At 34.9% G+C, this 142596-nt stretch overlaps 15 protein-coding genes, 1 long non-coding RNA gene and 1 other non-coding gene across 30 annotated transcripts; 5 read left to right on the forward strand and 12 right to left on the reverse strand.

Moving 5' to 3' along the window:
- Window positions 1–1257: 1257 nt before the first annotated feature.
- TRNAE-CUC (transfer RNA glutamic acid (anticodon CUC)) lies at window positions 1258–1330 on the reverse strand. Its single transcript has one exon. It is a non-coding gene; the product is annotated as a tRNA-Glu (tRNA).
- A 232-nt stretch (window positions 1331–1562) lies between these two features.
- On the reverse strand, window positions 1563–6735 carry LOC131005380 (uncharacterized). The gene is made up of 12 exons (XM_057932327.1): window positions 6315–6735; window positions 5455–5564; window positions 5213–5282; window positions 4514–4658; window positions 4275–4412; window positions 3932–4071; window positions 3784–3831; window positions 3537–3647; window positions 3263–3444; window positions 3049–3170; window positions 2889–2965; window positions 1563–1927 (listed from the first exon to the last, which is right to left on the reverse strand). The coding sequence occupies exons 1-12, from the start codon at window positions 6516–6518 to the stop codon at window positions 1817–1819; spliced, it is 1458 nt and encodes a 485-aa protein (XP_057788310.1). The 5' UTR covers window positions 6519–6735; the 3' UTR covers window positions 1563–1816.
- Window positions 6736–14318: 7583 nt separating this feature from the next.
- Window positions 14319–16585, reverse strand: LOC131005469 (uncharacterized). Its single transcript, XR_009095267.1, has 2 exons — window positions 15990–16585; window positions 14319–14936 (listed from the first exon to the last, which is right to left on the reverse strand). It is a non-coding gene; the product is annotated as an uncharacterized LOC131005469 (long non-coding RNA).
- A 4258-nt stretch (window positions 16586–20843) lies between these two features.
- LOC131005468 (uncharacterized) lies at window positions 20844–23021 on the forward strand. Its single transcript, XM_057932466.1, has 4 exons — window positions 20844–21149; window positions 21567–21655; window positions 21766–21863; window positions 22666–23021. The coding sequence occupies exons 1-4, from the start codon at window positions 21140–21142 to the stop codon at window positions 22745–22747; spliced, it is 279 nt and encodes a 92-aa protein (XP_057788449.1). The 5' UTR covers window positions 20844–21139; the 3' UTR covers window positions 22748–23021.
- A 1449-nt stretch (window positions 23022–24470) lies between these two features.
- LOC131005470 (purple acid phosphatase 2-like) lies at window positions 24471–28103 on the reverse strand. Its single transcript, XM_057932467.1, has 8 exons — window positions 27594–28103; window positions 27128–27328; window positions 26914–27025; window positions 26468–26697; window positions 25923–26061; window positions 25465–25685; window positions 25052–25173; window positions 24471–24831 (listed from the first exon to the last, which is right to left on the reverse strand). The coding sequence occupies exons 1-8, from the start codon at window positions 27771–27773 to the stop codon at window positions 24636–24638; spliced, it is 1401 nt and encodes a 466-aa protein (XP_057788450.1). The 5' UTR covers window positions 27774–28103; the 3' UTR covers window positions 24471–24635.
- Window positions 28104–31485: 3382 nt separating this feature from the next.
- LOC131005471 (purple acid phosphatase 2-like) lies at window positions 31486–48448 on the reverse strand. The gene is made up of 9 exons (XM_057932468.1): window positions 47255–48448; window positions 46752–46955; window positions 46493–46604; window positions 45757–45969; window positions 39537–39553; window positions 39308–39446; window positions 38397–38617; window positions 33384–33505; window positions 31486–31919 (listed from the first exon to the last, which is right to left on the reverse strand). The coding sequence occupies exons 1-9, from the start codon at window positions 47417–47419 to the stop codon at window positions 31727–31729; spliced, it is 1386 nt and encodes a 461-aa protein (XP_057788451.1). The 5' UTR covers window positions 47420–48448; the 3' UTR covers window positions 31486–31726.
- LOC131005472 (uncharacterized) lies at window positions 34251–35498 on the forward strand. The gene is made up of 2 exons (XM_057932469.1): window positions 34251–34905; window positions 35226–35498. Exons 1-2 carry the CDS (start codon window positions 34332–34334, stop codon window positions 35258–35260), a joined length of 609 nt encoding a protein of 202 aa, XP_057788452.1. The 5' UTR covers window positions 34251–34331; the 3' UTR covers window positions 35261–35498.
- An 8116-nt stretch (window positions 48449–56564) lies between the features above and the next one.
- On the forward strand, window positions 56565–59197 carry LOC131005474 (cysteine protease RD19A-like). Its single transcript, XM_057932471.1, has 4 exons — window positions 56565–57235; window positions 57630–57749; window positions 58326–58572; window positions 58741–59197. The coding sequence occupies exons 1-4, from the start codon at window positions 56750–56752 to the stop codon at window positions 59013–59015; spliced, it is 1128 nt and encodes a 375-aa protein (XP_057788454.1). The 5' UTR covers window positions 56565–56749; the 3' UTR covers window positions 59016–59197.
- Window positions 59198–59725: 528 nt separating this feature from the next.
- On the reverse strand, window positions 59726–69160 carry LOC131005473 (V-type proton ATPase subunit a3). The gene is made up of 18 exons (XM_057932470.1): window positions 68844–69160; window positions 67239–67283; window positions 66585–66707; window positions 66400–66507; window positions 65114–65224; window positions 64856–65029; window positions 63935–64072; window positions 63685–63792; window positions 63424–63531; window positions 63132–63280; window positions 62683–62836; window positions 61965–62125; window positions 61685–61891; window positions 61388–61571; window positions 61147–61227; window positions 60849–61045; window positions 60480–60539; window positions 59726–60233 (listed from the first exon to the last, which is right to left on the reverse strand). Exons 1-18 carry the CDS (start codon window positions 68988–68990, stop codon window positions 60029–60031), a joined length of 2460 nt encoding a protein of 819 aa, XP_057788453.1. The 5' UTR covers window positions 68991–69160; the 3' UTR covers window positions 59726–60028.
- Window positions 69161–83725: 14565 nt separating this feature from the next.
- On the forward strand, window positions 83726–85573 carry LOC131005476 (protein SHI RELATED SEQUENCE 1). Its single transcript, XM_057932472.1, has 2 exons — window positions 83726–84418; window positions 85094–85573. Exons 1-2 carry the CDS (start codon window positions 84124–84126, stop codon window positions 85429–85431), a joined length of 633 nt encoding a protein of 210 aa, XP_057788455.1. The 5' UTR covers window positions 83726–84123; the 3' UTR covers window positions 85432–85573.
- Window positions 85574–94522: 8949 nt separating this feature from the next.
- Window positions 94523–109218, reverse strand: LOC131005477 (uncharacterized). 11 transcript variants are annotated; one of them, XR_009095269.1, is made up of 12 exons: window positions 104477–104676; window positions 104206–104288; window positions 102789–102894; window positions 102305–102403; window positions 102143–102208; window positions 101937–102053; window positions 101518–101592; window positions 100351–100464; window positions 100102–100183; window positions 99456–99577; window positions 99165–99368; window positions 94523–95943 (listed from the first exon to the last, which is right to left on the reverse strand). XR_009095269.1 is itself a non-coding variant. In XM_057932473.1 (11 exons), the coding sequence occupies exons 1-11, from the start codon at window positions 104528–104530 to the stop codon at window positions 99267–99269; spliced, it is 1020 nt and encodes a 339-aa protein (XP_057788456.1). In that variant the 5' UTR covers window positions 104531–104675; the 3' UTR covers window positions 99038–99266. The 11 variants fall into 11 exon arrangements, 2 of the variants coding, with proteins under 2 accessions (XP_057788456.1, XP_057788458.1); XR_009095275.1 differs by having other exon boundaries at window positions 100102–100149; window positions 100351–100453; window positions 104477–104668; XR_009095276.1 differs by lacking the exons at window positions 94523–95943; window positions 104477–104676 and adding exons at window positions 96696–97610; window positions 109085–109218.
- Window positions 96904–97524, reverse strand: LOC131012238 (uncharacterized). The gene has a single exon (XM_057940157.1). The coding sequence runs from the start codon at window positions 97522–97524 to the stop codon at window positions 96904–96906; it is 621 nt and encodes a 206-aa protein (XP_057796140.1).
- On the forward strand, window positions 107719–110568 carry LOC131005478 (B-box zinc finger protein 20-like). Of its 2 annotated transcripts, none has more exons than XM_057932476.1 (3): window positions 107719–109272; window positions 109400–109801; window positions 110038–110568. In XM_057932476.1, exons 1-3 carry the CDS (start codon window positions 109087–109089, stop codon window positions 110068–110070), a joined length of 621 nt encoding a protein of 206 aa, XP_057788459.1. In that variant the 5' UTR covers window positions 107719–109086; the 3' UTR covers window positions 110071–110568. The 2 variants fall into 2 exon arrangements, with proteins under 2 accessions (XP_057788459.1, XP_057788460.1); XM_057932477.1 differs by having other exon boundaries at window positions 109400–109796.
- Window positions 110569–112175: 1607 nt separating this feature from the next.
- On the reverse strand, window positions 112176–114497 carry LOC131005479 (uncharacterized). 3 transcript variants are annotated; one of them, XM_057932480.1, is made up of 3 exons: window positions 114403–114469; window positions 113194–114349; window positions 112176–112352 (listed from the first exon to the last, which is right to left on the reverse strand). In XM_057932480.1, exons 1-2 carry the CDS (start codon window positions 114455–114457, stop codon window positions 113196–113198), a joined length of 1209 nt encoding a protein of 402 aa, XP_057788463.1. In that variant the 5' UTR covers window positions 114458–114469; the 3' UTR covers window positions 112176–112352; window positions 113194–113195. The 3 variants fall into 3 exon arrangements, with proteins under 3 accessions (XP_057788463.1, XP_057788461.1, XP_057788462.1); XM_057932478.1 differs by lacking the exon at window positions 112176–112352 and adding an exon at window positions 112815–113118; XM_057932479.1 differs by lacking the exon at window positions 112176–112352 and having other exon boundaries at window positions 112815–114349; window positions 114403–114497.
- Window positions 114498–117424: 2927 nt separating this feature from the next.
- On the reverse strand, window positions 117425–119134 carry LOC131005481 (uncharacterized). Its single transcript, XM_057932481.1, has 3 exons — window positions 118985–119134; window positions 117764–118931; window positions 117425–117660 (listed from the first exon to the last, which is right to left on the reverse strand). The coding sequence occupies exon 2, from the start codon at window positions 118927–118929 to the stop codon at window positions 117766–117768; it is 1164 nt and encodes a 387-aa protein (XP_057788464.1). The 5' UTR covers window positions 118930–118931; window positions 118985–119134; the 3' UTR covers window positions 117425–117660; window positions 117764–117765.
- A 7156-nt stretch (window positions 119135–126290) lies between these two features.
- On the reverse strand, window positions 126291–127549 carry LOC131005483 (ribosomal RNA small subunit methyltransferase-like). The gene has a single exon (XM_057932483.1). It carries the CDS (start codon window positions 127547–127549, stop codon window positions 126470–126472), a length of 1080 nt encoding a protein of 359 aa, XP_057788466.1. The 3' UTR covers window positions 126291–126469.
- LOC131005482 (protein IQ-DOMAIN 2-like) lies at window positions 126291–132640 on the reverse strand. The gene is made up of 6 exons (XM_057932482.1): window positions 132208–132640; window positions 131493–131585; window positions 131052–131375; window positions 130448–130669; window positions 130016–130135; window positions 126291–129721 (listed from the first exon to the last, which is right to left on the reverse strand). Exons 2-6 carry the CDS (start codon window positions 131559–131561, stop codon window positions 129008–129010), a joined length of 1449 nt encoding a protein of 482 aa, XP_057788465.1. The 5' UTR covers window positions 131562–131585; window positions 132208–132640; the 3' UTR covers window positions 126291–129007.
- Between the last annotated feature and the right edge of the window lie 9956 nt (window positions 132641–142596).

A 142596-nucleotide genomic window follows, 5' to 3' on the forward strand; every position in this document is an offset into this window, starting at 1 on the left:
TAGTATTTGTTAAAATTGTAATAATATGATTTATTTTTCTACTGACCAATTCAAACTTCACTAATATAATACGAAGACATAGTTAAATAATGAGCTAATCTTAGAACAAATAATTTTATGTACGATTAGTTTATTTTTTTTAAAGAGTACATATTTTAATATGAGCATTTTTAGCCATCCCCATCAAAATGAATGATGTGTTTCTTTTATTATTTATGAGAAAAAAAAAAAACAAAGGTTTTTGTCAAATAGGAGAAAATTAAAAATGACACTCGGGAAAAGAATCATAACTCAAATATGTTATATGCATTATGAAAATCTCTATAATACATATTTTTCGTAAAAGCTAAGAGATTTAAAGTCACGTAAATATTGAACATATAAATATAGTACCTAAATATTACATTTTTTTTGCTGTTAATTATTTTTAATTGTATTTATCTTAATATTGTATATGAAATATTTAAATTATTTAATAACTATAGTTATCATTATAATTTATACAAAATTGAAAGCTTATGTGTTTTCATATTCAAGTTCTTTATTGAGTAATTTACGTCAATTATCATATTTATTTTAAAAAATTAAAATTGAAGTATATGTGAATTTTTTAAAAATTATATTTGAAATATAAAATTATTACATATAAAGAGTGATGTAAAAAAAATTCTGAAATACGTATATATTTTATGTGGAATTTTTAAGCAAAAAATCCTCCTACTTTATGTACTTATTTTGCATATCTAATAAAAATAACATTACTAAAATAATAATAAATAAAAAGTTCATGACTTTAGATGGCCTTGAGGTGGCTCCGTGTCACTTGCTGAACCTATTTGAACGTTTCTTGTTTGTATTGATTAATTTCTTTGTTAACCTTAAAATAATAAAATATTTAGATTTGTTAAGTGTTCCATCAAAAATTGCAAAAAATTACGTAAAGTTAATTATATAAAAAAGAGAAGAATCTTCTATTATTAGGAGAATGTTATAAAATCAAATTTCAAAATTTGAACATATTTTTTCCTTAATTAGTGCTAAGGTTAATTATGTAAAATTCTAATTACATCAATTATCGAATTTTATATTAGATTATAAATTGACAAATTTACCCTAATTATGTATATACATATTATGTAAATTTATCACTACCCATTTAAGAAAGACTCGTACGAATTCAACTAATAGAATTAAACCACGTGTTAAACTAAAGATGACACGCGCACATACATATTAAAATTAGAGGTTAAAAAAGAATTCCGTTGCCGGGACTTGAACCCGGGTCTCTCGGGTGAGAGCCGAGTATCCTGACCAACTAGACTACAACGGAGCACATGTATCGAATAATAAATTTAATATTAATCCCTATGGAGACAGATCTTGAATCTAGATGCAAACTCATATCTAGTAGAGAATCTATTAATCCCTCCATCTACAAAAAAAAATTCACAAAAAAACGATGAATTTAATGTTGTAACTTATCAAAAAATAAAAATAAAAAACGATGAATGCTACAAGAAAGGTGTGTTTCGCCGCCTATAAAACCTACAAATAGACACGCTCTCAACTCATCAACACATTTTATTATTTCAGATCAGCGTTCAAACAAATCTTTCTACAATCTACATTCTGTTTCTTTCCCTGAAAAAACTTTGGTATAGTGTACAGCAGCGTCACGCTCTGGTCAAACAGATGGCATTGTCATCGTTCTCGTCGCGTATCAATATCATACCGTCTTTTCTGGCAGTAACGAAGAACAGGAATCATGCCACTCCAGCAAGTAAAGATTCATCCATGAAATTACTTACTACTGTTTTCAGTGTGTTTTCTCTCTCTTCCATACGATAACGGTGCCGCCGAAATCGGAAGAAGCCAATAAGTTCTCTCCATGGTTCCAAGCAATGCCTATTACTGGGTAGGCATGACCCTGCAGTTACAATCAATCAATGCTACATCACAATTGTTCACAATGTTGGATTTTTTCTAATAATGTTTATTTTTAAAAAAAATTCTTAAATTATAAACCGGATGTTTAATCTAATGATGACTTTTTAACCTGCATATACAACATTACAAACACAGAAGTTGTTTATCTCCGTTGTTCATTTAATGGCCCGAATCAAAATTTTCAATCACCTGAAACTGACGCGCATCGTAGCTTCGCATTGTTGGAAGCTGATTTGGCAACACTGTCATTCTTTTTACATATACATCAAATCCATTCACATTCAATACCAAATCAGCTTCAATTGGTTGGAAATTTTGACTCGAGCTATTAAGTGAGCAACGAAGATAAGTATAGTATATACTTGTTAGTTCGAGTAAAAAGGTCACTACAAGAGCAACGTTCCGGCTATAATTTAAGAAGGGTTAATTGTCAATAAATACCCAAACTATATCCAAATTTTGATTTTTAATCAAATCTATTTTATTGGTCAAAATATATATTAACTTTTATGTTTTTGGAATTTACCCTGAGCCTAAACTTCGCTGGCAATAACTTGATTGTTTGGAGTTCAATGGGCAGTCCCATACCGTTGGAAAACTCTTGAAGATAGCTTTCTAATGATACTCATATTGTTGGGTTTTGATCACCAAAAGTAGTAGGAAAATGGCATGAAAAGTATGGGTATCATTAGAGAGCCTTCTAACGGTACCTTTGAATTGCTCATTGAACTTCGGAAAATTTAATTACTGGCCAACGAACTTTGAACTCATGCCAAACTTAAAAAAATTAAAAGTTTATGCACTTTTTGACCAAGAAAATAGAATTGGTTAAAAAACAAAATGTGGGTATATTTTGTTTATTTATAGGCAATTAACCCATTTAAGAAAAATCCAATAAAAAACCACCATAAATAATGGAGTTATAACGGTGATAAATAAACCTGCAGTTTGTTGACACATGCATGCTTCGGCCGTGTTAAGTCGTAGAAGTAGACATTTGTGTCCTCACTCCCAGCAACTGAACCGAAAAGCAAGAGATATCAATCTCAGAAACGCGACACAAATTTCCACGCAACAAGTGGAAACAGCAGACATACTTACCTATGTACTCTCCTTTCTCGAGAGAAAGCAAAGGGCAAAAGGAGGCGCGGATGCTGTGCAGACGTGGAGTCAATTTGAGAGCGCAACGAACAGTCAAATAGCCTTGTACCTCCAGCGAAACACTACAGTAACAAAGGCATCCGTCACATTAAACAATCCACAATTCTGTAAACATTATCTATAATTGAATGTGTGTTTGTTTGTTCAAGATTACCTGAAGAAAGACAAACTTCCATCTCGAGAAAAAGTGAGCAACACTGGACCACGCGCGAGCAAAGAGAAAGTTCTGTACTGGACAGTAGTGATTGGAGATGGGTGCTTGGCTTTACTTCGATGGCGGTGAGTACGAGAGAGGGCACCAGTACGCGAGTCCATAGTAACCGTGTATAGACATCCCTACACAGCCAGTCAGTGATAAATTTGTATTAGGAAATGAGTTGAAGGCTTATCTGAAAATGGTAGGTCCTCCATGCCAAGTACGTATATACCTGAGAGTCACCACAGAAAATAAGCTGACCAGTGTGGTCGTGGTCCATAGCCGTCACCTCACTGTACAGAGTGGTTTTATTGATTGTTCTACCTGTGCTAAAATTGAAGACCTAAAATGCAAGTTACATAAGAAAGAGAGGAAGAAATAACAACCATTAAATTAACAAACAAATAACGTACAAGGGAGTGACTTTTCAGAAGTATAATTTTATTTCATGTAATTGGTGAAAGTGGGGAGAAATTTACCAAAATCTCTTTATTTGCATTGCCAGCCGAAAGAAAATTGTTGTTAACCTGCAACAGTGAAGAAGAAAAGATAAAAATTTTGTGTATCAACCAGCCAAATTCTTAGACTGAAAAATGTGGCATGATCCAGAACTTATGATCCACTTACAGGATGAAAGCGAATACAGAGTTGCGAAGATACTCCATAAATCACCCTTATGCAAAGCCCTTTTGAGATATCCCATACTCGCACTGTCTTATCAATTGAGGCAGATGCAATGTATTGATTGTTTGCTGAGAAGTCAAAATCTGGAAAGGGCAGATTTATAAATCCTACTGATGCCAAATTATGCGACCAACTCAAACTTCTAACCTCCCCGAAATTGCAAGAGGAAAGAAATTGAATTGGATATATATAGCTCTGACTAATGCAGATGAGCAAGCATCCGGAAGCAAAAAATAACAACCAGGAATATAGAAAAGATTACACAGTCAGTACCAGTTAATCCAACCTGTGACATCTTTAGTATGCCCAGTTAACTGCTGCAGTACAGATGGTGGCATAGAGACGGTACATACAGTCAGGCTTCCATCGGCTGATCCATAAGCAAGAAGATCCGAACTCATGTTACCAAATTTTATGACAGTAACTGCCACAAGAAATTTTGGATGAGCTTCCGGTGAATATGACAATTTTTAACTTTGGAAATGACTGGCAATGTAGATCTGATTTTAGCATGTCAGGAATTACCCATGGCCTTGGATTGGTCAAATATGCAGTGCATCCCTACAAAGGAATATGCAGGTTCAACTTTTTTACGCGGGTGCTCAGTCTCACTTGTAATTGAACTTAAACTTGTACTGCAGCTTAGTCTTCGGCTAGAACTCCGCAAATCCTATAAAGATAATGAAAATAATATAATGCTAAGATGCTCTAGTTTAAGAAGTATGTTCCTGTATGTGGCTTCTGATAAGCAACTTCACTTATTCTAATTTATCAACGTGCCACAAGCCATCATCTCAAAAAAACCTCAGATGCAATAGATATATCAATTTGACTTAATAAATGGGGGAGATTTTATTTTTATTTTTCAAAGGAAGGCTCCATACCAGTCATCTCAAGATCACAGTACCACTGAACCAGCCTAAATATAGACATATATGCAGATTTGGATTAAATACAGATTTATATGCCTAATGGGGATACTTTGCTAAAAACTTTTGATACAAAAACTGAAATGCAGCGCCAAACCTCGCAGTAAAGTAGTAATACAAAGATCATTATACAAATCATAGTTTATCATAAGGAACAGACAAAGAATAACCCTTTAATAGATTTTTGTAATTACTGGCTTTATCATCGACATCAAGATGCCTGACCTACTACTATTCTCATGTAGTTTGTTGTAAATGTAATAGCATTGAAAGACCCATAGAGGAAAGCACATACCCTGCCAGTACTCCAGCTGTCAGCATCATAGAATGGGAAGAGTGGACTTGGAGATTGTATCCATCGTCCACTGATGCATCAACCAGTAAATTAACCTGATGTGAGAACCGTGTGGAAGAAAAACTTAAATAATAACTTACATCAGAAAGATAAATTAGATTAAATGAAATCAAGTAACAATTATAAGAAAATTGTTACTACACTAGCCAATATTCATCATTATCAGAGCCAGAATTAGCAACCTCTGTCCTGGAGTGCTCGATAGACTTGGTGTCTGATTACTCTCCCAATTCCTAGGCCTATTAATGAAATTACGGTATGCCACATAACCTCTTTCATTACATTTCCAGCCCTACAACATGCAAGCAAGGGATTTGATCAGGGACAAAACCATGATACGAACTTAGTGATTATTTTTGCTGCATAACTTATTTGAGAATTACAAAACTGTACATGTTTATAAGTTCTCATACTCGATAGAGTGTACAACAAAACTATAAGAAAATCTTAGCCAACAGGTACAGAAAAAATGATAATGTTTTCCGACTGGAACTACTAACTTTAAGCAATCACAGAACCAGTCAGGGGACATGATATAAGAATCCACTTCAAAAACAGTATGCTTCTAAAAACATGTGGTATAAAGCCACAATTAGGATACAATTAAACGAAATCAGGTCATTTTACGCAGCTTCTCTCAACATCTCCCTTTGTTCTTTACATATTTTTGATCCAGTTATAGGCCTAATCAATAGAAGGATTTCATGCATCTACTGCATAAGTATTACATAAACGCACATTTCGCCATGTCTAATAGCAATAATTTTAAGAACTGCATCCTAAACTAATATTTGATCACAATCTCGAAATCAGCTGCTTAAACTCGAGTTTTGCTTGTGATTTTGGCATGCAGTAATTATTTGATGAAAATGCTTCCATGGTTTGATCGTAGAGGTTATTCATCTAGAAAACTTAGGACTACCAACTTCTTTTAAGCTTCACGCCCGATCTCTTCCACAAATCAAGTAAAGCACCTAATCCTCAAATATGGCATAAATTGCAAATCGAGATGCATACTATATCAGGAGACGTTAAAAAATACCTTGCGATTGAGCTGGTCGGCCTGCGCCTTCCGGTGGAGGAGGAGGCGGCGGATTCCGATGTAATTAGGATCGGAATCGGGCGGCGAAGGCTGAAGCAAACAACTCAAAAACTCCGGATCCAAATCTCCTTTTCCCTTTTCACCATTTTCCGATTTCGTCTTCTCCCCTTCCGTCGAGATGCCGCCGACCGTTGGATCGGCCATTGCGAATTGAACTCAATCCAAACTCCTCTTCAGCAATTTGCTGTTTAACACACTACGAAATGCAGGGTGAACACGTAAATTCAGTGTTTGGTTTTAGATCGGAGCTGTGATCTCTATGGCGACGAACAAGTTTCGAGATAGCTGCAAAACTGAATCTATTGACTTGAGATTCGTGGATAATAAGTTCAATTGAGTTCTAAATTTCAGTTTTATTTTTAACATGTCAATTACGCGCATTACAAATATTTAAGCCATTAGTCTAATATTTTGAATACGGTTGGTAAAACAGTTCCGATTATAATCGTAACCGAACCGAACCGAAAAAATCGATTAATCGCTAATCGAATTTTTTCAGTTATCGATGCTATGACTGTCTATTAACTGATTAATCCGTAATCGATCGATTAAATCGGATTAATCGATTTATTCATATAATTAAATAAGAGTTAATATATAAAACTATCCACTTTCATATTGTAAAGATAAAAATTGTCCACTAAGATAAAAATAATAAAAACTGTCCACTTTTTGATTGAAAAGACAGAAATACCCTCCTTTAAAAAATATGTACTCTCTCTCCAGGTTAGCATCTTCTTCCTCTCTCACTCTCTTCTCTCTCTCTCCACCCTCTCTCTCTCTTCTCCCTCACGGTACACTCCTTCCCCCTTCTCTCTCTCTCTCCCTCCCTCCATTCGAGCTCAGATCGCCGGCGAAGCGTCGCCGCCTCGACCTCGTCGCCTCCGCCATCTCCTGGTTCGCCCCCGGCCTCGTCGTTTCTGCCCCGGCCTCGTCGCCTCTGCCATCTTCTGCTTCACCCCCCGCCGCGAAGTGCCGCCGCCCCGGCCTCGTCGCCTCCGCCATCTCCTGCTTCAAGCCCCGCCGTGACTTTAGCCTCCGTCCGCCACCAATACCCACCACGACTTCGCCGCTGCCAACAAATCGATCGGGCTCGCCCTAATTTACTCGATCGCCGACGATCGGAGTGGCGGCGGCGGCGATTGCAAATTCTCGAAGTCGATTAATCGGCTGTTGTTGTTCGGATCGAAGTTGAAGTTGTTCGGATCCCACCATATGATATTTTTTCTTTTCTTTTCTTTTCTTTTTCTCCCAAAGACTTGCGCCGTTTGTGGACAATTACTTATTCAGTTGAAGTTTCTGTGTGATTTGATTTCAAAGCATACGTCTAGATATTTGTGTATCTGTGGAGAACTAGGAACTGTGGATTGTCGAGACAGTTATTTCTTATTGTGGGTCGAAAAGATTTTTGGAGTGCTGGAGCTTCTTATTCTTCTTCATTGTGAAAGTTTGGTAAAGTTTCATCCTTTACAGATTAAGTAGGCGTATTATTTATTTTTTCTGCTTTGTGGAATATTCCACTTTGTGCATAAATTTTGGTTTTTTTTTTTTTTTTTTTTTTTTTGATCGGTCAAAGTCATGTTAGATGTTAGTAGTTAGTTCCCCATCCACTCCAAGAACCACCTTATCTCTCCATTCACCAAATCCACCTTATATCTCCAATCTCCAATTCGCTCCCAAGAGGGATCGAACCCGGGTCACTTCACTTAAGTGAGGACCTGGTGGCCAGTGGGCTAAGCCCCCTGGTTTGTGCATAAATTTTGGTAGTTTTGTACTTTCTGGGTATTGCTTGGAAATGATAATTTGTTTCTTGATGGATTTTGCTATTCTTGAAAAGGGATTCGGGTGACTTTGGTCCGAGTTTGGTCCAAGTTTGGAGTTATTTTGCCTTAAAAGATTCAATTCAATTCTTGAAAAATTATTTTGCCAACTTCTTCTTATTTCTCCATTTTAATTTGATTTTACGACCAAATCAATGAATTCACAATTAGATTTATGAATTCACAACTTTATGTTTTTAAATTCAGCACTAAATCTATGGATTCACAACCAGCTCGATGAATTCACAACTTAATGTTCTTGAATTCACAACCAGCTCGATTAATTCACAACTTAATATTGTTGAATTTACAATCAAATCTATGAATTCACAACTAAAACTCGAATTCACAACCAAAATAAATTCTATTTTTAGTCGTGAATTCAAACTTTAAAAATTCAAATTCACAGCTACTTGAATTCACAACCAAAATAAATTCTTGTTGTGAATTAAATTCTGGTTGTGAATTCGACTGGTTGTGAATCACAACCAAAATAAATTCTGATTGTGAATTAAATTTTGGTTGTGAATTCGACTGGGTGTGAATTCACAACCAAAAACAAAAAAAATTATGATTGTGAATTAAATTTTGGTTGTGAATTTGATTAGTTGTGAATTCACAATCAAAAAATTCTGTATGTGAATTAAATTTTGGTTGTGAATTTAACTGGTTATGAATTCACAACCAATAAATTCTGATTGTGAATTAAATTAAAATTGTGAATTTGACTAGTTGTGAATTCAGTCTAATTCACAACCAAATTTTGGTTGTGAATTCGACTGGTTGTGAAATGCGGGATTTTTTAAAGGGGTAGTGTTTAAAGGTAAAATGAAGTGGACATTTTTTTAATTTTTAATGTGAAGGGCATTTTGGTAACAGTGGACATTTTTTAAGTTTTTTATTTTAGTGGACATTTTTTATCTTTACAATATGAAAGTGGACATTTTACAAATTCACTCATTAAATAATTTACTATATTCGTCTCATAAAAACATGCATAATATGAGATGAGTAGATGACATAGATTTTAAGAAACGGATTTTGTCCTGAGAAAGTAATCTGATTCCAAAATATTAAATTCCAGTGTTTGGTTAAATTTTTATCAGATAGAGAAAGTAATAAGAATCCTGAAAACAAGGAAAGCAGTACAACTTTCCAGGATTCTTATTCCTAGCTTTTCTTAGGTATTCTTTTTCCTCATTCTCAGGATTCTTACTTACATATATATCCAATATTATTTTTTTATAAAATAAAAATTATTATTATTATTATTATTTTAAGAAAATCATAATTTAATTTTTAGAATTATGAATCATTATTATTATTATTATTATTATTATTATTATTATTATTATTAATTAATTAATTAATTAATTAATTAATTCATGAATTATTTCAAGAAATCGTAATTTAATTCTTAGAATTATGAATCATACTTATTGTTATTATTATTATTATTATTATTATTATTATTATTATTATTATTATTATTATTATTATCTAAGAAAAAAAATGAATTTAATTTTAGAATTATAAATCATTTATTTAATCTTAATAATGTACTTTGTTGTTACTATAGAATTAAGGGTAAATATCACTTTAAACCCCGAACTATTTTCACACTATCAATTATATTATGAATTATTAAATATAATTTTTTAAACCTCGAAAATTATATTCTGAATTATTGAAAATTAAGGGTAAATATCACTTTAATTCTTACATATGTTAATTAAATATATCTATTTAATGATACAATCCAGAATCCTAACTAGGGTTGTCGATCGGTTCGGGTTCGGTTACCCATACCCGAATTTCGGGTTCGGTTACCCATACCCGAATTTTCGGTTACCCGAACCCGAAATTGCCATATTTCACTGACCGTTCCCGAACTGTTTTAGGTGTTCGGTTACCCAATAACCGCTTCGGTTACCCGATTCGGTTATTTGGGTATTAACCGCTTCGGTTACCCGATTCGGTTATTTGGGTATCCAAAATAACCATTTTAAAAAATTAAAATTCAAATAATTTGTTAGATAGAGGATTTGAACCTTCGTCTCTAGAAAATACACAAAGCAACTTATTCCACTAGACTAAAGCTTATTCTTAAACTTTAAATATATCATAATTTTATTTTAGCTAAGACTCAATTTTTAAATAAAAAATAAATAAATTAATGAATTAATAATTAAAATATATATAATATATATATTAAATAATTTATTATATAATTTTCGGTTATTTCGGTTAACCCGTTACGGTTATTGGGTTAACCGATACCCGAAATTTTTTTAAAAATGATACCCGAAACCGAACCGATTCCCAAAAAATTCGGTTATTGGATACCCAAACACGAAAATTTCGATTCGGTTAACGGATTATCCAAAACCCGATAACCAATTAGACAGCCCTAATCCTAACAATTAGTTTTGATATTTCCAAACATTAGATAATGAATCTACTAGGATTCATTTTCCATGGAATCATTTTCCTGGGAATAACAATCCCAATTCAGATTACTTTCCTGACAAACAATAGTGTGAATAATATAGTGTGAATGAAGTAAATGTGTCATATTAATTGTGATTTAGTGGGAGAATTATTATTATAAATGGATTATACATAATTTTATGATACGTACAAAAAAGGAAAATAGCGCCGACACCTCTTTCCAGTTTTTTCCCGCGCCTGAGCAGCTCGAGTTTTGTGTCGTTATTTGAAAGATTCTTCTTCTGCCTCTTTCGACTTTTTCTCCTTCCCCGAGCACTACGACCATCTCCGCCTCCTCCCTTGGCGGCACCTTCAACACTGATTTTGGTAATTATTTTTCAAGTCCCTGTTTTTTAACTAGTGGTTGTGGCCGGTGGGAACCTGTGTTCTGTTGTTTGAACTTTCTTACTGAAAATTCTGAGACATCATTTCTGATTACTCCGTCAATAATATAACTGAAAGTCATGATAATTTAAATGAACTAGAGAAGAGATCTCATTGACTGGTGTTTATTATAAAGGCAGCAAGCTTGTGCACAGTAACAACTTTAGTGTTCTGTTTCTATGTGTTTTTTATATTTTTCAAAATTTGCCCTTTTTTGTATATGTTTCTTACCCTGTTGCAATTGTTGAGCTTTTTCACTTTCATGTGGATGGTCCCCACAAGCCCACACCTTTTGACATTGAGGATCAACTTTTGACATTTGCAGTGGATGGTTCAACAATTAGCTGCAGCCCATCAAATTGGAAGAAAATTTGCAGCTCCTTTTTCAACAAACGACAGCCAAAGTTTCCTATAAATTGCAGTGGGTTCTGCAGAAGGAAAGGTGTGCAGAGTGCGAGAGAAAAGTGAGGCAACAAGAGAGAGTTTGGTGAGTGCATTTGAGAGAAGAAAATTGTGAGGAAAAATCATAGGATTTTTTTTCATCTCTCTTAAAATAGTAGCTCAGTCCTCTTGTGTTTTCCAAGTTATTAAACTTGAGATTTGTGTTTCCCCTATTTTGTGTAGGGAGAATTTTGTAAGCCTACTATATACATAGTGGATGATTTCTAGACTACGGTCTCGTGGTTTTTCCCAATTTGGGTTTTCCACGTAAAAATTCTTGTCTCATATTTTCTTATATTTTGCACCAAATATTTTTCTTGGTTTGGATCCCATTTTGTAATCCAGCAAGAGGGAAAAGAATTATCCTGGTTCCGCTGTGCAAGTGTCATTTATTTTGACACTCGTGAATATTTATTCACCACTTTTCCCAACAAGTGGTATCAGAACCACCTTGGTTCTGAGGCGGATTAAAAATGGAGGAATCGTCGTCGCTTGGTGGTATGTTCAAATTGAACGGATCAAATTACTCAATTTGGAAGCCAAGCATGTTGGATCTTCTCTATTGTAAGGATCTCTATTTGCCCTTACATGGAGATGATGCCAAACCAAAGGATATGAGTGATGATGAATGGGTCATCATGCACAGAAAAACAGTTGGTTACGTCCGGCGCTTCATTGAACACAGTATTTTTCATCATTTTGCTAATGAGGAAAAAGCTGACGTTCTTTGGAAGAAAATGGAAGCTATGTTTGAAAGGAAAAATGCTTTAAACAAAGCTTCCATCATCAGAAAAATCGTTCGCTTGCGATATGCGGAGGGTGCCAACATGACGGAGCACCTCAATGCATACCAGGGTCTTATCAACCAATCCACCAACATGAAGATTTCTCTTGATGATGAAGTCGTAGCTTTATTGCTACTCAGTTCGTTGCCGGACAGTTGGGACACTCTTGTAGTGTCAATCAGCAACTCGGCTCCAGGTGGAGCACTGACCTTGCAGATGGTCAAAGATTGTCTTCTTAATGAAGAATCCAGAAGAAAAGATCAAGAACGTTCTTCTGAGACAAAGGCGATGATTGCTGAAAACGGAGATCGAGGGAGAAGTAAAAGTAAAGGCTCTCAATACTCGAGAGATAAATCCAGGGGGAAGTCTAAACCCAGAAAAGACTTCAAATGCCATTATTGCGGTGGTCCAAACCACTATGAGAGAGACTGCAGAAAGAAGAAAAGAGATCAAGCGCGTGGAAATAATGAAAATGCTGAGAAAGACACAACAGCAATTGCAACTGATGGCGATGTTGTCGTAGTTTGCGATGATGCTCTTGTGAGTTCGTCATGCCAACAAACAGACTGGATCGTTGATTCGGGTGCATCATATCACATTACACCACATCGTGATATGTTTGCATCCTACACCGGTGGCAGCTTTGGCAAAGTCAGAATGGCCAATCATGGTGTGACAGAAGTTGCTGGTATAGGAGACATTGTCCTGCTTACTGACACTGGATGTAAGCTTATCTTAAAAGATGTCCGACATGTTCCTGATATCAGACTCAATATTATTTCCACTGGCAAGCTCGACGATGATGGCTACATCAACCATTTCGGCGGAGGAAAGTGGAAGCTAATCAAAGGCTCTCTAATTGCAGCAAAGGGTAGAAAGCAAAATTCTCTCTACATAATGCATGCAACGTTGTCCAATGGAGAGGTGAATGCAGTCGTCAAAAATTCCTCCATTGAGATATGGCATAAGAGGCTTGGGCATCTGAGCCAGAAAGGTCTGGAGATCTTGGCTAGAAGAAGCCTCATCCCTGAGGTTAAAGGAATGCACTTGGAAACCTGTGTTGATTGTTTGGCCGGAAAACAACACAGAGTTGCATTCAAGAGCTTCTCTCCCTCAAGAAGAGCTCAACCTCTTGATTTGGTGCACACAGATTTGTGCTACATGAAAGACAGAACTCTTGGTGGCGCACTATATTTCGTCACTTTCATTGACGATTTTTCGAGGAAAGTCTGGTGTTTTGCTTTGAAAACCAAAGACCAAACGTTGGAGGTCTTTAAGAATTTTCAAGCAAAAGTCGAAAGACAAACAGGAAGAAAACTGAAGTGTGTTCGTGCAGATAACGGCGGTGAGTACCAAGGCCCGTTTGAGCAACACTGCAGGAACCATGGTATCAAGCTTGAGAAAAGCGTCCCAAAGACCCCTCAACACAATGGCGTGGCAGAAAGGATGAACAGAACAATTTGTGAGAGAATCAAATGCATGCTGTCGCACTCCAAACTGCCAAAATCCTTTTGGGGTGAAGCTATGAGGACCGCAGTTGACTTGTAACACCCTAATCTAATTAAGGAGTTAAATATAAAATTTAAATAAATATTTAATGCGGAAGTCTTTTAAAATAATTTAAAACTCACTTTTAAAATAAATATTTTCGAAAATAATTTTAAGAAAAAGAAACCTTTAAATAAAATTGGTTTTTAAAGCACTTTTAAAACGATTTATAAGATATCAAAAAATTTCAATAATGTATTCAAATATAAATCTTGATTTTGAATTCATAAATTTAAACAACTTTATTTTCAAAGCACGACATGAAGGTGTCAGAAAAATAATTAACTAACTAATAAAACTTTTACTAAGGAAAAACTCTAAGTATAAAATAATATCTTTTTAGCAGCGGAAAATATAACAAAATAAAATCTTTATATAATTAAAAATTATGTATGTATCCATGTATATATTTTCGTAAAGATATAAATTCTTAAATAAATATTTGAAATGAATTTAAATATAAATTAAACAAGTCATGACATTAAAATAATATAATAACATTTATTTAGACAAATCACACACAAATCTCAAATAGTATAGAATTTCAGAGTTTACATAACCAAAAGATATCACATGAAATAACATAATATGTTTTAAGAAACATTTATCTTTAAATAGATTCGACGCGCCCATTCGACTCTCCACGCGCCTCCGATATCAATCACCTGAAACTGTTGAATATGGGATGAGCATACAGGGTACACTCAGTGTGGGAACATGCAATAATTGTCCATGTTAATAAAATGGTAACACATATTGTCATAACGTAACATAACTTCCATACGCACTGTGGCATTCCAAGGACTTTAATGTCCCGGACCCTATATGTGGGCCCCTGGCGACAATATAATGGTTGCAACCCTGTAACATGAAATCGCATTGTGGCATACCAAGGACGGTGAAGTCCTGGACCAATTATGCTGGCCCCTAGCGATAAATATTTTTACAACACATACGGTAAACACATAATATTAAAATGGACAAATATTAACCACGTGCATGTACTGAAATAAATCCCACACCTGAAACTTGAACTTTTGAGTTTTGAAAATTAACTGCAAGAATTTAAAGTTCACATCCTAGTCGCGCCGCACCTAGTCAGATAAATTCAAATAATAACATATAAGGGCCTATTTGAACTTAAAAAAAATAATAATAATAGTAATTTAAATCTTAAGAATTTATTATCATAAAGCCATTTAAAAATCATTGGTCTAATAGATTATAAAAGAGCTTTTCTTATAAAAATATTTGGGCTCAATATTTAATGAAAACTAAATTTAAATTAATAATGTAAATTGAAATATAAAGTTTAATAATATCATTGTAAAAATATATGTAAATGCAGCCATATTAAAAATAGAATTAAGCCCAACTTATTTAATAAATTAAGCCCCAATTAAAGCTTTAGCCCACCCTTGAGCCCAAATTTATTCTCTCTCTCTTAAATCCCTAATTTAACTCTCACTTCCACCACACAAATACAAAATACGCAGCTCACCCCACTTCACCATTCACGCAGGCTCCCTTTCCCCTTCTCCCTCTCTCGCTCGGCCTCCCCCTGCCGCCGCCACCGGACGGCAGCCAGCCGCCGGAGGTCAGCGGCTCTGCCTCCTCTCTCCAGCGACCTCACCACCGTGTCTACACCTCCCTCCATCTCTCCTTCGGCCGGCAGCAGCGGCGGCCATCGTCGTTCCCACGTCGACAGCAGCGCCGCCTAGCCACCGCCTCCCTTCTCTCTCTTGGCCAACAGCAGCACCACCATCGCCGCCCCCGCGTCGACAGCGGCGCTGCCCAGGCGCCTTCCCTCCGCCCCGACCGGAAATACACAGCAGCGGCAGAAACCACGGTGCCGCTGCCCCTGCTTCATCTCTCGCCGTACACCGCCCCTACGTCTCCCTGCCACCGCCTCTGCACCAACTCCTCCCCCAAATTTCAGTCCAACTCCCCTTTATCAGTCTAGGTTTTTCATAATTCTTTCTCTGTTAAACTATGGATATGAATTCTATTTGATTTCATATTAAATATAAATGATAGATTTGATGATGTATGCATGTATGAATTTGGAAATCTTGGTTTTGAGCAGAGAATGAAGAAACAATTTAGATGCTGAAATAAAATAACTTTGCAGAAATTATTAAAATTACCAATGGAATTCTGCAGTGAAAAGAGCAGATTGAATTTTGTGGTGAACTGTGAAGGGAACAAGTAAGTCGGTTGCTGCTGGGTTTTACAGATTGGATTATAAAAGTTGAGTTTTTTGTTGGATTTGTGAATTTTGAGGATGATACAATGAGGTTTAAATAGATTGAATTTACTTGTTTGAACATAAACGTGTGAAAGAAAGAAATCATTCAAAGTTTTGCTGTTTCAAAGTTTGCTGCTGTGGAAATCAAATTTGGCTTGCTGATCAAAGTTTGCTTTTGAATCTTCTGTTTGCTTTTGAATTGAAGATGTTGGGGATTTTGGAATTTGAGAGTAAAATGAATTGTGAGAGTTTAAAGATTATTAAAAATTATCTCTGCACAAAATATGGGATACAGTAGTGAACTGGAGAAGAATGAAAAATTTACAGAAATAATAAAATTACCTTGTGCAGAGAAAAGAGCACAAATAATTTTAAAGCTTGCTGTGTTTTTGGCATGTTTCGAAAAATCAGATGATGAAGGCCGATGCTTTAAATAGGAAAGTTTGATACTTGTTGTTTTAAAAAAAAATGATGTGGCCAAAGATGAGAGATAGAATTGTGGCTGAGGAGAAATACACGTTTGTTTGGAAGGAAAAATCATAAAATGAAATCAGCAAGAGGAATTATGGGCTTGAAATATACTTTAGCCCAATCTAAATAAAATAAGGCCCACTGTAAAAATTATGCAAATACTCATGTAGGCCCAATTTCATATTAAAAGAATTTTTGGGAAAATAAATTTCTATTTCTATAGGTATAATTTATAGTCCAAAGTCATATCTAACTAGGGCGGTTAGATATCTGATAAGAATGAAAATAGGAATGGCTGGCTTGGAGACTTCTTTAAACAAATGTAAATAAATAGAGTAGAAATTGTTAATTTGCAGATACGAAAATAAGGTATCCAAATCCTTGAAATCATTAATAAACTATAAATGTTGAAACTTGAATAATTGTTTTAGGATCATTGCAAAAGAATTTGGCACATTAATAACAATAAGCCCAACACTAACAAAATTTATGAAAATATTTTATTCTTAATCCAAAATTAATATAATGTCCATGATAAATATATTTAAGTAAATAAATTTATTTAGGCCCAAATTTATATAAAAATATTTTTGGAATATAAAACTTTATTTCTATAGGTATAACCTAGAATTTAGAGTCATACATCTAGCTAGGGGCGCGACTAGATAATTCTCCACAAACTCGACTCATAGATTTATATTTTTAATATCTCGAAAATATAAAAATTTTCAAATAAAATTTGCAAAGGTAGTAAACGGTTTTGGGCTGTGACATGACTTGATCAACCTTTCTCCATCAACTCCTCTGGGTGGTGACATTCCAGATAGAGTTTGGTCCGGGAAAGACGTGTCTTACAAACACTTGAGAGTGTTTGGCTGCAGGGCTTTTGTTCACATTCCAAAAGATGAGAGATCCAAGCTTGATGATAAAACCAAACCATGTATCTTCTTGGGATACGCTCATGAAGAGTTTGGTTATAGATTATGGGACCCAGTTAACAGGAAAGTCATCAGAAGCAGGGATGTTGTATTCCTTGAAGATCAAGTTCCTGATGATGCGAAGGAAAAGCCTGAATCTAATTCAGAAGTTCCTGTCAACTTAGATCCAGTTCCTTCACCGACACTCCAGAATTACGGGGGAGATACCCAATCGGAGCATGGTGATCCGGTTGATGATGAAGCAGGTGACGATCAGACTCCACCTGTACAAGATGATGTCCCTCCAGTCAGAAGGTCTACCAGAGAAAGACAACCTTCTACCAGATATAGCCCACATGAGTATGTAATGCTCATTGATGGAGGAGAGCCACAGAGTTTTGTAGAAGCCATGGCGCATGACCAAAAGGAGAAGTGGTTAGAAGCCATGAAGGAGGAGATGAACTCCTTAGTTGAAAATCACACCTATGACTTAGTGAAGTTGCCAGCCGGCAAGAGATCGCTGAAAAATAAGTGGGTCTACCGATTAAAGGCTGAGGAGAATAGCTCACAACCAAGGTACAAGGCGAGACTGGTTGTGAAGGGTTTCAGTCAGAAAAAGGGTGTTGATTTTGAAGAGATTTTCTCACCAGTGGTGAAGATGTCTTCAATCAGAGTGGTGCTCGCGATTGCTGCCAGTTTGGACCTGGAGATCGAGCAACTTGATCTGAAGACTGCATTTCTACATGGAGATTTAGACAAAGAAATCTACATGGACCAGCCTGAAGGTTTCAAAGTCAAAGGAAAAGAGAACCTTGTATGCAGGTTGAAGAAGAGGTTGTACTGCCTGAAACAAGCTCCCAGACTATGGTACATGAAGTTTGAGTCCTTCATGTCAACCCATGGCTACAACAAGACCACCTCAGATCACTGTGTTTTCTTCAAGAAGTTCACAGGAGGTGATTTTATCATATTGTCAGTCTACGTTGACGATATGTTAATTGTAGGCCATGATGCCAGCAAGATTGATAAGCTGAAGAAAGAGCTAAGCAAGTCTTTTGCGATGAAAGACTTAGGCGCGGCTAAGCAGATCCTTGGAATGAAGATCTTCAGGGACAGGAAGAGCAAGAAGCTCTGGTTATCTCAAGAACAATATATTGAGAAAGTTCTTGAAAGATTTAGAATGAGCAAGTCGAAGCCAGTCGCCACTCCACTTGCGGGTCATATGAAGCTAAGCTCAGCACAATGCCCGACAAGTGAGACAGAAAAGAAAGAACTGCAAAAGATTCCATATGCTTCTGCGGTGGGGAGTCTAATGTATGCTATGATATGCACTAGACCTGACGTCGCTCACGCAGTTGGTGTGGTAAGTCGATTTCTCTCAAACCCAGGAAAAGAGCATTGGACAGCAGTGAAATGGATATTTCGGTACTTGAGAGGTACTTCTAAACTTTGTCTGAAGTTTGGTGATAACCATATTCTACTTGAAGGATATGTGGATGCAGACATGGCTGGTGACATAGATTCCAGGAAATCCACATCTGGATACCTGATGAGACTTGCAGGGGGAGCTATCTCGTGGCAATCGAAACTTCAAAAATGCGTGGCATTATCCACAACGGAAGCTGAGTACATTGCTGTGACAGAAGCTTGCAAAGATGTGTTGTGGTTGAAGAAGTTTCTACAATAGTTGGGCTTGAAGCAAGAGAAGTATGTGCTTTACTGTGATAGTCAAAGCGCAATTCACTTGAGTAAGAATTCGAGTTTTCACTCGAGATCGAAACATATTGATGTGAGATATCACTGGATTCGAGATGCACTTGAAAGGAAACTAATGCAGCTCGAGAAGATCCACACCGATGAGAATGGTGCAGATATGTTTACCAAGTCCTTACCCCGAGATAAGTTTGAGATCTGCAAACGTGAAGCAGGTCTAGTTGAATCTCCACATGACGTGGAGGGGGAGAATTGTTGAGCTTTTCCACTTTCATGTGGATGGTCCCCACAAGCCCACACCTTTTGACATTGAGGATCAACTTTTGACATTTGCAGTGGATGGTTCAACAATTAGCTGCAGCCCACCAAATTGGAAGAAAATTTGCAGCTCCTTTTTCAACAAACGACAGCCAAAGTTTCCTATAAATTACAGTGGGTTCTGCAGAAGGAAAGGTGTGCAGAGTGCGAGAGAAAAGTGAGGCAACAAGAGAGAGTTTGGTGAGTGCATTTGAGAGAAGAAAATTGTGAGGAAAAATCATAGGATTTTTTTTCATCTCTCTTAAAATAGTAGCTCAGTCCTCTTGTGTTTTCCAAGTTATTAAACTTGAGATTTGTGTTTCCCCTATTTTGTGTAGGGAGAATTTTGTAAGCCTACTATATACATAGTGGATGATTTCTAGACTACGGTCTCGTGGTTTTTCCCAATTTGGGTTTTCCACGTAAAAATTCTTGTCTAATATTTTCTTATATTTTGCACCAAATATTTTTCTTGGTTTGGATCCCATTTTGTAATCCAGCAAGAGGGAAAAGAATTATTCTGGTTCCGCTGTGCAAGTGTCATTTATTTTGACACTCGTGAATATTTATTCACCACTTTTTCCAACAGCAATTAGCTTAATAATTCTGGACAATTATCACTCTTTGTACCGCCCATAATCCCACCAGCATCCACTTTTCACTCAATTGGATTATCACCATTTTCCTTTGCATGATCTCATCAATCATATGGATTATCACCTATTCCTACTATTAAAAGTCCATTTTTTTGGAAATTTTTTATCTGCCTCGAGTTAATTGATTAACCGGTTAACCGAATTAATCGACGTTTTTGATTGATCTGCTCTGCATTGTAATTAATCGATTAACTGAACCGAAAATTGGTTAGAGTTTTTGTTATAAATTTTTTTCACTATTAACTTGTTTCGATTAATCGGAAAACCGATTCAGTTATAATCGAATCGGACGGATTACCACCCCTACTTTTGAATAAGCAAAATTATATACATAAACATCGTATCTTACTATTTAATTGAACGAAATTTTGACTCGGCCTGTAAACTTAACTATATAAGTTCGGATTATATATTTGTAGTTTTTATAAATTTGAGTTTAAAAGTAATCATAAAATTATTTGAACTTTCTTAAAATAATTTATAAAAAAAAACATACATATTATCAATTTGTAGATCAAAATTACTCTATACAAAATAGAATGATATAATTGAAGTACATTTTCAGATAAAAAGGAACAAGGCTCTCAAAAAAATAGTACGAGTATTTCGTAGGGAATATAATATCAGTAGTAATATGTGCATTAATAACATTTCATATACGCAAATACTTGATACTATAGATTTTACTTTTACAATTATCCATAGACATGGGCCAAATAAAAGCATAATGAGCACGAACGACTGGGCTCTAATTCCCGGCCCAAATATTTAATCTGTGAAAGATAAATCTGTTTCCTTCCTAATTCATCTCTGTTTCAATTTCAAATTTCCGATTAATCGGCGGTCGATTTTGCCGATTAAACGCCATTATCTCCGACTATCAGAGCCGTTTTTAAAGCCTGAGAATTGAAAACTCATACGAGAGAATATCTTCCAAAAGAACTGAAGAAATAGACAAAGAGGGTTTATCGACGAGTATTCCTCGGTGAAAAACAATGAGTGCAGGTAAGTCGTATTTTCCCCATTTTCAAGGCTTACTTGAAATTGTAAATTTTCTGTTAATGTTTGGTAAATTGTTACCTCAACTACTTTCTAAACCTCATTGAATTACTTGTTCATGTAGAATGAGCATAAGATTAGGGCTTATGATTGATAGGATTTAGCTTTCGATATTCATTTGTCGCTCATCTCCCCGAATTTTTTTTTCTTAGCTGGTGGATCAAATCCCAATATCCAATGCAACCAAACTGAAACTCGCATAGAAACTTTTGTGCTTGATCAATAACTGTGGGATTTTGGTCTTGGCATATGACTAGATTGTGTTGTTCTTTCATTAGTTTCATTACTCGATATGAATACCTCAAATGGTAAGTGTTGTTAAAAGAATGTAGTTTCCATTATTGATGATCTTTGTTGCCATAGGAGGTGCATTTGGTGGAAATAGAGGAGCAAGACCAGTGCCACCAGAAAAAGGAGTTTTCCCTTTGGACCATATGCATCTGTGTGACCTGGTACGACGTTATAGGAGATTTTGAAATATCTAAGCTGTTTAGGTTTGAGAAAACTTTGTTAAACTAGGTTTTTGTGTTATTTCCTCAGTTTTTTAGGTTGATTGATGCAGGAAAAGAAAGAGTACATTAACTGTTTGAAGACTGAGGGCCATAAATCTGATAAATGTAGACAATTCTCCAAGAAGTACCTGGAGTGTCGTATGGATAAGTAAGTGCATTCATTTCCACATTCGTGCACTGGCACTTTCCGTTGTTAACTGTTATGATCGGAAAGATATCATGATAGAGAGAGGATCTGTTGATCTGGAAACTTATCTCTATAGAGATGAGTATTTATTTTAACTAATTCTGAGCTGACTTACTAACTAGTAGCTGACGTGGACATTTGCCGAGACAATCTAATATTAAGATATGTGATGAATCTGTATCTTGTTGTGCTTACTTGTATGCCCGTGAAGTTGCTATGCTTAATTGAATGTTTCATTTCTGCAATTTTCTAGTCTTCCGCATTTCTAGTCACAGCTCGTTAAGACGTGGGATTTTTTAGCCCTGTCCATCAAGTTACAAAATAGAAGAGAATATGAAGTCTTGTTGCTACTAGTTTTGTAAACCTTTGTCATATCATTGATGGATAGGGTCTCCTGGGTTCTCTATCATATCCTCCACTATCTTGATTTTAACTGAATTCTGAATGTTATTCCAATGATTCCATCAACACATCCTTCACATTAATTTTTAGGCTTGGGTTCAATGGGTAACGGCTGATGGCCTTATGCTCGTCACAACATGTTAGCTTACCTAATCAAGATATGTATTCTCATTGTTGTATTCATGTTTCTTCTTGTTTTTAAACGGTACTCTTTTTCAATGTTTCTCCTGTTGGTTTACTCTACAAAGTTTTAACGAGGCTCGACTCTTAAATTTTCCTTGTTCAGTTTTGGCCATTGTTCAATAATCATTCTGAATTTCTGATGTTACTACAGAAGTTAAAACGCACTCTACTTTTGCAGGAATTTGATGGCAAAACAAGATATGTCAGAACTTGGATTTGGGAGAGGAGATGAATTGCAAGCGCCTCCTAATGAAGATTAGGATGGACTGAGAGATAAATCAAGAGCAGATTCTTAAAGTCGATGTCTTTCTTCGACACGAAAACGTAATTTTCCCCTTCATTTTTGAATATGTATTGACCTCGAGGGCGCATCGAGAAATGGTAGAGTTAAAACTCATATTGTAGTGACATATTTTTTATTATATTGGTCTTTGTAATTACAAATATGTCATTGTATGTGAGTTTAGGTATGAACCCATCTCATTATATTGTAAGACAACCCCGCACAAGTTTCAAGAAAATGTTAACCCCCAATATCTGAGTCATGCTGCAATTGCATCATTATTTTAAGCTCACACAGCTTTTGACTTGTGCTTCATATTATAGGTATGATTTAAGTGGGAAATAAGGAAACTGTGTCATATGAAATGAAAGTGTAATTCTCAATGAGGAAAAGTATCTACTGTATTGATGTACCACATTTGTAAGTTGCTTTTTGATTCTTTTGAGTTCCAAAAAGAGAGTGATGATTTAAATTGGATGTCACACATACTCGTCTGGGTAAGAAACGAAAATAAATTAAGATCGAATAATTTAATTATTTCGATTCAGTTAAATTCAACAATTTTATATCTCATAAATTAAGATCGAACTAGCATTTGCACTCGTGCAACGCACGAAAAATATTTTTATATTTTATTATATATAAAATTGATATTAATTTGATTATTATATAAAAATTCTAAATATAATTAAAAATACTATAATTTAAGATAAATATATTTTAGTTTAATATAAAAATAATAAAGAATAATTCATATTAATAATAACTGATATTGTAAAAAAAGAAAACAATATAAGTTAAAAGATAATTGAAAAAAAATAGATTTATTCGAAAAAAAAAAGGGGAGAGAGGAGAGATAATTTTCTTAAGTTTTAATCTTTAAATAAATATAATTTTTATATTTTAAATCCAATATTTGCATAACATATATCAACTTAAAGCTCTTGTCATGATCATAATTTGATATGCATATCAAATATTTTATAATTAGTCGAATTTCACAATTTAAAAAAAGAAATAAAATAGAAAAATAAGAAGTTAAAGAAAAAGAAAAAAAGAAGATGTATAGCTTATAAATAAACCTTCAATTTTATTCTAACTACAAAATTGCCACTCAATTTTGAAATTGATTTGAAATCAATTTGAAATTGAAAACTCCCTTTCTAATATAGTATAGATGCATACTGGATCCTGGTTCATAATCCTCATTCCTCACACGGGGAAAAGAATAAAAATAAATTAAAGTCTTGGGTTCGAGTCTCCTGTGCCGCGACCATTTAGTTTATTTATTTAACATTGTAAATTCATCAAAAAAATAAATAAATTAAAGTTCAAATAATATAACTATTAGTATTTTGTAAAAAATAGTACTACTAATTAAATTCAATCGCATTCTAAGTTTCAAATAATCTAACAATTATTCTGTAAAAAAAAATAATTAAATTCAAAAACTTTAGGAATATAATTATATTTAAATTGGTATCAGAGCTAGGTTAATAATAACTATAACCTAGATCAACACCAATTTGAAACACAATAATACACCAAAAGACATTTATTGTTACCAAAGAGGACTAAATAAAGGCCACTACGAAGTTATACAAAGTCGGTGTGGGACATTCTATACATCTCATAACTCATGAAGTGAAACAGAACGCAAATTTTCAAACGAGAGAAATTCATAACCTATAAACTTCAGATTTGTGAAAAGAAACGTAGACATATATTTCAAATAGAAAACAATCAGAGCATAAACTGCACATGTTAAACGTTGAAAATCTCGTACAAATACAGTGCCCAATTCATAATTCTCCAAGCAAAAAGAGATGTCACAGAATTCCGAGTTAAATCCTAAACTATGAGTATCAAGCAGCAGTAGTAGAATCATCAATGGAGTGCCAGAATCTGTTGAAAAACCACATGGAATCAGCTTCAACAGCATATCCATCTTGATTTCTATGCCAACTGTAGTAAGCGTGTGTTCTGTTCTTGATACTGAACGTCGCATGCCCGAAGCTCGCCTCTCGATAAGCAGAGTACTTAGGCTGTGGCTCCGTCAAGCTGGAAAAACACAACAATCATAATCAGTGACAGATGCATAGAATTTCATTACTATAATTCCTATTTTTCATACATAGATATAGAGATTAGAGAAACATTCTCTGATCAAGTAAAACTCGTCCTTTATTCACCTTTAAGATCACTAAATTCTAAACCATGTTTCATAATAATAAAAATATGTAACACAATTTGTAACAGAGAATCTAGTTTGGCATCTTACTTGTTGGCGAGGCCCTCGATATTTCCTCCATCTCCGATGGTTATATACACCGGAGCAGACTGGTCGTTCACCGGAGAGCAAAGTCCGTTGATAATATTGTAAGCAATGTTAGACACTCGCTCCTGCATTATGAAGCATAGTCACCAAAATCGAAACACTATTAAAAAGTCTTTCTCAAGTGTCGAGAGCTAAAGTTCATACTATAATTTAAATCAAATGCAAGATAGTACTAAAAGAATTTCTTATATCATCAAATTATAAGTATTTTGTGTAAATTATTGTAAAATAGCACCCCATCACTAAATGAAATCGTCAGAAAAGTGTCATACAAAATCTCAAACTCAAATTATGGATTTTGTATGCGTCTACCACTATATGTATATAAGAATGTCCTAGGTTTGAGAATATCATACCGAGCGCTCGTAAGCGTGGACGTGGCCGGCGAAAACAACGTCGACTTTGTGTTGAACAAACCATGGCTCGTACATGACCCTCATGGTTTCACCTTCCATGTAGTGATAGCTGTTGCTGTTGTACCATGGAGAATGCATCAGAACAATCAGCCACGGCGTTTCGGATCTATTCACCTTCGGCAGCTCCTCATTCAACCACTCGTACTGAGGAGTGTATTTGCCTAAAGAGAGAGAGAGAGAGTTGATGTTAATGCCAAGGCAAAAATATACTATATGATTAATCAAGAATGCATATTATGAAAGAACAAATAATTCTAAAGATAGCGTGTGATAATGGATTCAAACCTGATGCCTTTAGGCTCATACATTAACCACGCTACCACTAGACCAACACATGTAAACTTAACGAATGCATATTGTTAAAGCGAGCTGCGGCAGGGAATATTCTGTTAATTTACCGTAGGCGGAATACGAAGAGAGAACAATGATATACGCGGAAGCCCTCTTGACGGAGTACCATAACGGCGCAGTGCTGTTCGATGCTCTGTAAGGGACGCGATAGCGGTGAGTGAACGGCTTAAACGGCTTCGTTTCACCCTGCAATATTTATGCACCAAAGTCCACATCAATTATATCATAAACACATTCATTTCTTTTCTTTCCTACAACAAAAGAATTAAAAAACATAGAACAAGCCATTAATTTGCTTCCACATTCATATAGAGAATATGTAATAATAAGAAATGGCAACTTTTTAGCAGAACTCAAGGGTTAATGCTACGGGAATAGTTTAAATAAAAACTTCTTATCATAAAACTCTTCAACTGAACCTATAAAATACTTAACTCTACCAGCAAATGTCGCAAACTACTCATGTGAATTCAGCACAATTACTTTATAGGTTTACACTCTTACTAACTAATATTACCAGGGGCTCAAGCACCCCCATTAAGAAATATTTGTTTTAAAATTATCACTGAGCTATATTCTTCACTACACTTACAATTTCTGGAACAAAATCGATCTCGTGATTTCCGGCGGTCCAAATCCAAGGCTGATAGGCGACGCTTCTCTCGACGAATCTCCCCCACGTGTCCCATCTGACGTTGTCGTGAAACGGGTAGTTGTCTGCGTAAGAGAGATCGCCCACATACAACACCGTTTGTCCCTTTGTCGGATTTTTCTCGTAATGTGTGAGTGTTATGTTGGAATCATATGTCTGCCCAAGATCACCTACCACCATCAAACACAACACATTCAAAACTATATATGTATCAAATACTAATTAATTTGGTGCATTCCAACTAGTTATTCACGTTTGAAAAGCAGTTCAATTGATGAGATACTTCCTCCCTTACAAATTGATCGGGTATTCGAGTCGTTCAAGATATGTGAGTTGTAACTAAAAAAACTAACTATTTCCGTAACAGTAAAAAAAAATTGAGGTACCTATAAGGCCAAATGTATAGGGCACGTCGGGGCCCACTTTTGGTGGGGTTGTGAACCAGAAGGTTCTGGTTGTGTGCCCAACTCCGACCTCGTAGTAGTACTTGGTGTCGTACTAGCGAAAAATACGAGATAAGATAAGTATATGTATATGTGATTTGCAAGTTATTGTAATTATAGATTTTAAATATTGTGGCATTGAAGTTGGAAATTGTACCTCCAATTTCTTGATTGTGCAATGATGTATGTAGCCAGATGTGTAATTGTAGAATTTGTACTTGGTCAATTTGCCCTCTGCCTTATACTTGTGACTGCTCTTCTCCGCCCAATATAGGACTATGCTTGAACCGGGCTCGTCTACGGTTACCCACGATACAATCACTGCTTTTCCTACGTGATCTCCTTGAGTTATGTGCACCTGAAACCAAAGGTATATGAACAGAAAAAAACAGAGTGCGATTTCAATGGTTTTTTTCTAAAAACATACAAAAAAATTTATCTGCTTATCGACAAGAATTTTCCAAAAGGGGGACGAAAAAAGAAGAGAAATACTAATATATTGCGTTTGCAGATTGGGGCCAAAAAAAAAAAAGAAAAACAAAAGACACTAATGACTAATTTAGTCATTTTTTGCAGCCGTGGTGAAAAAAAGCACTTAAAATAGTTTTAAAAAAAGATGAGACCTGCTGCGGCGCATTATAGCCGGGAGGCGCCTTGAACACATCACTATCGAGAGGCATATCGACACTCTTGTGAGGGCTCCTCACGAAACTACTCGTCATCCCTCCACTGCACAGAACCGCAGCATGCAGAACAGTAGCAGCGAAAACCACCATCGCCATCGTCTCTCTACAATGACCCATTCTCTCTCTCTCTCTCTCTCTCTCTCTGATATGTATATATATATATATATATATGAATAAGTACGAGGCGAGCAAGGGGAATATAATGCTGGATCAGCGGTGAATATTATCAGCAATTCAACGAGTTTTGTGGGGTATATTCAGGGATTGATTCGAATACTATGAAGTTTAGCCGTTTGTGAGTCAACTGATTGAGATTTTCATCAACGGCTGAGGATCGAGATCTCGAGTTGCGGATATATTGGAAAGAGATTGTATTTGTGTGTAAAAAAAATGGTGTGGATATTTTGAAGCAATAAATTTATGGAGGTTTTAATGAGGTTGACTCTTCGGGCAGAAAAGGGAAGCTGTCGTTTTGTGTTTATTAGATTTCGATGTAATTAATGATGGAAGGAGGTAAAATCTAAGGATGTTTTGAATGCTAAACTGCAATTATTTAGGATGACTACCAACAGAATAGTCTATAATGAGACTTCATCAGTTCGCCATTTTGAATAAATCCAGTTACTTTTTTTGGATATTGAGAAAAATCTGCCGCTACCATGAAAGATTATGTATAATATTTAACAAATTATTCGTGAGAAGTAAATTTCACTTTTAAATTATACTATAAGTTAGACAGTTAGACTCTAACCTAAAAAAATGTTGATGAGATTTGAATTTAAGATTTTTGTCCGGAAAAATAGCCATCATAATTAAGCAAACAAGAGAGAGGACGTTGTTTGGAATTTTTAAGAGTTCAATTTTGGACTTACACTAATGGATGAACTAAACAGGAATGCTCTTTATTTTGTGGAGGGACGGCGCGTTTTTCTTGTAAATACATTTATATTGGATGGTTCTAATAAAATGATCAATATAAGATGCATGATATTGTGATGTGATGATATTGTGAATCATGAGTAATTTATTTGCACATCACATCGCGATATTGTGAATCATGAGTAATTTATTTTCATTTAAAAGGCTTTTATTATTTGTACGTGTGTTTAGAATAATTTAGTAGGATAAATTAATTGCATTAGATTAGATAACTATGTTAGTTATGAGGCTAATGAAGCCGCTAATTTTTTAACTAATTATGCTGCTTGATGTGTAAGAATCTGGAAGCGAAATTTTCTATCCTGACTTATAGATATTGCTTGATTTATAATATTATGTTAATTTGGTCTTCCCTTAAAAAAAAAAAAGACACTATGTACGATGATCGAAATCTAAAAGATATTTATATGATTGCTAACTTTAGTTAAAATTCCATCCGATTAATTACAAAATTAACATTTGAAGTGATGGACTAACAATTAGCGTATGAACGTTGGAATTTCATTAGTTGAGTGTGAATTACGCCGTCGTTGAAAAGGAAATAAGCATGGCCCAAACTCAATGCCGTTAAATTGGAATTTTTTGGGTACTTATTTAGATGAAATAGAGGAAGTCCTTTTTTTTTTTTTTTAAGAAATCCATTTGTTTATATGCTTATAATGAGAATATAGTTCACAATAATATCGTATCTTCTACTTCGATAATTTATATTTTCAAACTATATATATACAACCGATGCCAACATTTTCCTAATTATAAGCTAATATGAAGGGTTAGTTTGGTACATGCCTACATGATATGGTATAAGCTAAAAACGCAATCCTCAGATGTGATACAAAATCAAAAAAATATGAATAATAGAAAATGAATCACTAATTTATAAAAATATTTAATTTTTAAGATAAACAACATATTAGAATGTTATATATTCAATTGAGAAGCTCAAATGTGTTGAGAAGGTGAGAAGCAATCTAATAGATGAACATGTCAGTATATTTTGATGAATATGACAATTAGACCCCAGATCAATAAATTATTTGAACATATCAAATATAAATGACGAACATACGAATCTATTTAATTTGTTAATCGAACCCCAAATCAAATCCGCGTTCATAAAAACCAATTGACATGTTCATCTATTAGATTGCTTCTTAACTTCTTAACACATTTGAGTTTCTCAATAAAACCTAACCCTAGAGAAAGAGAGAGAGATAAATGTTATGTGAGCACCGCTCATATTTAGCATTCGTTAGCGTTATCTTTTTTTGTTTTAGACATTTATTTTTATCCTAATACTTTATAAATTTTATATGTCCTATTAGTAATGTCTCGTTAATTAAAAATATGAAAATCATTCTCTCCATAATAAAATATTAATATGATATTTTTTCAAATATTTTACTCCCTCCGTATAAAATGGGTTGAATTCACTGTTAATAATATTTTAAATATTTTTATTTTATTAAAAAGAATATGAGACATTATTAATAAGGCGCATGAATGGGTCAATGGTGGAGAGAGTATTTTATTTCAACAAAGCGAATGGGAAATCGAAATGAGCACTGCTACTGGACCATGCTAGCCCTTTTATTTCCATCCGTGGGCCCATATAAAGTTCAATTTGTCCACGGCCCCTATTAGTGAAATATTGGGCGAAACTCATCCCAACTAGTACAATATAAGATCTAACAAAATCATTTTCGAATTGAGTTTCTTTGGATTTTTCTATGTTCACTTTTGCAGTAAACTCTCTAGCACTTTTTGGCAGAAAGTGGACACATAGATTACGTGAAATCATTAACTATTTATCATATTGTTTTAATTATCAAATTTTGTAAAACGAATTAAGATCTAAATTCAATTATATTTAACAAATCTGTACCTGTGTTAGTGTATAATAAGTTACAAATACATCGTCCATACAATTTGAAGGGGCCGGGTTGCCTAGGGGCAATGGTTCGGCCGGAACTTTTGAGGTTGTCTTTCCGTCCCTTCTCCGTGTCGGTTCGTTGGTACGTTTCTTCTTCTTTGGGTGTTTTGTTCCCTTTTGTGAGGGTTTTTTGTTCTTTTTTTCTTGAACTCTCTTTCCTGAGATTCGCCCCTTAGTCTGCGCGTGTGCTTTCAAGGGATTTCAAATTATTTTTTTTGAATAAAATTTCCATTTCAGCAGTATCGTTTACAAATTTTAATTTGTGATACGATTTTACATAAGTTTTTCACTTATTTCACGTATTCCTCGAATCTTTAGTGGAAAAATAAATTTATTTGGCTGAGATTACGCTGGAATCATTTTGGAACTGAATTTCACTATTGTCATAATTCACTTTTTTAGTAAACTTTCATACAATATTTTAAGGAATAAAAAAAACTAGGAATATAGGAATATATAAGGTGTAGTTTAACAAAATTGAGGCAGGACTCTTGAATGTGGCTCTGCAACTAGGTGATTGTATTAAGTGGTGTAGTTCATTGTTCAAGTTCACGTGAAGAATCACATATTTTGATTTTTAGATCGAGCGAGTTTAATATTTTTGTATGAAAAAATTAAATGTCTTTCTCGTCTAAATATTGTACTATTAATAACACAACAATGAGATCCGAGCCGTATACTGCAATTGATGATGTTGATTAATACATTCATATATAATATGATGTTGATTAATACATTCATATACTGCAATTGGTGATTGTATTAAGTGGTGTAGTTCATTGTTCAAGTTCACGTGAAGAATCACATATTTTGACTTTTAGATCGAGCGAGTTTAATATGTTTGTGTGAAAAAATTAAAAGTCTTTCTCATCTAAATATTGTACTATTAATAACACAACAATGAGATCCGAGCCATATACTGCAATTGATGATGTTGATTAATACATTCATACATAATAATAAACACAATTATTAAATCATTTATATACAACTCATGCCGCCAAACAAAGAGAGTAAAAGTTGCAAAATCTGAAAAAATCCAACACTTATTCTTTTCCCTCTCCCAAAAACGTTTTGAGAAGAGCGAAAAAAAAACTTATTTTCCTTCATTGTTCAAAATACTACCAACAACATTTAAAAGAAAAGGAAAAAAAATTACACATTAAAAAGAACATAAAATAAAGCACGATTTAATCGATCAAAGGGAATCCGATTCATCCACGGGATCCCAGTAACGATTGCGGAGCCACATCGAATCAGCTTTCACGGCAAATCCGTCGTCGTTTCGATGCCAGCTGTAATAAGCATGCGTTTTGTTCTTGATGTCTAAAATCGCATGTCCGTAACTCGACTCTCGAAAGGCCGAATATTCTGGTTGCGGCACTGTCACACTGAATATATACAATTTTTTAAAAATTCAGCACGCCAATGATTTAAATCATTTTATTTTGGTATTGAGTTAATTATAACAAATAACACAACTTTTACTTATGCTCTTTTTTATTCTCGCGTGACTTTAAATAAAACGTTGCAAAAAAAATTTTTTGATCAGAAAAATAAGTAGAACTAATATAAATCGGTACCAGAGGTACCAAGGCAGAAGCCTTAAAACATTTTACAAATCAGGTCATTGGAGCACCACGCATCCAAATCCATCGCATCATCAACAATCTCAAAAATCCTATTCCAAGACCAAAGCCTAATCTTGATCTCCAAAACAAAATTTTTACTATTCCACTGTTTACCACTAAAGCGTCTCTCGTTTCTTTTTTTCCACTAAATAGAACGTTGCAATTACATCATCACTTTTTAACTTTCCCCTTGAAATCTATCCGATCGACCTATGTTGCTAGAATTAATGGGGTTGTTTTATTGACGAGAAGAGGTAGTTTTATTGTTAAAAAATTTAGGACGTTATAATTGCACAAAAAAAAAAGATAGAGTTGTAAGTGTCTCATTTTGAAAGTCAAAACTACAAATTAAAACAAAAATATATATACTCCCTCCGTCCATTAAAAATAATTCTAGAAGAAGACGACACGAGTTTTAACGAAAATGATTTAGTTTATTGTAAGTGGAGAAATGATCTCACTTAATATTTTTTTTTTTTTTTTTTTTGATCTCACTTAATAATAGTAATCATTAATTGTATTGTGAGTGGGGAAATGAGTCCACCATGTGATAGAAAGTTTTCAAAAGTAGAAAGAGACTAATTTTTGTGTACATTTCAAAATGGCAAAAAAGAGACTATTTTTTGTGGACAGAGAAAGTATGTTATTTATCAATTTATACTATATCTAGCGTAATTTATACTCCCTCCATTCCTCAAACACCTTCCTAATCTATTTTTGGAAATAATTGCACCACTATTACTCTTATCATCTTCACTTTTTTATGGGACTCGTTCTTCACTCATCTAATACACAACTATTTTTTATTAAAATTCGTGTCACCCTCCCTTAGAAAGATGTTCAGGGGACGAAGGGAGTATATATGAAATTGAATTGATTGTTTTAATAGATACCATAATATTTCCTCCGTATCGTAAAAGTATTCTCATTTTTCTTTTTCATCTGCTCCACGAGAATATATACAATCTATTTTTGAACATGACTTCACCAATAATCCCTTATTTTTTATCCTCACTTTTAACACTTATTCATAATTTTATCAATATGGTCAACAATTATTTCTCCACTCGATTCACAAAAATGAACCCCTTTCTTCAATCACAACACAATCACCTAATTAATTAAAACACATGTTAAACAAACTAAACATGCTCTTTCGAAACAAAAGGGGTATATAATTGGCTAATTAAATTAAGAAATTCAGTGTATATATATAGTGCTTACTCGTTTGTTAAGCCCTCAATATTTCCTCCATCGCCAATTGTAACATACACAGGAGCCGAGGGGTCAGTTTTGGGCCTGCACTCTCCCTTCACAATCTGGTAATCAACATTCGATATCCGCTTCTGCACCCACAAAATGAATTGTTGGAAATGTATCTTCACTGTGCATGCACACACGATTGCTCCTTTCATTATCCTAGCTGGCTAGTTAGTTAGAATTTGCAGCTGTATTGCATGAGTGCATGAGTGTTTATATACCTCTTGCTGTACTCTTTTTTTTTATCAGAAGATAATGAGAGAAAAGTTTCTTTTCCACTTTTCGGTTCTAGCTTTTTCTTACTTTTCCAACATGGTATCCAGAGCATAAACCTTCCGCTGTTTTCCGATCTGTTTTCCGATGGCCCCTAAGCCGCAATTTCCTCCTGTTCCACCACATGAAGATCAGTCCAGCCCCTATTATTTGTCCAGCAGTGACAATCCTGGTGTGCAGCTGGTCACACAACAACTCAACGGATCCAATTATGTGAATTGGAATCGCTCCATGATGACGGCACTAACGGCGAAGAACAAACTTGCGTTTGTTGATGGTACCATCGATCGACCGCATCCGACTGAAGCGATCTATTCTCAGTGGCTCCGATGCAATAGCATGGTTGTTTCATGGTTGCGCAACTCTGTCGTGCCTGATATTAGCTCAAGTCTTATGTATCTCGATGATGCTTCTCTAATTTGGAACGATTTGAAAGATCGCTTTGCTCAAGGGAATGTTGCTCGAGTTTATCAACTCAAACAACAACTTCTCACCCTAAAGCAGGGGTCTGATGATGTAGGAGCTTACTATACCAAGCTCCGCATTCTCTCGGATGAATACAAGGATTTTCAGCCCTCACGTTGGTGCACTTGCGATACTTGTCGATGCCATAGCTCGCGCAAATGGTGTGAATTCCAGATGCAAGAGTGCTCAATGCAATTTCTCATTGGATTAAGTTCTGTTTATTCGCAGATTCGATCTCAGATTATCTCTTCTCTTCCTTTTCCTTCCTTGTCAAAGATTTTTGCATTGGTTCTTCAGGAAGAAAGGCAGAGGTCTATTGATTCTGTATCAACTCCAGCACCTCCTATTATCAGTGAAATGCCTGGATCTATAATTAATGCAGCAGGTATTGGTCGTGGCAAAGGAGGTAAGGGCAAGTTTCTTTGTACTAACTGTGGAAAAACTAACCATACAGTGGATAAGTGCTTTGAGATCATAGGCTATCCACCAGGATATGGCAAAGGCAAAGGGAAATCTACTGGTTTTTCTTCTAATGGTGCTCGATCTGTGAATCAGCTGAGTGCTGCTGATAATACACCTTCACATCAGAGCACTACTTTATCTACTGCAGATATGGCTCAGATGATATCCTATTTGCAAAGTCAGATGCAAGTAGCTGGATCTATGACTACTTCCGCTCCTACTATGAATGATGTGAAGACTCATGGTCATAACTCCACCTCTGCTGGTGCAAGTCCTCCATTCAGTGGTACGATTTCCAATCATCCTTTCATTTGCTCTATTTTTCAGCCTTCTGTATGGTTGCTTGATACAGGAGCAACACATCATGTGTGTAATGACCCTGCTCTCTTCACTAAAACATCCATATCCACAAATACTCATGTGAATCTTCCCAATGGTAGTAATGCTCCTGTCACTTGCATTGGCACCATTGTTCTTTCCTCTACACTTGAGCTTACTTCTGTACTTTGTGTACCTTCCTTTTCCTATAATCTGATCTCAGTAAGCTCACTCACATCTTCTACGCAATGTTCAGTAACTTTCACACCTGATACTTTTGTGATTCAGGGAGCTTCTCAGGGGATTGTGATTGGGAAGGGTAGCAGAGTGGGCAATCTCTATGTGTTAGATGCTTCTTCAGTTTCTGCAAATCCACCAGTCCATACTCCTTCTCCTCCAGTGTCCAATATGGTGTCAACTGATACATGGCATCATAGATTAGGGCATTTATCTTTTAGTAAACTCCAGTTGTTGTCTAAAACTTTATCTCTTTCCAATTGTAAAAATACTCTTTGTGAGATTTGTCCATTGGCTAAACAAAAGCGTTTGTCATTCTCTGAATCTCAAACTGTAGCTCAGAATATTTTTGATTTGATCCACTGTGATATATGGGGACCATATCCAACACCCACTGTGCAAGGATATGTTTATTTTCTCACAATTGTTGATGATCATTCAAGATTTGTTTGGACCTTCTTAATGAAGCATAAATCTGATGTTAAAGAAATTCTCACCCAATTTTTCAATACCATACAAACTCAGTTTGGGAAGAGTATCAAAATTCTTAGATGTGATAATGGTCCAGAGTTCAATTTAGGAGAACTATATTCTAAATTTGGCACTCTCATTCATCATTCCTGTGTCTCCACTCCTCAGCAAAATGCTAGAGTGGAAAGAAAGCATCAACATCTCCTTAATGTAGCTAGGAGTCTGCTTTTCCAATCCCATTTACCTGTCACCTATTGGGGAGATTGTGTACACACTGCTTCTTATCTCATTAATAGAACATCATCTTCAGTTCTTCCACATAACACCACTCCTTTTGAAATGTTATTTGGGAAACAACCATCTTATTCACATTTAAGGGTTTTTGGGTGTTTGTGTTTTGTCTCCACTTTAGACAGACATAGGTCAAAGTTTTCACCTAGAGCTTCCAAGTGTCTGTTTCTGGGCTATCCACCTGGTTACAAGGGTTACAAGGTGCTGAATTTAGATACTCAGCAAGTGAGCATTAGTAGGGATGTGATTTTTCATGAAAATACTTTTCCTTACTCTCATCTTCCCTCTTCATCTTTTCCTGAGCCACAATTCACTTTTCCTATAGAATCTGCTCTTCCAACTGCCAAAACTACTGCTAATTCTGCTCCTACTTCATCTAGTCCTTCCATGGCCATTCCTATTTCTGTTCCTGCATCAGCAGCACCTCCTCCTTCTCTTACTACAAAATCTGGCAGAACTAGCAAGGTTCCTGCTCATTTGTCAGATTATGTATGCAACTCTATTACTTCTTCTCCTTATCCTCTCCATAAATACATCTCCTATTCTAGACTTTCCTCCTCTTACTATCGATTAATCTGCTCTCTCTCTGCCATTCCTGAACCTTTCTCCTATCATCAAGCTTCCTTGTATGCTGAATGGAGGAAAGCTATGCAGGCTGAGTTAGAGGCTCTTATTAAATCTGACACTTGGTATGTCACCTTATTACCTCCCGATAAGATTGCCATTGGACGCAAATGGGTTTTTCGCACTAAATTCTTTGCAGATGGATCTCTAGATCGGTATAAGGCAAGAATTGTTGCCAAAGGGTATACACAGCAGGCTGGTATTGATTATCTTGACACCTTCTCCCCAGTGGCAAAGTTGGTTACTGTCAAGATGATGCTTTCGTTAGCTGCTATTCATGATTGGTCCCTCACACATCTTGATATCAATAATGCGTTTCTTTATGGTGATTTGTCTGAGGATATTTACATGGAGCTTCCTCCAGGCCTCCTTGATTCAGAGGGGCAATCTTATCCTCCAGGATCAGTGTGTAAGCTCAAGAAGTCTTTATATGGCCTCAAGCAGGCCTCGAGGCAATGGTATATCAAATTTTCTGAGGCACTCAGTGATTTTGGATTAGTTCAGTCAGCTTGTGATCACTCATTCTTTTATAAGAAGGAAGGCTCAAAATTTTTGGGTCTTGTGGTTTATGTAGATGACATATTGATTACCAGCAATGATGATGACTTAGTCTCTTCTTTCAAGCAGTTTTTGGGTCAGACTTTTAAATACAAAGACTTGGGAAGACCTTCCTATTTCCTTGGTTTGGAAATAGCTCGCAATAATCAAGGCATTTATCTTTGCCAAAGGAAGTATGTATTAGACTTACTCAAAGATACTGGTTTAGTCAGTTGCAGACCTGCTTCTACTCCTATGGAGTCAGGTAAACATTTGACTTTAAATGAAGGAGCTCCTCTGTCAGATGCTTCTTCTTACAGAAGACTTATTGGAAGGCTCTTATATCTCAGCTTAACTCGACCTGATATCACATTTGCGGTTCATAATTTGAGCCAATTTGTCTCTAAGCCGTGTGAAGGTCACCTTACTGCAGCTGAACGTGTCTTGCGATACTTGAAGGGTAGCATTGGGCACGGTCTTTTCTTTGCCAAAGACTCTAATCTTAGCTTATCTGCCTTCTGTGATGCTGATTGGGCTTCATGCCCTACCACCAGAAAATCAGTTACTGGTTTTGCCGTTTTTCTTGGCTCTTCACTTGTTTCTTGGCGATCAAAGAAGCAAAGCACGATCTCTCGTTCTTCGGCTGAAGCAGAGTATCGCGCTATGGCACAAGTATGTTGTGAAGTCACTTGGATACGTAATCTTTTACTTGATTTTGGGATTCCGCAGAGTAAAGCCACACCGCTTTACTGTGACAATCAAGCTGCAGTATACATCTGCAACAATCCGGTTTTTCATGAAAGAACCAAGCACATCGAAATCGACTGCCACACTGTCCGTGAACGATTCCAGCAAGGTGTTGTGCAGCCACTACATGTGAAAAATACCTTGCAGCTTGCAGATGTTTTGACTAAGGCATTACCTGCTCCGGCCTTGCATAACATCATCCGGCCTTGCATAACATCATGAGCAAGATGGGCTTTTCCAGCATTTACGCTCCATCTTGAGGGGGCGTGTTGGAAATGTATCTTCACTGTGCATGGGTGCATGCACACACGATTGCTCCTTTCATTATCCTAGCTGGCTAGTTAGTTAGAATTTGCAGCTGTATTGCATGAGTGCATGAGTGTTTATATACCTTGCTGTACTCTTTTTTTTTTATCAGAAGATAATGAGAGAAAAGTTTCTTTTTCACTTTTCGGTTCTAGCTTTTTCTTACTTTTCCAACATGAATCATTTAATTTCAAGAAAATGTAAATTTTTGTAGAGAGAGAGAGAGATGGGGCGTAGTGAAGTTACATATCGTTCGTAGGCATGGACATGGCCAGCAAAGACAATATCAACTTTGTATTTAACAAACCAGGGCTCATAGACAACTCTCATGGTTTCAGCTTCCATATAGTGATAATTGTAGCTGTTATACATTGGGGCGTGGGCCATCACAATCAGCCATGGCGTCTCCTTCCTCTCCACTTTTTCAAGCTCCTGCTCCAGCCATTTATACTGTGGACTGTACTTGCCTACACCAATCTCGTATTTACAATATTACTTTTAATCAAGTAGCTCCTTCTGATATAAATTAAAAGCAAAAGACACAACTCCATGCACTTTTATTTTTCACTTTACTAGGTCCTTCACTCTTTATACAAGGCATTCGTCTCACTATGAATATTTTTATTTTTGTACACTAGCTACCTTGTCACAATGACAATCCCCTTACTTTTTATCTCTATTTTTAATAAAGTGGGATCCATTTTTCATTTACAATACACTTTTATCTAATAAATTTTAAAACTTGTGTCACTTACAATTAAATGTTCATATTTTTGTGAGACGAATGGAGTATGAGTATATATGTTCACAATATTATTTAAAATAAGGAGTGAAACATCAATGGTAACTCAATATAAGTACAGAAAAACCTATATAAATTAATACCGGTTGGATCGTGATCAATTTTATCATTTTAAGTAAGTACTATTAATTAATTGATAATTTAAAAAAAAAAAAATGAAGCCCTTTTGACAATTTTCCTTATTATATTTCTATATAGTATCTTGCATTTAACATGTAATTGCACTTGACCTATAAAATATCTGAATAAGTGCAACTACTTTATAAATTTACTTTAAATGAGTTTGTACGATAACTTAATCATATATGGAGTATAATATTTGGAGAGAGAGTAATATAAGATGATGGTACGGTACCGCATGCGGAGTAAGAAGAGAGCACAATGATATACGCGGAAGCTCTTTTGATTGAGTACCAGAGTGGTGAGCTACTGTTTGATGCTCTATACGGTGTTGGGTACCGTTGTTTGAATGGCTTGAATGTTTCTTCCTCACCCTGCGCCCACACCCACATATCTCATCATCTCAATTTATCTACTCCATTTATATTCTCTCAATTCACATGATATTTTTCTAAAATGCTCACAATTTCAGGTGCGAAATCAATATCTGTTAGAACCGGGTACACGATCGAGATATTACAAAATAAATATTTTGAGATAATACAACTCAAATTAATTGAAATATTACAAAAGAAAATTAATTTGAGAAATTACAACTGAAATAATTTTATACAACTGAAATATACTGTATAAATAAATTATACGTATAATAAGTCGAGTCGAGATGAATCTCTTCCCGCAAGAAGATTATCGCCCCGGTAGTGCTCTTCGGTTTAGGCGTATCTTCCCCAAAGGTAAAACGACTTCGTCTCGTCGGATGTAGCACCACAATCCGGCGAGCTCCGGCGAACTGAATAAGGATCGAAAACTGAGCTAGAGGTGGAATGCAGAATGCAGACTATTTTGTGAGTTGTGAGTTGTGAGTTTTCAGAGTGAATTCTAAAGCTCACCACACACCCATATTTATAGGTGTTAAACCGAGTGTGAACGGATCGGCAGTCAACTCCGGCGGCTGCGGTAGGTGGCCGCAATCGTTGAACGCAGAAGTTGAAACAGTCAATTCCGGCGGCTGCGGTAGGTGGCCGCAATCGTTGAACGCAGAAGTTGAAACTGATTTTCCCTCTTCAACATCCAAACTTTGACATACAATATCTCACTCACCGGAAATCGGTTTTGAGATTTCAAGTATATCACGTTGATCTACTCGAGATGTAGATTAACATCCAATTATTATTTTAATTAAATAATAAATATTTAATTAAATAATAATTTTCAGATTTGGCATAAAACCATATTTCCAACAATCCCCCACATGAGTGAGAAATCAGTATGCGTATGTATGCAGACATTTAGCTCAGTCTTCTTAAGAAACAACATTGCTTTTGGAAAGGTAGCTTGTGGCTTTGAACCTGCCATAGTCAATATTATCGAGTATACCGGCGGCCTAGTGGATTGTGTTCCTTGAACTAGTCCTCCTCGGTGTATACTTAGTCAACAATATTGACACAATATTGCTTCAATCCTTATTCGTTCTCACGTTTGTGTCCATTACAGGCCTTGGAACACCTCTTTGGATTCATAAGTGTTTCAATCGAAGCGGCCCCACTTCACACTTACATAGGTGACTCTTAACTCAAGTATCCTGCTATACTTGTCCTCTTCGAGGAGTTCTAGAGTCATTAAAAGTCAAAGACTTAACCTCACCACGTGCAGGTTTCCGAACACTCACTGTTCTACAAGGAATAGGCAATTCGAGTGTTCAACACACGGATTTTCATAACTTAGTTGTCCCATTGAACCAAGTTCTTGGGATCCTCCAGTCATCATGGTTGGGTTGCCACTATGATTATCCTTAATTTGTGGACTTCAAACCCATTCCCCCTAACAGTTTATACATTTGATCTCGATGGATACTTTTTGTCAAAGGATCCGCTATGTTATCAATTGATCTTATATAATCAATTGAGATAACTCCACTAGTGATCAAATGTCTCACGGTATTATGACGTCGACGAATATGTCTCGACTTACCGTTATACAAATGGTTTTGTGCTCGTCCGATAGCAGCTTGACTATCACAATGAATTATCACGGACGACACAGGTTTCGACCAACATGGAATATCCTCGAGGAAATTTCTAAGCCACTCGGCTTCTTCACCAGCTTTATCCAAAGCTATGAATTCTGATTCCATGGTCGATCTAGCAATACATGTTTGCTTCTTGGATTTCCAAGACACAGCACCACCCCCCACAGTGAATACATAACCGCTCGTTGAAAACGAGTCTTTGGCATCAGATATCCAATTTGCATCACAGTACCCTTCAAGTACAGAGGGTTCCCTAGTATAATGAATCGCATAGTTTTGAGTATATTTCAAATATCTCAAAACCCTTTCAAGAGCTTTCCAATGTTCATTACTAGGGTTAGCTGTAAAGCTGCCCAACTTGTTGACCGAGCATGCTATATCGGGACGAGTGCAATTTGTTAGATACAACAAGCTCCCAATAATCTTCGCATATTCTATCGCGTCAACAGGTTCTCCCTTGTGTACACTCAAATGCACATTAGGTTCCCATGGTGTCTTAGCTATTGGCTTGTCAAAAGCGTTGAATTTCTTTAACACTTTCTCAACGTAGTGAGATTGTGTTATAGCAATACCATCAGGTCTTCTTAGAATTTTAATTCCAAGGATAACATCAGCTAAGCCCATATCTTTCATACTAAAATTTTTACTTAGCATGCCTTTGGTTTCTTGAATCACTCGGGAATTACTTCCCATGATGAGCATGTCATCTACATAAAGACAAACAATAACATATCCGTTATTAGAATTCTTAATGTAGATACATTTATCGCACTCATTGATTCTGAATCCATTTGACAACATTACACTGTCAAATTTTAAATGCCATTGAAGCGGTGCTTGCTTCAACCCATATAAAGACCTTTGAAGTTTGCATACTTTGTGCTCTTGCCCAGGTACTACAAACCCTTCAGGTTGCTTCATATATATTTCATCTTCCAACTCGCCATACAAGAACGCAGTTTTCACATCCATTTGGTGAATCTCAAGATTGTGCAAGGCAGCAATAGCGAGAAGCATCCGAATAGATGTTAGTCTGGTCACAGGTGAATAGGTATCGAAGAAATCGTATCCTTCTTTCTGCCTGAAACCTTGAACGACAAGTCGGGCTTTGTACTTATCTATAGTACCATCAGATTTGTACTTCTTCTTTAGGATCCATTTGCATCCTAAAGCTTTACTTCCAGGTGGTAGATCCACTAACACCCAAGTATGATTCTGCATAATAGAATCAATCTCAACATCGATGGCTTCTTTCCAGAGAGTTGCATCTGAGCCAGACATAGCTTCTTTAATCGTCACTGGTTCGCCATCTAGCATTAAGACAACATAATCCGGTCCATAGACATTAGCTTTTCTAACTCGTTCCCCACATCTTGGTTCTACATCCATAGGTTTAGACCTTGGTCTTTTCCTATTAGGTGGTACAGGATTAGAACTTGTGGCATCATCTACTTGAGTAGAATTACTTGCTACTTCCATAGGTTTAGAACCTGTAGCATCACCATCAACTCCATCATTAGAGTTCGATGTACCTTTATCCTTGTGAGGATAGATATTTTCAAAGAATATAGCATTCCTTGATTCTATCGTTGTCCCAACATGTATATCAGGTATCTCCGATCTGTGCACTATAAAACGATAGGCACTGCTATTAAGTGCATGACCAATGAAGATACAATCCACCGTTTTAGGTCCTATTGTAACTTGCTTTGGTAAAGGCACTTCTACCTTGGCTAAACACCCCCACACTTTGAGGTATTTATACGAAGGTTTCCTTCCTTTCCATAGCTCATAGGGAGTTACATCTTTCCCTTTGAGTGGAATCTTGTTCAAGATATAGTTGGCCGTTAAGACAGCTTCCCCCCACATGTTCTGGGGTAATCCTGAACTAATCAACAAGGCATTCATCATCTCCTTAAGAGTTCGATTGTTGCGTTCAGCAACGCCGTTAGATTGTGGTGAATAAGGAGCCGTCGTTTGATGTATTATACCACTTTCGTTGCATAATTCAGCAAACGGAGCTACATATTCTCCACCTCTATCACTTCGAACCATCTTAATTCGACATCCAAGTTGATTCTCGGCTTCATTTTTGAAGTTTATAAAAGCTTCAATAGCCTCATCTTTACTTTTCAATAAGTAAAGGTAACAATACTTTGTGCAATCGTCTATAAAGGTGATAAAGTACTTCTTGCCACCTCTAGTTTGCACGAACTTTAAATCACAAACATCGGTGTGAATAAGTTCCAAAGGTTGAGTGCTCCTTTTTACCGATTTAAACGGTAACTTAGCCATCTTGGCTTCAACACAAACTTCACATTTTTCTTGTGAGTTGTATTCATCAACTTTTAGTAAATTCATTTTTACTAATCTCTTTATAGCATTTAGATTAACATGTCCAAGTCTACAATGCCATAAATCAGAACACTCAATCAAGTAAGCAGAAGAGGTTGATGCATCTTTATTGATTTTAGCCTTGGCAGGCTTACAAGCTCTTACTCCAAGTTTGAAAAGTCCTTCGGAGGCATAGCCTTTCCCTAGGAACTTTCCCCACTTGCGTATTACAACATAGTCAGATTTGAAAAACAATTCAAAATCCTTATTCGTAAGCCTAAAGCCCGAAATTAAATTCTTTCGGACAGTTGGAGCGTGTAATACGTCTTTTAATGTGATCTCCACGCCCGACGTGAGTTGAAGAATCACATCTCCCATGCCAAGGACTTGGGATGTCCGCTCGCTAGCCTCCATTATCGTTTTGTTTTCCACTTCCTTGTAGTTGTGGAACAACTCACGATTTATGCATATATGGACGGTAGCGCCGGTATCCACGAACCAAGCGTTCGGGTTGTCCACATGATTCACCTCGGAGATCATGGCAGCAAAGTCATCGTGGTTCCAATCGTCGAAGTCCTTCTCGACGTTGTTCACGTTGCCATTTGCTTTCTTCCGCTTTGGATTGCGGCAATCCTTAGCCATGTGACCTTTTTTGTCACAATTATAACATACACCATCAAACTTTGATGGTTGACTACCGCCTTGTTTCCCTTTACCCTTATTATTAGGGTTAGGGCGACCACGTTTATTGGAGGGACCGCCTTTCTCGGTGAGATTGGCCTTTGCCTCCATCGGAGCTTTTTCCTTTTGATCACGACTTCTCACGTGATCCTCCATTTGAAGCTTGGATAACAATATCGGCACGGACATCTCCGAGCGCTCATGCTTCAAAAGGTTTTGAAATTTCCTCCAACTAGGAGGTAATTTCTCTATGATGATTGCAACGAGCAATGCATCCGCCAAGGGCATCCCTTCGGCTTGAACCTCATGTGAAAGATTTTGGAACTCTTCCACTTGGTCCATCAATGGTCGGGAGTCAACCATTTTATATTCCAACCATTTGGCGACAATATACTTGGTAGTATTTGCCTTGTCCACTTGATATTTCAAATCAAGGGCCTCCCACAATTGTTTCGTGGTTTCATGAACCTTGAAAACACGGTAGAGCCGTTCGTCCAGAGACATGAGAACGGTGTTACGGCACAAGTAGTCGCCGCGGCACCAGTTCAAATATCCGGCACGAATTTCTTGGCTTGTCTCCCCTTCCCCTTCACTCGGGGTTGGAGGTTTATCCTCCATTAAGAATCCGGCAAACCCCACGGTTGTGAGGTAGAATAGCATCTTCTCTTGCCAATATTTGAAGTTCTTGCCTGAGAACGTTGATGGTTTCTCGGCAAGACCAATAGTTCTAGATGTTGACGATGAAGCCCCCGTTGATGCAAACGAGGAAAATATTGACGACGTGGTTGAACCGATGGTTGCAGAGGTAGTGGAGTCGTCCATATTGATGTCGGTGTGAGCCATTTCTCGAACGTGTATCAGAGGCAGAGAAATAATCTTCTTGCGATTGTTAGAACCGGGTACACGATCGAGATATTACAAAATAAATATTTTGAGATAATACAACTCAAATTAATTGAAATATTACAAAAGAAAATTAATTTGAGAAATTACAACTGAAATAATTTTATACAACTGAAATATACTGTATAAATAAATTATACGTATAATAAGTCGAGTCGAGATGAATCTCTTCCCGCAAGAAGATTATCGCCCCGGTAGTGCTCTTCGGTTTAGGCGTATCTTCCCCAAAGGTAAAACGACTTCGTCTCGTCGGATGTAGCACCACAATCCGGCGAGCTCCGGCGAACTGAATAAGGATCGAAAACTGAGCTAGAGGTGGAATGCAGAATGCAGACTATTTTGTGAGTTGTGAGTTGTGAGTTTTCAGAGTGAATTCTAAAGCTCACCACACACCCATATTTATAGGTGTTAAACCGAGTGTGAACGGATCGGCAGTCAACTCCGGCGGCTGCGGTAGGTGGCCGCAATCGTTGAACGCAGAAGTTGAAACAGTCAATTCCGGCGGCTGCGGTAGGTGGCCGCAATCGTTGAACGCAGAAGTTGAAACTGATTTTCCCTCTTCAACATCCAAACTTTGACATACAATATCTCACTCACCGGAAATCGGTTTTGAGATTTCAAGTATATCACGTTGATCTACTCGAGATGTAGATTAACATCCAATTATTATTTTAATTAAATAATAAATATTTAATTAAATAATAATTTTCAGATTTGGCATAAAACCATATTTCCAACAATATCATGATTGCCTGCTGTCCAAATCCAGGGTTGATAAGCATTCTTTCTCTCTACAAATCTTCCCCATGTATCCCACCTATTGTTGTCGTGATTCGGATACTTGTCTGCGTACGACAAATCTCCAACAAACAAAACTGCTTCCCCTTTGCCCGGGTTCGACTCGTAATGACTTAACGTCGAGTTCGAGTCATATGTCTGCCCCAAATCCCCTGCAAACAAACTCCCATATCCATTGCTCAATTCCAAAATTATATTTTAACATTTTAAGTTCTTATTAAATGTTAATACTTTTGATATCTAAGCATAGGTAGGGTGCAAATTATGTATGACTAGCTTGACAAGAAAAATGTTTGTGGAATTTTAAAACTTAATAGACTAGCAGCCGTTTTCCCAAAATTTTGCGCAAACCTCTCTGAGATGAAAAGTCTTTTTTGTGCAATTCCAAATGTGAAGTAAGTCTCCTTATCTTCGTGGTGAAACTGAATACTTGAAATTCAACAGACCCTTTATTTTCTTCGTTTTCTTTTTGAGAAATAATCGAAATTACTGAATTTTTTACCATAAAAAAATGCTCCTTTTTCCTTGTCCAGATATGGATTTTACCGATCAGTAATAATAATGCTATTAGTTTTTGGTGCTGACATACTCACCTAAGTGTTTGCATAAAAATTAATGTTTCTTCGTTAAATAAACATTTAATATAATATAAATAATTTTGCATAAGTGTGTTACCTATAAGACCAAATGTGTAGGGAACATCGGGACCAACGGGGGGAGGAGTCTTGAACCAGAAAGTCCGCACCGTGTGGCCGATGCCCACTTGGTAGTAGTATTTCGTGTTGTACTGCCACAAATTAATGAGATTTTTTTATTTATTTTTTTGTAAATAACTCATAATTCAAATGCTCATCAACATTAATTAAAAAGGTTAGAAGTGGTGATAATTGGGAAGACAATAATAAAAAAAATAATAATTAAAAAAATGAGTAACCTCCAAATTTGCTACGGTACAATGATGGATGTAACCAGATTTGTAGGTATAGTATTTGTAGGTTGTGAAAGTTCCCTTGGCCGTTAGTTTGTGACTAGGGCTCTTCTCACTCCAATACCTCACTACATTCGAACCGGGCTCCGCAGTCGTCACCCAAGATACAATAACGGCTTTTCCGACATGGTCTCCTTGTGTTAAATGAACCTTCATATTTAAAATTGCTATTAGCAAAAAAAAAAAAAAAAAAAAGACGCACTCATAAATTGATTCTTTAAGTGACAATTAAATTTCGACTTATTAACTAGAAGAGAAGTGTATTACTATCAATAGGTTGCGCTTCATCATCGTATTAAATGAACCTTACTGAAATAAACTTATATTCCCATGCACTTAATTAATGACCTCATTTGTATATTTATAAAATAATCGAAACACACTTTGAAAGAGAGAAAAAAGAAAGGAGAAAAAAAAAGGTTTTATATACCATTGTAAAGAGCGTTTACCTGTTGGGGCGCATTATAGCCCGGAGGCACACGAAAAACGTCGCTTGTTAAAGGCATATCGACGCTCTCTTCGAGTTTCCTCACAAAACGACTTGTGATTCCCCCATGGCACACGTTAGCAAACAGGCTCAAAACCAGCGCCACAACGGCTAGAAATGAAGCCATATTTTTAATTTTGGGATTGAGAAATGAAGAGGCTGTGCATGAAGGTTTTGCAAAGTGTATCTATTTATAGAGACGCAAAATTGTCACGACATGGCAAAATCATTTCGAGCACGTGGTGGCATTTTCGAAAAATCTCAGTTGTTCCCATTGGTGACTTTGTCACCAAAGTCATGGGAAAAGACAAAAACTTATAATTGTAAAATAAATCAAAAATATATAATTTTGTGTGACTTTGGTTGGCTAACTAACCCAATGTCATGAGAATGGCATCGCCATGTGGCACTCTTTTATTGGTGCCATTTAATTATATATTAATATATCTTTTAATTTTATACTATAAAATAGAAAAATAATTAGGTCATGTGAATGTCACCGATGGGAGTAGAAATAAGACAAAGTTGGGTTGTGTATTTTAAGGAGAGAGAAATACATATTTTAATTGAGGGTTGGGTTGAGGGAAAGTCACTGATGGGGATAGTCGAATTCATTATGGAGACAATTATATACTTTATTATGTATATTAATTAAGGATTGTGAGACAATTATAAATATTCCACCGGGTCAATTAATTGGCACAAATTAAAATTTGTATCAGACAAACTTATCTAAAAATTTATATTTTGATGACACATATTTGTAATTTTATTGGCTTTTATAATTAGATCCTAATATTTTTAGGGCAACTTAATCCTACTTTATGTTGTTTAATTCTGATCCAACTTTATGTTGATTTATTTCATTCAGAAAATTGTAAATCCAGTTACATCCTATAATAAATTAGTCTTCATCTTATACCCAAGTGCAAATCCATGCATATATTATTTTTTCATCCAATTACATCCTCTTGCTTTCAATATGGTATAGATTAGTTTTCTGAGAAACACCTTTGTAAACAACTAATAAAAGTGGATGTTTGTTTTCAGCTGAATGACTCAATTTTTAAATACGGTTTATACCGTTTTTGGAAAATCATAATTTCTTTTACGTACGTACACAAAATCAAATTGAGTACACACAAACTCTTAGAAGGTGTTGGGTATGATGTAATGAAGGAAATCTAGAATGATGATTTTTACCATCATTCAATTGCTTTGTTTGATATGTCTTATAATTGAGAAATAGTCATTTCATCCCCACCCTACCCTACGTATTAGTCACTTTTAATCCTCTTGTATTTGTATTGTTTGATCAAATTGTTCATGTATATCTTATTATTTAATCAAAGAATTATTTAAAGAAACTTTTAAAACGAGGAAAAGAATTTAGAAAGAGAAAAAAATTTGAAAGATAAAATTATTGAGAGAAAATGCTAGAGAGAGAGAAAGATAAAAATTTCTAGACAGAGAGAATTTACAGAGACAAAACTTTAGAGGGTAAATTTTAGGAAGAGTAAAATTCAGAAAGACAGAAATTGTCAAGAGAAAAGATGCTAGAGAAAGAAAATTTACAGGAGAGAAATTTTTAGAGAGAGAAGAAATCTTAGCGGAGATAAAAATTTAGAGGGAGAAAATTGTAAGTGTTTTTTTTTTTTTTTTTTTTTGAGAAAGAAGAAAATTGTAAGTGTTAGTGAGTAAAAATGCATGCCCATATTTATACCTTCTAATTAAAAATGATCATTATATATAAAAAAAATGTACTTTATTTAGATAAGAACAATTGTGTAACAAAGTGTTAAGAAATTTATACAATTATTGACTAAGGATGTTGATATCGATCAATTCAATGTGATATTTGGGATTCATGAATTATGAAAAAAAAAATCATTTTTCCTCAATGAAATCTAATTTCCTACAAGAAAAAGCAGATAGTCGATCGAAAAAGTAGTCTTCGAGGAAGTAGACCCGATCCAAAAAGTAACATTTGGTGAGGTAGTCACCCCTCCAAAGACTACTTTTTTGACCTATATTATCAATTACTATAATTAAAGATTATATTTTATTTAAATTGTTAGAAATAAAAATACATAAAATGAAGGAATCAAGACTAGAAAGAAATAAAAATAAATTGAAGTAGCTATTATTTATTAAGAAAATGTACATAACATATAAGAAAAATGTAAGAATGTCTTAAGACTTTTGTCTTGCAAGTACATTTATGATTGAGACATTAAAGATAATTTAGTCAATTTAGGCATAACTAAAATAATTTTATAAAAGTGAATATTTTCATTACAACTTAAGAAAAGTGCGCATTTGTAATTTTAAGTCAAATTTAAAGTGTTAAATTTTAGAGATATAAATTATATATAAATATAAATTTTAGAGAGATAAAAATGATCGAGAGACATATTTTTATAGAGAAAAATTTCGAAGAGAAAAAATTGAGTGACAAAATTTATTAAGAAGAAAATTTTGAGAGTATCAATTTTAGAGAGAGAGAGAGAAAAAAAAAATTATACAGAGAGTTAAGGTTTATCTAAAGAAAATTTTGGAGAGTAGAAATTTTGGAGAGCAAAATTTTTAAAGAGACAAATACTCAAATCTTTAAAAAGAAATGAAATACTTTGAAAAATTCAAAAGAAAATTTTCCCTTTCCAAATTTTACTCTTTAGAATTTTCTACTTTTAAAATTTCTTTCTGTCTATAATTTTCACTTTCTATTAGTATTTTTTATCTATCGAATTTCTTCTATTCAAGCTTTTCTATCTCTAAATATTTCTGAGAAAGAAATTAAAATGATACCACGTTAGTCTTATATAAATAAATAACGTTTTCATTCTATATTTTTTTAGCATAAAAAAAATCAAGATGATGAAGCGCAGTTTGTTGATAAGACGATTCTCCTTCAATCAATAGATCAGGAATTTGAGTTACTTAAAAAATTAGAGTATACGTGTATTTTTTTTATTTGAGTGTAATAAATTTAAAAAAAAATCATAAAAATCAACCCGAATTTGCCAGTTCATTCGAAGAGAACACATGTCATAAATCAAAACGTGCTTATAACCATCAGCCACACTTTCCTTATCCTGCTGTTGCAACGTGGAGATCTTTTATTGATGGGAATGCATATATAATAATATAATGTTATCTCCCCACAAATGAAGAGATAAATTTGTAGATTGCACTAGCTATAATTCTTGGAGTTATACGGTCCATTACCATGGCTACACAAATTTATAAAATATCGTCGGTTCGTATTAACTCCGTAAATTATACTTTTTCCGTAACTTATTTTTCATATATATATATTTCATTAATAATAATTTATTTTTTAAAAAAAATATTTTTTTATTAAAAATTATGAACTCCACCATTTTCTACTCCCTCCGTCCAACTAGTATTGGCACACTTGCATTTTTTGTTTGTCCCACTAAAATTGACATTTTCCTAAAATGGTATGTGGTCCTTACACTCTCTACACACATAAAATAAGTGGACCCTACCTACTTTTCACTCTTAATTCTTTATTCCTACTTTTCACTCTTAATTCTTTATTCTTAATCTCCGTGCCCAACTCAAAAGTGTCAATTCTAATGGGACGGGGGGAGTATTACTTTTATCCTTAGTTCACTCTTCTTCTTAATAACTATGTCTAAAAGTATGGAATCATACTTGCTAGGACGAAGGGTGTAATTCGATTTTTCGTCACTTCATTCTATCAATACAAAAAAGATTCTCTATTAATCAATTGCATAATTTTGGAGATTTTGGACGAAGGGGGGCTGGGTATTTTGGACTTGGAGAGATTTAATAAGGCTCTTATGGCTAAATGGATTTGGACATTTTTGACAGAAAGAGACTCCCTTTGGACTCGGGTGATTAGAGAGCACGGAGGGGATTTAGATTGGGACGAAAGTGGTTTCAAAACTAAGAGGAAGGGGGTGGGGAGGTCGGGGTGGTGGAAGAGGGTGCTTGAGTTGAGTCGGGGAGAAAAGGGGAAGTGGTTGAGAGAAAACTTAGCTGTCCGGGTCGGGGAAGGCGATGGTTTCTTTTTTTGGCATCATTGTTGGGCAGGGGACAGGAGTCTTAGGGAGGCTTTCCCAAGACTCTTTAGGATCAGTAATAATCAAGACGGACTCATCAATAAGTTTGGTAGCTGGGCAGAGGGGAGTTGGAAGTGGAAATTTGGGTGGAATAGAGAACTGAGAGGTAGAGAGATTGATCAGCTTCAAAATCTTACTGCTTTGTGCCATAATTTCCCCTTAACAGCAGGTACGCGAGATGGATGGAGGTGGAAGGCAGATTCAAAAGGTTTTTTCTCGGTTAAATCGGCATACAAAATTACTGGCCAAACAATGACACCGGGCAGAAATCACAACGACATTTCGGAGTTCACTTCAATTTGGAAAGCTCAAGTTCCCTTCAAGACAAAAACTACAGCGTGGAGATTACTCAAACGAAGAATGGCAACATGTGAGAACCTCATTAGAAGACAAGTTATCACCCAAAATGCAGAGGTTGATTGTATTATTTGCAAGGAGCAGATCGAATCCTCTGAACATCTGTTCTTTTCCTGCACAGCAATTTCTAATATCTGGTACGCATTATTATCTTGGCTTGGAAATCAGTCCGCTCTCCATACTAAAGCACAGGATCACATGCTCTCTTTCACAAATCTCGGAAATAAAAAAGACACCGCCCTCCTGCTTTGTATATGGATTTGCTCAGTCTGGTGCATGTGGAAAACTAGGAATGATTGCAAATTCAATCAAGGAGTGTGGAAACAGGAAAAAAGTGTTGGCGGAAATTAAGTCAAGAGTTTGGGGGTGGAAAATGGCATACAATGTGCCGACACATATCAATGATTTTAGAGCATGGTTTTCTGAAGCGAAGATGCTTGTGTAAGTTTGACAAGGGTGGAGTTTGGGTGTACAGTCGCTGAAATGAACTAGCTTTGGGGTGGTGCTGATGGAGGGGTAGGAGTCGCTTGTTCTTTTTGTTTAGTCCGGGATGGAGCTTGGGTGTATAGCTGCTAATGAGTCTTTGTTTTGGGGTGGTTTTGAAGGAGGGTAGGAGGTGCTCGTTCATTGTGTTTTTCTGGTCTGTTTCTTTTCTCTCTTGTTGTACCTTTTGTTCGAGCAAAAGGTACCTCTGGTACCAAAGCTTGACTTCTTTTCATTTATAAAATTCCCTTTCCTGATAAAAAAAAAAAAATCAATTGCATAATTTTTTTTTCATATAAAAAAATCGGAGTTTGAATTAAGCTTCGGTGAATCCAATTAACCAAAATACATTGGTAACTGATATCGATAGGAGTTTTCTAAAAGTTTCGGTTTCCGGTTTTCCCCTATAACTGATCGGTGTAAATCAAATAACCGAACATATATAATAATGCTAGCTACTATTTCTAAAAATTTGATAGATTTTAAAATTATGAAATTAGCTTTCACATATAATAATATAAGTTTACGCTATTCAAGCAATTAAAATAATTGATTGGCATATAATACTAATATAATCGATCACCTGCCAACATCAGTGGTGGGCAGGTGATCGTCTCTGCTAATACTAAACCACTAATAGGAACATAAAACAAATAATAAACCACTATAAACAGAAAAGAAACAACACACAGTTACAGTATAAAAGTTACCTTCAAAAGATTTAATTATACTAATATAAAATTTCTAATCTTACAAGAATGAACTTGAGAATGGAAGAAGTAGAACTATTAATTAATATGTTGTTCGAGAAGAAAAAAGAATTGACAAAAGAATGAAGAAAACGAATAAAGAAGAATAAAAATAACTGGATATAAAAGAAGAAGAAAATCAAATCAAAAAACTAAGAAGAAGCGGATATGACAGAAAATAAAAGAAGAAGGCAAAGGATCAAAAATTTGTTACCGTAAATAGTGTGAAAATTATGATATTTACGGTTTTTAAATTATTGTTTGTAATATTATACATAAAAACTGAAAAGTGATAAAATTAATTAAAAAGGAAAAATTGTTCGTCTACTATAAATTGATCTGCATTAATATATTTTTATTTTTATGAATATTATTATATTTTTTGTTAAGTAAAGTGGTTATTTAGAGTTATTGATACTTATATTATGATTTAGTGGGAATAATGCAGTTAAAAATGGGTTGGGCTCACTCTATTGAAACTCCCAATGGGCTTGACAAACAAACTGCAGAAGTTAATTTAAAAGTGTTATCTTATATTTTTCTGAAGCCCAATATAATACTTCATATTGATTTATTTACTTTAGAGATCAAAGTAGTCTCTTTAATAGCACTCCCTTCCTTAGCCAATTAATCATTCTTCGTGTTTCAATTTGCACAAACTTAATTTAGCCCACCAAATATATAATTAAGTAGTGAAGATCAATTTTCAACGTCTCCACTTAATTTTAGGTGGGATTTTAAAACAAAATATGCAATACCTGAATCATAATTGTTATTATAAAATGAAAAAGAAAACGAATGAAAGAAAATCTACATATGGGTAATTGTTATTATCCCAAATAATAATAATTAAAAGATGTCTATATACTATATTTTTATTTGGAGGACGGAGAGCAATAAAGTTTGAATCCTAGACTTTGTTGTTTACAAAAATTATTACTCCCTCTGTCTCAGCCCAATAGGCTCAGTTCTTTTCGGCATTAAGATTAAGAAGCTCGCTTTCAAATAGATAAATGGTGTGTGGTCCACACAATTTTAACCTTTTAAGTACATCCCTAATTTTCATTAATTACCTTTGCTTCACTTATCTCATTTTAGTAAAAATAATTATTTTACGAAAAATAATTATTTTTCGTAAGGATTTTATTTTAACAAAAATTATCCACTTTTTTATTTATTTAAAAAAAGGATTTTATTTTACGAAAAATATTTATTTTATTGTATTATACTATTTTATAAGAAAAAGGAAAGTATAAAAAAATCCAAGCATTGCATCGAATCTAATAGGTTTACTTTGTTGCATAATTACAAGAAGAGAATCATAACTGAAAATAAAATGAAAATAAACAGCGAAGTATAATTAATCTTTAAGGGCATATTCATCATTGATGATAGTGCAACTCTGTTGGATGAAAAACTTAGCTAAGCGTTAAAGTTTGGTACGATGTCACCAATTTAATTCAATATTTCTTTTGTTCTATTATCTTTTATATCGACCAAATACATAACAATACCATACAAAAAGTGATAATTTTAATATTAAGAAAGTTACAGTCTATATCATAAACTAGTGTCCATTTAAAAAAAGGGTTAATAGTCGAAAAATACACAAACTATTTTCAAATTTGCATATTGCACATCACCTTTAAAATTAGCTCGAGAATACACCACATTTTAATTTTGTTGCAAATTGCACACGGTGAAAATTCCGGCAATTCTTATGTTTGACCGACGATGACATGGACAACCACGTGGCTTTTTTTACACGCTGGCAAGCCATGTGAGCAAAACGACGTCGTTTTGATAGTTTGAAGAATTAAAAAAAATTAAAAAAAAAATCTTTGCTTTTCCGGCGAGCCATTCCAGAATCCGGCGAGCCATTCCACCACCACAAACCACCGCAACCACCGTTTCTCCTCACCTCCACCATAACCACCACCACAAAAATCAAAGAAATCCGGCGAGCCATTCCCGGCGAAATTTCCCGATGACAAGAGCCCAAATTTCCCCAAATTCAGAGCTTATTTTTCAGTTCCCACCGTAACCACTGTTTTCCCTCACCTCCACCATAACCACCATCACAAAAATCTCCACCACCATCGTTTTGCCATGAAAATTAAAGACCAAAACTTACCAAATCGATTGGGTCGATTGCAGATGTAGAGGTTGGTTGTTGTTGAGATCTGATTCAGATCTTTTCGCGGCCCGTCGCCTCGCCGCCCTTCCTCTTCCCCTACGATTTTGATGGAAAATGTTGAGATCTGATTCAGATCTTTTCGCGGCGGCGCAGATGTAGAGATTGGTTGCTGCGACGTCGATTGCATGGGGCGGTGGAGTCACTGGCGAAGATCTAGGGCTCGGCGAAGATCTAGGGCTCTGGCCGCGATGGTGGTGGAGGCAGCGCGCGTCTTGTGGCGAGGAGGGCGGAGGCGAGCGGTGGCCGGCGATGAGGGAGGTGCTGGAGTGAGGGAGGCGGCGCTGGAGTGAGGGAGACGGCGACGATGAGGCAGCGCTGGAGTGAGGGAGGAGGCGCTGTAGTGAGAGAGGCGACGACGAGGAGGCGGCGCTGGAGTGAGGGAGGAGGTGCTGGAGTGAGGGAGAAGATGAATTAGGGCTCAAAATGATTTTTCATTTTTTTTAATTGATACTCACTCAAAACGACGTCGTTTTGAATTCCGGTGAGTCCACGTTTGAAAATTCCGGTGCCACGTCAACACCGATCAAGGTGATGGTCAACGCGTGTGCAATTTGCAACAAAATTAAAAGGTGATGTATTCTGGAGCTAATTTTAAAGGTGATGTGCAATATGCAAATTTGAAAATAGTTCGTGTATTTTTCGGCTATTAACCCTTAAAAAAAAATCAAATTATTGATAATTACAAAAAAAAAAATACTTGATGAACTATCTGAAAACTAACAAAAATACTTTGTTAGTTGTTGCTCAATTTTGAGCAAGTTCTTTTAAATTGTTCGAAAGTCAATACCTTAATTTTTAATAAAATATGCGTGTCATTTAAAAAAATTATAATTGAAATTCTATGTTGGAGGTTGATGGGATACATTTTATTAATTTTAATATATTCCGTATATTTTATTTTAATTGTCAACGATTCAGATTAATTTTGTTACTTATCAATTAGCTCATAAATTTTAAAAAATTATAAACAATTCAATTTTTTATTAAATACTCAATTAATAATTTAAGATATAAACGCCTTTAAAATTTGACTGATCTCATCACCAAATATATCCTCAAATATTTTATATACAAAATCTAATTATATTCCTACTATATCTTCCACTTATACTAATATCCCAAATTCTATATGAGTCACTCTTCCGTGCAATCGGTTGCACCGTGCAATTAATTTTTAAATGATACTAGATCAACATATAAATAATATTTGAAAATAATGTCATTTTAGAAATCAATTGCATGGTGCAACAGGTTGCACGTGAGTATTTGTGATTAAATATTTGGATTACATTCAACAATACCATTTTAGAAGTTAGTTAGAGCAAAATTTATAGAAAATAAAATAAAAACAGAATCCTTCTCCAATGGCATGATGGAGGAACTGCGCGCAGTGACCAACCCAAGAAGCAACCGCTACTCCTTCGGCCCAATGAAACTCCACCACGTGTCTTATCCTCATTGGTTTTCTAATCTCCTTTTCCACTACCCCGAGCTCGCCTTTTCACTGTATATATATCTCCCACGCATTAGAGAATAACGTAGAGTGCTCGAATTTTGCCATGGCTTCACGCTTTCCCTTCATTCTCTCCTCTCTCCTCATTGCGGCGTCGTGTTGGTGTTCCGCCGCCGTCGACGGCGGCGCTCTAGAGAGTAACGATCCTCTGATTCGGCAAGTGGTAGACCACGGCGAGGGCGCAGCCACCGGCGATAACGAGTTGCTGAACGACGATCACCATTTCGCGATATTTAAGAGTAGATTCAGCAAGTCCTACGCTTCACAGGAGGAGCACGATCACAGGTTCTCGGTGTTCAAGGCTAACCTCCGTCGCGCTAGGCGGCACCAGAAGCTCGATCCTTCAGCCGTTCACGGCGTCACGCCGTTCTCCGATCTCACGCCGCGTGAGTTCCGGAACAGATTCCTCGGGATCAACAGGAGGCTCCGCCTCCCATCCGACGCTCACCAGGCGCCGGTTTTGCCTACGAATGACTTACCTAAGGACTTCGATTGGAGAGATCACGGTGCTGTTACGGCGGTGAAGAATCAGGTGTGTACAAAATTAGGTTTTCGTTTGAACTTTATAATTTGATCAAATTTCGGATTTCACGCAACCATAGCCGAGCTTGATGGAGCTTTTATGTCTAGATAGAATCTAAATTTAATTTTCTGTTCAATTTGAAGGATTAAGAGCATTCGGTGCAATTTTAGACAATGTCAAAGAATTTTCTGAATTGAGTGCTCCTTCCTGTTCACTTCTTTTCCATAATGATATTCTCTACTAGCTTCTTTCTCCTTACGGCGGGCGGTGACTTGTTTTTTGTGCTTAACTTTGTTGGTTTTCGCATGTGAGAGTTTTCCAGCCCTCGGGTTATGGGGATTTTGGTTATTCTTGCTAGGAGCATGTAGCATTCAATTTTAATTTCTGAGTGCATGGTTTCTAGGGTTCTTGTGGATCATGCTGGTCGTTTAGCACAACAGGAGCATTGGAGGGTGCCAACTACCTTGCAACAGGGAAGCTTCTCAGCCTCAGCGAACAACAGCTTGTAGAATGTGATCATGAGGTTTTTTTTCTTTGCTTTGTTTTTGTTGTTTGTTCAGTCGGTTTTGTTACTGTTACTTAGTTGCATTTGGCATGCCTGGTTCCGATTATTTCTTGAAGTCACAGTGACTGTAGTTTTGATTGAATTAGTGGACTATTCATGGTATGTTATGCATGCTGTTGTTGAATATGTAAAGGTCTGGAAATGTTATATTGCTAGATCAGGTAAAATACGTGCCATGTAGAATCCTTCATCAGTTTGTTCATTTTATTGATGTATTGTAATATGAGGTTTATGGGTGGACGGTGTGTAACAGGCCCCTTATGAATGATCTGATCGGTTGCATCTGAGTACTGGTTGTTTGAAACGTTTGTTTGTTGTGTTTGACACGTATAAGTAAAGATTTGTTACTGGTACGAAAAATCAGTTTGGAGTTTCACTTTCATGGAATCACCGTGATAAAACAGGACAAGTAATCTACTGGAAGAAGAATGCTATCATTACTAACTTGGGACTATATTTTGTTTCTGAAGCATAGTACGTAAGTGCTTTCTTTTGATTGAGTTTGAGATGACGTATCAAGTTTTGATTCCGCAGTGTGATCCAGAAGAAAAGGATTCATGTGACTCAGGGTGCAATGGTGGATTGATGAACAGTGCCTTTGAATACACACTCAAAGCTGGTGGACTCATGAGAGAAGAAGACTATCCATACACTGGAACTGATCGTGGAACTTGCAAATTTGACAAGAGCAAAGTTGTAGCAAAGGTTGCCAACTTCAGTGTAGTATCCCTTGATGAAGATCAAATCGCAGCAAACCTTGTCAAAAATGGTCCTCTTGCTGGTATCTGTTCTCGGCTCCCTCCCTCTTAATCTAACTAGCTAGGTTATGTTAAAAATTCTTGTCATCTAAAATAAGTTGTGAAGTTATACAGTCTATTACAGATGCAGTTGCTATCAATTAGGTGCACAAATGTTTTCTGACAGTGGTTTCATTCGTCTTTGGATGCAGTTGCTATCAACGCAGTTTTCATGCAGACATATGTTGGAGGAGTGTCGTGCCCTTACATCTGCTCGAAGCGATTGGATCATGGCGTGCTGCTGGTTGGTTACGGCGAGGCTGGCTATGCTCCCATCCGGTTGAAGGAGAAGCCGTATTGGATTATCAAGAACTCTTGGGGAGAGAATTGGGGAGAAAATGGGTACTACAAAATCTGTCGGGGCCGCAATATTTGTGGGGTGGATTCGATGGTTTCAACCGTTGCAGCTGTTAGCAGCTCAAAGTAGGAGATCAATGGCATTGAGGTACATTAAAGTTTCATTTCACCTCATCCATGTACAGAAAGAAGTGCTTCATCTGCATTTGTTTACCATTTGGGAACTCATAATTTATGATTTTTATAAATCAGTCGCGTTATATGTATAAACTATTGGTTTAAACTCTAGCAGTTAATAATTATTCTCGATCATATATGCTTTGAAAATATTAAGTACATATGCCTGACACTCTGTTTTTGCTTAATGTCGCTGATGAACGAGCAACTCAATCTACTCACCACATGTAACGTTTACATTGAATTCATAAAGGACAAAAATGAAGCAAATAAAAGTACTGGCATTTCAATACTCATCACAACTGCTACTACAGCGATTGCAGACCAAAAAGCTCTCATATATGGTTAAATTTGTTAATACTTAGTTGCAATAGGCTCCAACCATGATGTTGAAGTTGGTGCTATACTAATTGCGACTCCATGAGCACGCAAAATTAACTTCTTGAAAGTCCAAACATTTTTAAACGAATAAGTTTTGAAGTACGTACAAGAAATCCGCAAAAACAAATTTTCAAAACCTTTTTAAAAAATTTAGTATGCTCCTCTTCTGTTAATACTTTCCAGATGTCAAAGTAGGAGAAATTTTATCTACAAGGGACAGGATACAATAAATACCATAGATTAATACTTCATTCTACGTATGGAGATTACTGATACTCGTGCTAAGCTGCATAAATAAAATAAAATAAAATAATAAATATAAATTACACCATTCTATTCTTCTTCATAAGCAAATACAGGCCACAAAACAAGCCTGCTTATTCCTCTCAACGGCAATTACGAGGGGCAGAAAGTCGCATAGAGAGGTACTCGGACACAAAAATAACCTCAAATTCTCCATATCTGAAAGTATATTACTGCCTTCCCTCTCTATGCATGACATGACACCAGGTGAAAGAATCAAGAAATGTCTACATTCACGCAAATTCAATCACCAAATATTTTATTGTATCTATATGCAAACTCTCATTCCTCTTCGGTATCAAGCAAAGAGAACGAGAATGGGTAGAACTTGTAACCGTCACCCTCATAAAACTTGTTTTGGAACTCCACCCAATGAAGTCTCAGCGCATGCAAGAAGGCACTCAGAGTTTCCATCACCAAGAGTACGCCAACGGTGGCGCAGATAAAAATAATAATGCCAATTATAAGGATGAATATATTGTTATACCTGCAGCAGATGTTCAAACATTTATCACTTTCTTCATAAAAAGAAACTAAAAAATCAGCCATCGCATCAGTCTTCTAACTTTAAATTCCCAGAAAAAATCAACACAACAGACATGGCAATAACTACGTAGAAAAGTGGGAAAAAAAGAAAGTGATGCGGAAAGGACAATACACAATTTGCAGATGGAATTGTTATAAATATCCATCAGAAATATAATAAAAACTTCAATGAATGAAATTAACTTACCCCCATGCAAGAAGGAGAACTTTCTCGTAGAACACAACGGATAACTCAGAGTGCGCAAGGCTGAAATCACAAAGGAAAAATGGAGAGTTAAAATGTGAATATTGAATAATATCAAGTACAATTGTTATTGGCAAAGTTTAGCATTAAGGACAGGAGGAATGGAGTTGCTTTCCTCATTGCATTGGTTTTGTTAGCTAAGCTTTATGGTAATTCTAAATCTCAAAAACCTCAAATTTTGTTCATGTTTATGCTAGCTTCAAGTGAGCTCTAAAATGAAACTAAAGGAATAAATAAGACAATCTTAGTTTCTGGCACAAACTAAAATTACTCGTTCCAGTATTATTTCAAGGTTGCAAAATCAATACATACCTGAGCGCCCATAAACGAAGATAAGAAGCTGTATTTGAAACTGCCCCAAGAACAAATTCAATTGTGTGTATGAGCTGATGTACGAAAACTTCACTGAATTCAAACTCCTCATGACCGTGGGCATCATTATGGCCTGCCCCTGATTGCAAGGACTCCTCTGTCTCTGGAAGGGGTGCATAGGCTTCTCCATGGTGCCTCTGGGAGGCACAGTGGATAAAAAGAAAGTAAGATGACATGATACAAAAAAAAGGTACAAGGATTAGAGGGCAAATAACATAAGAAAGTTGAAATTGCATACCTCATGTTGCATCTTCAAAAGGAAAGGCTTTGGGAGCAGCATCCACGGGACGGACACAAGGGCCAATAGCAATAGCACAAGCTGTAGATGGGTGAAATTGGCTTCAATTAGTTGGAGAAGTGAGAAATACAAATGTTTCTGACGCATTTGATGTAATATGAAATGAATATGCAGTTGAAACTTGAAAATGAAATGAATATATAGTCAACGGTTTTTTCTTCTCCATTTTAAATAATTCAACCTGCAATGTCTTCTGACCAGCGAAAAGCTGGTTTTCGCCGAGGTCATCAGTAGGACTCAGAAACATGTAGATCATCACATGGTATAAATCAGCTTGGGATCCAGTGCACCATTTGACGATGATAAGGAGAGAAAGATAGCCAAAAAGGCTGTTCAAGAATATCATCTGGGGAATAAATTGGAACCTGGAATGGGAGTAATAGGAGAATGATACTTAGACATACAATAATGACACTATTTGTGTTTCAGAATAACGAATAGAAAGAGTTATCAGGAAAAACATCGGTATTAAACATACCATGTATTTATGCTATTCTTGAAGAACAGGGCATTAAAATAGCTCAATATTATTCCCAAGTTCATCTGGGCGACTCCAAGCAGTATTGACATTTTCATTTTAAGTGAGTTCAGGAATGGAAGTTCACTGCGTGAACCATGCCAAGCAGGATCCACTCCAAATGGATAAGTGTCTCGCCCTTTGATCAAGCCAACAGTGGCAGCCTCACTGCAGTAAGAAAGTTCAGCATACAAGGGGGAGCATGCAAAAGATAATAAAAGACTCGACGTCAATCAGATACCTGCAAGTTGCATCGCGACATACGTATGCTGATGGAGCAAATAATTCAAATGGCACAGAGAAAAACTCATTATAGATTAATCCAGTGTAAATTGAAAATAGTGACATCAACACAATTACGTAACGTCCACCAAATGTCATTTCCATGATATCCCCAAGTTTCTGCATTACATGGTAAGATATAATTAATAAATGCTGCTATAATAGAATAACACTAAAATATTCAAGGTCAAAATAAGGATTTTTCTAAAGCTTATACTGATCTCCAGGAACATTCTTCATTAATTAGGTAAGAATTTAAACACAATACTTTAGGAATTCACACAAAAAATTCACCAATGGCAGTTTGAAGAGTAGCTGAACACTTGGTATTAGTTACGTTGTTCAAGGTCCCAGAAAATTAAGCAACACCGGCCAAAAAAAAAAAATTACCTTTTAAATTTTACTAAAAATACTGTTGATCAGGATTAATAAGGCAGATTAAAAAACATATTGTTACCAATCCCTGTAGATTACAGAGATTCTAAGGTAAGGGCAATTATCAAGTAGTGTGTTATATCCCAAAAAAAAAAAAACCTAATGCATAAAAATAAAGGTGAAATGCTGAATAGCTGGAGAATAGCATACTACAAGAGAATGAATTAACTGATATACAGGTTACTGCTACTAAAGAAAAACTAATAATTTTTTTTGTATTCAAAAGATAACTATGAACTTACCTGACTGGAGAGCTTTTTTTCTCTGACAATAAAATATAATGTAGCAAGTAGAAGGCATATACCATGCCCCCAGTCCCCAAACATGACTGCAAAAAGAAACGGGAAAGTGACAATGGTGAATACACCAGGGTTTGCTTCCTGATACTTCGCCACTCTGCCATGAGACAATGAAATAGCAGGATATTAACTGCATTGTACTATATATATATATATATATATAATGTGTGTGTGTGAAGGAAAACAACTAAATTATACGAGCTGGTCAACTTAAAATTCCAGGTTCGAGAACCAAACACCAGCAAATTAATGATACTCTTTGTGTAGCAAGGTTGACCACAGCATTTCTATAGTAGTCTTATTAATTAGCACATTTGATTTGCAGCGGTAAAACTCAAGTATAAGAAGTGAGTCCACTGTTACAGACACAGTATCTTTAATGAAAAACTCACCCATAAGCGTCAACTATCTCTTGGAAAGCTGTAGTGAATTTGTTTGTTCGGAAATAGGTTGGGGGCATCTCACGTGTGTGCAAGATTTGGAAAATAGCCTCAACTTGAGAATTGCAGTCATGTGTTGCCCGATGCAATGCATCCTGGATCTGCAAGGAAAATTCTCCACGTTGAGAAATTGTCCAGATTTTGAAATTCCAAACTAGACATTAGGAACAAGCTTTCAATGACCCATTACCACTTCCAAGGCCACAAGAAAGGGGAGGTGATTTCAGAACAAATGGTTACATACCTGTTTAGTTGCAAAAATAGGACTCCATCCTTCTGCTACCAGGCATTTCTTGGTGACGTCGATACTGAGCATATTCAGAGTGTGATAGATGGCCTTCTCCTTTCTCGCCTTTACCAACATAAAAAATACTTTAATGTTTGCACAACACACCATTAACTCATCGAGACAAAAAAAAAAAAAAAAAAAGAACATAAAGAGCTGTGATTTCTGCCAAAGGGTAGTTCATCAGTCAATAATTCAGCTACATAATGAGTGTCATACCAAGAGGTTCCACTGCTCGAACTGTTCACCAATACTTTGTAGTAAGTTTCCACGATGAACAAGTCCTGCATCTATTGTAGTCTTTAGCTCAGAAAGTCTCCCAGAGACCTGAAGCAGCAGAAGAAAGAGGTTTAAAACATAAAACTAGTTAATGTTACAGACATACAGAACAAGGGAAGTAACTGAGTGCAGTGATGAATTAATGCAGCCTTTTTCATTCTTTTGGCAATAATATCAGGAAAACACATACCTCCGTGATCATTTGAGATTGCTTGCTGATGTCCTCACTAAAAGAGTATCGATTTGCTCCAAAAGCTTCACATATTTTCAGGATTTTGTTTTTTGCCCTTTCTCCAGAAAAGAAAACTGCGAATACATTTTTTTCAACCTATATCATAAGAACCAAAAAAATGAGTTCTCTATGAATCATCCTTCTATCCAGTACAAATTGTTAATAGAAAGTCTTCAGATGCATGGATGGATATGAAGTATCAGGAGAAAAACAGCACCAATGTTTTAGATATTTACTCCCTCCGTCCCATTAGTAATGTCTCAATTACTATTTTGGGACGTCCCACTAGTAATATCTCATACCCTTTTTTAGTAAAAAATTAACCATTTCAAAGAGTGGGCCCAAGGCCCCAAGTCACTTTATACACAAACTCACTTAAAATAATCCTTAAATATCTTCCACCAACTCAGTTATACACTTACTACACTCTTAATCTCCATGCTCAAAAGTAGCGGGACATTACTAATGGGACGGAGGGAGTAATATTTAACAGAACATAAAATAGCATCTATTTTGTATGCAAGTGATAAGACGTTTTATTGACAATAACAAGAAGCATATGTTGCTAGAAGACCTTAAGTGAAAACATAATCATGACTAACATACAGTACATAAGTGATTCTGGAAACTGAATGGCATGAGGCTCAAATGTTCAGCTCAGTGTGAGACTTGGAAACAGATGAAAAGACTATAAGTGCTGATTCACGATAGATGTTATTAATAAAATCTCAACTCTGGAGTAGGTTAAAACAAATCATCTACTAATTCGTAAAAAAAACTAGGACAAAATCATCATTGGTATATACATAATGCCTCAGAGAAAATAATTCAGGTTCTGTTAAAAACGCAAAATTTAGAGTATATGTTATCGAAAGAAACCTTATCCCCTGACACTGGGTCAACAACTGGCTCATCCACAGCAACCTGCCTCAGAAACACATTACCCCTAGTAGCGCGGAACAAAATCCTCTCAAATGCCATAGACTTTTCCCTGGGAACAAGTCCAGTGATAAATCCCAGCCTAACTTGCTTGGATGAATCGGTTGTTGTTTCCTGTGAAACAGAACATCACTGATCACTACAACAGATAGAAAAGACCTTCTTCTAAAGGGAAAATGCATTTATAAGAGCCCGTACCTGCTCAGATAACAAGGGAATTTCCAAGGACTCCTCCCCACCCTGATTTGATGAGTATTCCCTTTGACGAGCCTCAGCACTGCTGAGGGCAGAGTGAAAGAATTCACCAGCCTAAGAAAATGAAACAGCATTTGCGTCAGCAGAGGTTCTGAGGAGTAACTCGGAGAGTTGAATGCTTGTTTTAAAAGCAAATAACATATAAGATACAGGGGAAAGTGTGAAACAGAAGAATTGCTAAAACCTCCTAGGTTCAGATCATGCACAAGGACTCATGAGTACTTCATTTTACAAAGATGCATCAAAGAAAAGATTGTTCCACTTGATAGTAAAGGAAGTATCTTCAAGTGAAAAACAAGCATCAAAGAAAGGATTGCTCCAATATTCATAAATGGTCCACCATTGTTATATATAGAGTGTAGTTCACCAGCTCCAACCAACATCTATAACTTTTACGCAGATTTAAGGCCTTTGCTCATCTGATTGCTTCTTTCCGATGGAATGAACATAGAAAAGGTAAGACAGAAATATCTAATGTGTGATATATGGAAACTTTCCAAGTGGTTCTCTTTTCTTTGGCATTGACAGAGAGAATTTTCTCCCGGGATTAAAGCTGGTATGATTTTGCAGGAATTATAATTCTCATTAATCATTTGTTTTTGTTCAAACTAGTGACTTACGCTAACAAGATGTCATACAAGTACCGTCAGGGCTTGTCTGCTGGGGGTGATTATGGTGTATAATATAGCTATGAGCCTATGACACCCTAATATCTTGTTTACCTACAAAACACATGGCCGTTTATAAAGCAAGGGCCCATTGTGTATTATACAAACCTTTGTGTACCACCTCCTAAGTGGGATACGTAATACAAATTCTAAATTTCTAATTTTACCATATATTACTTAATTAATAGATTACACTACCTTAGTTTCACCACTATATTATATATTAATAGCCTAAACTACCAAAATTTGAATCTCCTACCATAGTTTATTAATTTAGCAGATAATTTAATACAACTAACCAAACATAATATTGATACCTTATACCTACAAGATATCCCAGTCAAACATATCAAGCCTTATTTCATATTGTCAAGGAAACAAGACCTTATGATACAAACAACTGAAATTTGTACGCATACTAAATTATATTGTGCCGCACTGCCGGTATCCAAGTATTTTCAATGGTAAAATTTTGTTATAGCTTTTTGGTTCTTCTGCTAAACATAACACTAATTAGATGGTGAAGCTATGTATGAGAAAACAGAAAACGGAAATCAATACTTTTTGCAGAACAAGCTTGTACTCTGCTAGCTCATTGTATGAACGCTGTAGCTTTTCACCATTTGCATTTATCTCAACTAGCTCCGCCTCAAGATCTCCAAGTTTAACCTGAAATGTGATGATACTCCGGATTAAACTTATTCAATAACAGTGCAACTGAAGCATTTACAAAAAGCTAAGGATACCTCAAGGTCATCTAAATTGACAATGGCTTCAGCTGGAGATCTCACTTCAGCCACATATCCAGCCTTTGACATTTGGTCGCGGAAAAATCTTAATTTACGCGCCAGTTCTCCACACCTTTTAATCTTCAGTGGGTACAGAAACAATCAATAACAACTAAACTTCTCCATCTGATAAATCTATATAATCAGGAAGCGAAATCTAACATGTATTGGCAACAGTTTCAGTTGCAGCCAGAAAGAACCACAACATGCAACTCTATATATGGGAGAAGCCAAGTTGGGATACTCTATTATTGTTTGTCTTTTTCTAAGTGTTAAAAATGGGCTGAAGTTTTGATTGAGTGTGCCACCTCCCTTAATAAGTTGGTAAGAAAATGGTGATTTCGTAGATAATTATTGTTAATACTTACTAGACCTTGATCTAATGAACAAAATGATTTGACGTTAACACACTTGATATCGGTACTACCCTAGTTATCCAAATAATAAATACAAGTCTTTCATGTTTCAATGATTTGTTGATGGCATATTGCAAAATAAGCAACTACTACTTGAACACTTGTCGAGTATGATGGAGTATGCTAGCCTTGATAGTTGATAATCGATCAAAAGGGAATGTGAATAACACTTAAAACCATGAAATAAAATCTTTACCTGAATAGCATATGTTCGCTGGAATGGACTTTTTTCTGCATTTAGCTGAGAGGAGACAGCAAGTCATTGATCAAGATTTGAGATATAAAGGCTAAGGAAGCTCATAAAAAGTAAATACAAAAATAAATGCTTATAGAAACTGACATGGAAAAGATATTCCCAGACCAATGGGATCAGTAAGAAGATGAACATACACCATCATACCAGAGGCCTATGCAAGTACTTCATAACAACTAGTTTGAAAAGCAGGTGCATAGCTTTCCATCTTTCCTTATTCCTACATTTCTCATCCTGATTTTCTAGATGAGAGGGTTGAAACTTTGAATTCAAAGGCGGCCTACACGTCCATAAACTTTTCTTCACGCATTAACTAAATTTAACCCCAAACCTTATGAAAGATAATTAGAGGGGGGGGGGGGGGGGATCCTAATGCAGCAAACATCTGTATGTTAGATATAGCATCCACTGAACGACCATGGGGCAAACTGATGAGACTTTCACCAATTTTTATACATAAAACTAACTGATATTACGATCGTACTTAATAGTGAACATAAAGTTCCAATTATGCACTAAGTCTCACTGCTATAGTACAATACATTCTGCAGATATTCCTTGCCAAGTAGAATTTTAGAGTTCCTTCAATTAATATACTGAGAATTGAAATGCAATTACTCCAGCTATACTCAATGGGAGTATCAGTATTCGGAGTTCATAGAATCATAACAACTGTATCCATAATAACTTAACACTTTAAAGTCAAAAACTATTTCAAATAATCCCCTTAAAGAAACCATGAAATATGATAGCTCACTAATGAAAGGAAGTTAAAAATTTATAGTAAGAAATAAGAGTATGGTATGTTTCATTTTGTAGCACAACAGGTTTTCCACGAGTAGTAGTTTATCAGCACAGAGGTTGCACAAAAACAGAAAGCTCAGTGACACTTTTTTTGGGTGGAATAAGTTTACAGTTAAATTTAAAGACTGTGCCATGGTGGAGACCAGAACCTGAGACCTTTGACCTCAGGGATTAACCACTCTATCGCTAAGCCAACACACGCACACCACTCAGTGACTATTTGATAGTAACATCTTCATCAACAACCCAGGTTTGCTACGTTAACAAACTCAGAAAGCAATTTCGACACACTCGAGCACACAAACAAATAATCACTCCAGCCCAAAACATGCCAACATAACTTTGGATTCAGTAATTCACAAAATAAACAATGATTAACACAAAAACTGAACAATGCAGATATTAATAGCAACATGTATCTTCTACAACATTGTTCTAATAGAGCTAAAGGTCAGTCAAATCCTGCTAATTCCTGGACCTTACGTCAAATCATAATTCCTAACAGAATCAACAACATAACTTAGTTGCTTAAGCAAAAACTATCATCACAATTATAAACACATCTCCCGTACTTCTTCTTCTTCGTACAACAACAACAAGCAACGAAGAATCCTCGCCAATAACTAGTTTCATAGTACCAAATTCGCGAAAATCATAACCCTATACACATCACATTACCGCAAAAAATCGCAATTAGATCAATTAAAGCTACGGAAACAACGGAACAAACTAATAATAGCGTACGTCTTTGAACTGGATAAGACCAAGATCGCCGAGATACGACACAGCGAGGTGAGCGGACTCGATGGGGATGATTAGTTGCACGAGCTGCATCGGCTCCGAGCGCATCAGATCCATCGACGGACAACATCCCCCTTCCCGCTCTCCCATCTTCTACCGTCGGATCGAATCAATCTCTCTCTCTCTAGAAATCGAGAAGAGAAAATCGGGCTCAAATTTTGTGCGAGAGTTAGATGATAAATAATTGTGAAGAGCGATAGATAGATCAGCACATCATTGTCAGAGATAGAGAGAGAGGGGAATCGCTGGCTGGCTGATATTATTTGCTTCTTTTTTTCTTTATATTATTCGTTTTTTTTTTGTTTTTTTTTTTACTGCCTTTTAGTTGAGCGCACGAGTCACGACTCACGCTCTTCAACTCGTATCAGAAAAAAAAAAAAAAAAAAAAAAAAAACCCTCAAAATAAATTAAACTAAAATTAAAAAATGACTCGGATCAATTTTTAACCTCTTTAAAAATTAAATTGCTAATTTCGTGAAAATAAAAAGGTCTTTGTTTATTTTTTTTATTGAACTGAATATTTTTGTTTTTTTATTGCTTTGAATATTAAAATCGTCTTTGGGGTCATTATTATGGTTATAATAATAATTATATATTAAAGTATTTTTTGAAACTATGGTGCCAACATTCAAAGAATTGCAACATTAATTCTAATTTAAATAATGACAGTATGATTTTTAAACCATGACAAAATGATACAGTTCTATAATTTGTTGGAATCGCAAATTCTTTAACTTTTTTCCATGACGAACTCATGCGAAATATATCACTGAAATGGTGAATTGTCATTATTTCACCACTTCAAAATTATTAATATTATTAAGGTAACAAAACAAAGGTGGCATTGTAATAGACATTTTTAAAGTCGTGATGTATTAATATAATCACTTCGTCTATAAAAAATAATTTCTTTTTACTAAAGATGTTGACAAAAATTAATTTCATTTTATTTTTTATATTTTTTTATCATATAATTAATTTTTTTTCTCCATTCATAATATAATTAAGTATCATTATTAACACTACTTTTCAAATAAAACTCATTCTTCACTCACAATACTAACTGTGTTTATTAAATTACATATGTAAGTATCTCAATTCAAACATGGGTTTGATTCACACTCCATGTTCTGAGTTACCATCCGAAAAGAGGAAAAAACAGAGTCTTTGTCTAAAGAAATGCGTTGAGAAAGGGCAGATGTATAGAACCTTTCAACGAGATAGTGCTTTTTCAACTCTCTCAAAATGGAATCTATTCCAAACGTATATGCCATGGTTCCTTACTTCGACAGGGTACAAATATCTAAATTTGATAAATAAAGAGATTTAAAAATAATTTTTTTTGATAAATTACATAACTAAATAAAGAAATTTAAAGACTGTGCGATGGAGGACTCGAACCACACATTTTTTTTTTTTGATAAATTATGGAGTATGAGTAAATAAATAAATTTAAAGACCGACGAATAACTCGAACTCAGAACATTAGATCTTAGACGCAAGACTGTTGGTTTTTAAACTCATGGAACATTAGCCGAGTTAAACCTATAGGGTGTGTTCACTTTAATGCATGAGAAAATGAGGGATAACAAAAATTTATGCCTTCAAATGTTTCATTTCTTTTCCCACATTTTACACAAAAGATAAGTTCACAATTTTTCCTTCTTTATTTTCACTTCTAGGAGGGATACTCATTTTTCCATCCATTAAAGTGAACGCACCCGTATAGTTTAATTGCCTATACATATTCATAATTTTCATTCTAGGCCACAAATTTTAAAATAGGACCTTCTATCAATAATTTTTTAAAAAATATAAATCAGACAAACTCTTATGTTCAAGAGTTAATTGTCTATAAATACATAAATTATACTCAGATTTTTGTTTTAAACAATATCTATTTTTTGGGTCAAAAAATACATGAACTTTTATATTTTTGGAATTTGACAAGAGCCCAAGGTTTGCTGGCTGATAACTTGATTATCTGAATTCCAATGGACAACCCAAAGGCACCGTTGAAAAGTCATTAACGTTATCTTTCTAAGTGGCATGAAAGTTGATATTATGAAACTTTATAACTTTTTATTTCTATAGACCATTTTTAATGATCAAAACCCAACAATATAAATATCATTAGAGAGTTATTGTCAAGATGTTGCATCGGTATATTTGAATTGTCTATCGAATTTCAGACAATTAAGTTATTGGCAAACGAACTTTTGAAGTCACATTAAATTCTAAAAGATTAAACATTTATGTATTATTTTGACCAAAACAATAGATATATTTAAAAATCAAAATTTAAGTTTAATTTGTATATTTGTAGGCAATTAACCCTATCTTTAAATATAAACTTCAAATTTTTATCACTTCCCCAATTATATTTCAACCTCAGCAGAAGACACACACATGACACAACCTAATAAAATCAACTATGTTTAATAATCTAAAAAAAATGTGAACAAGAGGCCACAGTATTAATTGTAGCCCATTAGATTATTGGGCCTTAGTTGTAATTGTTGGGCTATAACCCATTAAGTTATTAACTAGCATTTAATACTCCGAACTATCAATTTGACTATTCGAGGCCTTAGGTCACCTATAACCTATTGCATTAAATTTTGTTAGTGCTATTTCAAATTTAATTAATATTTCAATATAAAAAGAAAAAAGAAAAAAAACTTATATTTTTTTTCCCAGAAAAATGGAAACTCATTTATGGTTCGCATCACACCAAATTATGCACAAAAGTGATACTCCCTACATCCCAATGAAAGCGGTGCGCTTCTTTTCGGCACGAGATTTAAGGAGAATAAGATTGTAGTGTAAAAAATGTGTAAAGGTGTGTTGGGCCACATTGTTTGTACTATAAAATTATTACCAAAAAATAAAATGCACCACTTTCGTTGGGACGATTCAAAAAGGAATACACACCGCTTTTGTTCTTTACCGTTTATTATTATTATTATTATTATTAAGAAGGAAACGTTACATTTAAATTATTCCTAAGTTGAATTATTACTACTTCACGAAACTTCATTACAAGTACTTAATTTGATGCTACTTCTATATATGATGGCAATTAATTGTTCTTATATGTAACACATGTCATTAACCTGCGGGAACAATATAATCAAAGTTACTAATACTTGAATAAACTTAGTGCCAAAAAAAAAAAAACTTTAATAAACTTAATTAGAAGTTAGAGTAATTAAACTCTTAAATCGGCGTAAATCGTAATGTTCCTTTCGTTGAAGTGTAACTTTAATTTAGACACACATGGTTGATTATTTTATTTTGTATTTAAATTCGATGCTCGTGATTATTTATTACATTTATGTAAATATTTATTAACTATTTTAGTTTATTTGGTTAAGATCAATATAACTGCTAAACAAACTTCAATATCCAATTGTGTACACTTAATAAAACGAATAATCCAAAACTAGTAAATAACTACAATTTAAACTATATGCAATTAATTTATGATTTAAGGACATTGATGTGATTATACACTACAAATTTAGTGTGGATGAATAGTGTTGCACCAATTAAACATCATCATTCGGACAAACACCAACATACAAACTAATTAATGTGCAATCATGCAGGTAGCATGATGTGGGACGAGTCGAAGCGAGTGAAGCAATATATATAGAGAGATGAGAAATAAAAACGAAAATAAAATATTAGATAATATTTAATTTATTTGGTTGATATATTCATTTAAATTAATAGTGGGAAACGAGTTTAACAAACAACCGAATAAACTTTACAACATTCTTACTTAGGTTCGAATTTGGTGAGAGCGAAAAGTTCGCCATGTTAATTGAATACGAATTATTGCGTGTTATATAACTTATATTGATTTGTTCATAAATTTTATTGACTTGTTCGTCATATTATTTCATTTGTAGATCATATATAAACTGTTAGATTTGGGCCATAAATATCAAAGATTATATGGTCTATAATTTTTGACTTTACCGACGGAAAATTCCGTCGGTAATCGGCCAGATTCTTGTAGTGTCATGCGTTTGGTTTGGTGGATATGAAGATAAGATTGATATGACAGAGTTGGATTATTTAGTTTTGTATTTTGATTGATTGATTATGTGTAAGATAAATTGAATGCAAATTGAGAACAAATAAAACCAATAATAAATTTAGTGAAAGTATATTTAGAATTTTGCAATGGATTAGATGATGATTAAATAATTAATTCAATTTTAAGGTGATAGAAAATCATTTATCTGTATGCAAAATCAGAATTAATTTGATGAAAAATCAATAATTTATAAAGAAACAATGTACTCACATTACCATTTTGAAGAAGGAAACACAATAATTGGTCACTAATAGAAAAACATAAAATCTGGTCATTTTTTACGTTTTAGTGCCATTAGTGTCATCATATACTCAATGTTGTACGAATGATACTTATGGGTCATATTAGTGTCATTAGTGTCATATACTTATGTGCTGATATTATTTAAATAAGTACAGTTATATGACCATTTTGAACACTTCCCCGTATGGTTTAAATTATCCATTTAGGGTTTAGATTATCCATTAAAGGGTTCAAATTATCATTTAGGGTTTAAATTCCCCATTTAGAGTTTAGATTATCTATTTAGGGATTAGATTCTCCATCTAGTGTGCTGCACGAATGATATTTATGACCATATTAGTGCCATTAATGTTGTATACTCTCTTATGTAGTGCACGAATGGTACTTATGGCCATATTAGTGCCATATACTTAGACTTTTTTTTTCGGTTGGATTAGTGCCATATGTGCCTAACCCGTGCGCGAACCCGGATTCGGTCCGCCCTAATTAGGGGCAAAATAGTCTTTACATGTAATAAATGACCAGATTTTGTGTTTTTTCCATTAGTAGCCAAATATTATGTTTTCTTCTTCAAAATGCATGACTATTCCAAAAGCGCTCTCACACTGCAGCCAAAGGTTACTTAATTTGATATTAAACCCCATAAAAACACTGCAGCCAAAGGTTACTTAATTTGAATAAATTTTTCTAATTGATTCACCCACAAACTCATAGATAAATAGTTTGCATCCTTATAATTCCATCATACACATAACACATGTATTCATTTTTATGTGGAGATGCAAGTAAAATATTAATGTTACGTAGTTCACTAATTAATTAAGAATGATACATAGATACTCCTTAAAAATTCTTCAAGATCACACATATATACACATATTTAGGCACCTACTATATATGTCATATCCTTTCTTCCTTTCTTCTTTCTTTGGTTTTCGGAAGCCAAAAAGGAAGAATATATTAATGATCAACAATAATACAAGTGAAAGAATACTGCTCAATTAATAATGCCTCCACCCGAAACACATTGCTAGAATATTAATATTGCATTTATTTATTTCCCAATTTAAACAATCTCTAAGCTGGTAACCATAAATTATTGGTCGAATACCAAACCTTTTGGCACAGCATTTTCGTCTTTATTCAAACTTAATATTTTTGCAATAAAATAGACATTTACTAGCTCGGCTCATGTGTATCGCTCTTATTTAGAATTCAAGGCCCCCATTTTTGAATATCTCAAATACAATCTCATAGACATATTGTAATAAATAAAGACGGAAACTAGCCAATTCATAGAATAATTTTTAATTTATAATCTTGCTTTACCTAGAAAAAAAAAAAGATTAAAAAAACTACTTAAATTTGTTTGAGAGTAAATTTCTAGAAAATTCACAAACGATACACTACGCTAGATGAGTAAACTATACAAATGTTAAAAATCAAAATCGGGTCAATGTTGTTGTTGTTGTTATTTGTTTGTTTGTTTTTTTTTTTTTTATGAATTGCCATAATCGGGTTAAAGTTAGTGAAACTTTTAGCAATAAAATAACAATAAATATATGCAGCCACATTGTGACCACCCACCCACACACTAGTATGATAAGGAAAATCTTGATTTATTTAATTTATTTTTTAAAATAAAAATATAATTTAGTTATTTTACTATGTTCTTTACGTTGTACTTATTTATTTATTTTTTTCACTTTTTAATTGTTTTTAATAAAAATAAAAAAGTTACCAAAAAATTACAAAAAATAATTACAATGTAGAGAATATGATAAAATAACTAAATCTTATTTTTATTTTAAAAAATAAATTAAATAATTAAATTATTTTTTATTTAGGTAAATTGTGGGTGACCACAACTTGGCTGTTTAGCATTACTCATAAAATAAACCCCTTATTTATATAGCATGATTTGAGTAGAAACATATATATGCACCGTGCTCTCTCTGACTCTCTCTCTCTAGATCTCCTTGTCTGATATTCTAAAATATTTGAACACACCTTTTGGTCTACGATTCTAAAAATCTTTGAACAAGAAGGGGACTGTCTGATATTCTAAAATATTTGAACACACCTTTTGGTCTACGATTCTAAAAATCTTTGAACAAGAAGGGGACATTGTAGTACGATTGAGATGGAAAATGCAAAGAATAATTGAGATGGAAAATGCAAAGAATAATTGAGAAACCAACGATGCTCACAAAAAAATAAATATTGAGAAACCAACGATAGCGTTCGGACAAACGAAATTGACAGTGGATGGGTTTTGATTTTATGTTTGAACTTTTATGAATATATGTTATGCGAAAACATGTATTGTAACTCTCAAAGCGCTATTTATAATTAAATCAATCAGTTATAAATTAAGCCGTAATTTATCCATATTAAATTGAATTTTATTAAACAAAAGAAAAAGAAAACCTAATAATACCCTTGCAAGCACAAGATGCAGCTAAGGGCCAAGTCCCATGAAAGCTTTTTTCAGGCAAACTCAATGAAAAAATTCTGAAAAAAGGAAAAATAGTACTTGTCTAAGAACATGATAACAAAGAAATAAAAATTAACGACAGAAGTAATCATGGTCCGTGCTTCAGACTAACCATCATTCAGGGCAAAACCACCATCCATCATTAAGCAAACCATATTGGTATTCCTATCAAATAATGTCTAAAAATATTGTCGCTATTGATATTGATATTTGTTATAAAATATTGTGATGACGAAATTGATCTCAAGATCTCTACCAGAGATGGTAGAGAAGAGTCTTGTCGTGCCTCTCACCTTTGTGACTTAAGATAGATCACATTGGTCAAACCTGAGTGAGTTGATGACAACGTTTGTTTACAAATTAAAAGGGGAGATGAAGTTGACTTATACATATGATAAAGTGAGAAATAAAATATAATCGAACTTAAACGAGCATATAAGTTATCGGAAATCTTGATTTGAATTACAATTATAAAATATAAGTCATCGTAATCTTGATTTGAATTATAATATTTTTAATACCTGGTCATTGTCATCTAATGATAACTTTAAAAGAAATTACATGAGATATCCTTATACAATCAAATAAGTCATCCGCAGAATTACCCACACACGGGTGAAAAAATAATCACAAAATCTTGGGTACATTCGTACAACCGAGTTGACCCACATCCAGAATAGTTTTATTTATATGGGTTGGATCAGGATATGGGTTCAAATTAGAGTGTGGGTCAAAGTTTAAATGAAGGTGTAACCCGATTGTACGGTACACTCGAGTGTACCCAAGACCACCTCAAAAATAATTGTACCTACGATGCACTATTCATACAAATATGAGAAAATTACATCGCACGCAGCGAAATTGAACGCCCAGAATATCTCACATAAGAGAGTCTTTAGGTACCTAGCTCTCACATTTACCACTTAGCTTCTCATTGGCATCTTCTAATGATAACCGCACATTAACTTTTTTATGATTAAATATTGTACAAAATATCATTTTTAAAAATTTGAGGTAAATAGAAATTGTACAACAAATCCTTAAAGAATAAGGAGGTTACATGATTGACTATATGCATTATTGAGTATTTTTATTTCTCTAATTCCACAAATTTCATGGGATAAGAATCAAACAAAACTAGTTTGAATAATAGAAATAATCAAGGATTTTGATATATCGGTTCAAAGTTTAAATCCATCAAATTAAACAAAAGATTAGTCTTACTAATTTGATCTATCAAAGCTAATCCTCTAAGGAGGTGTTTGGTTTGATCAATGAGATAGATAAGATTGATAGCATACGGGTCAGGATCTGGATACGGGTAAACACGGATGTACGGTACACCCATGTGTACAGAAGATTTTGTGTTAATTATCTATCTACATATAAATAATTCTTTATTTTCTTATAAATTAATTTAATAAGTTTTTTATTTTAATTTATATCCCTCTATCCTCTATAGGGGCGGAAGGGCCAAACATACATACATTAGAGAAAGAATCACTGCGAGTTTTTTGGGGGAAAGACGAGTTGGTCATTCATTCACATTTGAATGAGGTGAAAATCTGTCAGACTCTGACTAAAAGTTAATTTGAAAATGCAACATACATTTGGAATTCCTTTATTTTCCCCATAATTTATAGTATTATAGTATATTTTTATCAAACTTAATTATTCGGTTTCTACTGTTTCAAAAGTTGCTGATTTGAAAGCAAATAGTTGGCCGTGTTACACCACCAACAACCAATGTCGCCACCTCCAATCATCACCCTTCTTTTTATCTCTCTCTCTTTTTTTTCTTCGCCTCATCCCAGCTTTGAATTTATACTGTGATATGGATATGGACCCAATATTTTTGCAGAGTCGAATTGTTTCGAATAATTTATTTCAACATCTGTGAACCAAGTCTTGTCATTTTAGATATAGTTTAGCTTCATTTATTTATTATCTCCCGCATTTATGTATTTTTGGTATTGTCACACGTATCGTTTTGGACTTCTCCATCTGGATATAAAATGCCGTTTATTCAAATTTGGGATTATAATATATATATAATTTTTAAACAGTTATAATACTTTAATTTTGTGTTAATAAAATTGCATCACTTCATAAGTGCGTAAAACAATGTGGTTCAGTTCTCTTCCATTTATTTTAATTAATTTAATTCATAATACAATTTTTATTTACATAATCGATCTTCCGTCTCATTAATGAAGACGGAAAGCAACTTATCATTCGATTACATTCGGAAAGCACTTCTACCTTTTCTATAGTTCAGGTATTCGTAATAATTCATTAATAGAGCTGAAACCACTTCATATCAATTATTGATACCAAGGGATCATTTATTTTGTACGATTTAAAATATTTGGTTGATTTTTTTTTCTTTTTTAATATTATGATTTCTTTAATTTCACTATTTTAAAAAGATACGAATCAAACAAAACTAACTCAAATAAAAAAAATAGTTATTAAAGGTCTTGAGTATCTTAAAATTTCAATACATCTTTAATAAATAAAAAATTAATCTTTTTTTTTGTCTATCTAGATTAATCATTAAAAAGAAACGTTCCCCCTTTTTTTTCTTTTTGAGGGAAAAAACGCCCCTAATTGTATTTGCACATTTGGGGATTTTGATCAATTGTGAAAATCTCATTATACACACTCAACGTCATATTTTTTTTTATATTGTGTTTATTCAATAATATCACCATTTTCAATATCCTCCAACTAAGATAACAAATTTATTATTAACAGATTAGCTGAGATATTTTGGACCGCCATTTGGACGAGGCTATATATATTTTTTAAATTACAAGAGGTATATGAATATAATCAATTATGCAACTCACGCACCGGCGGAACCTCACCACCACCCAAATGGTAGGAAAACATCACCGCACGCAGGCGAAACGCTCTTCACGTGACACTTCAACACCAAACAATCACCGTACGCAAGCGAAAAGTCATGCGTGTGAGACTTCAACACCAAACAATACAACACCGCACGCAAGCGAGAATACAACACCACTTTGGGTGCCTCAACTTTACCACTAGAGCAAAGTTGAATCCAAAATCTCTCATAAATATGTGAATCTTTGGGTGCCTCAACTTTACCACTAGAACAAGGCCTCATCGACGATGAGGCTATATATATGAGCGGCCCTATTGGCATAGATATATATCCCTTAATTTCTTAATTTTTCTTTCTTCTTTCTATGCTTTTCTTTGTTTTTGAAATTTAATTTTCTTGACAATGATACTTTCAATCAGTATTTGTGAATTTGCATTAAATAGTGTGTAAAACTGGCGAAAGAAATATATATAGTGTACCTAAATGAAAATTTCAGGAATTTACACTTATATATCTATCAATTAATTACATATAAGTCTCTCACTCTAACCGCAATATATATAGCTGATAAATGATCTTATATAAAGCCAAGATCCCTTTCGTTTTCTTCCTTGTTTGTCGTGCGCGCACAGTCGATTGTATTTATTTATTTGTTTGCTACTGTATATTTTTCGACATATTGTTTGGTACTGTTAGGGACCCCAAATTTAAATTTTCTTAAGGTTTTTTATTTCGACAAATTCAAGAATAGTTAAAGGATATTTTGTCTATTGACACACATATATGCACTACATATTTATAGAAAAATCCTATTAAATTAAAGCTATTCATTGATATATTTCCGGCCGGGAGCAGCTAGCTATACAAAAACTGAGCTACACAAATTAAACGAAATTATATTTCGATTTTGTCAATGTTATTATATAACCTTCCTTTTTAATCTACGAGTTTCCAATGGCTTTCCTTGACTTTGGGCAAAAACAAGGATGAAAATATTTATTGGAATTTAATTTAATTATAAACATATTTATATTTTGCTTTATGATGATATTAAAGGGCGCGCACATATCGGTATTAATTGATATAGTTAAACATAATTTTTTAGATATTTTCAACATTTCTCTGATATTTACAAAACCATTACCACTTTTTTGATACATTTCTATATTAATTTGCTTGAAATTTGTGTAGCTTAGTTGATGGCTATCGATTTATTACCAAAAATTTGATGGATTTTTCATTCCCTCTCTATCTATAAATACTTTCTTACCATGCATATGTAAAATCCATATATTATATATAGGATTAATTGACTACAAATACAAAAATTATACTTAAAATTTGATTTTAACTAAATCTATTTTTTAATAAAAAAATACGTACATAAATTTTTATTTTTTTGAAGTTAGACCCGAGTTTAAAGTTCGTCGGCTAATAACTTGATTGTCTGAATTTTGATGGGCAATTCGAAGGTACCGAAGGATTCTAACTCAGGTAAAAGTTTTTCCCCTCCAAATAAATATCAGTCATATGATACATTAAAATAATATTTACAAATCAGTATAAGATCTCACCACATATAGGATCTCATTGGAACGCTCTCATGTGTGTGTATGTGTATATATATATATATAGAGAGAGAGATTTCATGGACAAATATATTTTTGGAGAGGATGGAGAATAACAAACATTTCAAAAAATTCGAATAAACCAACATAACCCATGAACAAGCGTATCTAGCAAATATGGTGAAAATTTCGCCTTCTCTAAGATTTGGATCTAGACCAAAATGCTTATTCATACGATACATTGATTTGTTCATGAAAATTATTGAGTTGTTCGCTATTTTTTCACGTATTCTCTATTCTCTATTAGCATTCTCCATGGAATCTCTCTCTCTCTCTCTCTCTCTCTATATATATATATATATATATATATATGTATATATGAATGATCATATATATTATGAGAATGAGACTTGATATGAATAAGCAAGTATAGAGGATTAAATAAGTTGTTGGTAATGTATGAATAACCATGGCAAAATTTTCACCAATTAACTGAATTGTAGTTATTCATGCATTATAAACAACTTATTCAACACTATATACTGATTCATTCGTTATTTTCATTTTTCATGAAAATAGTCATTATCACTATAACTTAACCATATATATGGCTCGTTTGCTACGTATCATGAGATAATACATGATATCTTTGACTGTGATATCTATTAATTTATTAGATATTAAAATTAAGTTTGGTAAGATATATAAAAACGATGTTACGATATTACACCTCCTAGGTGTGATACAGAATCCAAAAGATATATATAGACAATATAGTAAATAACGGGCCATTAATTTATAAAGGCTTGATTTTTTGAGCACACAACATATTAAGGTGTTACAACCTATATATATCTATTCTACATTTATCACGCATAGCAAACGAGCCCTATAATTAATTTATAGTGAGAATGCTATTTTTTGTGAGAAGTTAGAATAATGAATAAGTCAATATATAATGTTGAATAAGATAATATATAGTGTTGAAAATTTCTCCTCTAAATAAATATCAGCCATATATGATATATATCAACACATATAAATCAATATACGAGAAATCTCATTGTAAATTTGTAACCATATACATATATAATATTTACCCTATTTTCCGTACTTCATTCATTCATTCACGACATTGTGCTATTTAGAAATAGATATCAATAAAATTGAATTGTCACGTACATAAGTTTTGTACTACCTTAACTCATAATATGAAAGATGGTTAAAATAGAAATATCCCTTTTCATGAATATGTACCCTTTTGATGCATGGTTCCAACCTCCAACTTCCAACTTTAATTTTTATTACTATGGGTTTTAGGCAACCCAATAAATTACCAAAATAATAATAATAATAAAAAGAAATAATTTTACCACGTACGTACATAAGAGGTGGTCGTCATGATTACATATTTATCCATGTACACGTTAATAAGGGCATCCAAAATGTGATTGCGTGTCAATGTGGAGATACGTATTTATCACGTACGTACATACAACAATAATTTTAATTCAATTATTAAATTTTACCAACTTTATCCAAACTGCACTACTCTAGTATTAATTAAGATGCCCGCCGACTGTATATATTTTTTTAATACATACTAGTATGTTTTAGAAACACTACTTAGTTTCGACAGACCAAAAATTAACGTATTCATCAGTAATTACAAATTTCTACTACTAATTAATGCTTATGGTTTAATTTACTCACGTTTCAAGTAACTAACGATAATGATAAGGTTCCCTCAGAAAAAAAAAAAGAAAAAAAAAGGACAACAATATTAAGGGTTAATTGAATTTTAATTGTATTCCAGTTTACAATACAAAATCAAACAACGTGACATCCACAATTTGTATAGTTTACAATATATAAGTTTAATTTATTTTCGATCAAAATAAACTGGCGTAACTGTAAGAAAATTATATATGGACCAGTACATGTGAAAAAATTGCAATGATATCATTTTAGGAGGTCAAGATCCACATACATTTGGACAGCTACGCTAGCTTTGTAAATTCTATCAAATTTCAATCGATGTAAATTTTAAAATTTATATGTGTTGTAAATAAGTAAATGTGTGAAAGTGTATTGTGTGCAAATATTTCGGCCAAATTAAAACTATCGTGGTTGTCAATAAAGTGCATGTGAACTGACTGTTCACATGAAGAAGTTTCAAAAATGTCGTTTAAGATGATCGATCGATAAGACAAGTTCACAAGTATTTGTTGCAGCAGTCACACAAACTTAGTTTTTCTTAATTTTGATTGATGTTGTAAATCATCCAAATTATAAGACACCCCGGCGCATTCATCATAACTAATTAAGCTATAAGTATAAATAATAAAATTCCAACCAGCTATTAATTCATAAATTTTAAGGCCTCATTTGGTTTGACAATATGAGATTGATATGTTTATATTTGGTTACACGCATTAGTTTAACCGCTTCATAAATAAATTATGGTAAGATAATGAAATTTTGGTACTTTATTATATTAATTTATGGGAGGGTGAAATTATGACATTTTAATATGTTAATTAATTAATAAATTTTGTAATTATGATTCGTAATATCCCACACCTAGGAGATGTATAATACATATTGTGTCTTGTTTTATAAAATGCCTAATATTTTTAAACAAACTTGATATTAATTAAGTATTATATGCATATTATACATCTTAATCACTCATAGCAAATAAACATAGCTAAGCGTGTGTTTGTTTTTTATCCCTATAAATAGAAGGATAATATAATGAGGTATAAATTTATCACTTAAAGTGATGATCACATTTTTCATATCTTATTTGGTTTGAAGGATAATATATTTATCCACTCTTTACAAGGTGATATAAAATTATCTATTTCCCAAAGGATAAGGTGCAGCCCAAAAAATTATACAATTTGCCCGAATTTTTTCATACATCAAAGCAAACGAGATATAAAAAGGTAAATGTAGCTCATCATCCCTTCTTTATACCTCAAAGTAAACACACGCTAATTATAAATTGATGAACACTAATTGGAATGGTTGCATCGATCGTATGAGTACACATAATATTTTCCTACAGGTTGTGTTTTTAATGCCAAGATTTAAAAATCGCGCTTTAACTAGTAAGAAATAATATTAGAATACGCAATCAACCCTAATTAATAATAATGAAAACCCTCAACGTTACATCATGTGATATCTATGCGCAGGACTTTCTTATTATTAACGCTAGCTATTTTTTTCTGTGCGGTAAGAAGCCTTCTTTCTTCTTTTATGTATGCACAGTTGCCCACTTTCTTTCTAATTTGGAGTCACTGTTTGCTGCGTAGTAGTAAAATGTCGGAATCTCATTAATCACTGTAGCAGTCGTTTCCGTAGACAGAATTTAACGAGATCCTTGCATAAAAATAAATCTCAAAACTATTTCCAAAAGTTGTTCCCAGATAGAAAAATAAAAATAAAAATAAAAAAAAAGAAGAGAAAAGCTTCTTCAAAGCTGAACCCACCCCCCCACCACCCCCACCCCCCAAAAAGAAAAAGAAAAAAAAAAAAAAACAGAAACAAAGTAGCATGGTACACTTAAGCAGTGAACTCAAACTCACCAAGAAGAGAAGAAGGAGAAGAAGAAGAGCAAGAAAAAGCTAAGTATAAAGTTGCATCTCAAACTCCAACCTGAAAAGAAGCCCTATTTTTTCTTGAAAATGGATGGATCATTTCTTGTCTGAGGAAAGCCAGAAACCCTTTCCATTTCCCCAACCCTTTTATTTTTCAAAGTAATTTTGTTTTAGCGAGATGATCAGAAGCTATAGATCAAGAAAAAGAAACCCATTTCTCGCAATACTAGTGTAGCAAGAAAAAAGGAGAAGAATTGAAGGCCCCATCATTTTCTTCTCTCTTCCTTTTCCCCTCTCCTACTTTATCTCTCTCTCTCTCTCAAACTTTTTAATTAACTCCTTTTCATGATGAGGAGAGAAGAGATAGGCGTGATAAATAGCTCGTCGTCGTCTTCGAGCAGCAGGTGCCAAGACTGCGGGAACCAAGCGAAAAAAGACTGCGAGCATTCGAGGTGTCGAACCTGCTGCAAGAGCCGCGGCCTCCAGTGCCCTACCCACGTGAAGAGCACGTGGGTTCCCGTGGCGCAGCGCCGCCCCCGCCACAATGTGATGCAGCAGCACCACCAGATTTCCGCCACCGTCGAGCAGCTCTACCACGGCCCTAACCCTAAAAGATACCGCGAAAATCGAGCAGCTTTAGGTAAGTTATAAGCCCCCACACCCTCACCCTCACCCTCACCCACCCCCACCCACCAGAGAGAGAGAGAGAGAGAGAGAGAGAGTTTTTTCTTGACACACAGTGCACAGGATTTGGCAGATCCGTGGAGAGCAGACACAAACACGCACTAGAAATCAAGTGCAGTACTGATGATTTAATTTGGGGTTTTAACATTTGCATCACAAACATGTTCACACACACTATTGATCACAAACAAGTGCATCATAGCATCATTTGCTTGTTGTCCGAAAATCTTGCTGCGTGCAGCGTCACACTGTAATAAACCTCTACAAACCCTAGCTAGCTCACGCAGGCTACGGTAGAACACAGTGAAAATTTTCGATATGTATAATTTTGTCTCTTAAATTTATTGAATCCCCCCTTTTCTAAAACACTTTTATTTTTTCCTACTATACCCAAAAAATCAAGCTAATACCTACATGTATTTATAATTTTTTTTTATGATCATAAATATTTTTGTTTTTTCTGGAGAGGCTATTTACAGATATATGATCAATACATCAATGTAATTTTACATGATATATAGTGTCTTAAAACTAGCTCCTAGCTAGCTAGCTAGTTTATAACCTGGCTGCATCAATTATCTTGATTGAAACATTTCAAAATTTCTTTTTTTGAATTTCTTCTGGTAATTAGGGTTAGAAGAAGGGGATTTTCCCGGCGAGGTTTGTTTTCCGGCGATATTCCGATGCGTTCGGGTGAGCTCGGTGGACAATGTGGTGGACTCGTATGCGTATCAGACGTCGGTGAACATCTCAGGGCATCTATTTACCGGCTTTTTGTATGATCAAGGGCCGTCGGAACTGGAGGGAACCGGAAACTATGTCACCGGAGGGAGCTCTTCTGCTGCCATTGGGTTCTTGCAGCAGCCTCATTTTCTCAATAGTACTAGTGCTGCAGCTACTGGTACAACCCCCTCTCCATATCCTAGCTCTTTCTGCGCATTTACCTCTACTAGTTCACAGTTCTTCTAAAAAGGCCTAGCCTCAAAATATTGCAAAAAAAGAGAGAGGATGTTTTTAATTAGCTATTGAGAAATGGTGATCATGGTGATGAGAAGTTAGAAATAATTGTTTCATGACTTCTTATTTCTATAAAGATTTATTTCATTTAAAACCCCAATTTTAATGAATTTCTACTATATTTAAGGAATTGATCAAGAAAAGGGGAATTTGTATCCCCTTTTCGCTGGTTCATGCATATCCCTTACTACTTTTTAGTGTTTATTTTTTAAGACAAATAAAAGGAAATTAATCTCTTAGTTGGAGTCTGCCTAACTAAATAGATATATATATTAATCTTTTTTTTTTTTTTTACTGTTTCCGATGAAGAGTTGTTTGCTATTGTCTGTGATTTTTATGTATAAAGGTTGTGTGTGGTGTGTATGTGTGTGTGTTTCATGGAACATGTCATCTTGTGATCGATCCTATGATGTTTTGCTTGAGTGGTTAAAGAGATTATATTGTGTTTATATATGTATGGATAGTTTATTGATGACCATACTTTTGTTTTTGCCAGCTTAAACCTTTTGCCATAATCATCATAATATGTAAATTATGATTTTTATGTGTTTACATACCTATTTCCCACATTAATTTAGGACAACATGTATAATTACAAGTGTACATGATGCCTAGAGAGTGCTCTTCATATTCATATGATTTATGAATAATTTTGCCATGAAGAAAATATTGAGTCAGGGGATTTTTTAGGACAATAATTTATGTTGATTTGGAAATTAGGATAACAACTTTCGGACTTGTAAAAATAGGACACTAATTTTTTTTAGAGTAAAATAGGATAATAATTAATAAGCGTCGTAAAAATAGGACATTTCTGAGCCGATAATTGGCCGAAAAATATCCTGCGGATGCAACACTTATTAATTAGTGTCTTATTTTACTTTTTAAAATATTAGTGTCCTATTTTTACAAGTTCGAATGTTATTGTCATAATTTCCAAATCAATCTAAGTTATTGTACTAAAAAATCCTCGAACTCTGAAAATATTCATATTCTCGTTAAATATATACTAATAAGTAATTTGTCACACCTAATAGTTGTTGATATTAATTTTTAGGAACATTCTAGGCGCATGTGTCATGGTGAAGACATTGAACATAAAGATTCTTGGACCCTTAACATACTTTTTGAATTTCTAAGCGGCGAAAAGATTAATTGGTGGGCATCTTCTAAATTTTTTTGATGATGGCGACCTTAAGCAGAAAGCTATTTATATGATTATAATAAAATACATATTTAATTAAGTTAACTCTTTATATGCTAAAGAGACATTCACACTAGCCAAAGTAAAAGAATGATTCCCTCTTACCTAAAATTACACAAATTAAGAATATATACTTAGTAGTACTTAAGAAGATAAATTAATTGGAAACCTCAACTATACACAATGTCATCGTGCATATATAGATTCTATTCAACTCAAAGAATCAAGAAAAGAAAAGAAAAAAAACTAAAAATTACCCTAGCTAAGAATTAAATTATATTGTATTTTTAGTTGTTCTAGTGCATTCTATCTCACACCCTACTATACTTAAAATTCTAATATGACTTTCCGGTTTTAGTTCGTTTAAAAAACTCCGTTTATGGAAGGTGCAACAAATACTAAAAATTAACTTTAAAAGGAAAGGGATCCAAGAATTTAATTATGTTCTTTGCAAAGTAACTGGACATGGGGGTGGGGGTGGCAATCAATCAAGCTTTATGATTAATTAAATTAATGATGTCTTCTTTTTTATATAGTATGATTAGAACTTTAACATCTAAATAAATTAATTTGTTAAACTTAGGGGGCATCTTTTTCTAAAAAGGATTATTCTATAATTCGACTTTAACTTGGCCTATTTAATTTAATTCTGATATTTTGATCTTACTGCAGAGGGGATAATCATAGAGGGCAAGTTTTATAAGAATATGTACCCTTCTCGTACGGATGTCACGCGAATATAATGTTCTTTACACACACACAAACACTCTAATATTAAATATATACACATATGTATATAATTTTATACTATAATTTATGAATTTGATAATCCTAGTTGAACTTTATGAAATATGAGAAAAAAAATTGAAAAAAATGATAAAGTGGACTACAACGGTGATCACGATGGGTGATGACAAATGGAGTGTAGCATATACTATCATATCACTCCTATATATATATACATATATATGAAAGTTAATTCTGCAATATGCATTCATTTAATGTCTAGTATTCTATATGAGCGCCAGTACTCAAACTTCTAGTGAAACTTAAGTGGTTTGGTGATTTTTGTTTGATTTAATATTGATTTTGTACAGTAATATTGTGATGTGTAGAAATGAGGAATAGTTTGTTGGATTTGAAATTATGACTCATTCCTAGATTGACTGTTTTCACTGGCTTAGGGTTTTTAGGATTCTAGCACGTACATATACATATAAATATATATATGTACGTGCTTAAATATGTGGATATATATAGTGACGTAATTTTGTCCCTTTGGCATACAATTTGTGTATTTTTTTTTTTCCTTTCATGTTAGTTTCGTTTGTTGTGGTTTTAATTAATAATTAAAGCTGGTTATTAACATATATAATGGGATTTATAAATATTCTTTTAACTTATATTTGTTAATTGTACTATATAAAAAAATAACGACTAGCTAGGGGTTGATTGTTTCATAAATCAAAATTTATACTAATTTTTATACTTTCAGTTTCTAGTTAAAAAATGTTAACTAAGAATGATTATTTCGCAACCAATAAAGCTATTTAGACAACATTTGTCTAGACAACTACTAGTTTTTTAGATTAAAATCAGTTTAATCATTTTATTGAGTTGGATCGATTTTTTTTTTTTTTGTAAAGTTACAAATATGTCCTAATTTAATTTCCTCCATAATCTTCTTTAAATTTTATAGTTAACAATTCAAAATTCGATATTTGTTAATTATGTTTGAAATTTGTTTCTTTCAACAAGCATAAAATAATTAATAAATTAATAACTAATTTGGCATTATTTTGTTTACGAAAGTGTAGATATTGAATTGATATAGATGCATGGGATTAGGAAAATTTTCACTTTTGTTTACGAATTTCAAAATTGATAATTTTTTTATTCACCTCTAATAGGAAAATCAAAATAATTATTTATTTTCATTCTTATTATTTTAGTAATTTGATTTAGTGACTTCAAATTCGTTATTATTCGAACATTATTATTTTGAATTTTGAAATTCAAAATTTTAATAACAATCCCAAAATTGGTGGAAATTAGGTATAAGAATGAAAATAAATAATTATTTTGATTTTCCTATTAGAGGTGAATAAAAAGTAGTAATAGTTATCAATTTTGAAATCCGTAAACAAAAGCGGGGAATTAATTTTCCTAATCCCATGCATCTATATCAATTCAATATCTACACTTTCGTCACCCGCAACGCAACTAGTTTTCTGTTATCATAATAAACTATACTTAAACGCCTCAAAAAAAACAAAAAAACTATACTAAAAATACACATTTGAATGTGTACCCTGAAAAATGAGTTGAGGATCTATGAGAGAGAGAGAGAGAGAGAGAGATGGATACATCATGTCGTATAGTATTTAAAATTGCGACACAGATTTTCAGGGTTATTGGATGATATAGAAATGGAAAATCCTGATTTCACATATTAAGGCTTCTAATTAAATATTATATGTGTGAATTGTGTGTGTGTGTGCATATATAATTTATTAATTTATATATATAATTTTGTAATCATAAGTTGGTAACTGCTCCGAAGCGTGACTGGTAGTGAGGGAAAGAGGAGCAAACAGTACCACAGATTCATCACTTTTTTGTTCAGATATTCATCATAACAATTGTCCCTTCAAATCATTCTTCCCATTAATTTTGACAAGGATAAAAAGTTATATACGCCGTAGAAATTTGTGGTTATAAGAATACAGCATTTAATTAATTGTACAAAATTCTTATCTCTAATCCACTTTATTTACGAGTTGCTCGATAAAATTGTACAAGCTTTACTGTGTTCTGATTTACATGTTGTCACGTTAATTTATCAACACTGTGACAGAACACAAAATTTTATTCATAACGATATTTAGATACAGTGAAACAGTACCAAATTCTACTCTAGGCTAGGGTTGGATTTGGGATAAAGTTAATTAATTAAAAAAAAGGACAGAAGTTTTAATTTGGGTTGGTATTATTGTAAATAAATAATTAAATCGAGTTCGTTCCTCTACATATAGGTTAAGAAAAACAAAACCGTAAAATCATCGAATTTCTAGGGTATTCTAATTTACAAATTTATGATTATAAACTTGCACAGACATATGCTTATGAGTGAGCTAAAATAAAAACGCATTTTAGAATATAAAACATGAACTATTTTCAGCCTTTAGATCATCAAGATCTACGATACGATTGATTCATCCAAATTCATGATTCCGAGTTCGAATACCATTGTTAGTTTATTAATAAGTGTTCTATATAAAATTCATCAATTTTAGTTAGTTCATTAATAAGTGTTTATACTGTAGCCCTCCGGTCCCCGACGTGCATATATACAACTACTCAAAACTATATGGATAATTTGCAAATTGTATGTGGGGTGGGGGCATGCGCGTAACCGATTTGCATACCTCATATCATATACATGATTAATTAAACTATTAATTTGGTTTTTGGAGAGAAAATTCCAAGCACTAATATTTAATTAAAATGTAGAAAGCTACTTTTGTCGGTAACATTACAAATGCAATGAAACTTACGTATTGAAATATAAGAGAAAAGCTAATTGAACTTTAATCTTAGATAATGACGAATAATAACTTAATTATCAAGTTAATTACCTATATATGTCTTGTGACTATATATTTACACGTGTCGTAGGAAGTTAATACTGTAAATCAACGACAACCAGATTAACTATCTCTTTCAGGTCGTTAACTTAATTAATTAAACATGTGTATTTGGCTGACCAAATCCCTAATTAATTAGTAATTTAGCTCCAATGTTGACCTAAAATTTCATCATTTTTTTATTGTGAAAAAGCCTTTTACTTGATTAGGTTAACAGTGCCGAATCACCTAAAACAAAGTCGTGTGTGTATATATATATGTATTTAATTAATATAATTTTAAGCAATATTAATATTTCATAGGGATGAGGAAAAACACAGTGGTCCCAATATGTTTTGGATGAAAATAAAAAATATATGTCCTATGATCAGTGTGTCAAAAAATAGTTTTTGGATTAAAGAGATAAATAGGCTAAAAGTCTAGTGAGTTTTGGATATAGGAAAATGTGAAGCTAGAAGTCTAGTCGACTATTAGGGTGTGTTTGTATTCTATTGTTCTAAATAAAAAGACAATATAACCAGTTATAAATTTATTACTACTTAAAGTGGGACTATATTTCTTATATTTCCTTTGTTCTGAAAAAGTATACTTAATTTATTTGACATAGAGTTTAATAAATATTAGTTGAGTAGTATGTTGTGAGTAATAGATCAATTTTTGTGAGTAAAGTAATGATGAATCATATTGGTAAAATTGTAAATAAGTAGGATGAAAAATAAGGGGTTAGTGGTGGGGTGTCATGTTAAAAAATGAGTTGTGCATACTCTTGATACTAATTTGTTTTTGAATGATAATCAGTTTTTATAAGGTGGTATAAAATTATAGCATCATTCCTTAAATATAAAATTATACATTCCCAAGAAAAAAAGTATTGCTCATAATTTTATACGGCTTACTCAAATTGTTTATTAGGTCAAAATAAACAAGATATAAATAAAATTTATCCATTTATTATATCTAAAATCAAATGCACCTTTATTGTAAAATAAGTAATATTGTTATATATCAATCTTTGGAATTCATCATTTTGAATGTAATTAATATTTGATGGATCTTTTTAATTATATCTATATTTCAACTTCTTGTTTTATGGAGTATTTATATATTTAGCACAACCTAACTAGTTACAAGTAATAAACTTCAAAGTGTGCACGTGTTGACTTAGCGGTAAATGCTTAATGCCTAAGGCTTAAAGTTTTGAGTTCGACTCCACCGTTATACGATTTTTAAATTTCTTTATTTATTTTTGTAATTTATCAAAAAAATAAAAATAAACAAAAAATTAAAAATAAACCTCAAAATTCAGAAAGGAAAAAAAAAAGGAATTTAATTATGAGAGGAAAAAAACAGAATTAGGTCAACAGAAAGTGGACATGCAACAGAAACCTAAAAAGAGGGGAAGTGAACCCTAGAGATACATGCTATTTTGCCCTACAGTTAAAAGTTTACAGTTCCCAATGGTTAGAAGAGGAAATCTATTGGTCAATTCGGACCGCATTCATGGCCTAGTTCCTTATACCGCCGGACAAAGACCATTATTTTTTGTTTTAGGGTTTACGCATTTGGATTGAATTACTGTATATATATAATTTTGATTTTCTAAAAATAAAACAAAAATTATATTTTACTTTTTACAAAATACTCCTTAATTCCGTATTTAAATAAGTTCCATATGACTCAAAATTATACATATAAATGTATACACTTACTTATATATCATCTATCTCATTAGTATATCCTACTTTTGGACACAAGATTAAGAAGAGTGCAGTTATTGTATAAAGTGATTTGGTGAAATGTATTTAAGAATTATTTTAAATGAATTAGTGGGTTGAGCTTATTGTTGATAACATTTTAAATAATTAATTTTTTTATTAAAAAAAGGTATGAGACATTATTAATGAGACGGAGGGAGTATTTTTTAACTTTTAGATAAAGTGAAGAAGAATCAAATGAGAATTGAAAGGTTTAATTAAACTTTAAAATTTCACAATATAAAATTTAAAAGGGGATTAAAAAAACGCTACAAATATGACATTTATTTGAAGGCGGGAGGGAGTATATATGTGAAATGAGACTATTAACTATAAAGTTGGGTCCTTTTTCGTTGATAAATTTATCATGAGAGAATAAGTGATAACTATTAAAATTTCTCCCTTTAAACATATGTCTTTAATTATTTTTTTCCCCTTCGTTAACTACAAAAATAGAATTCTACCCTTTCACATTACTCTTTTTTACTCTAAGGATGGATAATATTATCCTCCATTTATAGTGTGATAATATTATCCTTCTTTGAAGTAAAAATGAGGGATGAGAAATAGTAGAATACTATTTTATAGAAAATGAGGGGAAAAAAGAAGAAATTTAAATGGAGAAATTTTTGTTATTCTCTTATTTTTTCATAATAAATTTATCAACCAAAGCGAACACACCCACAACATTGTTTATTCCAATTTAATTAAATCTATGGATCTAGTTGTGTAATTAATGCTCTCTATAGTTGTAGAAAGATTTGTGCAAATTCATGAATTTCATCTTATATCAATTACACGAGATTGAAGGTTTAACGAAACCAGATAAGTATCTAAAATACAAGGACGCAAACTCCAGTGCATTAAGATGCACGGTGTATTAATAAATTTTAAGTATGATTAATAAATTTTAATTGAAAATTTATAAATTCTAATTTGAGATTAGTGTATCCTAATCAGATAAATGCCCTGTACATCTCAATTTACATATTTTTTGTCAAATACAAATAGCAAGTAAATATATAAGGGAATAATGAGTTTTCGCGTCAATTGTTTGGTTTCGAAGTGATTTTCTTAAAGCCTATACCTTTACAAGTACGATAGGAAATATACAATCATAATTGCAAATTCAAAATGTGAAATGTATATTATCAAACACTGTAATTTTGTGCGACATTAATGCGTCCAATGAGCACATACAATGAAAAATGAACTGGCAAATGAAGATTTCAACAAGTGTTATAAGTACTATGTGTACTTATAGTCATAGAAAATTAATTAAATCGAATACAAATGAGCAAACACCAAAGCGAATCCAATAGTATTAAATAGCTTGACGAAACCATTATAAATATCAGCCGATACAAAATTAAATAGACGCATGGGATATTACAATTTCAGAACCTCTTGCGCTTAAAGTGAGAAGGGATAATCTCTTTGTTTATTACGTTTCCTAATGAGAGTGTGTTTGACTAAACTTATTTTAATTTTAAAGAGCTTATAAGTTTTTGAAACTTATATGATATTTTAAAAGTTTATAAAATGTAATTTCTTAAGAGTTTATAAGTTTTTAAAGTGTTTGGACAATTTAACTTATAAGCCATAAAAGAATATTTAGGTAAAGAAAAAAAAATCTTAATTAGAGAGATGAAATTATAATGAAATATGATGAAAATAAAAAATTATAATTAAATTATTTTTTTATAAAATGAGTGTTGCTTATAAGATAATGAGAAAATAAATTGAGGTAGATGAACTTATGTTTGGGGATCTTATAAGTTCTTAAAGTTTATTTTTACAGCTTATAAGCTCCTAAACAATTTATAAGTTGTCTTAAAAAGTTTATAAACTCAACCAAAGACCCTATTGGTTAAATTAGCACATGTTTGGATGGAAGAGTGAAAATCTTGAATTGGGAACCAATTAATTTAATAACTCTTGCTTCTTTATTTCTTCTTTTTATTGTGGGATCTCTTATTAGGTTAAGAATATAGATTTGAATACGTTTAAATCTATTAGGGGAGGTTTACTTTGAAGGATTAACCTTGATAGATAAAAATAATAGTAAGGCTAATCCGTTGTTAATTTTGCTGAATTGAAATTTTGAAATATCCCAAAACTTTTAATTATTTCTATTTTGGTTTGATTCCTATTCCATTGAAATGGTGGAATTGGAGAGATCCTACTTTTAGAGATAAAAATATTCGATCATGCAAAGTAAACACCCTCCCAAGATTATAATTGGTTGTTGTTTAAGAATTTCTAAACTAATTTAATGTGAATCTATATATTGAGGTGTGAAGAATGCAATGTGTTTACGGGTCCATGGCCCAAACACTCTCAAGTACAGCGCTTGGATTAATTATATGAAAATTTTCCTACGAGAGACGGCAGATTAATAATAGATGCAGGTGCAGCAAACTTATTGATACAAATAAATGAACTGAAAAGCTTTGTAAAATTATGCAGTACGATAAACAAAACTAAACTGAAGAGATGAATGAGTAGTACTTAAAGCAAGTTTGGTTTAATGTAATTAACACAAAAAAAGGGTCAGAATTTAACGACTTGAAGGCAGAGGCAGAGCAATAAAGTAGGTGGCCTTTCCTTTGGCTTGTAGCGTATCAAGGCTGCTGTGTGAAAGGCCAGTTTCATGGCACATTTTCCAGTACTGAACGCCGTGGCGGCAGCCTCTTACAATCTCAGCAACAATGTTGAGAGAGAGAGAGAGAGCATAGTAGTTTCCTGCAATCCGGGATTTTAGAGAGAGAGAGGAAGATCTAATGCAGGATATATAAGTACCTCAGCAACTAGGAAAATAAAGTCAAAACAGGAGCCAAGCTATATGCCTCATCCTCGGAAAATTTCAGATTCAAATAAAATAATTACACATTCAAAGTTGAATGGCACATGTAGACATATGTACAGTTACACAACCAACACTGCCCACATGTTGCAAATTTATTTCCAAAGATCTTGCTGCCTCATAAAAAGGGACTTTAGTGATATATAATCTAAGCATAAATTCAGAGCCCAATTCACTCCAGATGCTCATTGCATAAACACCAACAACTCATAACTACTTAATCACAATTCATCAACTTTTGGCAAGCAGTAAATCGTGGAAACGACAACTTAAACGCAAAAATTCTTGAATTCAAGAGAGAAAGTTCCCACATCAAGATTTTTATTATAAGCCCGCCCCTTTTCACATCTGGACAAATCCTTCAGTGTAACTTATCATAAATCTGAAAAACGGCTGAATCTTGCAAGCCTCATAGGTAATCCAGACTAGAAATTTAAGTTTTAGTTGGTACTTTACCAGCCTAGTATTAATACTAGCATCATTCCTCCCAGAAGTGATTGCACAATGAATACAAAAACTCAATTACTCAATCATCTAAATCAATTTTCAGCAGACAAAATATGAAAAGAGAGGCATATCACATGAGGCAAATCAATACACAGTTGGCCTGCTCTAGAAATTAATTCACCAGCATGCTACAAGTGAGTTATACCTCTAGCTTTCAAGTGCAGTGGGATAAGACTTTGCAGTTGTACTTCAATAAACATTAGTGTACTCTAGAATGAATAAGTTATCCCTCTATCTCTCAAGACAAATTCTTGATGCTCAATCCTAGCAAAATGTAGCAACAAAAGATTTCTCCTCCCACAGTTAAGTTGGCCTCAATCAATCATATAATTGTACTGTAAAGTTTTTTTTCCTGCCATGCTACCTGCTATTAATTCTCCTCTGCCTCTATGTTTCAAAGAATGCAACCATGTGGCATGGGAAAATGAAGCTTCTCTTCCTCGCAGGCATCTCCACCACCAAGAAAATCACATCTCACCAGTTTCACTATTCAAAGAAATGAACAATATTCAATGTTAAAACTTCAGCTTATAATTAAAACTAGAAACACCCATATTTTTTCTACCACCTGCCCTTTTGGTCCAAGATTGTGCAAACAGCTACTTAAATGGAAATTAAACAATCTATTCTAGAATGATCCAATTTACATCGAAACGGGAAGAGAGGCACTATTGCATTCAGAAAGAGATCAATCTTGGCATTCAAGATGAGCAGCTCATAAATACCAATACCAATTACCAAATCTCCCTCGTATAATGACTCGTATTTGAGAAATTATTGGATAAAACAATATTGTGGCATCCAAGAGCTAACAATATGTGCAACTAATATTTTACCCACCTGCAGTTTTTATCCAAGATTGTGTAAACAGCTACTTAAATGGAAATTAAAAACAAACTGTCACAGAGAAAATCAGTCAATGTACATCAAAATCACAATTTACCGTGGGGGATTGACAGTAGGGGTGGAAACTATAGCATGAACAATGCGATCAATCTTGACATGTAAGATGAACAGCTGATAATTACTAGTAATACCAATAACCAAATCACCCTCATATAATGACACATATTTGAGAATTTCCAAAATACCAACCACACAAGTACAAGATATAATAACATCAGCTAAACAGTATAAAGATGCTAAATGTCACCTCATTTCAGTCCAATTCGTAGTTCCATCCAACCATAGATAGCATAGCAATATGTGCAACCAAACACATAAAAATGCACAATTCGAAAGCCTAAAGTTATTAAAATTAGAAACTGCATAGGGATTAAGTATCCATATATACATCCCTTGTTAAGATGAGCAAATCAACACCTAATATTATTAACATCAATTTGAACAGCACCAATCAAACAAACTCCAAACCCTAGTGTTACTGCAACCCCACCCCCAGCCCAGTATCAGAAACCAATCAGACCAGTGACCATTCCACCCCTACTAACGAAGCTTCCCGTGCGCGAAACCAGGCCTGTTATCGTAATAGGGCAGCTTCTTCGCCGTGAGCTTCGGGCCGCCCCTCTGCCCCATCTTCCTTGTCCCCATCTTCGTTATCCTCTGCTTCTCGAACCTCCCCTTCAGCTTCCACGGCACCAATTCATCATCAAAATCGTAATCATCGTCCGTATCATCATCATCCTCCTCCACATCGTTCACATCACTATCATCAGAGCTCTCCTCCGCGTAATAACGACTCCCAGTAGGTTTGTACACAATCGGCGGAGGCTTAGGAATCGCCGCCGCCGCTACCATCGCCCGCACCTTGATTATTTCACGCGCTAGCATTGGATCGAACCCTGCCAGATCAGCATGCTCGTCGACACCTTTTTCGCCGCCGTCTTCTTCAGCCGGAACCGGCTCCAGATCGTCGGCGGAGACCGATTCGCCAGTGCTGGCGGTCTCTTCGCTGTCGTAGGAGTATAGATCCTCGTCGTCGGACAGAGACGCGTTGACGAGTTCCCACGCCGACAGCACCTCGTCGCTGACGATGCACGCCTCCGTGGGGTTGGATCCGCCGCTCCTCGCCGCCGATGCAGTGGTTTTCCCCAAGAATCTCAACATTTTCACTCCCGAAATTGGTGGTTTTTCGCTTCGAATTGTTTTCCTTCACTGCGAAGAGAGTTTCGTGTGCAAATGGGAATGTGGCTCTGTTGGGGGAAATGGGATTAATTTAAATAAAAAATTATAAATGAGGACACGTGGCAGTGATTTGGGCGTCTAAGCGAACCACATGTACAACTCGAGTTCCTATTGGTTGAATTTGCGTGGCAAAGGTATCTTGCAGCATAATCCTTTCTTAGTCCTTTTTGTTGATATCTTTTTGCTTTTTTGTTTTCTCTCACATTTTCCGCAGGCTTAAGTTTTGCATATTTTAGATGTCTTCTTCTTATACAATACAAATCTTTCTTTTTTCAGATATACACAACTCGAGTTACTATTATATACACAAATATTTTATTATATGGATAACCAACCCCTGTATTTATAAAATTAAAATTACTTTTAACATAAAATAAAAATAATTTTCAATCATTCGATCGTCAAGATCTACAATTGATTCATCACTTTGTTAAAAAATTCAAACTAGGTTCGAATCTTATAGAGAGCAAAAAAAAGTAATTTTTGAAATTTTAACATTTATGCAATGAATTCAAATATTTCTACACCGAATGCAGAGATTTACATTATAAATTCTTTTGCTCCACCCGATTTAATATTTAGTATAATCCAATGCCTATCTAGATACTTTTACAAAAATTTTATTATAAAAGGATTGGTAACCTAATGCCTATCTAGATACAAGGTTAAATATATCCGTGATTTAAATAAATATATAAATAATTCGATAATATAGGGAAGTCGTAAATTGATATAATTGCATCGACGTCGATCCAATTCGAAGGGGAAAAAAAAAACCATGTGATTACTAAGGTGATAATCAATTTGAAGGGAAAAAGAAAAAGAATAAAAGACTTGTGATTACTAAGTGGATAATGACTTGTGTTGGTGACAGAAAAATAACAAGATCAAATGTTATAATTATTGTTTGCAAAATATTGGAAATACTTGGCATTACAAAGCACTCATATAGTCATATTTAATGAAGAAAATGAAAAGTGATGGATCTCGTGCTTAGGTTAGGGATCTCTCCTTTGCTAATGGACGCCGTTTTGGATTATTCAATTCAATTAATTAAATTCAAATTTTTGTTTGGGCCTTAAATAAGAAAAGTAAAATTGTTGGGTCCGGTCCATATCTAATCTTTGAAGTAGTTCGAATATTTTTTACACAGTGAAAAACGGAAATATCTCTTTCAATTAGGAAAAAGAAAAAGAAAAAGAAAGAAAAAAAGAAAAAGAAAGAAAAAAAGAACCTCCACACTTTTTGACACATATTTATCACCACAACTTTGACAAAAGCATCATGCAAGAGGTGCTTGTCGTACCTGCATGTGACCCTTGGCGTTTTACAAAACTTGTTCACTAGATTTGAAGCATAGATGAGTGCTTCAAATCATCACTCTATTCAATACAATAATACTAAGATGTTTCCAAATATTCAATTGGTTTGATCATGCACCCGAAATCAATAATTCATTTTATAACAAAGATGCATGCAAAAAGATCAGCACAATAATAAGTTTCCATGCTTCTATGTTTGCTGCTTTAATTTTTATTTTGTTCAAAAAAAAAAAAACTTACATTGTTGGCAAAAATGGTGATGCTCTTCTGGCAGCAGAACTCCATGTTTCACTCCCATTTCTAGAAGCTTTTGTATCGCCCTCGATAGACCAGAGAAGAAGCCTACTTCATCCCACCTCGGAGTGCATTAACAATCTCCTCCCCTCTAGATTGGATGCCCTTTAAGTACTCGATGAGAACACGTTGCTGATACGATCCGCCCTCCTGAGATGGGAAGATTTGCAGATTTTGGTGAGAATTCGAGGTGATTTAACTTGAAAAAGAAGCCAAGAATTCAAGGGGGATACTTACTGTTCTAATCAATACTCGTTCAATACGTTTCTTTACAACCGCGTATAAGTCTTCAGGCAAAATGTCTCCTTTGCCAATAGTCAATCCATTGAGTAAGAGCTTGTTCCATTCTGTTTCTGGAGCTGATGCAGAAACCATCATGAAAATGAGAACGGGCGTTAAAATGATATGTTTTGCAGTGTTTATGCTGTTGTTTTCCCAATATGATCAAGAAAATGAAGCAAAATAAGTGAAACTTTGCTAACTAAAAACAAAAAGTGCCCAGATCAAAGTTAGGATTTCTCAGACATATTTACCAAGAGCAAGCATATGAATGTATTCCTATGCACCTTTTAACTGCAGTCATTTTTCTAGAGAGCAGCTACTTTATGATAGATATAAGATGGAAATCATAAGGAAAAAGGAAAAGAGAAGATATAAAATAATGTTTTGCTATCCTATTTGTTATCAAAATATATCAATTGAGGAACATTTTATGAATGGAGGAATCCAAATGCAAAAGATGAGCTGCATCGTAGATTTCTTCACAAGTTTCATCCCGGTTATAAAAAGCCAGTGAGCTTATCATGAAGAGGAAATGTGGCCCTCCAAGCTACGAAAATAATGTTCTTGTTCCAACTTTATATACTCACAGAAGATAACGTACCTTGGATTAATGTTTCAAGAAACTGCTCTGTTTTCAAAACCTCGTTTCCTACCCAAAACAACAGCAAAGCATCGATAAATTGCTGTAGGTAAATAAAACCGGTGCTTTAGAAAATGTAGGTGCTAACTGCTAATATTATTAATATAATGAGAGATGGAACTACTTAATCATGTGCTTTACTCTATATTTAAAAATATAAAAATAGATTACAGCAACTTAAATAAACTGGTACATATGTTATAAACTGACCTTTTTTTGCGTAACTACGCTTAGAGAGGACTCTGGAAGCATACAGTTGCAGAACCTTTTGCAACATAGCCTCAAGCCCCGGCTTGTCGCCGTCTTCCTTCGCCTGCACATTAGCTACGGTCACTTGCTTAGCTTCAAGTAAGTTTCGGTTTGATACTTATATTTACATCATTTATTGGCATCTGCTCTCCAAGCCAAGAAACATGATGTCATGTGGAATGTTTAGAATGCTGAATTATTTTTAACTCTAATTATATTTTATTTTAGTTTTGCCTTCTTCATTTACATATTATTAATCCTATCTTTATTATATGATATTTTCATAAAACATGGAGTAATACAGATTAGATAGAAGCAGTACAAATTCGTGTGGTCCAAGTCAAGCATGAAGATAATAAAGGTTGTTGTGGACTTGTTCTTCAAGTATAAGGCAATCTTTGGGCTGAAGTTTAGGAGGCCATAACTTCCTCACCTAAAGAAGCCTTGCCACGTTCTGCACATCTATGTTATGCTTGGACTTCAAGGTTTCAAGATCTCTATAAATAGAGGGGAAACTCACTGTATTCGACACCGATATACAGAGAGAAAAGTCAACTGCCGGATAAAGTTGTCGCTGAGTTTATTGTTTCAACATTCTATTTGATATCTAGTGTCCAGTTCATCTTAAGTGAGAGACTCGTGAACGGTTCACCTTGAATGGGAGACTCGTGAACTATAGGAACTAATAGGTTGATAGTTTGTTAGTGGCCTCTTGTTAGTCCATCTGACTCAGAATAGGATAGTATCTTTGTGTTATTAGTTTGTAAATAAGTTAGAAGGAATTCGGAATTCCTATCCTACCGCATTGTGTTCACTAGATTAAGAGGGATTCTTAGTCTAGTGATTGTAATTCACATATTATAGTATATTCGGATTGCAAATTAATTAATACTTTGCAATATAAAATTATTTCAATGTGTCCACAATTTACTTTATGGTGCTTTACTGCTTCTAACAATTAGTCCAGCATACTTTTGACTTGCGAGAGCAAGAACTTTCACCAACCAAAGTCATGTTTAGAACTCAAAATACATACATTCGTATCGTAAACACCAATGTATGGCATAGACAGCATCAGTATATTGGTGAGATATAGACATTGAGCATGAATAACAAACTGAAACTTACTTGCCGCAGCTGTGCGTTAACTTCTGCAAGGAAGCCCTCATCGAGTTGACCTTCTTGCTCTCTTTGGTTTAATTCCTATAAATGTCAAGAAACATATAACAAGACCAACATGACCGGTAAATCCACATCGGGGAATATGTGAAAAAGCAAAGGAAGGTCCAAACAATGTTGACAAATTCACCTTTCAACCTTAAAGGAAGGAGATGCGACCTATGTAACCACAGGGCCTCAGTTTTTTTAACCTCACATGTAGGATTATGAGTACACGATTATAAGAAGAAAGGTAGTACTTTATGGTAAAATTAGATAATGGAAAACGGAAAAACAGTGATAAGCTAAGTTACAAGCACCAACAAGGGCATCTCATGATATATAATCTGGAGAAACAATCTGTTCGAGTGAGGATACAATGGACATACCTTTTGCATGAGGACGAGAGCCTCCGGGTCTCTGGGAGGCCAAGGAATCTCTTCCTCTTCATCAACGACAGGCTTCAGAATAGCCTTAAGCACATCAGTAGCCGACTCAATCTTTTCCTGAGGGGATTGAAGAGCCACAGAAGTAATAAACAAGCAGTAATTGGAAGACCATATTCAGAAAGTGCTTCATCGGAACCTTCCATTACTTTAGTCTTGTGCACAAGACGATCCACCACGTTCATCAGAACTGCAGCCAATTCCTCGTAGTCTTTCTGGGAATGAAAATGAAAAAGATCGCTTAGACAGGAAACATTCGTAGTAAGCCCAGAGTACACAAATATAAACCCCGACCAGATCCAAAATCATGCCTTGTCATCTTCAGATTTGCATGTTTCTGTTCTAGCTGCAAGTCGTATCCAAAATCCTTCATTGAAAGCAAGAACATTCTCCACAACAAGTTGCTGAACCTGCTTCCAATAAAAAGAAAATAATGAAAGAATAATTGTCTGACAAAGAAACAAACATGCTGCTTAAACAATTTTTAGAGAGGATAAAAGGACAATTACATGGGATAAAAGTTGATTTAATATTGAAAAAGTAATTCTACCAAATGTATGACACTAGGCATATAGGAAATTATCGGCAATGCATATAAAATCAGTTGAAACAATTGTGTTAAATCTGTCGCAATAATCTATTTATCCATGCAATGCGAACATTCTTATTCTGTCAGGTCACGCGGAGAATCATTCCAGGGAGTCTTGTGGCAAAAGAACTGAAATTCAAGCGTCAAATTTGATATGCATACACAAGACATTGTTGAGTCGATCGACACGGGAATGACCTACTTACTTCCTTATCATCTGCATCCCGTAGTATGTCTATCAGTCGGTCTATCTCCACAGTCTTTTTAAATGATTTTTCGGCATCCTTATCGACTGCACAGATCAAATTTCTCCTGTTTATTAAATCCAAGAAAGAATGCGAGAATCAATATCCTCCATCTACCAAACAGAAACGTTTGATAAAATCATCTGAAAGAATAAATTCATCAGGAACATTATGGTTCTGAACTTATGTCTTCCAACGTGCTTTCGCATAATTTCTAATATTTTAAATTGTCTTTAGGTATCAAATCTCTTTTCAAGACTTAAGATGAATGGCTCATTTTTAGAGAACGTGAAATCAAGAACATAATCATTTTAACAATTATACTCCTATTAAGGCAGCTAAACAGTAGCAGCTTCTGAACATAACATGCTAATGGTTCAGGCACATCATCCCCCAAATTTACATCAATTATACTTTTTTTTATGACAGTTTGCATTATGCCACTTTATATTCAATTAGGAAGAAACCTAAGCAAAATCTATTACACAGTTTTCGTGGCAGCTAAACAGATTAGTTTCTCACATGCTAGGCTAAAGTATATCCCGACCTTTGATCTCATGGTGGCTTTTAGCCCGAACTTAAAAATATTACAAATATAGTCGGTATTTATCTTCGTTGTTCACTTAATAGCCCAAGTCCGGTCAACTTAGCTAATGTGTAGTCAATAACCAATGGGGCTAAAATCTATGTATAACCCTGGCCCTGCTAATAATTTCGGCCAATTTTTAGATGCCAAAAAAACAACGAAAACTCTCTTAAGTTGCCCAAAAATTATGAACTGGGCTATTAAGTGAACAGCAGAGATAAGTACATGCCATATTTGATATTGATAATATTTTTAATTTGGGCTAAAAGTCACCATAAGGTCAAAAGTTCGGGTTATAATTTATGAATAACACTTCAGGGTGCGTTTACTTTGATGGATAAATTTATCATTGGAAAATGAAGGATAACAAAAATTTATGCCTATAAATGTCTCCTTTCTTTTCCAACATTTGACACAAAAGAGAAGTTCATTTTTCCTTCCTTATTTTCCCTTCAAGGAAAAAGTGCGAAGTTCTCTTTTGTGTCAAATATTGGAAAAGAAAGGAGACATTTAAAGGCATATATTTTTGTTATTCTTCATTTTCCAATGATAAATTTATCGATCAAAGTAAACGCACCCTCAAAGAATTATATTGGTGTCAATGAAATCTTATGATGTTACTCCTTGCTAAAACAATTTACATGTGGTTTCAACCGTGAGTTTTTCTCTACATAAAACTATGAAACTAACAGGATCAACCCCAAAAACAAGTAAAATTTTAAAATCAGCAGCATCTTGAATGTCCAAATGAAACGCCAGAAGAAAAAATGAAAGGAACGAAGTAAAGAATACCTCTGCTTCCATCCTACGAAATTCAAAGAAGTAAATTTTACTTGTCCAAGCATCCTATTATTCCATCTCCTACACTGCAAAAACTGAAAATGCAGGACAAAACAAAGATTTGTTTCTCTTATTTAGCAAAGTAGAATCAAAATCAAAATCAAATCTATCTTTCGCCCAACTAAAACACACGCGCAGACATTAAAATCAAACTGATGTTTTGAGCTTACAAAGATATCAACAATTCACAAGAGAGAGAGAGAGAGAGAGAGAGAGGCGTTACCGAGCAAACATGAGACGTTGAAGTTGAAGTGAAGAAACATGTAGCAGTTGCCATTTTTCAGTTGAATTCAGCTGAAAATTAGCAGAAATAAATTTTTTTCTAATGTAAAGCAATTTGAGAGGCGCAGCCTCAGATTTTGCTTATCGGTTCGCACAATGTCGCTGAGAGGCAAAGCAAAATTCAGAAGAAGTCGCGTCACATTTTATCAGCGACTTTATGTGAAGTGGTTGGGCCTAAAACAAGAAGTGGTTGGGCCTACTTACCCTGCAGTAAATGGGCCTAATTTCTGGATTTTGTAGGCCGGAGTGATTTGGGCTCACATTTTTCTACTTGGATATCACTAAGAATTTTTATCCTTTTTTTTTTGAGCAAAAACCAAAATAAAGAAATTCAGATATAAGATAATGAAATAATACCCACAAAAATATATATCAACTCAGCTTTATCTTAATCTCTAAGCATTTTTAAAATATAAGTCATTATTCGATTTATAAATCTGTTATAACAAAAATTGTTTTCGGAAAAAAAGAATAATAAGGATTTAAAGTTTTTGGAGAGATGGGACTTGAAACCCTATATAATAATTTGAAGCATAATCATTTATTCAATTTATAAATTCTTTATTTAAAAAACAGAATAATAAGGATTTTAAAAATTTGGAGATGATGGATTTGAACCCTATAATATTTTTTAGATTAAGGATTTAAAAATATTTGGAGATGCCTCAAATGAAAATAAAAATTGGAGATGATGGGATTTGAATATAGGGAGACCCAAATCTTTGATCCACAACTGGGCTTAATGGTTTCCCCTATTCTTTCTCAATCATCTCAAAAATCTCATAGTTTCTGCACTTTCACATTGTTCCCTTTCTTAAGGTGAAACCTTATACATAGTCAAATAATATTGATCGACACTATACTTTTTAAGACCAACTGTCTCGTGCCATCACGATTCACGTGCCTATTATTGAGACTATTCAAGCACAATTACTTAATCTCAGCATTATTCCACCACTTTTTCTTCTCCATCAAATTGAAAAAGCAATGATGCAGCAACTTCCACATCATCGTAATCTTTTGTTTCTAGTATCGGGATTCCACGATATTCTCAAGATATTTCCATATATATATCTACGTGATTAGAAAAGGTGTAATTTGTCATTTAGTGCCATTTTTCTATCCAAAAAAGAAAGAAAAAGTTGTGCCTTTGCAAATATGGTTTGAGTTTCTTTACAAGGGAATGATGTGGAAACCGTATCGACCTTATAACTTGATTAATTAAACATGGCGACTTCGGATGCACCTAGAATAAAATTTCCGAGTGACTAAAATTACGTGTTTGATTTTTCATTATTATTGAAATCAAATTACGTGTTTGTTTGAAATAGTAAGTTGAACAAGAAGAATTTGAAAGCAATATTATTATAGAGTAACGTTATGAGAGTTCACCTAAGCATATGAGAGTCCAAATTGTAGGTCAAATGTTTGAGTTTTGAATAAATTTACCCTAACAATTAAGGACTCAGGGGTTAGTTAATCGTAAAAACTACAAATAAGAAAAAGTGTACAAATCGAACGTTGATATTTATATAATTAATAAAAGATAAAAAAAAATACTAGCAAGAATTAAAATGTGAGAAGTGCTCATACAAAACAACTATAGTATATATTTCATTCGTCACATAAAAAAATATAAAAATAGTAAAAAAGTGGACTTATGTCTATCAGAGCATCCGCATTGGTGTGGTGTTACATGATAGTTTACTTTATGAGGGGGGGCCACATGGTGTAAAGAGGCTGCATTGGGGTTACATGATAGTTTTAGTTTTGATTTTTCCATTTTTCATTTAAGTTTAATTTCATAAATTTAAATTACACAATTTACTTCAAATTTAAATTGCATTAATTTTGAAATCCAAAAAAAAATCAAAATTCAAATATTCAATTTTTTTTAAAAGGCGCATGTAAAACATGCGCCTATTATCAACGATTGTGAGGGCTACACGATAGAACGTGTAGCCCTCGTGTAAATGATTGCTGCATCGGTTACACGATAGCAGCCTTACACGTGTAGGCTGCTATCGTGTAACCGCTGCAGATGCTCTCACACACGGAGGGAGAGAGAGAGAGATGCCGAGGTTTAATTTCTAAATCAAAAGTTGGGCTTCGCCAATTAACTGTTTGGGAAAGTAAGATTGGTTAGATTAGTTGGACACCACCTCTAATCCTCACTCTCATGCGAATTATAAATTATAAATTTATATTACGTGTGAGCAGAAGAAAATCGATGCATTGTAAAAGCCATGTTTGGTATGACTCATTCCATTAGGATACTACCATTACCATATCTCTATGGGGCCGGAAAATCCACTTCAATTATTGTTGTTAATTTAATTTGTTACTGGGAAAATTATCTCTCCTTTAGAAAAACACAAGTATGTCTACATAATGTACAACTTTGATCTTAAAAGGTTTTATTCTTCCTTTTTTTTTCTTAATTTACATAAGTGAATGCGAACGTGGAATGTGATGTTCGTATATGGGCTAAAATACAGAGCTTTTACCATAGCCCCCCTTCGCCCATTTTATAAAATACCAATCCCTCCATTCACCAAATGAATATTAATTTTCTTTTTTGGTAACTATACTCCAAATAGGAATAATATTATCCCTTCACTTATAGTGTGATAATATTATCTCTTTTTTTTGTGAAAGATGAATGAGAAATGATGAAATTCTCTGTTGTAAAAAATAAGGGAAAAAAAATGAGGCATTTAAAAGAATTTTTTATTATTTCTCATTTTCTCATAATAAATTCATCAACCATAGAGAACACAACCTAAGAAGAAAAATATGAAAAAATAATATGATAATGTGATCATAAATTGAAGTGAAAAGCATGAAAAAATATTATGATAATCTTATCATAAATTAAAGTGAAAAGCCAAAAGCCAAAAAAATGAGTTGTTCGAAACTTTTTTCATATTATACAAAAAAAATTATCCAACATACTTATAAAATATATAAAAATAATAAAATTAATAAAATATATATTTTCCATCCTTTTCCATCAAAGAAAATAGACCAATGTCATTTCTCAATGTGGGGAAACATGGTAAAGAAAGCCAAAGTGTGCAAGTGAAATTTTGAAGTTATGTTCGTCAACGAGGAGTTACGATTGGCTACATCATTAAGCTCAAAGTTTTGCTAGTCAAGCTACATACTATGATATTGAAATAATAAGATACATATATCATATTTAATTTCACAAGTCACGAAAGATATTAAAAATAACAAAACAAAAATAATTCAAAAATCCACCTAAAAATATCTCAATGACAGAAAACCACTCGCCCCACGTAGGAAGAAATAAACAAAAAAGAAAAGAAGACAAAAGAAAGTCTTATCTTTTAGATTTAGATTTTTTAAGATACAGGTGTAGACAGAGAGAAAATCAATCATAATGCAGAAATTTGTTGGTTGGGAAGTATTAATTCTTTCCCCCACTTGGAAATGGAGTTAAACCAATAGGTATCCTAGCTATATAGCCGGAAAACTTTAAAGCATATCTGAAGGGGTAAATAATGGTGAAAGCAACCTGTTTTGGTTGCCCATGACACTTTTTTTCAGTGTATTTGGACCTATACATATGAATCATAGCCAGACAAGACTTTAAAGTGCACTGGACCAACAGCACAGTAGAATTCTTTCCCCCTCTTTAAGAGCCATGCTGTAGCCTGTAGGTATAAATTATTCCCTTTGAAATGGTGTTCATATACACGGAAATGAAACTGCTGTGATCAATGAATGAACAGATAAAACCCTTCTATCCCATACAGCTAGGTCCCCGCCCATTTTTTTTCCCCCATCTCCAGGCAACGAGGCTCGGCGAGCGAGAGGTTTGGGAATGAAATATCTAATGAGATTCTTATAAGAAAGTGTTCCATCTCTACCGCTACGCGATTGCCACATGAATAAGATATTTTAGTGGTGTATATTAATATAAACCTACATTAATAGATGACACCATTTGCAATAAAGGATCCCAACGGTCGTGTGTGCGTGTGTTGGCCTAGGAAAAGTGGTTAATGCATGAGGCCAAAGCTAACTGTCTTTAAATTATTTGTTTATTCAACCAAAAAAAGATCCAACTGGTTGAAATATAGCAGCTCTATCTCTACATAAGGCCAACTAGATTTCTTGCATCTGTAGCCAACAACCCCCATCCCTGTTTGGGGGGTAGGGTGGGGTGGGGGGGGAGGGGTCATAGACAGACAAGACAGAAGCTAGGTAGACAAAGAATATTGGATATTTGAATGATCTTTTTTCCAGAGCTTTCCATAGAAGTCAGAAGGAAAATGAATTCCTGGTAGCTTAGCTGTGCCTTCCAACCTACCCATAAGCCCATAAAAGTTCCGTCTCTTTCCTCATTCAATTCTACCAAAGTTCATAAAAGTTCATCTCTTTATAATATTTTTCTATAAGCAGTATATTTACCTAAATATGTTCTCAAACACACGTACACCCCCCCAAAAAACACACAGAAAGGACGCGTAAGCATGAACATTTAACGACTTCAACTTCAAGTACACAAAACTCGACTTACAAATGAAGATTCAATGCGACGTTTGTGGGAAAGAAGCAGCAGCCGTATTCTGCACAGCCGATGAAGCCGCCCTCTGCCAGAATTGCGACAACCGAGTTCATAACGCCAATAAGCTCGCGAGCAAGCATCCTCGTTTCTCTCTTCTTAATCCTCAGTTGAAAGAATCTCCACGCTGCGACATTTGCCAGGTTTATAAACATACATTGTCATTAACTCGTTTCGAATCACCACTTCAATGTTGAGATTTTCAAAAGGAGCACAATCTTTTACAACAAACTGATAATTTGAGTAACGGAATCATATATACTTGTACAGGAAAGACAAGCGTTACTGTTTTGTCAAGAAGACAGGGCTTTACTTTGTCGAGAATGTGATGTACCAATACACAAGGCCAACGAACTCACCAAGAAACATAATAGGTTTCTTCTAACTGGGGTCAAGCTTTCTGCAGCCATTTCTTCGTATCAAGGTGCTACGTCGTCCAGTGGTTCACAATCTGGAATAGAGTTCAGAACTTCAGTCGCTAATGCAAACTCAAATAATGCAAATTGTTCAGAGACATCATCAAACCCTACGAGGGAGAATGAGTCGAGCCTGCCCACCGGTGAGCAAGCTTCAGACTCGACCAGTAGCATATCGGAGTACTTAATGGAGACTCTCCCCGGTTGGCATGTTGAAGACTTGATGGATCCTTCTTCCCATTATCGTTACTGTAAGGTTTGCTTATCTGTATAGCATATTATAATGGTATAAAAAATCCCTAATAATCAATGATCGAATCAAACCATATCTGCAACAATAACTTATACAGAGTTAGTTTATAAAACGTGTTGTATAGTAATAGTAATAGTAGCTACTGATATCTCTCCATCAATACTTAGGGAGAGTTTAATACATTTGCAAAACTACACCAACCCTTTTGCTTATTGCACCATCTCTCAATGAATTTGCAGATTGACAAGCAGGTCTTATCTTTATCAGATTAAGAATCCAGATCCACCTCAGGTTTTTTTCATCAAAAGGCATGTCTTTATGTTCACCTCTTATACCAGCTCAAGTTCAAAACACAAATGAGGTAAAAGGATTTGGGATAAATATGGTTTTCTGCTATCCCAAGTCAAGTCTCAATCAGTCAACATATGAGGCAATTTTGGAGAATAACGACGGGAGGAAAGCCTCCACAGGTTATTCCATGTCTATTTGATCTTCTTTTTCTTTTCCTTTTTTCCATTCTCTGAAACCTACACCGCTCTTTGTTAAGTAAGTGCATTATAATGACTTCAAATGAATTCTTCTATCTTCGGGTTTCCAGCTCCTCTCAATGAGGATAGATGTATTTGATCAAAAGCCTTTTTTCCTCACACCTATCTAAGTGGAAAGGTTCATTTTGTATCTAGAGTATTTTCTTTATTTTGGTCGAGCTACCACTGCTCCAAACTAGGTTGCAATTGCAAATGACTTGTGAGCTTTCCCCTTTCCAGAAACACTTTTTTTTTTGTAACTTATTGTTTCTCCTTAATCAACTTATCCACATAGACAAGAAATATAACTAATTTTAACACTGAAAACACTTCTCTGGAGTTCATCTTCTCTCCTAATCAATAAAATGCTAAAACTTATCTTTTCGAAATTTTGCATGCTTCGTGATTCCAAAATACATACTATGTCCTTACTATTGCACTAACACTCCCACAAGATTTGATAAGTTTCACTTATAGCAAATTGTCAAACTTCTAATTAAGAATCATCTAGAAATATCATTATTACTACCTTCTCAGGCAATAAATCTCAATAAACACCTTGCATTGCACAGACAGATCGGGACGTCTGCAGGCGTATCTAAAGTCAGCAGATATTTTTTATTTTTCATTTTGGAGAAAATCAACCGCATTAATTCAGTGGAAAATAAACTTCAACCTAGAAAGCATCTATACTACCTCTGCCATCTAAATGTCAACTGTTGACAAACAACGCATACAATTTCCAGAAGCATATAGATAATTAAAGCATCAAATCAGCAGAGCGAATCATGAGAAGAATCTTCACTGTCATTGATCACTAAATTAGCAATGTACCAGTGCAAGAGGTCGAAATTTGCAGTCGTATTCCCCTGCCTTACACGTTTACGCCTGATTGAAAGTATTCATGGTAATGCGCAACGAAGGACGGCGGCGGAGAAGCGATCGGCGGTGGAATACGTCCGCTCGAAGGCTGAAGACACCGGGCAACGGCGCTGGAGGCAAAAAAATGCGGGTGGAAAAGTAGTCTTCTATTTTCTTTGATTGATTAATTTATCATAGAAAAAACAAAAAACAAAATAGTCTCTCTTTAAATCCATTTTATCGTTTCTCTTATTTTCTAGTATAAAATAAAAATTTTTCCTTTCTCATCTTACAAGGAATTTTTTTATTTATATTTCCTTTTCTCATGATAAGTTTTTTAAATTTTACTCTTTTAATTTACACTATTTACCCACATTATATTTAACAATGCTCTCCATAGTCCATGTGATCATTGAGAGTCTGAGACTCTTTCTCCATTAGGCATACTCAAAACAATATTTTATTAAAACACTCGTTGTGCTCAACCATGCATATTTAGGGGATGGGGGAGTATAACATATATAACTCTGAATTAATAATCCTAATAATCAATTATTTGTTCAAAAATTGAAAAATAAAAATAATTATAAATCTTAATTGAATTAGTAAACTCTAGTCAACTATCTTAAAGTTACACTAAAACATTTATATATAATATAAAAAAAATAAGTTTTTTTACCTCTAAATTCTCTCTCTCCTCTCATTTTTGCTCTTTTTCTTTCTTTTTTCTATTTTAATTCTTTTCAAAAAAATCATTAACTTCTATTTATGAAAAAATATTTAATAGGAATGTTAAATTAAAGATTATGAGAAAATATTCAATTTGATATACAAATTATAGTAAAAAAATATATTTGAAATGAATAAGTTATAATGATCAATTAAAGTGTCACAATTAATTTTGTTCGCTCTCATTTATCTCGAATGTCGATATTTGATATGAGCTGAGCTATGCAAAGCATGATAAACCAAAGAAGAGATGAAGTAGATTGCAGAAGAAGATAATCTCTTTCATTCATCTTTCTTGTATTTATACAGAATACAAAAGTGTAGATTAACTTAGCATCTAACGGCATCGTCACCGCCGCGGAAGAAGCTTGGCAGGTCGCGATGGCGGAGGAAACCCTCCATTCCCGGCACGCTTTTAACTAACGCATCCATATCTCCTGTAGATTCCAAGTTTTTTGTAAGAACGATGAACTAATAAAATAGTCCATACGTCCACCAAAAATATGTAATTTTAGCTATGCGCGTATTTTAATAAAATGATTGTTGATTTTTATACATGTAGTGAAGAGAGTTCTACCATTATATGAAATGAGTGGTTGGGATATGACGAAACGCTAGTTTCTTTGTAAATAAGAGCTATTGTAAGAGTAATGATAAGGAAAAAGTGTGCACAATGCCGGCATACTAATTTTCACGGATGTCAAAAATAGAAAAAGTGTCATACTTTTGGCGAACGTAAAGAATATTTATTTTGCTATTGTATTAAAATAAAAAAAAAATAGTCATTTCTACTACTACTATTATTATTATTATTATTATTACAATCACACAAAGTTTTTTAATTGTGAATTGACCATATTTTGCCTAAAATTACAATCACACAACATACACACTGCAACTTTGAAATTCAACTTCATTCTATTCCAGACTTCACGAGTAATAAAATATTCGGAGTACTATATATAATTGCCTTACAAAGTCATAAGATAAATGTTCATTGAAACTTCGATTATAGAAATAGATAAAGATAAATGTTTACGGTATGAAAAAGGTGACAGAAGTCTTGAAACTTCAATTAGAGAAATAGATATTCCTCAGCAAAGCTAAGTCTTGAAACTTGAATTAAAGAAATAGATAGTCTTCAACAACTAATCCGAGAAGGAAAGCTTGGTAACAAGCTTGATCCTCTATATATAAGTGTCACTGCAAACATGAAAAATTAATATACGAAAGAGAGGTATCAGGTATGATAAACAAAACTGTAACAACAACAATTACCTTTACTTTGGATGGTAAACAAAGATGCGGAGAGGCTCAAACAAGTAGATCCTATGCGGCACCTCAAATCTACAAGAAGCAACAACCTCGGCCTGCACATTCACTACATCCATAATGACTTGACCATACCTCGACTTCCGACTAACGCCACCTTGCACAATGCAGACATGACCCTTAGTCTCCAGAGCAGTGATGGTTAAATCAGGAGCCTCTTTCAACGGATCGTCTTCACCGAACGACGATAGCGGAAACACAACAACATTTCCGAATTTCCTATCTCCTCGAATATCAGAAGCACACCAAGGCATTTCGGTTTTATCCTCCACTACAAACAGATTTTGATCTGAACTAGGCTTCGTTACCATACCTTCATAGTATAGTTTCCAGCCTTTGGAGGGAGACTTGAGATCAAGAGTAAGCATTACACCACAAGTAAGTTGCACTAGAAATACATCCTCATCGATCAAAGTATAACGAGAAATTTTATATATTCTAAAATCTCTATCCCTAGCATTCCTAGGGATCTCTGTTACTTCAGCCCCGTGGAGCAGCGAAAAGGAAGGATCCATAGAGTTACCATTACATTTGAATTTTCGGATAACAAGTGGAGGTAGTTTTTCCCATGTATTGGTTCCAACATCATACATCTCAAAATCAAAATCAACGTATTTATCAAAATCGTCATCAGCTACATGAAACACTTCGAACATAGAAGAAAATACTAGAATCTTTTTAGTGCGAGGAATTGATGCTATTAGAGCATAGCGTTTGGGACCCAACATAGGAGGTAAGCTGCCTAAATCATCAGCGCCTAACTTCAAGTTCAAGCCTTGATGTTTGGTTTCAACATCGAGGGTCTGTACTGTGAGAGTGGTGGAGCAAGATTCAACAAAATAAAGTGTGGAATCAAGACCACAAACTGACATCCTAAGACCATAATTGAGGAGGATATTGTAGTGTAAAACCCCCTTAGAGTTAGATCCATTAACTAATTCGGATAAGTCGACAACAAAGATAAGGTAACCTCTGAGTTTGAAATCAGCAGACTCACGATCACGTAGGCGCGGAAGGACACGGCAAACAAAACATACCCTATCTGAAAAGTAGAGTTTCTGCGCTACTGCTCCATCAAACGATCGTTCCATCTCGCCCATCCCTGCAAAATTGAATCAGTTTAATCAATTCGTATAAAATACACGATTATGTTACCGGAAATTGGATGGAAGGGGCGGTGTGGTTGCGAGATTGGCGGAGCGGAAATCATCACACATATTAAAATTTTGGTATGGATTTTTTTTTTAATTACTCCCTCCGTCCCACTGTAAGTGAGACCTTTTTAATGGGCACGGGAATTAAGAAAGGTGTATTTTGTGTGTAGGTGAAAAAGTGAAATAGCGTTTAAAGGAAAAAACTTTTACCAAAAAGAAAAGAGTCTCACTTACAGTGGGACGCCCAAAATAGAAATAGTCTCAGATACAGTGGGACGGGGGAGTACCTTGTGCCCATATTAAATGTTGTAAGTTTACCAATGAGAAGTGAAAGTGAATGTCATTTAAGAAAGTCCAGTAAATACGTGCCGGCTTAATTTGTAGTAAGGGTGTGTTTAGTTTGATAGAAAAGGTTAAAAAAAATATATTTTTCATTATTTTCACATGTTTCCTATGATGGATAATTTTCCCCGATCAGACTGGAAAATTTATTCGGGCAGTCCATTTTCACTTATTTTCTCACAAATGTTGGATAATATTATCCTATTGGGAGGGTGTGAAAATATTTTCCAACATTTCAATGTGTTTATCAATCTATTTCTAACAAAGTAAACACATGATAAAAAAAGAAGAAAAAAATAATATTATCTCACCTTTTTTTATCCATTCTTTTCAAATGAAAATTTTACTGCCAAAGTAAATACACCCTAATTGGTTATGTTAGGTTTGACCAAGTTGCACAACTTAAATACACATAGAGATAGAAAATGTGAGGGAGTTGGTAAAATGAGCATGATTTTTTTTTTGAAGTTACAAGTTAAAAGAGATATCTGAATACAATAATTAATGCAACTCGTATGTAGACGGAACTTCAACACCACACAACGGTGGAAAAACATCACCACACGCAGGCGAGCCGCACAAAGCCGAGAATGCCCTACGTGGGGGACCAACAAACAATCAAATTTAAAGTCACATTGAACCACAAATCTTTATGGAATTTCATGATGCCACCATGGGCCACCTATATTGTACTATAACACCGATTTTACAATTTTTCATCATTAAATTTTATATGAAAAAGTAAAACTTGAATACATTATTAAATACTCCCTACGTCCCTGAAAAAATGGGTAGTTTTCGCATTTTGATTCTGTCTATAATATATATGATATTTTTATTTTAATACATATACTCTTGTATTTTTAATACATTTATATTCGATATTTTACAAATAATTATTAATTATCTAATTAATTTTAATATAATTTTTTTTACTTTATACGTATCTTTCAAATTTCGGTGGACGGAAGAAGTACTTGAATATAACCCCACCGCCCACCGCCCGTGGCCCACCTCAGCCCCACTCATCATAGAATTGTCTTCACATAAAGGAAATACTAACGTTTATAGATGTAGAGAATGCTGAACTATTCCTAGTGATCATCACCATCTACAATCTACATGCTATTTATTTCGTAATATTGCTCAATAGTAAATTAATTTGGCCTTCTTGTATTATTGTGAATTATGAAAAGTGAGCGTATACCATTTTTGTAGTAATAAATTCAAAATTATCGGCCAAGAAATAAAGTTATCGATCTTATATTAATGTGTACAAGGCGGGGCCAATGAGGTTTAGATAAAACTGAGGCATTCAAAGACTCTCATTTGTGAGAAGTTTTGAGTTTAATCTCGCCTATGTGTGATGTGAATAGTTTCCCCACTTTTGTATGTATAGTGATCCCGCCTGCGTGCGAGTTGCTGATATTTGCTTATATAATCGATACCTTTCGTAATTCTAAAAAAATGTGTACAAGGGGGATTTATAAATTAAAAACAATAAAAGTATATTTATTCACTTTATCAATACAAGCCGTAGATATGAAAAATGTATCATTATATGGTGAAATATAATCTAGTACTCCCTCCGTCCCAATAATGAAGACACACTTTATTTGGGCGCGAAGATTAAAGAAAGGTAGTTTAGATGATAAAGTGTTGTGGTCTACATCATTAGTGTAGTTAATTAACTTTTGCTTATTGAATTTATTTATTTTTATTTCACATTTCAGATTTATTTAGTTTTAAAAATTCAATTTCGAGCACCGCCGCCGATCATCACTCTTTTTCTTCCCTCTACTATGCCGCAGAAAATCGAACCCAAAAAAGCAAACCTTGAAATCACTCTGGCCATCACCCGTCAAAGAAAAATCAAACCTTGAAAGCCTTTGTTTTTTCTAAAAAAAATTGATTTTGAAATTTTATGCAAAACTTGATTTTGAAAGCTTCTGTTAATCTTCCTCTCTCAAATGCAAACCAGAATTTGAGGGAGGAGAGAAATCAAATCACAAATGGTGGTCAGCCAACCTCGATTCTCGCCCAAAATCAAACGCCTCTGCTCATGTTCCACCGAATGGATTCCTATTCTCGCCCAAAATCAAACCAAGGTAGAGGAATTCCAGAACCAAGGCAGAGGGGTTCTTGCCCAAAATCGAACGCCTCTCACCCAAAATCGAACGCCGTCATGCAAACCCTAGCCACTAGAACCAGATCCACCGGAGAACAGAAGAGGATGGGTGGCGTCTGTTCGGTCGGAGAAGACGGCGACGGCAGACACAGAGGTCTAGAGAGAGATGAGCGAGAGAGATGAGAGGGGAGGAAGAAGGTGGTCGCGGCGCGGCGCCGGAGCCGCCATTTGCCGGAGGAGGTAGAGAGAGTGGCGGAGATGAGAGAGATAAAGAAAGAATTTAGGGTTTTGTTTCTTATTTATAGTGTAATTAAGTATTCTTATTCTCTAATTATTTCCTTATTTAGAAGTGTGTCTTTATTATTGGGACAACCCAATAAAAAAAGTGTGTCTTCATTAATGGAACGGAGGAAGTATTACATGAACTTGGAAAAATAATTACATCTTCACTGTGTTTCCCAGATTCCATGATTTGAGATATACCCTAAAAAATAGCTATTTTTAGCTTCTCCACAAACTGCTCTCCTCTTTTCAGTGGCACGACTCCTTGAAATTGGGGATATAATAATTCATTTTGTCTTCATTGATTGATTACATTTAAACCGGTTTCATACTTCACTTGTAAATTTGTAATCGAACAACAGCGATAGGCTACCAACCAATTAAGAATATATTTACATTCAATTTTTTAATCAAGCTTTTGCTATCATACCATACAAAAATTTTATACACTGTTTATCCGAGAAGGAAAGCTTGGTAACAACCTTGATCCTCTATATATAAGTGTCACTGCAAACATGAAAAATTAATATATAAGAAAGAGAGCGGAGAGGCTCAAACCAGTAGATCTTATGTGTCACTGCAAAAACAAAACTGTAACAACAACAATTACCTTTACTTTGGATGGTAAACAAAGATGCGGAGAGGCTCAAACCAGTAGATCTTATGCGGCACCTCAAATCTACAAGAAGCAACAACCTCGGCCTGCACATTCACTACATCCATAATGACTTGACCATACCTCGACTTCCGACTAACGCCACCTTGCACAATGCAGACATGACCCTTAGCCTCCAGAGCAGTGATGGTTAACTCAGGAGCATCTTTCAACGGATCGTCTTCACTAAACGACGATAGCGGAAACACAACAGCATTTCCGAATTTCCTATCTCCTCGAATATCATCAGCACACCAAGGCATTTCGGTTTTGTCCTCCACTACAAACAGATTTTGATCTGAACTAGGCTTAGTTACCATACCTTCATAGTATAGTTTCCAGCCTTTGGAGGGAGACTTGAGATCAAGAGTAAGCATTACACCACAAGTAAGTTGCACTAGAAATACATCCTCATCGATCAAAGTATAACGAGAAATTTGATATGTTCTAAAATCTCTATCCCTAGCATTCCTAGGGATCTCTGTTACCTCAGCCCCGTGGAGCAGCGAAAAGAAAGGATCCATAGAGTTACCATTACATTTGAATTTTCGGATAACAAGTGGAGGTAGTTTTTCCCATATTTTGGTTCGAACATCATACATCTCAAAATCAAAATCAACGTATCTATCAAAACCATCATCAGCAAAATTAGGATCGTAAGGAAACACTTCGAACTTAGAAGAAAATACTAGAATCTTTTTAGTGCGAGGAATTGATGCTATTAGAGCACAGCGTTTGGGACCCAACATAGGAGGTAAGCTGCCTAAATCATCAGCGCCTAACTCCAAGTTCAAGCCTTGATGTTTGGTTTCAACATCGAGGGTCTGTACTGTCAGAGTCTTGGGGCAAGATTCAACAAAATAAAGTGTGGAATCAAGACCACAAACTGACATGCTAAGACCATAATTGAGGAGGATATTGTAGTGTAAAACCCCCTTAGAGTTAGATCCATTAACTAATTCGGATAAGTCGACAACAAAGATAAGGTAACCTCTGAGTTTGAAATCAGCAGACTCACGATCACGTAGGCGCGGAAGGACACGGCAAACAAAACATACCCTATCTGAAAAGTAGAGTTTCTGCGCTACAGCTCCATCAAACGATCGTTCCATCTCGCCCATCCCTGCAAAATTGAATCAGTTTAATCAATTCGTATAAAATACACGATTATGTTACCGGAAATTGGATGGAAGGGGCGGTGTGGTTGCGAGATTGGCGGAGCGGAAATCAGGTTAGGGGCGACGGCAATAGCGGCAGCGTTAATAGAGCAAGGGCATATACAGCAGTTTCTCTTGCTTCGAAACCTCCTTTGCCCTATTCTCTTGGTTTTTTCTGTTCCGTTTTTAGCTCTTTTTAAAAAAAAATTCTTTTCAGTTTTTTGTCTTTTTCTTTTGGTATTTTTTTTCCTTTTGTGCTTTTTCGTTTTTTATTTTATGCTTTTTATTTATTTCAGCTTTTCTGTCTTTTCCGTTTTGATTTTTTATAGTAGCTTTTTTTTTTCTTTCTATTTTTTGTTTTTTTTTTTCAACACTTTTTTAATTTTTTCCATTTATTTATATTTTTTCTTTAATATTACCTTTATTCACATCAATGGTTATTTTTTCTTACGACTATAATTACTTAACCAAATAATTAAAATTACAAGTTTTCGTGAGTAAAAAGAACAATTTCCGTGAAAAAAAGTAATAATTTTAACTAGGCCTGGGAATCGGGTCGGGTACCCTACCCGAAAAAATCGGGTACCCGAACCCGAAAATCACAAAAACCCTATACCCGACCCCGACCCCGAAAATGAAATCGGGTACCCTAATACCCGAGTCGGGTATTCGGGTACCCTAAATTACCCGAATAAATTCGAAATCTGTATAAAAAAAAAAAAAAAAAAAAAGAAGAAGAAGGGGCGCCGCCTGACGCCGGGCTGGAGACTGGAGTGGCGAGTGGGACGGCGGGCGGGGCTGGAGCCGCTGTATAAAAAAAAAAGAAAAAAAAAAAGGGGCGCCGCCTGACGCCGGGCTGGAGACTGGAGTGGCGAGTGGGGCGGCGGGCGGGGCTGGAGCCTGCGGGAAGCGGGCCGCCTGACGGCGGAAGAAGGCACACACAAAGTGTTCTTTTTCTTTCACTCCACACACACCACCATTTCCGCCGCCGTCGGGACTCCACGGAGAGGCGAAGGAGAAGCAGCAGCTTGACAGTAGGAATCAGAGTGAGAGGTCGCGAGAGATCGAGAGTTGATAGAGATAGAGATTGGGAATCAGCAGCCTGGGACGATTTGGGAATCAGCAGCTTGAGATTGGCGAATTGGGATGATTTGGGAATTGGGGAGGACGCCGAAACAGAACAGGGGCAAGGGTTTAGTCATTTAGTTTTCATATTTAATTTAATTAAATAGTTTAAAATTTATTAATTAAAATATCGGGTAATTCGGGTATACCCGATACCCGATTATTTTGGCCCCTAAATACCCGATCCCGTACCCGATCCCAAATTAATCGGGTATAGGGTACCCGATACCCGATTTTTCGGATCGGGTATCGGGTACCCGATTACCCGATCCCCAACTTCCCAAGCCTAATTTTAACTACTCCTTGATTATCTAGGTCAGGGTTATCAGAACTGCTCTCAAGGTTTTGAGGAAGTTTTGAGGAAAAGAGTTGGGACTTCGGAGTTTAGGATCTGCAACTACTCCTTAATTATCCAAGACAGCTTCTGGAATGTCACTCACACCTGTGAACATAAATATATTAAAATATATCTCGTTGGAATTAGATTAATAGCAAAATATTTGCAACCATAGTAAGGTATGCTCACCTAAATGAAGGCTCACAAATCGTTTCGCATCAAATTTCTCAAACAAATCCAGATATGCACCCGTCCCGATAAATAAAACCGGATATCGGTGAGTCGAAATCTGTTAATGGAGTAAAGAAATCAACATCAAAAGATAGCATATCAGGCCACAAGAAGAAACTCCAAGAACCTAAGAGTAACGACATAGCATCAAATTACAGGTGTAACTTAAATTGAAAAGTTCATTTTTTCAGTTTATACACTTACCCGCTGAGTACACGAACCCCCTTAGCATTCGTATCAATTTTCGTGATGATTGCAGCTCCATCAGGATATTTATCCTTGAGTTTCTTAGCCACGGTTAGGGTTGTCAAACCTTGCGGGTCGGGCCAGCCCAGCCCAACCCAGCGAGCCTAGGCAATTTTTTGGGCCGACTCGCGGGCCTCGAATAATGAAGCCCAGCCCAGCCCTATACGGGCCGCCGGGCGGGTAGAGCCAAAACGGGCAAAAAAATTGATAAATTAATATATATATATATATATATATATATTTACTTCCAAAAATTAATAAATTAAATTTAATTTAAAAAAAAATTGAAGACAAATTTAATGAAACAAATAACAACCACCAAAATAATAATACAAAAATATTACTCCCTTTCAAGTTGAAATAAAGTAAAAGGACCACCAAAATGTTTAAAAGCTTAATCACGTTCGTAAGATGCTGAATTAGAAAAGAATATATTTTTATAATGATTAGTAGACTAAGAGTCTAATTGGCTAATTATTACTTATTAGACTTATTTTAATTATTATATTGGAAAAAAACGCCTATTTTCTAAAAACTAACCGACCGTTTTGGCCAGATAGGCCCAGTTTTTTTGGGCCTCAAAAATCCTAACCCAGCCCAGTCAAAACTACGGGCGGGCCCATGGGGCTGGGCCACTTTCAGCCCATTTTGACAACTCTAGACATGGTACAAGACATTTCGTAATCATATTACTATCCACTAATGTCATAACAAAATCTGAATTCTGAAATAATCCCAAAAAAAGAAGAAGTCAAATCATTATAATATTCGAGATCCAAATCATGAGATATTATAAAGTCATACATTTTGTTTAAGACCTATATCTATTTCATCTTCATGGGTATCAACAATTATGAGATCATAATTTTCCTTCTTATATTCCTCAACTCTTAGTGCTGCGCTGGTTTTAACCGACACCGGAGTATACAAATCAACTAACTCAGCAATGTAGTTCAACTGGCTGAAGCTCGCTTGATCATCCAATTCATTCCTGTTACATAACACACTAAATATATAAAATGGAAAAAATATAGCTGCGTAACTTCAACATCTGACGAAAATTGAAGAATACAAGAACTATGCATATTGCATAGAAACTACAACACATGCGAAAATAAAAAGTAAAAGCTATAGAAATTTTGACATAATTTTTTTGTAAAATTAACACAAGATTATTATTAGGCTAAAATTGTATGCATTCATATATAATTCGAAAATGGAACATTTTTTTGGATTAGAAAAGTCAAGAAATAGAGTGGGTTAATTCAAAATTAAAAGGCAATAAAGAAAGAGATTTAAAGTATTCGCCATACTAGTTTTCTCATACCATGTCCCACAACTATCTCCAACCCTCAACCACTAAAACACAAAAGGGGAAATAGAAGGAGACCGTGTATTACAAAGACATTGATGAAACTCTAATTAAAAGATCTCATTAGTAACACAGATAGTAGAATCGATAAACTCTTCTTCATCAGAAAGGGTGACAAGGGGTTATAATAGGTAAATTAAAAGCATATCATAAACGACAACAAAAATTATCATTTTCAGCATCCTTCTTCAACTTTTGAGCTCTAGATATATTTGATTTATCTGGACAAACCAGAGCAGGTTTATAGCCTTTCCTCCTGTAATAGCGTGCATACTTTATGCAAGTTGTTCTTCTCCCGGATCCTAGTTCATGAGTATGAGTAAAGTTAGCAAAATAAGAATTCGAAGTGATGTTATCAAAGTACATGACTCTGATCATACCTAAAGGATAAAAAAATATTACAACACTGGTTACTCCAATCTTTGGAGTGAAAGAAGGCTCCATTAATCCCAATAGCTTGCATAGCTGCTCTTAAAAAGGGACTATAGAAAAAAAAAAAAAAAAAAAAAAAAGGAAAAAGCAAAAAGAAAAAATATTAGTAGAAAACTTAAAGGCGTTAAAGAAAATAAGACCAGATTATAAAATTTGGTTCAGATAAATCCAATTTGAAAATAATATTCCCTGTTGATATACCATCTGTCTTAGACAACATAATTAAAATTTCAAGATTGTATCGACAACCAAAACTAACTCATAATAATCATGGGTTTGAAATAACCCAAATTATAATTAGAATATGAATAAAGCAAAATTAAATCAAATGATAAATATTACTATTTTTATCTATCAAATCTAATCCTCAAATAAACGCCCCTCACACAATAAAATTCATGCCTTAAACGACCACCTCGATTATTTAAAGGGTGATTGTATGTTCACCTGTTGGAATGAGAATCATAGCAGGTGGTCCGAACATGATCAAAGTTTATGTCGGGGAGAGTCGTGAATCTGACAATCGCCTTCAAGACAAGGTCGCATTACTTCTGCAACTTCTCGAAAGTTACATCACCATCCCCCGCTTTTGGAAGATGTTTATCGACATAATCTTTTACGCCCGCGAGCGGCACTGCATATTTTTCCATATGGTTAGGGTTAGGGCAGGGGCAAAGACATCCCGCCTTTCGCCGTCGTAGAGAAAGGTGAGGGCTAGTGAAGCGGCGAGAGAGAGTATGAGAGACAAGAGAGCGTTTACTGTGATCAAACTGACGGATGCCGTAGATGAAATTCGGTGACCCGTTTTGACACCTCTCTGTAGGGCTGTCAAACCTTGCGGGCCGGGCCAGCCCGGCCCAACCCAGTGGGCCTAGGCAATTTATTGAGTAATTGATATAAATAACTGATATAAATTATTTTATTTAAAAAACATTAGTTGTTTAACTATTTTAATAGATATTCGACGTGCATCGCACGGATGGGCGTACTAGTATACAATATTTTTTTAGCAACTAAAAAATTTCGCATATTCAAATTCTGCATTTCAGAACAAATATAATTTGAATTCAAACCCCACAAAAATTGGTCAACTAAAGTTGTTTTCAGTTATTTTAAAAATTCGGTTAATCATGATTTTAAAATTGGCGGCAGTTATGGGAAAAAATAGCCGTTAAACTGCTCTTTTATATAATATATAGATATATAGATTACTACAATAAATCTGAACATTTATGGGCTGATATATGTAAAAATATATGTGGACCTGATCAGTCTAAAATTCAATAAGGCCCAATACATAAAATTTATGTGAACATTGTATTTAAGGCCCAAACTTGAATTAAATAATTATTTGAGAATATAAATTTCTATATTTGTAAATAAAATTTATAATTCAAAGTCTTATATCTAACTAGGGGCGCGACTAGACAATTCATGATTGAGAATATAATAAGATTTTCAGTGACTTCATAATTTAAATGCTTCAAAATAATGAAATCTAAAATAAGTCCGAAATAATTCAAAGTCTTATAAGATTTTCGGGCTATCACAGAAAGTGGGCCGAAGAGTTAGACACAGTTTTGTGGCCACATAGGATAAGTCCGAAAACGGCCACAGGGCAGACCCCGTTCACACTAGTATATGGCTCCAATGCAATCATCCCTGTCGAAGCCAGATTGACCTCCCACCGGATACAAACATATTCGGAAGAGCAAAATGTAGAAATGAGAAAGGCAGAATTGGACTTGGAACGAGAGCTAGCCCATATCAGAGCTACTAAATACAAGAGCATCATCAAGGCAATATATGACAAGCGGGTGAGCCTAAGGAAATTCAAGAAGGGTGACTTGGTGTTGAAAAGAGCAGACGCGCTAAAGCCCGTAAGAAAGTTCGAGCCTAACTGGGAAGGACCTTATATCGCGGCAGAAGTACTAAAAGGAGGAGCATACATGCTCACAGATAAAACAGGGTTGACATTACCCCGCTCATGGAACATCAACATGCTCAAAAAGTTCTTCGCTTGATAAACAGGGACGTACTGAAATCCCTAAAGGTTGGACATCTCCAAGCCTGAATCACTATATCGTGTTTTTTGTTCCTTTTTTATTTTGTTAAATAAGTCTGTATTAGACCGTACACTCTTTTTTCCATTGAATTTTAATGAGGTTCGTGCCGAGGTATTCTTTGCATAAATAAAATACTCTGATTTAGGAACAAAAAATTGAATGCTTTAAAGTAATATGCTCGCGGAACCACGCGCATGTTAATAAAAAGAGGGAGGGGAGTGGAATAGGTACCATCATCTCGGGCTGAACGAAATAGGGTAATCATTCCCGATTAAAAAATATCAGAAATGCAATATGCCTATTGGCCTCCTTAGGGAAGACGCGCCGCCAGTGACCTAGTCTATATGTAATATTTGTGTTGGTGTGAAAAGGTGTGAGTGCATAGAAGAAAACCAAGAATCAAAATGAGTTAAGACAATCAAAGTAGTCTCACTCCACAGGAACACATGCAGACATGACTTGAACTAAGGAGACACATAGAGGCAAGGGAAATACCCCGCGACTGGAGACAAGAATCAACAGGAAGGCGACCAAATAACATACGCCACATGAAAATAGAATGGTGGGAGTAAGACAATCACTCCAAATATCAGCAAATAATGAACTTTGCAAGTCCTTCAATTTTTCCATAAAAATTTAATTTCAGTGGCCTGTAATCCGAGGTGCTATTTAACATGCCACACATATATACACGTGTCTTAATTAAAGTTCATTTACACAGTCTAAGATGTTTGCTGCCATTAAATGGATCTATTGAGCCACATGAGGTGGATATAACAAAAATCTGCGTCCAAATTGTAGGCAAATTGGATAAAAAGAAGATGATATGGGCAATTACAACAAGAACGAGATGAGCGTAGATTGGTGGAAAAGCGAATGAAAGCTTATATAATTGCTCCATATACATTTCTCGTGTACTTGTGCGCACAATTAGGACTTCCTCCTCCACGACTAGTGAAAGAGCGAACGAAAATTCATATGATTGCTCAACATGAGTTTTTTATATAGTTATACGCACATATGGGACTTCCTCCACCACCACCACCACCTCAAGTTCATATGACTGCTAAACATTAATTTGTCGCACCATCGTTTTCATCGACGGACGACATTAGTGTCCTCCGATATATCGATTGGAAACGATGGCAGTCGCCACCGACATATTAATTTGCCAACAAAAATTCTATTGACACATCCGTCGATAATTACCGACGATTACTGACAGAATTTATGGATATACCGCTGGCGGCAACAAACGTGTCCGTGTAGTAGTGACACGGGTTAAGTAAAGTGAGAAGATCAAAGCTTTGAGCAAACAACACACTCACATTCCGCCTTCTTCATCACTTCTTCGTATGTATTATGCAAATAACATTATTTACCAGAAATAGCATAACATTACAAAGATAAACGATAATCAACAATTTTCATCAATTAACTGCAATCACTTGCAAATAACTTTAATCTTTTACCACCAGGGCAGGGAAACCAGATAAATATGGAAAAGAATGGGGAAGATCACCAAACACTACACTATCATGCTTTACTCACCCAAAAACAAAGAATCATTACAATGAAAACACAACAAATATTTACCAACACACAGAAATAATAAATCAAACGTATGTGATAGACTAAGAGATTCTCCAATTTAAACAAAACTAAGAAAAAACAAAAACGCAACCAAAAATCTTATTAAGAAAAGTGAATTCCAGCCTTATTAAACAAGGAAAGTAGATGCATGAAATCAGCTTGAGCAAGTTTTGAGGCCCTTTTATCCTCAAAATCACCCGATTTCAAAACCCCCAAAATCTTGTTTTTAAAATCAGAGCCCTTCGCATCTCCTCCATCATCCATCTCCATATCATCATCGTCGTAGTCTTTCCCTTCTTCCTCAGCATCAGCATCAATGCTCATATCCCCCAATGTATTCCCCAAAGCAGATAAGCTCTGCGCAATCTCGGCATCCTGATCGAATCCATCTGATTTCATCTGCAACGCTTGCAGCGTCTTGAAATTCTTCTCAAGCAACGCGAGAATCCCCTTCTGCCTGAACAACGCGCCTAGGGTTTTGTTCTTCCGATTAAAGCAGATGCGAACCAGTCCGTCCCACTCCTTGAAATTCACCGGCGGCAGCGGCTTCCTCGGCTCGATTCTGACGACGGAGGAATCGACCTTTGGCGGCGGCCGGAAATTGTTCCTCCCGACCTTGAGCAGATGATTAACCCTAGCCAGAAGCTGCGTGTTAACGGAGAGGCGGCAGTACAGGCTGTCGCCGGGCTGAGCGACGAGCCGCATCGCGAATTCCCGCTGGAACATGATCACCGCGCACCGGAACAGCGGGCGGTGAGACAGCAATTTGAAGGTGAGCGGCGAGGAGATCTGGTAGGGGATGTTGGCGACGCAGATGTCGAAGTAAGGGAGATCGCATTTAAGGACGTCGCCTTGGATGACCTTCAATCGGCTGGAGTAGGGGGTTCCTTGGAAGCGGCGCTGCAGCTCGAGCACCATGCGCGGGTCGAGCTCGACGGCGATGACGCATTTACCGGCTTCGAGAAGCTTCTTCGTGAGATTTCCAGTACCGGGACCGATCTCGAGGATGGTGTCGGTGTGTTTTATGCCGGATTTCTGGACGATTGAGTCGACCAGGAGAGGGTTCTTCAGTATATGCTGGCCTTTCGACTTGTGGAACGGGATTCCTCCCTGAAAGTGGGTGGCGCCGCCGCTGCCGCCGCCTCTCTGGGGCCTCTCTTTCCTGATTTTGCCTCCCGCCATTGTTAGGTTTCGTAGGGTTTAGTTTGGGATTCAGTTAGGTTTTTAGAGTTGTCATTGTTTTTTGAAGATTAGAGATGTATTTAAAAGGTTATATTCTTTGTAGTAATATACTATCTCATTAAATCAGCCCATTACATAATTCGCGGCCCAAAAAATACAATAGGCCCAAACTCTACTCTGCCTCTAATTTTATTTAAAGATATGTGCCCTTATTCTTGAATTAAACAATATGGAGCTATATCCAATATCTATACTATATTAAAACAGCAATTTTCAAAATCTCAATGGTAATTTTGAAAATATATTTAATATAAAGTTTAGGAATTAAATGATCCTACATTAATAAGGAAAATTTTGTCATCAAGTTCATCAAAATAGCACTTCATAATTTTTTTCTTTTATCTTTTTGAAAAAACATAAAATGAATATATTTCATATAATCAAATATTTTTAAAATCAAATTAAATATCATTATTCTGAAATCGTATTTAATAACTTTGAATTACAAAATATATTTATATTTATATTTGTATTTGAATTGTAAAATTTCGAATTCAAATCGAACAAAAATTATGTCTTAGTATGTATCCCTAGTTTTGATTTATTTATTATTATTATTATTATTATTATTATTATTATTTATTTTTTTTTGAGAACCTCCCTAGTTTTGAAGTTAATTTATGTGCTATCCAAGCTATACACATACAAAATACACATCTATCAAAAATACAGTACATATGTATTTCACAATATGATCCGAATATGCTAGAAACTATATTTATGAAAAAATAATTGATACTAGCATACTCGTGCATTCTCTATGAAATTATAACCCTACTTCTTTAATTATATTTAAACCGTAGAATCGATTATTTATATTCTCCATCAGCTTCAACATCAAGTTTAACCTTTATCCATTAGCACATATACCTTGCTTAGGATTTGGTTTTCTAATTCTTTTTCCTTTCTTTTTTGGAATGAGTACTAAATATAACATATTGCCATCATTTTTACTGCCATTCATCATTATTTAGGTGGAATGTCAAACCCTAGTAATAAAACTCGATTTTCATCATTATCAGCCAACCAAATCATAGTGAAATGAAAAGCTGAACTAGAAAAAAGAGAAGTGAAACTATATACAAAAGAAATTATATTTTCCACAAAGATTCACTCAAAACAACAGTAAATAAGGTCCTTTTCCTAAAATAGTTATCAAGTATGGCAAACCTCAACATCACTAAGAGAAGAACAAATGCAAATATATGGGAGAAAAAAGAAATGAAATAAAATCACTCAAGACTTAAAAGGGGGGAAAAATAAAACACCTCAAACCAAGCCCCAATATTCAAAGAATGACAATTTTAGGAGTGGGAACTTCCCAAATTAAAAGATGCTCTTACTGATTTCTTCATCAACTGGAGTATCCATACATCTCACCGCCGTCAAGACGATCGATCAGCTGAGCTCCCCGTTTGTGCCGTTCTCAGCGACAGAACTCGTTTCGACCCTTGGGGGTCCAGAATGCCGCCTTGGTCTGGCCGGTGAAGCCGGGAACGAGAGACGTTTCTTGGCTGATCCTGCTCCTGCTCCTGCTGACCCTTTCTCCGGTGTAGTGGTACTGTTCTCCAGCCCTAACGGACTTGGCAATCTCGACTTGGCCTTGGCCGACTGTGTCGTGGCCATGTAGCTTGGCACGGATGAAGAACTTGCCAAGCTCTCGTCATCTCTAACTGAAGAGCCAGCAATGCTGTGCCTCCTATTCCGTTCTGACTGCACACTGAAGATGCTCCTCGAGTCTTCATCTTGACTCATCGCGCTACCTCTTGGGCTTGCTGGTTTCGTTTTCCGGGCAGCCACAGACAAAGATGCTGCTTTCGACAGGGGGGTCGCCGGGGAAGGGTGGCTGGGAGGTTTCTGGCTGGCCGGTGAGGATGGTGATATCTCGGAGTTGAGCTGATGACGAGCGAAAGACTTTGTGATTTCTCCAGCAGTCCCATTTCCACCGCTCTTGATTGACGAACGGTCATTGTTCAGATCCTTATCGGCCGTGCTCGGAGTCTCCCATGGTCGTGCAGCCATCCATCGCTCTAGCCAGCTCCAACCCCAATGAGGATTAGTAGGGTCCATGAACAGCAAGTTAGGAGACCTTGCCGATTTCTTCCACGTTTGCTGCGTAGTTCAATTTTTTTGGTTCAACCAAAGGGAAGAACAAACAAGAGACTTTCAGATGCAGAAATTTGTACGAACAAGAAGGCTAAGATGTGAATTAATTATGGTGCGCAACACCTAACCCGTACATAAACTCTCCGACTTAAGAAGGTGAAAAATGTGTATTATGGTTGCAGAATCGGGTGTTTAGTTTGGATGATAGCTTAGATGGGTAAAATAGTATTGAGCTATTCTGAGCTTTTTTCATCATGTAATCACTGGAATACTCAATTTTATGTATTGTCAATCTATTACCTGATGAGTGTATGAATAAGCTAAGGCTCTTTCTCGCCTCATAGCAGCTTCATATTTGTGCAGCATGTTCGCCTCAATCTGTTCTTTCGACTGTAGACTATCATCCCATTCCTCTCCCATCTGTGAAAGAAGTCACCACGGGTCAAACATCCGGACCAAAACCATATTGCAAATCAAGATGCATGTAAATTACCCGAGTGAATATAAAACTCGAATGAAAGAATTTCACAAATAACGGGCAGGGGCATGGAACGAGAGATTCTTGTAGCAAAAACTCAACTTCAAACTTTCTACGCACAATAAATGGCATTGACTCTCGGGAAATTTCTTATACTAGGGGAAAAAGTCTCAGTTGATTGAATGGCAACTTATCATTAATTCAGTATAGATGTATAATAATTCATGAAAAGAGTAATGGCGTTAGGAACTAACCCTTAAACTCTCCAGTTCTTTGGCACGTTTCTGCAGCAGCTGTCTCTGGAGAGCCCGGTTCTCCTCCAACATCCTCAGTCTTCTCGATTGAATCTGAGACTGCACACGAGATAAAGTCTGCATGCATTTTAGAGTATTTCCAGTTTGGCGTTTGACAGTGGGCCCATCAACAAGTGATTTCAGCCTGACCAGCCCTCTCAATGCCCGCAGTGCCCTCCTTGCCTGAAAATAAGAATCACGTTCGTGGATCTTGAGTCGAAGACTATAAAGAACCAAAACAATGTAGAAGTTTGCAAGTACTCAGTCTAGAAAGGTAAAAAGGGCTTTTCTAAGTGATTATTAAATGAATATGTTGAATAATTACACATTTTACTTCCTGCTGATTATGTGGATATACTTGTTGACATACTTCCAAAAATACATAATTCTTAGTCTTCATTCAAATAAACACAGCCGTTATTTATCATGCAATTGAAGCCTCGATTGCTCAAGAAAACAGTAAAGCAGACAGATTTTGGAAATTGCGGGACAGATCATTTGTTTAACGACATCTATACTACCACATCCAGCGAATGAACAACCCAAAACTTGTGAAATACGATACCAGGTAACCACGGAAAGCAGTCTGGATTTTAATAGCTGCCACTTCCTCAGCAGATTTTCCGGCATACTGGGACACGGTGGTCAGCCGTACCACCTCAGCTGCAGCCTGTGCTGCTGCTACTGCGGCTTCAGCAGCTGCAGCCGAAGCAACTGCAACGGAGTAAGCATGTTTCGTCTGCTCATCTTCCACCTCCTCCAACTTAACATCCTCCAAAGGCGGAAGAGGGTGAGGATGAGATTCTTCAACAGCCTCCGGCTTGGGAGATTCAGCAGCAACTACTGGCTTTTCATTCTCGAATGGTATGTTATTCGACTTTTGGGCTCTCTGCAGATAAGATAAGCACCAAGAAGAAGAAGAAGAAGAAGAAGAAGAAGAAAAACAATAGCATTAACAATTTGCAAACTATTAAATGACATCAAAACCAAATAAGCTTTTGCATACCTTTGATTTCTTTGAATTTGGGCTGAAAGCCTTCTTAACTGAAGACAACCAATTTCCTTTTCTACCCATCTATCATTCCTCAATTGCACTAATCTGCATTCCAATTAGGCAAAGAATCCAACTTAATTAATATCAAAGATGCAATCTTTATTTATTCTTTAATCTATGAGACATAATTATTAAACATCTTGAGAAAAACTGGACAAAAAAATCACATCCCATTTCAGATTAAAATACTGTGTTAATATACTCTGGTTTGTGGAATATGACATTTATTTTGTCAAGATATGAAGAGTTAAAGCATTGACCTCCATTTCACTTTTCTTTCTACACCAGCATTACTCAAAATATTTCAAGGAAAAAAATTCTCTCATTGTTCCAAGAATAATAAAACCATACATTAAAATTTGATTCTTGAATCTAATTTTGCAAGAAACGAACCCGAAACAGAGCTCATAACTATAACCTCATATATTGCTCAAAAACATCTGAAATTCAATAAAAATGACTCATGTTCCGAGATTAACAAAATCTCACACCACAAAATTTGATTCTTGAGTCTAATTTTGCTAGAAACCAACCCTAGACAGACTTCAGAAGATTAAACCCCTAAACTCAAAAACATAAAATATGCATTTAACCACACATTGTCCCAAGATTTATAAAAACGATAACACTAAATAATAGATTCTCGCGTAAATTTCCAGAAACTAACCTGATTGGTATTGCTCGGATCTCACACAATCAAAACTCTCAGTCAAGTGAAGTCTCAGCTCAGAAACAAAATTGTATAATTCCAAAAAGGAAAAGAAAAAAGAAGTGCACAAAGAGAGAAATGTATCAAGTTGAAAGGAACCTAAATTTGTTTCTCGAGTGTGTATGCTGTGTGTGTGATGAAGGACAGCGAGAACCAGATCTTGGCCATGAGCGAGGAAGAATTCAAGGGGAGTAGGAGAGGAGAGAACATGAGAGAGAGAATCACAAACTTCACAGCTGGTTTTGCTTATGTGGGCCCCCACTCTCTCCTCGAGCTGCCCACGTGGGTCCCACCTCTTTGTTTAATATACTATCTGTATTTTTATTTGATAAGTATTTCCTTTTTCTTTTTCTTCTTTAGGTGATGACTTTAAAAAAAAAAAATGAATCTTGAGGTAATGACTTTTTAGTCATGCATAACTACTGCTTTTTGCCCTTTGCCCTTTATTATCGGCAACTATTTTAGACTTGAAGCATTCTATGCGTGAAAATAGATTTTCTATTTCTTGTAATAATATTTTAATTTTATAAGAATTAATTGCTTATAAAATTTATCTACCATGATCCTACTATGTATTTCTTTTCTAAAAATAAAAAATTGATGTGATGATAACGCATTTTACCAATCTGTAGTAAAATTATTGAACAAATACACTGAAAATTTTACGACAATTAAAAAATTCACGTAATATGATTTTTTTCTACACTCAGAGCATTTGTAATGGGGGTTTGTGGAGCAAGAGCACACCCGGCTCGCGCGAGCGGCACCCCTATGCCGAGTCCCCATAAGACGATGTGGGCGTGCCTGTGCGAACTGGGCACAAAGAGAAGATAGAGAGTCGTATGGGCGCCGCCCAATAGAAAAAAAAAGCAAATAATAATAATATATGACAAAAATATGTTGCGAGCTTGGTGGAGATAGCGCTCATCATTGCCGAGCCCGATGACTCTCATGGAGGGGATCACTTTTAAAAGCCTATATATGGTCTCTCCATTTCTGTGTGCACTTTTCTTTTTTTTGGACATTTCTTCATTTAATAAAAGTGGGCATCTTCTTACATTAATAATACATTCAATTAATATTTATTAAAATATGTGTCATTAACAATCTTGCATACTCTGAAGTACAAGTTTAACGGTTATTCAACATTAAGAGAGAGAAAAAAAAATAACACCATGTCATTTTTCAATCCCCTATGTTTTTTACGGTTGTGTTTTGCTTTAGATTAATAAAATGTGTAATGAACTTATTATTCCTGTGTTTATAAAAAAAAACAAAAAACTTATCATTACTGTGATTTATAAAATATGATACATACAACCACATTTTATCAAATAATTAACCTAATTTATACAGTTCGTAGAGTTACAAAAGTTTTAAAGTTAAGACGGGTACTATTATTGAGACAAACTAAATCATTTTAACTAATCTGTATAAATTGAAGTCTGAAGATGATTAGATTAGATATCATTGTTTTTTGTGAGAACTTGTTTTTTACTGCACCTATTGATTTTATTTTGCTACTGAATAAGAAACATATATGAAATGGAAAATCTATTATTAGGAGGTAATATGTGAAAATATGATTTAAATAAACATTAAAGAGACAACATTACCCACTCACGCACATTCTTATTTCGTTGTCAGACCTTTTAACAAATCGGAAGTAATCTCAGAAAGAATATTACAAAACGCGCCAAAATCTTCTTCTTCTTCTCTCTTTCTTTCTCTTTTTTTTTTTTTTTTTTTGGAGAGAGAGAATCGTCTTCTTGATTTTGGATAATAATTCTAAACTAAATATATGAATAAAATGTGAATAGTTGATAGTTATGCGCCTGCAGTTCTGCAAAGTATTGTTTTATTCAACACCAGAAATTGTAAGGCAAACTTGTTTTACGTCTTTATTTTATTTTTTCCATACAATAATTACTTTTTAAGAGAATAACATATTTGTCAGAGCATGTCCAAATTACATGCTTACAGACATACAGTTGCTTTGTTTAGCTGTATCATGCATGTTTATTAATGGAGTAATGTTAAATAATGACATTGTGGCCATAATTTACCTAAATAGAAAATAATTTAATTTATTCAATTTATTAAATTAAAAATATTTTTTTTGCAATTTTTTGGTAATTTTTTTATTTTTATTAAAAAATAAATTAAAAATTAAAAAATTAAAAAAAAATAAGTACAATGTAGAGAATATAATAAAATAACTAAATCCTATTTTTATTTAAAAAACAAATTAAATAAATCAAGATTTTCTTTATTATACTAGTTTATGGGTGGCCACAATATGTGGCTGCATAGATTTATTGTTATTAATTATCGACAGCTTTCTAAGTATTAATTTGCTATTGCTTTATTTACTAAAGTATCAAATTTACACTTTATTATTTCGAGTTGTTATGAGCTGCCAATGGAATTATTAGATCAAAACCTTATTGTATTGTACTTCGATATTTTATTATTTCTAGGTATTTTAATTTTATTTAATTTATAGGGTTAATTGCTAGTGAAAATTCAATCTTTCAGCATTATTATAATCAGACACAAATTAAAAAACAAGCTAATTAAATCATAAACTTTTTCGTTTGTAATAATTTCGCCTCCTCTAATTATATTTTATGACAATCTATAAATGAAGTGGCAAAACGGACTACATTTATACCTCATCACAAAATTAGGTTTTTTTTTTTTAAACTAAAAAATTAGGTTGTTTTATTGCTGCATGTGATATTTTTCATTTACCACGTGATTTTTTGATCGTTGAAAAAAGTGGGGCTGAATTTATTACAGTTCGAAATATTGACATTTAATTTGCATTTTTTAAAAGTAAGATCTAGTTTACAACAATGATAAATGGTTGAGATTCAATTAGCAAGTAGTATGATATAGTGTAAAATATGTCTGCCTTAGCGTGTGAAATGCACTAAAAAGAATTAAAAGAAAAATTAAAGAAAATAAGACCCATACTTTGGCAGATAAAATTTGATTATCCCAAAATAATACTCTATTTTTAGGAGCTAAAACACTTATCTCCAATTTTATGACCTACTTAAATATAAATTTCTAGCTAATTTGTCTGTTAAAGTTCGTACAAATTTTTTTTTTTAGAATAAGAAAAAAAAATTAGTTAAATATTTGTTATTCCTCTGTATTTCATGGAGTAATATGCAAGGCGACACTTTCAAGCCTCGTGTAATTTTTTCCCGATTTTCGGCGGCAATAAAACAATTTAACCCATCGGAATATACTGATTTGGTTGAGTTATGGTATAAATTACTACTACTATTATTTTAGATATATTAATAATTACTTTACTATACTAGATTAACACATATATATGTTCAAGTTTATCATTATCTTTTTTTGGTTTTACTTGAACAAGTCTACCATAGTTCGTAGAATAAAATTCATAAGAGCATCACTAACGCATTACTCGAGTGCCTACTCGAGTATAGTAGTGTACTCGAGTAGGGCGTTGCAGGTGAGTGCTACTCGAGTCTTCGAGTATGCACGAGTAATTTCCTTTTTTTTCTTTTTTTTAATTCTCTTCTCCTCTTTAAAAATTTCTCTCTCCTCTTTAAAAACTAAAAAATCCTCTATCCTCTTCAAAAACTAAAAAAAAACAAGTAGGCTATCAAGTAACCCCAATGCAGCCAGGGACGGATCCAGAATTTATTTGTTTCGGGGGCACAAAAAATTATATATATAAAATATGTTTAAAATCCATTCAAATTTTATCTCGAATATTTGGATTATAATTCAAAATCTGAATTCTTAATCCAAATTTATAAGAAAGTCTTTTGCATCAAAATCGTCCCTACTTGATTTGGCACTATCATTATTTTTTTAATAAAAATGGTGATTCCAATGCTTTTTTTTATAAAATCTTTTCGTATAAACTTAAAGCAAAATCATATAAGAACATAATTTTTGCAAGATTGTAAGCTGATTAATTTATATTGTAATATCGAATATTTAATTAATCATATCTGATAGTGCTAGAAATTAAGATACTTTTATATGTTTCCGTACGTGTTGATTTGGGTTTGGCATTGGCAATATGGGATATAACAAAATTTGTATAAATATACATATATAATTAATAATAAAAAAATAAGTTGTGGGGGCACGTGCCCCCATAGTGGGTAAGGTGGATTCGTCTCTGAATGCAGCACTACTTACTCAATAACACAACCAGTATCAAGTAGGCTATCAAGTAAGCCCATTGTGGATGCTCTAAAATACCAAAAAACAATATAGATCAGAGTAAATTATTTTATTCAAAATAAATAATGAAAAAAAAAATAGAAATAAAAATAAACTGTATTAATTAAAATAACAAGGTATTTGAAATAAGGTTTAACTGCAAATAAATATTTGAATTTTAAAAAATGTTAATTTTGTACACTAATTTTAATCTTTGTACTAAAACTACATATTTTTTTAATTATAATTTTATATATCTATATATATATATATATATATATATAATTTTGCATAGTCGCTCATTTTTATACCGATTTTTTTTGCTGCAATATTAATATGAAATCCTAGATTTTCAATACTAAAATAACATTAATTTGAACATATTAAGACATAAAATCGAGAGACAGTAAGAGGCTTGAAGTTGACGAGAGAAAGGGGAGAGAAGATAGAGCAAGCAAGTGGTGGGTTCGTCGATGACTAACCCTAAATTGTGCGGCTCTGAAGCAACAAGAAAATAAATCAAATGTTTTATTGTTGCAATTTCGATTAGATAATTAGGGATTGAGAGGAGACGAAATAGAGGTAAAAGAGTCATAACTTATAAGGCTTTTAATTGTATAGCAAGATTGAAACAACATCGTTTTTCGTCCAACTGTACATTGTGATGTTGTTTTTATTTTCCCCACGCGGTCATATTTTTGTCATATCACTACATCAAAACTTGATGAGTATGCAAAATCATAAAAAGAAAAAAAAATTGAGATACAAATTATAAAATTAATGTGTAAAATATCTTTTTTAAATCAATAATTTTATATACAGTTAAGCTTTAAATAAATAGTCATGCATTATTCTGGATGGTTAGGTATGTAGCAAAACTGCAAAAGCAATCGCATATTGGTTGAAGGCCACCCAACCAGAAAGCAAGATAAATATGTAAAGGCCCAGACTCATTACTGAGTGCCGTTGCAATTGGGCAGCCAGGACAAACTCATTAATGATTTACGCTCCAGAGTTGTGTGTCTTCTTCCTGAAACCTTCAATTATTAACACATAATTTTAGTCATTTCTATAAGGCAAATGATTTTTAATACCCACTTTTATAATACATTTATCAAATCTACCCACCTATATAAAACATCTATGAAAAATACCCACTTCTTTGTGAAATACCATTTCTACCCTTATACTTAATTTCTCTTTATCTCCCATCTTTTGCCTAATTAAGCTTGACTAGTATATCGGCTGGAAACTTTCCTCGTGCCCGATAGGTTACTTCGGTAAACTGGGTCTGGACTGTGAGACAACGCCACGTACTGTTAAGCAAAAAATGATTAAAATTGGTAATTGTTCAAATTGATCCCGCGCTTCTCAAAATGGTATCAGAGCGGGTTTTTATAGAGGAATTATATAATTTTTAGTTTATTTTATTTCTAACCCATGTGGGAGGAGACTCCATTAAAAGTTTATGGATCCGGACGAGTGTCCGAGATGTGTACACTACAGGAACTCTCTCCAGAATCTGGAGATAGAAACCAGTCGCCTACTAGGCGATCTCAGATGGAATAATCGAGTCCTCGTTACCAACTTACGACGAGGAGGAGACATCGAGTTTATTCGCGAGGTCATCGCGAGTATCCAATTTTATCATGAGAATCTCATGAGAATGGCTTCAGCCAGAACAAGGATTGAACAAAACATGGAGGAGGCCCATTGGTCACATGACTGATGGAACCAAAAGACAAGGCGGGAGTAGCTTTTCCAAGCTACCAAAAGATCGAGTCAAGCTCTTCCGACAACGTCAACTTACGGGAGATCCAAAAGACGGTGGAATATTATGGCGTCAAGCTGTACGATCTACCGATGGAGCTGAGCAGAATATCACTCAAACAAGAGGAAATACTTACCCTCTTGCGTGATATCCAGAAAAGAATGGAGGAGATCGAAAGGCGAAAACCATGTTCCGGAAAAATTCGGAATCAATGGTCCAAAGACCCGACGTCTACATCTCTATTCGATGCAACACCCAAAGAGTTGCAGCCGGAGGACATAATCCGAATCATGAAAGGCAAATATCATGGATAGCCTTGACAGAATCGGATTAGAAGATCTACAAGAGTTAGCAGAATCTTTTGCTAACCTCAATATGGTGGATCTAAAGATGAACCAAGGAGATGAGGTTCCCAAAACAGAGCCTCAAGGAGAAGAATCGTCAAAGAAGGGGTCAGCTCAAGACGATGCAAGCCAGTTCCAACGAACCAGGCGACGGAGGCCTCAGATGCAGGATACTCCTGTAGGAAAGGTCACCCTTGAACCAATCCATCCATACGGATTGATTCTCAACCTTGACGAAGCCAGTTTCAAAGAATGGGAGGGTCTCATCGACGAATGGGCTTCATCATTGAAAGTCGTGATTGCCACAATCGATTACGACAAAAAAGAATTTGCCAGGGTCTTCGAAGCTAGCTTGGCGGGGATGGCAAAATTATACTGGGAAGGACTTAAAGTTCCAACCAGGGAAGAGATGTTTAGTAGCACGTCCTTATATGACATCATTAAGGAAATTACTAAACAAATTAAAATCCATTTCTTGGGAATGGGTTTCTTTGAAGGATCCGCAGAGGAAAAGCGCAAGAAATATCAACAGGCACTTTACAATCTAAGGTTGATAGTGCTAGAGCCAAAAGCTCTCAATGAATTTCTGCGTCTATACACCCTATATGTCCATATGGGGGAAGTTGAAGATCAGACGGCCATGGACCTTTTCTTTCCAAAGCTTCCAAGTCCATGGAGGGAAATGCTCATCAATGAGTATGTTTCACCAGGAGGATATCCACTTGACAGTGCTTCAAGGAGGATGTCTTATGTTCACAAGAAGCTGTCCGAATGGTGCCAGAAGGCAGCAGACCAGAGGAATCTAAAGAGATTGAGGAGACTCAACAAGAAATCTCCATTGATGTGCGACAACATTGATCTTCCAACAGAGATTGGTGCGGAGTTGCTGTATCAAAGGAAAAGCCGAAAGAAACATAGGTATCAACCCTATGAAAGAAAGTCCAGAAGGAGTTCTTGGAAGCCGAGAACTATGTGGACCAGACAGAAGGCGCGCTCCTACAAGTCAGGCCAACGGAGCGGACCATCAAGAAACAGATTCTCAAATCAAAAGAGAATCCCGGCGAGAAAAACTTTCAGGCGCACTCAGGCTAAAGCAAATGAAAGTTTCAAGGATTGCAACTGCTGGTCGTGCGGTGCAAAGGGGCATATTTCAACCAATTGCCCAGACAACGAGAAAAGGCAGATAAGGAGATTCGAATCCACACCGGATATCGAAGACGCTATCTATCACCAGAAATTGATACCCGTGTATCAATTCGAAGATATATCCTCTGATGAGAGTATATATGAGCAAGAAGAGGTCTTTAGTTCTGAGGATTCGGAGATGACTGATGGATCAACCGGAGACGAGTCAGACTAAAGAAGAGCAAGAGGTTCACCACACCCAGAAGGAGGATCAGAATGGATTTACCAGCCATTTCCTGATTCCACAAGAAGAAGTGGTGAAAAAGCTCGTGAGAAAACTCAAGAAGGAAACCGAGGAGGTTCAAACCTATCAAGGGTTTTCCAATGGAAGATTGAATCAAGTTTTATATAGCTTGATTCCAACTAAAAGGAAGCATCATGTCTATTTTGGCGTCACAAGCCAAGAAATGGCGCTTCCAATTGAGATCACAAGTAATCAGGTGGAAATCCAGCTGGTTCCAGCCGAAGAAATAAGGCAGGATCTCAAGAAAATGAAGCCAGAAGTCGCAAATACGATGAAATGGATTCATATTGGAGCAATTCAGTTGGTAATCAAATCTTCCCTTTTCCCAGGGACGGACCAGCCAATTGATGTCGCACTCTGCGACAAAAGGATCAGAGATGCCAGAGGGTCAATTCTTGGAGCTTTCTCAGGCAATCTCTATGCTAAGAAGATTATAACCGAGTTCTATCCACAAATCGCTTATAATCTGCAAGATTCATCCTTCAGCCGAGCCCTGACTCTCTATCAGGACTACAAGAAGAAGGAATACATGACGGATGGAAATAGGCCATACTCACTGACTTATCAAGTCTCGTATGCCTTATCAAATTCCCATCACACGGAATTATTTCTGGGAAGAGAATATATTGAAATTCCAGAAATATTCAAGGAGGTTGCCAAGGCAGTCAATCCAAACCGAGTGGAGATTCCTCACATCAGAGAAATCGACATCGATATTGGAGACAAGCCAGTGCTTAGCCATACTCAGAGTCTCAGACTAGGAGCACCAAGGCTATCATTCCAAGGAAATAGGCTAACTTCAGGGCCTATAACAAGGAGTTTCTCTCAATCATATGAGAGAAAGGCGATCCAGGAAACACCAGTTCCGGACCTGAGAGTAAAGCTCAAATGTCCCGAAGGATGGAGACAAGTTTCCACAAGATTTGATACAACAAGCAGGGAAAACAAATTTCCTTGTAGTTCGTTGTATTATTTGGCAAATCCAGGAGATAACCGATACATCGAAACTCTGGAGGTTGGAGGTTTCGAAATCCAAACCGAAGGCCAAGCCGGACAAGAAGCAGATGTCCTGATCTTAGGACGAGATTTCCTTGACAAATATAAGCCATGGTCATGGAAATCAGGAGGAATGGAGATCACCATTGGACGCCAAAGAGTGATGATCCAATGACCAGCCCATTCTCGATATACATCTCGGTGGGGATGTTATACGAGAAATACAAAGCAGAATATTTTGCTGCTTATGTGGATTCAGGAGCAGGAATCTGTACAGCAAAACGAGGAGTCTTTCCAGCAGAAGTTGAAGAAGATCTACCTCGAATTGCAGGAAGGGATTTCTCCAAAAAGATTTTGCTCCTGTCAAAAGGAGTAAAACAAACGGAAATATTGATCGGAGGAGCAGGTCAGACACCTTGGTACAAGGTCAAAACTCCACCTATATATTTCCATGATACCGGAGCAGATATATTATTCGGAAATAATTTTCTGCAAAGCTTCAAGAGGTACATACAGGACAATGAAGCCAGGAGGCTAGTGTTCACAACCAATTGTGATCACAAGATCATTGTACAAAGGCTCAATGGAGCCTTTCATCGCTCAATGCCAATCAGATTTCGCAGCAAGCGTGGTGATGATGGCAGACTCCGGAGACCCCAAATGAAGGATCAAAGGAGATTCAGAGAAGTTTTGCTCAAATGCAGAACGGAGGGATTCCCAAATCTCTCAGAGGAAGAAACTCAAATCCTCAAAGTTTCCCTGATATCACACAAAGATATCAAGGAAGAAGAACAGGTGTCCATTGCCGACGTCAAAAGGAGAATCCAGAAGTGTTACCACGAGGATCCTTTGGCATGGTGGGACAAGAACCAGCTCAGAGCCACCTTGAAAGTTAAAACTGGAAAGGAGCATGAGTTCGTAAGGTTCAGACCTATCCTGATGAACCCTCGAGATCAACAGGATATGATGAGTATAATCAAGGAACACCTTGATTTAAAGCTGATCGAAGAAGGAAGATCACCCTACAGCAGTCCTGGATTTCTGGTGAGAAATCATGGGGAGATTAAGCGAGGAAAGCCAAGATTGGTCATTAATTATAAAGGGATTAATGACATTCTTGAGTTCGATGGATATTTCATCCCAAGCAGAGAACACCTTATCAACTGCATCAGAAGTGCAAGGGTATTCTCAAAGTTCGATTGCAAATCAGGTTTCTACCAGATTCGCATGGAGGAAGGGAGTAAGAAGTTCACAGCCTTCTCAACTCCTCAAGGACATTATGTCTGGAATGTCATGCCAATGGGGCTAGCCAACGCGCCTCAGATATTTCAAAGGAAGATGGATAATCTCTTCAAAGATTATTCTTCGTTTATGTTTGTTTATATTGATGACATTCTTATTGCATCAAAGAACATTCATGAACATGTCAGGCATCTGGAGATCTTTGCGGATGTTTGTCAACAAGAAGGACTGGTGCTGTCTGAAAAGAAGGCAGTCATAGCCACCCAGAAGATGGAGTTTCTGGGGATTGAGATCGATGAATCTGGATTAATTCTACAAGATCATATTGTGGAAAAAGTCCAGGGATT

This window comes from Salvia miltiorrhiza, chromosome 1, assembly GCF_028751815.1.
Source record: "Salvia miltiorrhiza cultivar Shanhuang (shh) chromosome 1, IMPLAD_Smil_shh, whole genome shotgun sequence".
Taxonomy (NCBI): Eukaryota; Viridiplantae; Streptophyta; class Magnoliopsida; order Lamiales; family Lamiaceae; genus Salvia; species Salvia miltiorrhiza.

Bases quoted from the DNA above. Each gene is read 5' to 3' on its own strand.
- LOC131005380 (XM_057932327.1), bottom strand. From the start codon at position 6,518: ATGGCCGATCCAACGGTCGGCGGCATCTCGACGGAAGGGGAGAAGACG. The intron at 4,413-4,513 runs GTAATTCCTGAC...TTCTTGTGGCAG, and splicing joins TGACCAATCCAAGGCCATGG to TTACTGTCATAAAATTTGGT. The intron at 3,171-3,262 runs GTAATCTTGAAC...TTGTTACTGTAG, and splicing joins GGAAGTTTGTCTTTCTTCAG to TGTTTCGCTGGAGGTACAAG.
- LOC131005468 (XM_057932466.1), top strand. The intron at 21,656-21,765 runs GTACGACGTTAT...TGATTGATGCAG, and splicing joins ATATGCATCTGTGTGACCTG to GAAAAGAAAGAGTACATTAA. The intron at 21,864-22,665 runs GTAAGTGCATTC...CTACTTTTGCAG, and splicing joins CTGGAGTGTCGTATGGATAA to GAATTTGATGGCAAAACAAG.
- LOC131005470 (XM_057932467.1), bottom strand. From the start codon at position 27,773: ATGGGTCATTGTAGAGAGACGATGGCGATGGTGGTTTTCGCTGCTACT. The intron at 26,698-26,913 runs GTACCTCAATTT...TGATGGTGGTAG, and splicing joins CTATACATTTGGCCTTATAG to GTGATCTTGGGCAGACATAT. The intron at 24,832-25,051 runs GTAAGATGCCAA...GTGTTTTTCCAG, and splicing joins ATCGAGGGCCTCGCCAACAA to CTTGACGGAGCCACAGCCTA.
- LOC131005472 (XM_057932469.1), top strand. From the start codon at position 34,332: ATGCAAGAGTGCTCAATGCAATTTCTCATTGGATTAAGTTCTGTTTAT. The intron at 34,906-35,225 runs GTACGATTTCCA...TTTGTGATTCAG, and splicing joins TGCAAGTCCTCCATTCAGTG to GGAGCTTCTCAGGGGATTGT.
- LOC131005471 (XM_057932468.1), bottom strand. From the start codon at position 47,419: ATGGCTTCATTTCTAGCCGTTGTGGCGCTGGTTTTGAGCCTGTTTGCT. The intron at 46,956-47,254 runs GTAAACGCTCTT...TTAAATATGAAG, and splicing joins GCTATAATGCGCCCCAACAG to GTTCATTTAACACAAGGAGA. The intron at 46,605-46,751 runs GTTACTCATTTT...AATTTGTGGCAG, and splicing joins GTACCGTAGCAAATTTGGAG to TACAACACGAAATACTACTA.
- LOC131005474 (XM_057932471.1), top strand. From the start codon at position 56,750: ATGGCTTCACGCTTTCCCTTCATTCTCTCCTCTCTCCTCATTGCGGCG. The intron at 57,236-57,629 runs GTGTGTACAAAA...CATGGTTTCTAG, and splicing joins TTACGGCGGTGAAGAATCAG to GGTTCTTGTGGATCATGCTG. The intron at 58,573-58,740 runs GTATCTGTTCTC...CTTTGGATGCAG, and splicing joins CAAAAATGGTCCTCTTGCTG to TTGCTATCAACGCAGTTTTC.
- LOC131005473 (XM_057932470.1), bottom strand. From the start codon at position 68,990: ATGGGAGAGCGGGAAGGGGGATGTTGTCCGTCGATGGATCTGATGCGC. The intron at 66,708-67,238 runs GTAAAGATTTTA...TACCCACTGAAG, and splicing joins AGCGAACATATGCTATTCAG to ATTAAAAGGTGTGGAGAACT. The intron at 61,046-61,146 runs GTATGCAATTTC...TGTGCCTCCCAG, and splicing joins TTTTGAAGATGCAACATGAG to AGGCACCATGGAGAAGCCTA.
- LOC131005476 (XM_057932472.1), top strand. From the start codon at position 84,124: ATGATGAGGAGAGAAGAGATAGGCGTGATAAATAGCTCGTCGTCGTCT. The intron at 84,419-85,093 runs GTAAGTTATAAG...TCTGGTAATTAG, and splicing joins CGAAAATCGAGCAGCTTTAG to GGTTAGAAGAAGGGGATTTT.
- LOC131012238 (XM_057940157.1), bottom strand. From the start codon at position 97,524: ATGTTGAGATTCTTGGGGAAAACCACTGCATCGGCGGCGAGGAGCGGC.
- LOC131005477 (XM_057932473.1), bottom strand. From the start codon at position 104,530: ATGGCAACTGCTACATGTTTCTTCACTTCAACTTCAACGTCTCATGTT. The intron at 104,289-104,476 runs GTAACGCCTCTC...CTGCATTTTCAG, and splicing joins CAACGTCTCATGTTTGCTCG to TTTTTGCAGTGTAGGAGATG. The intron at 99,578-100,101 runs GTACGTTATCTT...TTTCTGCATCAG, and splicing joins TCTTGAAACATTAATCCAAG to CTCCAGAAACAGAATGGAAC.
- LOC131005478 (XM_057932476.1), top strand. From the start codon at position 109,087: ATGAAGATTCAATGCGACGTTTGTGGGAAAGAAGCAGCAGCCGTATTC. The intron at 109,273-109,399 runs GTTTATAAACAT...ATACTTGTACAG, and splicing joins CACGCTGCGACATTTGCCAG to GAAAGACAAGCGTTACTGTT. The intron at 109,802-110,037 runs GTTTGCTTATCT...ATGAATTTGCAG, and splicing joins CCCATTATCGTTACTGTAAG to ATTGACAAGCAGGTCTTATC.
- LOC131005479 (XM_057932480.1), bottom strand. From the start codon at position 114,457: ATGATTTCCGCTCCGCCAATCTCGCAACCACACCGCCCCTTCCATCCA. The intron at 114,350-114,402 runs GTAACATAATCG...TCAATTTTGCAG, and splicing joins CCCCTTCCATCCAATTTCCG to GGATGGGCGAGATGGAACGA.
- LOC131005481 (XM_057932481.1), bottom strand. From the start codon at position 118,929: ATGGGCGAGATGGAACGATCGTTTGATGGAGCTGTAGCGCAGAAACTC.
- LOC131005483 (XM_057932483.1), bottom strand. From the start codon at position 127,549: ATGGCGGGAGGCAAAATCAGGAAAGAGAGGCCCCAGAGAGGCGGCGGC.
- LOC131005482 (XM_057932482.1), bottom strand. From the start codon at position 131,561: ATGGGTAGAAAAGGAAATTGGTTGTCTTCAGTTAAGAAGGCTTTCAGC. The intron at 131,376-131,492 runs GTATGCAAAAGC...TCTTATCTGCAG, and splicing joins CAAATTCAAAGAAATCAAAG to AGAGCCCAAAAGTCGAATAA. The intron at 130,136-130,447 runs GTTAGTTCCTAA...CTTCTTTCACAG, and splicing joins AAGAACTGGAGAGTTTAAGG to ATGGGAGAGGAATGGGATGA.